The sequence below is a fragment of the Mustela erminea genome, chromosome 4 (genome assembly GCF_009829155.1).
Source record: "Mustela erminea isolate mMusErm1 chromosome 4, mMusErm1.Pri, whole genome shotgun sequence".
Classification (NCBI taxonomy): Eukaryota; Metazoa; Chordata; class Mammalia; order Carnivora; family Mustelidae; genus Mustela; species Mustela erminea.
Genome location: NC_045617.1, coordinates 95,835,487 through 95,979,665, shown reverse-complemented (window position 1 = coordinate 95,979,665; position 144,179 = coordinate 95,835,487). Strand labels below are relative to the sequence as shown.

The 144,179-nt window shown below is 38.5% G+C and overlaps 4 protein-coding genes and 2 pseudogenes across 4 annotated transcripts; 3 read left to right on the top strand and 3 right to left on the bottom strand.

Annotated features, from left to right (window-relative positions):
* Positions 1–7,545: 7,545 nt before the first annotated feature.
* On the bottom strand, positions 7,546–8,170 carry LOC116589363 (annotated as a pseudogene).
* Positions 8,171–24,694: 16,524 nt separating this feature from the next.
* RHAG (Rh associated glycoprotein) lies at positions 24,695–43,469 on the top strand. The gene is made up of 10 exons (XM_032340222.1): positions 24,695–24,928; positions 32,382–32,565; positions 33,182–33,332; positions 35,384–35,531; positions 35,646–35,812; positions 37,323–37,460; positions 38,050–38,171; positions 41,574–41,656; positions 41,985–42,058; positions 42,757–43,469. The coding sequence occupies exons 1-10, from the start codon at positions 24,772–24,774 to the stop codon at positions 42,787–42,789; spliced, it is 1,257 nt and encodes a 418-aa protein (XP_032196113.1). The 5' UTR covers positions 24,695–24,771; the 3' UTR covers positions 42,790–43,469.
* Positions 43,470–62,027: 18,558 nt separating this feature from the next.
* Positions 62,028–82,381, top strand: LOC116589362 (cytochrome P450 2K6-like). Its single transcript, XM_032341349.1, has 11 exons — positions 62,028–62,057; positions 64,498–64,624; positions 65,166–65,263; positions 66,433–66,595; positions 71,099–71,248; positions 72,736–72,896; positions 75,231–75,404; positions 76,021–76,162; positions 76,549–76,733; positions 78,839–78,980; positions 82,194–82,381. The coding sequence occupies exons 1-11, from the start codon at positions 62,028–62,030 to the stop codon at positions 82,379–82,381; spliced, it is 1,560 nt and encodes a 519-aa protein (XP_032197240.1).
* A 715-nt stretch (positions 82,382–83,096) lies between these two features.
* Positions 83,097–83,225, top strand: LOC116589507 (annotated as a pseudogene).
* Positions 83,226–91,311: 8,086 nt separating this feature from the next.
* LOC116588731 (uncharacterized protein C6orf141-like) lies at positions 91,312–92,706 on the bottom strand. Its single transcript, XM_032340221.1, has one exon. It carries the CDS (start codon positions 92,354–92,356, stop codon positions 91,751–91,753), a length of 606 nt encoding a protein of 201 aa, XP_032196112.1. The 5' UTR covers positions 92,357–92,706; the 3' UTR covers positions 91,312–91,750.
* An 18,064-nt stretch (positions 92,707–110,770) lies between these two features.
* LOC116588730 (glycine N-acyltransferase-like protein 3) lies at positions 110,771–133,007 on the bottom strand. The gene is made up of 7 exons (XM_032340220.1): positions 132,869–133,007; positions 130,328–130,417; positions 125,569–125,674; positions 121,308–121,415; positions 119,775–119,901; positions 115,486–115,612; positions 110,771–112,281 (listed from the first exon to the last, which is right to left on the bottom strand). Exons 3-7 carry the CDS (start codon positions 125,644–125,646, stop codon positions 111,867–111,869), a joined length of 855 nt encoding a protein of 284 aa, XP_032196111.1. The 5' UTR covers positions 125,647–125,674; positions 130,328–130,417; positions 132,869–133,007; the 3' UTR covers positions 110,771–111,866.
* Between the last annotated feature and the right edge of the window lie 11,172 nt (positions 133,008–144,179).

Sequence of the window (144,179 nt, the reverse complement as noted above, 5' to 3'; positions counted from 1 at the left end):
TATTATTAAAAATGTTTTCTTTGCAAATCCTAAAATGGTTAGCTATCTTTATATGTAAATCATTCAACCAAATACTAAAAGCTGTCAAATAAGAGTACCCAAAGATAAGAATAAACAATTCACAAAAGAAATATTTTAAAACAACAAAATGTGCAAAGTTTAACCTCAATAATCATTTGTTTAATCAATATTTGTTGAAGACCTGTAGAAGCCAAAACTGCAATGATAAATGTTGTATTCTAGTGTTGGGAAACTGGCACTAAACAGATCAACAAAAATCTCTATAGTATTCCAAGTGACAATAAGAAACAGAAAGCACTGACATTTGAAGAGGGAAAGCTTGTTATCTTACATGGTGTAATCAGGGTATGGCTTGTGCCTACTATCAATGTATTGAGTCTCAGCTCTAAATCCACCATCGCTGGCTCTCTGTTGTACTACTTTATCTCTTTCCAGTCTGCTCTTCCTTGGGTGCTCTGCCTCAGACTAAAAGATAGACCTTGCTCCCATTAAATTGGATATTACTGTATTATTTAACGTTTTCTTTGACCCCTCTCAGGTGTTAAAGTAGAAAATCACGGTACTAGTATTTATAGTAGACATTAGGTCATCCAAGAGATACCTCATTTTTAGATTAAAATTGAAATAAAATACAAAATTTGAAAATTCATGTAAGCAAGTTATGTTCTACAAAAAAATTTCCCCCAGAAATATGTGGAGTGCCTAGGTGGCTCAATCCATTAAGCATCTGACTGTTGATTTTTGCCCAGGTCATGATCTCAGAGTTGTGGGATCAAGCCCCATGCCAGCCTCTGCCCCGGGTGTAGAGCCTGCTGGGGGATTCTTTCTCTTCCTCTCCCTATGCCCCTCCCCACCCCTCTTTCACTCTTTAAAAAAAAAAAAAAGAAATGAAATGAAAAAGAAAAATGTGAGGATGGTTGATGAGAAAATATTGGACTTAGGATAAAAAACATTTGACTTGAATCATGATACTTCTACTTACTAGTGGCTTTCAGTAATTGGCACCTATCTCTCGTGGCTAAGTGGGACACTGGCCACCACCTCTGAAAGTTACTGTAAGGACTGAGGAAAATGATGTTTATGAAAACAAGGATTTCACCCAAATTAAGAAAAAAAAGCTTTGGTTTCAATTTCTGCAAGATTAGGAACTTGAAATAGGTACATGTTAAGATCCTTTCCACTTCTACTTCTAATTTCAAAGAAAGCAAAATAACAGGAGTTAACAATTTGGACTAGTTGTTAATTCTTACTTGTCTTATCTGTCCTGGGGACTGAGTTTTACCAGTGTGTGTGTGTGTGTGTGTGTGTGTGTGTGTGTGTGTGTGTGTATTTGTATGTATATTATATATTTGTGTACATATATATATACAAATTCAACTATACTGCAGGTTTTCAGAAATGAGAGATAATATTCAAATACTTCTGGTGTTAGTGATGTTTTCCCTAACTTTGAAATCAAATATGTTCAGTTGGCCAGGCATTTGTGTAATGATGACATTTCCCACATCTTCAAAGAAACTGAGCAGTTTATTGACATTTCCAATAAAATATTTACAAAAAGAGAGATGAATCATTTTTATGGCTTTTTGTGTTTTGTGAGTAATTTTAGTGCTTTCCAGTGTCAACTGTGACTATGCATGAATTACTTTATAAATGACACTACCACCTAGCCCTTTGTACTCTTTTATGTAAGAAAACTACTATAAAGCTTAGTGAGTAAAGAAAAACATAGATGCTGAATATGTTTTTAATGTTTTTAAATGACTTAAAAATAGTTTTAAGCATCTGCCCAGCCTCACATAAGACCTTGATTTTCCCATTTCTGTCATACTTCATATCTTATAGAAAACCCAGTGTTTCAAATATTTAAGAAAGATCTCTGGAAACAGCATACATTTAATGTCAACCTGCTACAAGATTCCTTAAAAGGAGAGAAATGCAATTAAATTAAAAGGTATGATTTAACAAATATGTATCTATTAATATGCTGCTAGTCAAACAGAAAAAAATTGTTGCAGTGAGTAGGTACAAGGAGACGTTTGTCTGAAATCTCAGACTCTCTCTATCCAGGTCATACCATCATTATGACCATCATTACCACCGTAAAGCTCTAGGACATACTTTCATTTTTCAAACTACTTCTCAGTGAACACAATGTATGCATAGAAGAAATTCTCATTTAATCACAGTTTAATTTTTTTTTAATTTTTTATTTTTTATAAACATATGTTTTTATAGTTTAATTTTTTATCTGGAGAAAGAATAAATGATATGAAACATACCGCTGATTTTGGGGAAAATACAGTATTCCTAAGACAATTATACAGGCATAATGTAATGCAATGTATATATATTTTTAAATGAATTGAAATGAAACATACAAATATCTTAAACTGATATAAGTATTAATCATTTTAATCTCTGTGTAATGAAATCAACTTAGATATTTAAGGAAGAAACCACTGTGTATTTTTTTTTATTTATTTTTGATTCAACAGTTTTATTTTACTTATTTTAAGGTTTTATTTAAATTAAGTTTTTATTTAAATTTAATTTTAAATTAAATTTAAAAATAATTTTTAATTTAAATTTTATTATATTTATTTAAATATTTTATTTAAATATAGGGGGACCTGCATGGCTCAGATGGTTGAGCATCTGCCTCCGGCTAAGGTCATGATCTTCAGGCCATGGAATCGAGCCCCAGGTCAGGCTCCCAGCTGAGCAGAGAGTCTGCTTCTCGCTCTCCCTCTGCCTCTCCCTCTGCTTGTGTGCTTTTTCCTTCTCTAATGAATAAATAAAATCTTTTTAAAAATAAATAAATAAAATAAACTCCAGTTAGGTAACATCCAGTGTTATATTATTTCAGGTGTATGATACAGTTACTCAGTACATCCATACAACACTCAGTGTTCATCATGACACATACACACCTTAATCCGCATTACCTATTTTATCCATCTCCATACCCACCTGCCCTCTGGTAGCCTTCAATTTCTTCTAAAAGTCCGTTGTTTGGTATATCTCTCTTTTTCCCTTTGCCTGGTTGTTTTGTTTAAGTTCCACATATGAGTGAAATCATATGGTATTTGATTGACTTATTTTGATTAGCATACTATGTATTTTAAATTTTTTAAAAATTATCTATTAGGATCAAGATCAGCTCCTAAAGATCCACAGATAAGAACACAAATACTGAGTTAGATTATCTCTATTTGGGAACACTTTGCAATTTTTTCATATTTAATTGAAGATAACATTTATATGGGCACACAATGAAACTTTCAAATATAGCATGATATACATAGATAAAGGAACAATTTGGTTTCCTTTTTTAAAAATATTTATTTATTTTAGAGAGTGGGGGGGGGGGTGGAAGAGGCACAGGGAGAGGGAGGGAGAATCTCAAGCAAACTCTTTGCTGTGGGCAGAGCCTGACGAGAGCCTTGATCTCACAACCCTGAGATCACAATTTAAGCAAAACTAAGAGTCAGGTGTTTTACCAACTGTGCTACCCAAGCATCCCAAGAACAATATGGTTTTCTAAGATTTTGAAGTTCCCCTTTCAGCTTCATTTCCTAACTCCCTACCCATTTTCTGTTCTAAATAGAGAAAAACAAACCCTAGCTTTGCTTTTTCCTTCTTCTTCCTATTGGGTTTATAGGTCATCCAGTGGCCATTTGTGAAGGATGGTTGTTCATGCCATTCCAGTCCTAGTTTTCAACTGATTGCTTACAGTTGCAGAATATGATTTCCTTTTCCTTTTTTTTAGATTTCTCAACACACCCAACCTGGACCATAAAGCTTCATGTCTCCTCTGTCACATACTCACCACAAGATTTTTTATGGGAGCACTATGGTATTCCCTCACTACTTATAAAAAACATTTTACCTGTAGCACAGGATGCTTTTTGAAAAATTGTCTTCTCGCAACATTATAAGTACTATTGTCTACACTTAACACATTAAAAATGAAAGGACATGTAACAGGGAATCTAAAGTAAGAGTATTATACACATAGCATGAACCATAAAATAAGCCACATAGGGTCAGAAATCTCACTCTAAATTATAAGTTATGGGATTTTAGATAAATTAATTTTCATCAGCTTCAATTCCATCTACAGGGGAAAAGATAGATAACAATAATAACACCACCTTTGTGAAATTGTTGCAAAAAAATAACAATAACATAAATTAGGAGAGCTATTCTATCAATTATATTATCACAGTCCACAAATTGTAAATATTTACTGGGATTTAAGGATTTGTTTTAAAGCGAAAGTACAAACAAAGAGAGAAATCTTCTACATGTTATAATTTACTGATCATAAGGAAAGGACACTCCTGCTCAAAAATTACTGTGCCATAACTTGTTTTTCCCCAATACTTGGTACTCTTTGAAAATAAAACACCTGGTCTTTAGGGATGTCTCAGTCAGTTAAGCATCAAACCCTTGATTTGGGCTCAGGTTGTTTTCTCAAGGTCATGGGGTCGAGCCCCACATTGGCTTTCCACTCAGCCAGGAGTCCTCTTGGGATTCCCTCCCTCTTCCTCTGTCCCTCCCCACCGTGTGCACTCTCTCTGAAGTAAAATAAATAAATCAAGGGAGGATAGAAGGAAGGAAGGGAAAGGAAGAAAAAGGGAATGAAGGGAGGAAAAGGAAGAAAAGAAGCCATTGAGTCTGTTAAAACACAGATGATATTTGAAGAAGACTTAAAGCAAGGGAGAAAGTGACAGGAAGAAGAAGTCTGGCAGATAGATCTTTCTTCTTTCCCTTGGATATGCTCTTTTGATGCAGTGATTCATACAGTATCTCTTTACAGATACTGCTCAAGATCAACCAACCGCCCTCACACCGAGCGCTTGTCAGCTTAGTGAGGTGCTTGTTCACACGTGCTCTCCCCCTTCCTCGTCTCACTGTCCTTTCTCCCTCATTCCTACTGCCCTGGAATTGCACTCTGCAGTCAAGTTAACAAGTAAATTCTTGCCTCAGGCTCTGCTGGCCAAAGAACCTGAGCAAAGACCATACGCTAAAAAAGAATCTACAGGGAAAATATTATGCAATGGGACCAAAATGCACTTATACTTTTTAAAGTAAGACTAGGACTATATATTTCTCAATTTTATGTTAATCATTACCTGTCTTTCCAATGGTCTGCAAGTTCGGTCTTCAGTTGGGTAGACATTCTCAGTCACGGCAGGTGGGATCTTTGCAGATCAGAAAACTAGATTCTATCTTAGTGCCCTATAGTAAACATAAGGAGATACAATTCTTGATTTCTCACCCCCAATTTTCTGCCATATTAGTTAACTACTTCCTTATTCACCAAGCTGCTCACACAGAAAGCATCCTTTATTCTTTTCATTTTTTTCTTTTATCCTTTTTTCAGAATATAATATGCCTCATGGAATTTTAACCCCTTAATCCAGCCCCAACACAAACTCATAAACTCATATACAAATGATACTTAGACTTCAGTAACAATGTTATATAATATGACTCACTTCATTTTTATTTATTTGTTTGACAGAGATCACAAGTAGTCAGAGAGGCAGGCAGGGAGAGAGAGGAGGAAGCAGGCTCTCTGCTCCTTGGGGCAGAGATCCCAGGACCCTGGGATCATGACCCGAGCTGAAGGCAGAGGCTTTAACCCATTGAGCCACCCAGGCACCTCAACTCACTTCATTTTTATTGCACAAGTATTTGCAAAGCAGGAAAAAGTTGGTTTTACACCTCTTAGCCCACACCTTCCTCAAAGTTATAAAAACGTAGAGGTCAGATAACAAAAGATGTTTCTCTGCATAGTTGTTTAAGTGTTATACCACCCAGCTTGCCCTCCAACAAAGGGATGAGATGGCTTCCCTCCTTCTTCAGTTTAATCTTAAGAGAGTCTAGACTCTGTCCTCTGAAGTTTCTGGAGCTCAAAAATCTATACAAGAGACATGCCAGAAAAACAAAAAACAAAACAAAAAAAAACAGAAGTTAGCTGCCTGTCTAATAAAGAGGGGTCTACTGAGACATTGCCATGATTTGTTAAGGTAAAGAATACATGAATGTTTCTAGGCAAACTGTCCTGCCATTATAAACTAATAAGTCAGTTCTAGGGCTGAAGACCTTAATAGAGCAAAAGGATGGTTATACTGGAAGCCAGAGACTGAGGAAAGAATCAAAACTGGATATCTGGGGGAAAATCATTATCTTCATCAGCAGCTTGCTGGCCCACCCTTAAAGTTAGATTCAATAGGTCTGGGGTGAAGTCTAAGCATTTGCATTTCTAACCAAGCTCAGGGGATCCTAATGCCAGTAGTCCAGGACTACACTTGGAGAACAACTACCCACTTTAAAAGAAAGACTGGCAGAGATCCTCAAACACAAGACAGTCTCCCCACCAAGACCCAGGTGCGTGAAGAGAAGAAAGCACAAAGATAAAATCTCAGTGCTCAAAACAAGATGATTTCTTGTTCACATAAAATCAAGTCAGATGGGGTCAATGGGTGAAGATAATGAGAAGAGGACCTAGTCTTCACAGTCATTCAAAGACCCAAACTGACTGATCCTTTGCCACCTTCAAGTGGCTTCCAAAGTTATTCTGGGTGTGGCCATCCAATCAGTAGATGAGAGAAGAGATGGGAAGATCATGTGAGATATTCTTATGGGGCAGGCCTGGATTCCTACACCCATCGCTGATAATTCAGTCATGTGACCTTACCTAGCTGTAAGAAGAGTGGGGCCATGTCATCTCTGGCAGGCCAGCCACATCCCAGCAAACTATGTCCAGACAGCAAAAATCTCCAGTGGACGTCTAGCGGTCTCTGCCACCAAACCCCCTTTCCACTGCAGGCTTCTAGCCTTAAACAAGTCTGAGTTCAGCTTTAAAGGAAATGCATAGTTAATTACCAAGTGAATGTAACTAAAAGTAACCCAAGGATTGATTATCTGAGTGACCCGAAAAGAGTTATGGGACCCATGCAGGATAGGGACAAGAGGATGAGGAGAGTGTGTTTTCAGGGAAGGTCACGAAGGAAAATAAAGTTGTTGTTTTAAGATCACAGAATTCCTCTCTTTTAACATGTTACACTGCTTTTTTAGAGAGTAAGCAAATTTTTAAGTGAGGTAAATCGAAAGATTTCATCATTTCATGTGTCTATAACTTGATATCTTTTATTTATCTCTCATTCTGAAAGCAGAGGACAAATCTCCTTTTCAAGGATGAAAGTTTGCTATTATTGAGGATATCGTCCATATGACCCTGCAACTCCAGAAACAGAACTGTTCCACACAATAGCTGCAAATACCTTGCTTTTTAAGGCGGTTACACTGACTGCAGGCACACCCGTGGGCCGTTTTCCGTAAAGTGAAATTACTTCCTGTGACATCTCGTAATTCATAAAGTTGGAGAGTCAAGCCATTTATGTGACTTCTAGTGATAACTCTTTAAGGCTGTCCAAAAGCAAATTAACTGATATATGATGCTATTTACTCGAAGGGAGAAAGAAAAGCAAGAAGAAAAAGAAACATCCTTCACTGTCTTTGATTTATTTTGTCCATTAGGACACACAAAGCAGCATCTTTCTGTATCATCCAGTCTCTCCTATGAACTGCACTTTCTCTGTGTTCCTTCTGACCAGTTCTATCACCAGCATCCATTGCTTCAGTTTTTACTCTCATCTCTTGTTCTGCATGAGGCAAATCAGCAGGCAAAGAAGCCAAAGAATTATGAATCATCTGGATGACTCCTTGCAGATGCTTTGGAAACATTGTAACTATTTCAAGGTGTTAACATTCCTGCACCCTGCTGTGATTCTCAAGGTCTCTCTCAATATGCTACACACCTACAAGAACGGGCTCACAGTCTTCTAGCTTTCCCTTCTCATTTTGTATTCCCAGGGCTCCTTATCAAAATTTCTGAGATCTAAGAAATTAATAAAAATAAACATACTGAGGTTCCTCAGTTCATTCCCATGGCCACACTGCACAGGATGATACTGTTTGATGTCCTGTCTGCAGGGTAGATGATAAGATCACATTGGAACTGATGCCAAACATCACATGCAGTTGGGTCTTCCTAAGTATTTTCATCTGTATACTCCTTGATGTACTGCATTGGAGGGGGTGAAAGGGCATACATGTGCTGTGGCTCGCCCATTGTGGAAGAGTTGGATCCCAGCTCTCTGTTTACACTGCTAACTATGCTGGCTACCACCACCAACTGACTTCTGGCCTCCTCCTCCAGGAAGAAGCCACTGATGCTTTTCAAAAATTTCTTTCTTGGGCCTCCTCAGTGGCTCAGTTGGTTAAGTGACTGCCTTCAGCTCAGGTCATGATGATCCCAGGGTTCTGGGATCAAGCTCCATCTCTGGCTCTCTGCTCAGTGAGGAGCCTGCTTCTCCCTCTTCTTCCACCTGTTGTGCTTTCTCTCTCTTCCTCCCTCTCTCTCTCTCTGGGTCAAATAAATTTTTTTAAAATCTTAAAAAAATAAAAAATTCCTTTCTTTTACTCACACACCACAACCAGTCTATCAGTAAATCATGTTGGCTTTCCTTGTAAGACAAGTCCCCATTTAATCCTTTTTCTTCGATTTCTGCTGCTATACACCTACACCAAACCATTATCATCTTTTGGCCTGTCATAGCAATAAAGCTCTGACTGGTCTCTCTGCTTTTATTCTTGTGCTCCACCTCCTGATTCATTCTGCATATGGCACTCAGACCTTAACTTAGTTAATACCATGTTAATCCACTTTCAACAGTTGCTCATGTTTATAGAATAAATCCAACCCTTTTTCCTTCATCTACCATGATTTCCTCCTCTAATTTAGGTCTAGGCATAGTGATCAAAGCCCACAATAAAGCAATTTTATTGCAACTCAAACCAGTTAGGCATTTTATGCAAATTATAGCAAAATATTTTCTTATTTAATTCTTAATATCCAAACAATAAAGCTTTATGAGATCAAGCATGAGAGGCAAATTTGAAAAACCTGGTTAAAAATGTTAGGCACTTCTCCAAAGAAGACATACAAATGGCTAGTAGACACTTGAAAAAGTGTTCATCATCATTCATCATCAGGGATATTCAAATCAAAACCACATTGAGATACCACCTTATACCAGTTAGAATGGCAAAAATTGACAAGGCAAGAAACAATAAATACTGGAAAGGATGTGGAGATAGGGGAACCATTTACACTATTGGTGGGAATGCAAGTTGGTGTAGCCACTTTGGAAAACAGTACGGAGATTTCCTTAAGAAATTAAAAATAGGGGCGCCTGGGTGGCTCAGTGGGTTAAAGCCTCTGCCTTAGGCTCAGGTCATGATCCCAGAGTCCTGGGATCGAGCCCCGCATTGGGCTCTCTGCTCCAGCAGGGAGCCTACTTCCCTTCCTCTCTCTCTCTGCCTGCCTCTCTGCCTACTTGTGATCTCTCTCTCTTTCTGTCAAATAAATTAATTAATTAAAAAAAAAGAAATTAAAAATAGAGCTACCCTACGACCTTGCAGTTGCACTGGGTATTTACCCCAAAGATACAGATGTAATAAAAAGAAGGGTCATCTGAACCCCAGTGTTCATAGCAGCAATGTCCACAATAGCCAAACCGTGGAAAAAGCCAAGATGCCCTTCAACAGACGAATGGTTAAAGAAGATATGATCCATATTATACAATGGAATATTACTCAGCCATCAGAAAGGATAGATACCCAGCTTTTGCATCAACATGGATGGCCCTGAAGGAGATTGTGCAGAGTGAAATAGGTCAAGCAGAGAAAATCAATTATCATATGGTTTCACTTACTTGTGGAGCATAAGGAATAGGAAGGAGGACATTAGGAGAAGGAAAGAAAAAGTGAAGGAGAAGACGAACCATGTGAGAGTATGGACTCTGAGAACAAACTGTAGATCTTAGAGGGGAGGAGCGTTGGGGGGGTGGGTGAGCCTGCTGGTGGGTATTAAAGAGGGCACGTATTGCATGGAGCACTGGATGTTATAGGCAAACAATGAATCACGGAACACTACATCAAAAACTAATGATGTACCGTATGGTAACTAACATAACAATTTAAAAAATTAAAAAAAAAATTAAAATGTTAGCCGTTAAATTTCTAAATAATCACATTTTAAAGTTATCAAATTCTTGTTTGAATTATTTTAATGATTTCAAATCATTTCAATAATTATTTGAATTATTAACAAGATATACTATGCATCAGGGCAGATAATGTTGGGAATAGGACAGTGATATGTGCTGAAGAGTGGACAGTGCATTCTCCCAAAATATTATTTTCTCAGTATATCTTTGCCTTCTTTCTGGCCTTTCCCCTTTTTCTCTTTAGTTCATTTTCCTCAAATGTTCTTCCTTTCCTTTGTTCCTTAGTGACACTATAGTGACATAAGAGTCTCAAGTTTTGGGATCTAAATTTACCAAAGCCACCAATATGTGTGGCTTCCTTAGCCTGTGCCAAGCATTAGTCTAGGAGCTGAGCCTGCTGCAGGGCCCACGTGGTTTATAAGTAATCTCTTGAACAATGTCAGGCACATACTGAGCACTATATACCTCAATTCATTCGGGGATTCATTTGATAGTTGTAACTGCTGATTATAGGAGTCTCTTTAACCTTAAAAAATAATTACTAATGCAGCATTTAAAAAGATTAATAACCACATGAAATTAGCTTCATAAATCCCAATGCTTGCTATTCCCAAGCATCATCTCTTACTGATATTAGTTATCTTATTATCTACAGAACTGGAAGCTTCGATGAAGGTAAGTAGTGATTTATGATCACAGGGAATGGGGCACCACTAGGTAAGCTTCTTACAGTCAGGGAGCACCGTAAGTGCACACAGAAAACCAAGGGTATGTTGCTGGGTTAATGCCAATAGGAGAGGCAAATGAGTGTCAGCTCAAACTCATTCTGGTCCTCTACCTTCTCTTTTATTCCCGCATCTAGCTATCGTTATCTCTCTATGTAACTCTCTTATTTTTCCCCTGTCGGCCAAGGGAAAAGCTTAGAATTATTATCAACTCACCTAGGTATCTTCTTGTTTACTATTCTTTTTATTTTATTGCTTTTTATCTTTAGGCAATTAACAGCAATTTACAAAAAAATGATAAAGATTAAAGAAACAGTAGAGCAAATTCCTACTCTCAAAATTTTTTTTTTTCACTTTCTCCTAGACATTTTGCTCTCAGTTTCTCTTTTCTTCCAATAATGCAAACTCTCTGGCTATAATTTTCCTGCCAAAGCATTACACAAGTGTGAAAATAAGCAAATAGAACACATTGCTTAAGGAATCCAGCCCTCAGCTCCTGATACACAATTCAGCATCCAGACTGAGGTCAATTCAACTCTTGGAAGCAATCATGTTTTAAATTTCTTTGTACATCACATTAGGGAGTTAAGATTTTATAATTTTTTCTAGAAAGAACTACAAAATGAGATGGAGGTTAGGAGTTTCCCAGTTTTGCATAGAATCAAATTATCTTAATAAGGAACATAGGTATGTCATTAACTCCCTTGTGCCTCCGTGTTTTCATACTTAAAGAGTTTGCACTTCATAATTAATATAATCATCACATGTTGGGGAAGAAAATTATTCTTATACCCTCCAGGTTCTTCTGGATAGTCTAAGAATTGACATGAGACAGATTAAAAGGAATAAAAAACAAAATTTAATTATGTGTGCACAGAGGCCCCCAAATGAAATCGAGACCTAAGGAAATTAGCAAGGCATGTAGTTCTTATACATTTTTGACAAAGAAACAATAAATCTGTAAGAAATTGACAAAACAAAGATAACTTATGTTGGGGAGCTGCAGTCAGTAAAAACATTTAAGCAGCATTTGAGCTACAGTAGTAAACTGGTACAAGTATGTGGTTTGTTAATAGAGCCTTCTTGGCTCTGAATTCCCGATCTTTGGTAGTAAGGATGTCTCTTTATCTCCTGGTACAAGAGTTCCTTTGACATGGGAGATTTATCTCCTGCTTTCAGAAGACAAAGAGGCTAGTGGAGCATCCTTCTTGCGTTGGCTGTTTCTTAAGTATCTTTTAACTCAAAACCGTCAATATGACCAAATGGGAAATTTTGGGGATGCTTGCTTTTGGTCCCAATATATGTGATGTCCTTGTCATCTACTAAGATGAAAACTGACTTTAAGCAACATTGCTCAGAACAACCTTATCAGCAACAGCAACACTGAAAAAAATTATAAAAAGAGAGCTATTTATATGTAGTTTTGTTTTATTTTGCTTTTTAACCGGTAGTCTCTGTATCCTTTCAACTGTATATAAATTGGCCCCTTTGATCTCTATTAGTGGTTTTGAATTGTGAGAGACAAAACATAAAACCTCTCTATAGTATAACCTAATATTCTCAATAAAGAATCCAGTAATATTCATTCACACTAACATTTTTGGTCCTATGTCCTATCTACATTTTACGTGTATTTGCATTTTATTTCATTCTTCCTTCCTCCTCTCTTCATGTCACTAAACATTAAATTCAACCAGTGCTATAAGGCAGACAGTATGGTCTGTGCTGTGGATACAAGGAAAAATGAAATCCAGCTCCTTCCCTCGTATTGTTCATGTCCTATAAGAAAGACAGTGTTTATTATCAGTTCACTATATTAAAACGTGAAATATAAACTAAGGGGGTGCTTAGAAGCAGAGAGGGGTGACTAACTTTATCTAGAAATTCTGGAGAGGTTTCACAAAGAAAACCATATTTAATACTGAAGTGTGAGAAGGGTTGTTTGCCAAAAAAAGATTGTGTTCTAGGGAGTGAAAGAAGCATTGCCATCAGGAATAGGTAAAACAGACACTAACGGGATTAAAACACAGGTTTTAATACAGTGCTGCCAAAGGGACTCCCCACCTGTCTTCTGACATCAAAGGGCCCCAAATAAATAAGCTCCATTTATCCCCGCCTGAGGAAATTTTAAAAGTTGGAAGCATTTAAGCATTTAAATGTTTGGAAATTTGAAAGCTGGAAATTACTATGAGAAACACAACCAATAATCATTTGGAGCAGTGAATAGGCAGATTAATTAAGTTGAGGATTGATAAGAAGGCCAGAGTCGCTTAGCTCAACGCCATGCTGGGGACTCAGCCTTTTGCACAACAGTAAGTGAAATGGTCAGATGGTAGAGAAGAGAAGCTTCCTTGATATCAGAGCTCCAGGAATTGTGGTCCGAAAGCCCATTGGTGAAACCTTGACCAGGACTACAATTAAACTGAGAGAATAAGAATATAATGGTTGATAGGATTATGAAAATTAGAATGTTTAGTAAGTCCTATATAAAGAAGTTTTGTCCCTGTAGCTGAATGTCTTATGGGAATGGATATTATGTCATACAGAGCAATATTTCCTTGACCTAGTATGGTAAAACCAAAACCTGTTGAAGTCCTAAAGGGGGCCATGGCTAGAAATGTTAAGGGTTGCTAGAATTAAGGTAAAGGTTCATAGCAGAACTGACATATTTGAACTGGCTTTATGTGAAGTGCTTGTGAATCTCTTACCTGATTATATTATGGGGATGGATGTTGTATCTGACTGGAGAATATTTCCCCATTGAGTACTGTAAAACAGAAGGCATGTAAATCAGCACTTCAAGTGATGCTTACTGGATGTGCTAAAAGAATGAGTGAGGGACTGAATGAATGAATGTATTTATTGCATTTTAACTTCAAATCTTCTCCCTCCATGACTTTTTAAAGACCATGGAAGAGGGCGCCTGGGTGGCTCAGTGGGTTAAGCCGCTGCCTTCGGCTCAGGTCATGATCTCGGGGTCCTGGGATAGAGTCCCGCATCGGGCTCTCTGCTCAGCAGGGAGCCTGCTTCCTCCTCTCTCTCTCTCTCTCTGCCTACTTGTAATCTCTCTCTGTCAAATAAATAAATAAAATCTTTAAAAAAAAAAAAAAGACCATGGAAAAAGTAGGTTTATATGTTATGTGTATATTTGCATGCTAACTAACAAAAACTGTTCTCTCCTCATTTTGCCCTTAAATTGTCTTTAGATAAGTTCAATAACGAGCCCCAGCTTTAGTAAATATGAACTGAAATACAGGACGTGCATATACTTCAATGACAAAATAATTAAATATAAATGCTCAGAAAAATGGAATGGAAGTCTCACTAGCTTTTTTATTATTCATCTTCTCAATCAATACATTCTAAAGCTACCAGATTGTATATAGTTTGGTAAGTATTTTTAATACTAAGGACAGATCCTCACACAGAACAGTGAGAAACAACTAATGATTCATATTTTTAGATATCATGCAATGAAGTTACATGAATAAACAATAAGCAGTTAAATTATTGTTCAACTTTGTCACCCTCCCATATATTTTTGTTTATTTTTTGTTTCAACATGAATGTAGCTGAAAATGCTTCACTGAGCAATTTTTGGTTAAGTTTGTTTCCAATCAAGCAGTCACAGCACACATATATGAATGAATTAATAAAAATGGATCCCAGTTTCCATTCTATTGATACATCAATATAATATTAATTCTGGATCCCCAAAGCAGATTAGTATATATTATAAATGGAATCATACAGTATTGGTCCTTTTGTGTCGGGTTTATTTCACTCAGCCTGATGCGCTCAAGGTTTATCCATGTTGTAGCATCTGTCAGAATTTTATTCTTTCTCAAGGTTATATTCATTTCACTTATCCATTCACCCATGAGTGGATATTTGATTGTTTCTATCTTTTGGTACTGTGAATAATGCTGCTATGAACATTAATATTAATACCCAAATATTTGTTGTAGTCACTGTTTTCATTTCTTTGGAATTTATATCCAGAAGTGGAATTCCTGGATTGTATGATAACAGTATATTTAGCCTCTTAATTTTCAACCTAAATTGGAGATAACTGTAGATCTTCTATGGTTGAGAAAGGATCAGTTCATGAATGTCCATTTTCTAGTCATAAGTCTCACAAATGGACTTTTAAAATATTCACAAATAGTACCTGTAAGAACAGTCTCTTCTTTATACCCCTAGTCTGTGTTCACTGTCTGATTTTTATTTGACATAAATTATTTAGGAATGTTTCACTTTCCCACATCACTCTTTTATTTTTTTTCCCCAAATACTAGACTTCCTTTAATGGCAGCTACAAGCCAAATAGAGATTTGCTCAAAGTGTGAAAAAAACTTTCCATTAGGTCTACATAACAGTAGAGAAGATGATGTAGATCTATCTATATGATCTATTTTTCTGAGACAATATTATCTATCATTTTGTTAATGATGATTCAATTATATTGCAAATGAAGAGGTCTATCAACAACGTATTAATGAATTGAAAACAATTTCTTTCTTTATTTCTCTGTCTAAATATTAAAGACTAACTTCATGTGTTTATCTATTTGTATAACAGGTGAATTTTGTTACAGGACTAGAAATTAGATAATGAGTCAAGGTATATTTTAAGGCACAGAATTATTCCAAAGTTAGAAGTACCCCCAAGCGGGGTGCCTGGGTGGCTCAGTGGGTTAAGCCACTGCCTTCGGCTCGGGTCATGGTCTCAGGGTCCTGGGATCGAGTCCCGCATCGGGATCTCTGCTCAGCAGGGAGCTTGCTTCCTCCTCTCTCTCTCTGCCTGCCTCTCTGCCTACTTGTGATCTCTCTCTGTCAAATAAATAAATAAAATCTTTAAAAAAAAAAAAAAGAAGTACCCCCAAGCTAGATAAGGTAGATCAAGGTTTTCATATATTTTTACTTGGCTTCAAGATTTAAGTTCACAGGTCTTTTATATTTTTCACTAAATGAGAAATAAGAAATCCTCTTGAGCTACAGTTTGCAAAGATTTTAACTTATATCCCTTCTTATCTCTATAGCCCATCAATATTTTAAAATTATGTTTGTAGTTTCTTTATTACTGTAAAAATAGTGCATAGTAGTCTTAGAAACTTTGGAAAATAGGAAATTATAGGAATCATATTTATAAATACACTTTATATTCTATAACATATAATATAATAATAATATATTAATAATTATAATAAATATATTAATAATTATAATAAATAATTAATATATAATGATATATTATATTATATATAATATAGATACTGTATAATTGTATATAATTATATATTGTATATAGTTATAATTATACTTTATAATCAGATAATTATATGTGGTATATATATCATATCTATGATTAAAATTATATATACAGTTTTAGAGTGCCACAAAGCTCTTAAGGAGCAATAAACCTCTCAAAGGAAAACAATCCTTGTGGGTGAAAAGTCAATAAAAGGAGCATTGTTTTAGATTAATTGAATGCACATGAGTCTCCTTTTTTATACCATGCATTTGTAGACCTCCTTATTTCTTCCTGCTGCCAGCCTTTATGCATTGGCTCCCTCATAAAAAACAGTCATCACAAGTCACAATATTCTTTAAAAACTGTTCATTGTGGGGTGCCTGCACTACTCAGTCTGTTGGGCGTCTGACTCTTGGTTTCAGCTCAGGTCATGATCTCATGGGGTGTAGAATTGAGCCCTGCGCTGACTTCATGCTCAATAGATTCTCTCCCTCTATCCCTCTCCCTGCTCTTGCTCTCTCTCTCTCTCTTTTTCTTGAATAAGTAAATAAGACTTTTTAAAAATCCTATATGCAACATCAGGAAGTATGTTGCATAAAGCATCTTTTATTAAACTGGCCATCTAGTTCCTGATGGGCAGAAGTATAAGGGCTGTAAACTGGAGGCTGGTATCAGAACACCTTCAGTGCAGTCATTTTCTGTTGGTCAATGTCTGGCATCATCTGCATCGAAGCAGCATTTACAGATCCACTGAACTGAAAAAGAATCAAAATACAGTCGAGCCGAGACTCTAGAAGTCAGGGACAGCTGAGAGCTTCAGGCCATAAAGGGTCCTAATAAATGGGCCAAGTGTTTCCTGAAAGGCCAGATGTTAACTGAGCTTATCTTAAAAGCTGGGAGCTGAGATGAAAAATAAAATTATATAAGGAGATTTAACCTGAAGCTTCCTTTTCATAGATGAGAAGTTGGGTTTGTAATGAATCAGAGGGTCAGAGTCTTGGGCTGTTGGTATGGTATCAGGCAGAGTTCATTCATTGTCAAGACAGTGCCTTAACCAAAAGAGTAATCCAATGCCAGTTTGATAAAGAGTTCCCATAAAAGTTCAAACATGGAAAGAAGTTGCCAAGTTGTTACACCTGGACAACACCTGCTGATGCGATTTTCCCACATGCAAAATGGTTGAAAAAAAAAAAAAAACGTTGAATTCAAAAATGTTGGCAAGTAGTCACTTAATTTCTTGGTTAGCTTAAAGTGACTTTTTTCCCTCTAGAAGTGTGTTTGTTTGTAGATAAACAATCTTGTGATTCGAACTTGTAAAAATGCCCTAAATCCAGTGACAGATCCAAAACCCCATTGCACTTTGGTCAGGGTATCCTAATGTGAATGTGTATTTCCCAGATACATTCTTGACAAATACCACATGCTCTAACTTTACTGCCAGTACGTTAGAAGTCTCCAATGAATGTTTTGAGTGAATAGTGAGATTAAAGAACAATATAAAGAGGATATGGAACTATCAAATTTCTTGGTGCAAACGACAGAAACCAAATCTTTTTAAAGGAGAAAATGGGATTCATTGGAAGAGAGCAGTTCACAAAACTAACTGAAGGCTGGAGACTAAGGGTCAGAAAGCAAGTCCCACCAAGGCAGGCTGATTCATAGGCAGAGGAGAGTACAGGAACATTCTAGTTTATTGTCTTTAGAAAGCCATCATTTTTGCTCTTCACATCCAGCTTTCAGGGTGTCAATTTCTGTGCATTTCGCATAACCGTTGCCAAATTATCTTAATTCCAGATACGAGGATCCAGTTGACAAAGCCAGGGCACAGGCTTAAACTGCTGAAGAGGGGTTGGGGAGAATCAGAAATATCCATCCCCACTTGAGTTTCCACAGTTGGAATCAAGGTGTTTGTTTAAAAATTCTCCTGAGAAAGCCCAGATGGCTCAGTTGAGCATCTACCTTCAGTTCAGGTCATGAGCCCAGGATCCTGAGATCAAGTCCCACATCCAGCTCCCTGCTCAGCTGGGAATCTGCTTCTCTCTCTCCGACTACCCCTGCTTGTGTTCCTTCTCTCCCGCTCTGAAAAATAAATAAACATAATCTTTTTAAGAGAAAAGAAAAGTAAAGAAAAAGGAAGAAAGAGAGAAATGAAGGAAGGAAGAAAGAAAGAGTCCCTTGAAATACAAAGAGTCTTGGATGTGCATGGCCAAAAATGACAATAAGAGCAATAATTAATTACATTTATTACGCCCATATTGTGTCCTAAACTTTGTTCTTTTTTTTTTTTTAGAGGGGGCAGTGGGGCTAGGGACAGAGGGAGAGGGAGAGAGAGAATCTTAAGCAGGCTGCAAGGCCAGTGTGGAACCTGATGCAGAGCTCAGTCTCACAACCCTGAGATCATGACTTGAGCTGAAACCAAGATTAGGATGCTTAACCAACTGAGCCACCCAGCTGCTCCCCCACCCCCAGGCTTTGTTCTAAGTCTTTCATATGCATTACTCTTAGAATCCTCACTATAACTCCATTATGACTCTCTGAACTAATTATTAATCCCCATTTTGCAGAGAACAAAACCAATCACAGAATTAGACTTACCCAAGTTCACATACCAAGTAAACTTTGCAGCTAGGATAAGAAGCCAGGGAGGCTGGATTCAAGGCCTGAGGTACTAAGAACTGATCTATATACTACACACTCCAAAATGCTTTCAAACCTCTCCTTTCCCAGCTGGTTATTATCCTGAAGTTTCAGAGTCCAGTTTCTATCCTTAGAGTTGTAATCTTCTAATAAGAATCTTTAGTGGTCCTCCATTAAAGTATCAAAACATGTGGTTCATCTATACTATGAAATATGTTTTGCCATCTTACAAAATAAAAGATAAGAGAAAATGGTCAATGGTATTGTAATAGTGTTGTGTGTTGACAGACAGGAGCTACCCTTGGGCTGAGCACCACATAACATGTAGAGTTGTTGAATTACTATGCTGTATACCTGAAACCAAGGTACCATTGTGTGTCAACTATGCTTCAATTGAAAAAAAAATAGAAATAAATTTTGTAAAAAGAAGTAAAACTCATACTTTAGGACATATTCATAGGATATATGACATATGTCATACTCTAGGACATATAGTTAAGTTTTTCATAGAAGAGTATTATATTGTGATGTTGACACTTTAAAAGTAAGATATATGTATATAAAAACATATTGATAAATAAATGTATAGAAGGACATCAGAAAGATGAACAGCAAACTATTGCTACAGAAGTGGAAGTGAATGGCTAGATGCTCATTTCGGTTTTATGTGGTTCCGTGTGGTAGGAATCATTTTTAAAAGGACAAGTTTGTTTACAGCTTTTACAATTTAAAAACTAAAAATGAACATAAGTATATGACATATGCATATATACATACACAATTGTTTGTAGTTCTAGGGAGGGGAGCATTTTTTTTCTAGGATGTGAGTAATACCTGAGAGCGTAAGTAGCAGAGAACCAAAAATCAGTTAGCCCAAGAATAAGAACAACAGTTTCAGAGTCAGACACATTTGCATTTTAATTTGGGTCCTGGAATTTTCTAAATGATAGGCTTTGGAAGTCATTTCGTTTCCTGGTTTTCCTATTTGCACAATGACAGTAAGAAATTTACCTTGCTGGACTGTTGTAAGGGTTATAATCAGCATGTATAAAGATCCTGGCAGGTATCAGGTGCCAGTAGATGTTAAAAAGGGCATCAAATGCTTGCTCAAAAGACGCATTAGCACCTCAAGTTCAGCAAGCTGACGCAAGTTGATAAAATGTGGCACGGAGAGAGAACAAGTTCTGGAAGGTAAAAAAAAAAAAAAAAAAAAAAAAAAACTAAAAGCTGTTTTATTTTCTGGAAAGACCTTCAGTTCCAACCTTATCTTTGACAAACAGCTTGCTCAAGCCCATGCCTGCTCTACGTGACTTCCCTTTCATTTGAGCTGTACACTCCCTTGGGCCCAACTGCCAGCATACGAATGTAATAGGATCTCTCTAGAACCCAGATCAAACTTTTGGTTTTTGCTTTTTTGGTTTTTTTTTTTTTTTTAAGATTTTATTTGTTTATTTGACAGAAAGACAAGGAGAGAGGGAACACAAGCGGGGCACGTGGAAGAGGAAGAAGCAGGCTCCCACTGAGCAGGGAGCGCAATGCGGGGCTCCATCCCAGAACCCTGGGATCATGACCTGAGCCGAAGGCAGACACTTAATGACTGAGCCACCCAGGTGCCCCCAGATCCAAATTTTTGTCCCCCTCCCCTCCCTCTCTACTAGCTCCTCCTTCTCTTTTTTACTTTAATTTTGTACAGGAAAATAGCAGCTACTACACTAATTTTATTAGTGAGTTTAGGGAAATAAATTTGGGATATAATCCTTTCTTGGCAAGACTGTGGAGAGTGAATATTTTTAGACATAAAACTCTTCTCTACCTTAACCAAGTAACAAAAGTTAACATCATCAGGAATGAAACATGTTGATATCATGTAAGCTCTGATATAGTAGGAGGAGAAGCAAATTTCGTCCCTGTAATATTAACCCTAAAATCCGTAACTCCAGACTAAGCATGTACAAACATCAGACAAACCCAAAGTGGGGGGCTTTCTTCAGAACATCGGACCGGTACTCCTCAAAATCATCAAGGTCGTGCAAGACAAGGAGAGACTGAGAGACTGTCACAGGTTATAGGAGACTAAGAAAGCATGATAAGTTAATACAACATGGATCCTGGATCAAACCCTGGAAATAAGTGTCTGGAGTTTAGTTAATATTGTACCAGTGTCCATTTCCCAGTTTGGGTCATTGTGCTATGATGATGTTAGATACTAACACTAGAAAGAACCTGGATGAAAGGTAATAAGGAACTCTTACCTTTGCAACTTTTGTAAACATAAAATCATTCATAAACCATTTGAAAATCTTTTCTGATTCCTAATGTTGATAGGAATAACCATTTTGATGACTTTATTATTTGAATAGTGTGTCCTTATTTTTACAATTTATTGTACTTTGATACAGAAGTTTCAAATTTTTCCAAGGAAAAAACCCTGCCCCATAGGTATCACTTTGATAGCTCTTTAAGAGCCTAGAGTTCTCATCTCTTTATGGTTTATAAAGTACCTTCACATATACTCTCTTGCCTGCTCTTTCAAACAACAGCTTGAGATGGATAGGAATCCTTGTCCACCTGTAGGATTAAAAAAAAAAAATTGGTGACAGAGACAGTATAAGAGATTCACTTTATGGTGTAAGAGTTAGTGACAGAGTCTTGTCAAGAACCTGCATCAGAACAATTTAACAACACTGAAAAAATTACCTGATGAGCAAAGAATCTGACTAGACATTACTTAGAATAGGAATTACAAATGGTCAAAAAGGCACATGAAAAGATGTTAACATCATTCATCACCAGGGGAATACAAATCAAAAACCACAGTGACATACGACTTCACACCCACTAGAATGGCTAGGTCAAAAAGTCAGAAGACAGCAAGTGTTGCTGAGGTTGTAGAGAAATTAGAATGTTCATACACTGCTGATGGAAATAAAAACTGGTGCAGTCATTTTGGAAAACTGTCTGGCGTTTTCTCAAACAATTTAATCATGGAATTATCATATGACCTAAAATTCCACCCCTCAATGTATGAAATGAAAACATGTCAACACCAAAAATTTGTACATGACTATTCATAGCAGCATTATTCATAATAGCCAAAAGTTGGAAACAATCAAAATGTCTGCCAATGGACAAACAGTTAAAGTATCATATAGCCACACAATGGGTTATTAATGGGTCATGGGGAACAATGAGGTATTGAAATATGCTATCACGTGGATAAAGCTTGAAAAATTGTGCTATGTAAAAAAAAAGGAAAAAAGAAAAAAGAAAACAGTCACAAGAGAGTTCATGCTATATGATTCCACTCATGAGAAAGTCCAGAATGGAGAAATCAATAGAGACGGAAAGTAGATTAATGGTTGCTTAGGGAATGTGTGGTTAAGGGAGTCATTGCTAAAGGATATGGGATTGTCCTCAGGGAAAAACAAGGTAGTGAGGGAAATAGCCATTTTTTAAATATCATGAAAACAACAAACACCGCAGAAACATTGCACATAAACCCACTATGAGAAGTGCTATGAAAGAGAAGATCCAGTTCAATGAGATATACTAGCAAGAACCTGGGTTCAAATGGGAAGCCAAAGCAGGCTTTGCTGAGGAAGAAGTTATAGCTTTTTATGTGAGAACCAAAGGCTGATATGTGTAAAGTATGGCAGGAAAATGTGTGGAAAGTGTGTTCTATTTAGAACACTTTGAGTGAAGAGCTAAAAGAAAAAAAAAAAATATTTTCCCAGATTGTACATCATTCAGCTTATTTCAGTGCAAAGGCTCAAAAGGCAGGCAACGGATGTGAACTCCTCAGTGGTCAATACTCCAATATATCTACTACATTCTGTCATTTTTAAAGTTTAAAGCCGCATTGATTTATGATATTGTTTTTATATTATCTTATGTATTTTTTATTATGTTCAGTTAGCCAACATACAGTACCTCAGTAGTTCTTGATCAGTGTTCAATGATCTGTTAGTTGCATATAACACCCAGTGCTCATCACATCATGTGCCCTCCTTAATGCCTATTGCCCAGTTATCACATCCCCCTCCCCCCCTCCCTTCTGTAACCCTCACTTTGGTACTCAAAAGTCCAGAGTTTCTCATGGTTTGTCTCCCTCTCTGATTTCTTCCCATCCAGTTTTCTCTGTCTTCCGCTGTGGTCTTCTGCACTATTCCTTATATTTTACATATGAGTGAAACCACATGATAGTTGCCTTTCTCTTCTTGACTTATTTCACTTAGCATAACCCCCTTCAGTTCAATCCATGTTGATGCAAATGGTAAGTATTGTTTAGCTCTTCTTGCAATATATATTTTATTATTTTGGGGGTGTTTGCAGCATGGTGTATAGTTTATCAAGAGAAACACTTGAGCATTTATGATTTGCTGGAATTTACATGAATAATCTTTGGGCCACTGCAGAACCAGAAATCAAAGTGTGAAACGGGTATGTGTATTCCCCAGCTGAGCATGCGAACCCACAGAGGCTGTGTCATCCTGTGAGGAACAAGGGAAATAGTTATTTCCAAAATCTTTGGATTGTAGATTTAGAAAATATCAAAGATCATTTAGTCCTAATATTGTATGTTTTATTGTGGACAAATACAGAAAAAAAGACAAAAACAAAACAAAACAAACTTGCTGCTTTCTTTTATAGACATTTGTTGTGATATAGAATTTGGTTCAGCAGTTATTTGCACTTATATTCTGAATAGAATATAATTTTGGAAATGGGACTCACTAAAATAATTTTATTTAGGGGCACCTGGGTGGCTCAATTGGCTAAGCGTCTGCCTTTGTCGCAGGTCATGATTCCAGGATCCTGGAATAGAATCCCACCTGGGGCTTCCCACTCAGCCCGGAGCTTGTTTCTCCTTCTGCCTGCCGCTCCCCCTGCTTGTGCTCTCGCTCGCTCTCTCTCTCTCCGACAAATAAATAAATAAAATCTTAAAAATAAAATAAATTAGTTTTATTTAACTGCTAGCTATAAGTTCTCAAAGTTCTCTATTCTGTTATGAGAACAACTACACAATGGAAGCAAGAACTGTCTCCGTATTTTTTAAGTGTTTGGCATCTTATTTGCAAATGATGGTTTGTCAGAATTTGGATTTGCTATGTCCATGTTTAAGTTCGCCCCCTTCTTTTCTAAGACTAAAAAATATATCTCAACATATCTGTGCATTCATATATTTCCAGTTGTGTAAAGCTGAGTATGGATTCAAGAAAAACATTATCTTAAATAAGCAAAACCACTTCTTATAGTGCTATATTTTCCTCATTGTCCACGGGCTAATATTCAACATCTAGTATCTTTAATATTGAATTCAAGGCCTTTTACAACCCAGGCAAGTTGTATCCCCTTTTTCTCATTCCCTCCCTATCTGCCCTGTAATCTAGCTTTGCATAACTAATTGCTATTCCTCAAATATGCCGTGTTCGAAGACTTCTGCTAGTCCATCTTACTAATAAAGACTATTTATTTTTAATGTCCCCATCAGTATAATTTTTTGTGCTAGTGTTCTTAGCCCAAGACAAATCGCTGCCTTATATATGTTCTCTAGTACTTTTAGAGCCACTATTATATTATCTACCCATTTTTATACAATCATTTGTTTATATGTCTGTCTTCCCAGCTAGATACTCAAATTCCTCCAGAAAGTTAATAAACCCATTCTCTATTTTGTTTAGTTTCATGTATCCTATAGAGCCTAGCTCAGTGCCTGCCATACAATAAGCACTCAATAAGTGTCTGTTGAACTATATTAAATAACATTCTAGACACGTTTGTGCAATAGAGCATTTCTGTAGCCCGACTTCTTCAAATCTACATTGTGTATTCTTCTAACTAGCATTTTGAATGACTTGACTACAGTGCATAATTCTCCCCAAGAGGTGGGGTGTTTTGATCAGTCTTGCCCATTTTTTTTTTCTTGCAATGTCATTGGAGTGAGTTGAACATGCAGCTGAATTCCACACACAAAGCAGTCCTTCAGTTCTTATCAACCTCCCACAGCCTCTGAAGCCCTCAGTGTACCTCTGTCTTTTGCCACAGACATGAAGCTCTCATTCCCTCTCGTAGCCATTGGACTGGAGGTTTCCATGATTGTTTTATTTGGATTCTTTGTCAAGTATGAAACAGAGCATAATGCTGTCCAGCAGCAGTACAGCACCAACGCGACAAAAGCGGACAAATTCCTTGAGTTGCATCCTCGTGAGTAAACAATCTACTTCCTATTACCCATTTTGGGCTTTTCAGAATGTGAACGCATTTGGGGCACTTAGAGTGTGAAATCTTTGAATTCTATAACCCCTTGAGCTCCACACTGGAGCCCCTTACAGAATCTGTGATACTTATGGATACTAAGGGGATTATAATTTCGTGCTGAGGTATCTTGTCTATGGCATTCGTCTCTGTTGTTAATATGTTTGAATAGAATCAGTGTCTATTAAAATATCAGCATAAGAAGCCAAAAATTAAAATAATTGATTAATCTTTTGTGTTACCTACATCTGCTAAATGACATTAATTTTCCCTTAAATCGATCTCTAGTTCTGCAAGGTATAAACATATCACCCCCCAAACAACAACAAGCGTCTAAGGTAACTTTCAAGGAGAGAGCAGAAACTAAGTGGGATATGCAGAAGGGAGACTGGATTTCATGTGGGGGCCCTAAGGTATAAGAAGTGGTATTAAGAATGACATTAGAGGTAAATGGATATACTCTGGGTTTTATAACCTTCTAAAAGGAAAGCAGTTTGTTCCTCTGCAATGGGAAGAAAAACATGGGCACCTAATGTATTTTAAAGGCAGAGTCCTTCCCTGGAAATGGTAACTGAAGAAAAGAAAGGGTTTAGTTCCAAGTTTGATAAGGAAGACAATGAAATAGTTAATAAAGCAATAATAATTACCATTAACTGACTGCCTATTTGGAGTCAGGCATATTCATTACATCATTAACCAGGGAGGTGATAATATATCATATATATATATATATCAATCACATAATTTTATTATTCATTAATTTATTAACTATTAAATTTATTCAATCATTGAGAATAGTAACAATGTTTATGACAGTTCTATGGGTAAGTCTAAGCTTTTCAAAAAAACCACATATGATATTTGTTTCTCATTCCTCCATTTTTTGAGGGGAGTTATATAATGGGGAGTATTCTCATGCAGACATAATGACCCTAGAGCCACTAAATGACTCAGCCCATATTATCCCTGGTTAAAATATTTTGTAGAATAGCGCAGAAGCTACATAATTTGGTTATACATATATATTTTTTCCTACAGTTTCCCCTATATTTCAAATCAACTCACATAAAACTTACATGACAGCCTACATCATTAGAGAGATTAAATACTTGCTTGTTAAGAAGAAACGTTCAAGTCAAACACATGTGGGCGCCTGCCCAGTGCCATGGGTTGTGCCAAGTGCAGGTGTCATGTACAGGAAGGCTCTGCTCCTGCTTGAGAAGCTCACAGCGTCTTACAACAGATTTTGTTTTTGTTTTAAGATTTTATTTATTTATTTGAGATAGAACATGAGAGAGAGAGAGGGCGCAAGCAGAGGGAGCAGCAAGCAGAGGGAGAAGCAGACTCCCTGCCGAGGAGGGAGCCCTGATGGGGGCTCGATCCTAGGACTCCGGGATCATGACCCGAGCTGAAGGCAGCCGCTGAACCAACTGAGACACCCAGGCACCCCCTATTACAGCAGTTTTAATTGCAGGGTGGTGGAAGTTAGGAGTTTTTCACAAATAAGCAAGGCAGAATATTAATTTATATTTAAGTAAAGTCAGTCAGATATAGGTTTGTTCATCCCGCTTGCTTGCATTCGGCTATGCTTTTCTGAATAGCAGAACAGTGCCTGGGGTCACACAGACCATCCCCAGGCATAACCGTGAAAGTGCGGCATGCCTGAATATCATGTTTCATGCCACGAATGACTCCACAGATACTCATTTGAGAAACAAGCTATATTCTGTAGGTGTTGGGGCTTCATGGTAACTAGCAAAGTATTGGTCACTCTGCTAAGGCAGACAGGTTTTTTGTTTTTTGTTTTTTGTTTTTTAAGATTGTATTTACTTTTAAGAGAAAGAGAGAGAGCACAAGTAGGTGGAGCAACAGGCAGAGCAGGCAGAGGGAGAAGCAGGGTGCCTGCTGAGCAGGGAGTCTGATGCCGAACTTGGTCCCAGGACCCTGGGATCATGACCTGAGCCGAAGGCAGATACTTAGCTGACTAAACCATCCAGGTGTCCTGAGGCAGACAGTTTGACAAGGAATGAAGTGTGACTGTCACAGGCAGCTAATTCTTGCTAGCTATAGACAGAGCAGAGCAAAGGAGAGTTTAGGGAGAAGGCCCTTTGAGGGCTGTCACCATTTTATTAGAATTCTACAAACACACATCTGTAATATCTATGGGACAGCAAAGCCACAGCCATGATCTTGTTGTACTCTATTACATTAAAACCGACTGGTCTTGCACTCTGAGTAGTTTTTACCCATGTGTGATCTTGTAATGCTATGCCTCGATCATTGGAAAAATATTAATTCACCATTATGCAAATATTTCAAACATTGACATAGTTCATCATATAATAATGAAAGAGGATACTTGTTAATACCACCAGCCATCTCACCAGAAAATCCTTGAGAAATATTAGGAAGCTGAGAAGCTTGCAGTGATGGACACAAACTTTCTAAAATTCTAATTTTTTTTTTAAAGTCAAAAGGTATTCCTGGCAACAAATACTGTTGATTCTTTTCCCTGAAATGACAGCCTCACTTCACTCATTTTTCAGACAATGTCAATACCTGTCTGAAAAACCATAGTTTATGTCAGTCTTTTATTTCAAGTAAAAATAGAGTTCTGTTGGGGGGGGGGGACAAAAACAAAACAAAACAAAACAAAACAAAACCCTGCTTATTCAGTTGGTACCAAACAATAACAAAAATTCTTCGTTTCTGAGATATCCATCTTGTGTCAGCAGTACTCTATGTGTAATGGCATTTCCATGGACTAATTCCTACAGGGTATTCAAAAGACACATATAAGAAGGTCAGTAGTTGGGGCGCCTGGGTGGCTCAGTGGGTTGAAGCCTCTGCCTTCAGCTCGGGTCATGATCCCAGGGTCCTGGGATGGAGCCCCGCATCGGCCTCTCTGCTCAGCGGGGAGCCTGCTTCTCTCTCTCTGCCTACTTGTGATCTCTGTCAAATAAATAAAAATTAAAAAAATAAAAGAAGGTCAGTAGTTAGATTAATAATTTTTCTTGCTTCATCAAAAAATTCTTAATTAAAACCTGCTTTCTGTCCCCCCACCCCCACAAGTAAGTGGTTATTAAGAATACCACATAAGAGATTCTTTCTTAACTATAGGGTTGTGGAGGGGAGGAGATGGGGGGATGGGATAACTGGGTAACAGGCATCATGGAGGGCACACGATGAAATGAGCACTGGGTGGTATATAACACTGATGAATCACTGTACTCCCTTTGAAACTAATAATACACTGTATGTTAACTAAATTAAATATAAACAAAATATTTAAAAAAAAAAAAAGAATACCACAACCATCAGCATGGACTGGTACCATGCTAAAGGACCCATAGATTTACATAATTTTGCTTCCTCATCTCTGGAAATACCAACACAGAGAAAAAAAAGCAAGGAACACCACAGGATTATCATAAAAATAGTTTTCACCTCTCAACCCCCCTGAAAATGTCTCCAAGATCCCCAGATGTGTGCCAATCACACTTGAGGAACACTGAATGTATAGGTAAACTGACAAAGGATATACTATGCCACTAGACATTATTTTATGAATTTCAATACCAATGGTGGATTAAGTATAATTATTTATTTTTTTTAAGATTTTATTTATTTATTTGACAGACAGAGATCACAAGTAGGAAGAGAGGCAGGCAGAGAGATAGAGAGGAGGAAGCAGGCTCCCCGCTGAGCAGAGAGCTTGATGTGGGGGCTCTATACCAGGACCCTGAGATCATGACCTAAGCTGAAGGCAGAAGCTTTAACCCAATGTCACCCAGGTGCCCCCAATCATTTATTTTTAATGATCTACATTTCAGAATGCATTTCTGTATTTACTCAGATATTATTAAGCTCATTTGTTACCAAAAGATTTAGCAGATCTGGGTATAAGTTATAGGCAAAGAGTAACTAATTTATGCAGTGTAAATGATTCCTAGGGAATTGCTTGCTGTTATTCTAAGTGTAACCTGGAATTGTTTCTATTCCTGAATTAACATACTGTCTGTGGTTTATGACCTAACCATAAGATACCAGCCTCCAGTAAAACCCTGGGGTTGCCTTTGATTGAATAGTTTTTACGTAATGGAAAGGACTGGAGACAATGAGCACAAGTACAATCCATATCCTAGTTTCTAAATACCATTCCCCACTCAGGGGCTCATTGGAGAAATTGCTGGTTCCAGGTCAGGGTAAAGAAAGCACAAGGTTTGCCAAGGATGTAAAGACTAATGGGGATCTGTCAAAGAACACAGTAGCATCCTGCTTGAAGCAGCACCAACTAGACAAATTGGAGATTAATGGAAAATTAAAAATAATAATGAAGGGTACCTGAATGGCTCGGTTGTTTAAGTGTCTGCCTTCAGCTCGGGTCATGATCCCAGGGTCCTGGGATTGAGCCCCACGTGGAGTGTCCCTGCTCAGCAGTGAGTCTACCTCTGCTTCCCAGCACCACCCTCACTCCCACGGGTGCTCTCTTTCTCTCTCTCTCTGTGAAAGAAGTAAAATTCTTTATAAAAGCAAAAACAAACCAAATAAATAAATAAATAAAAGAAGAAGAAAGCTGAACAATTTCTTATTAGGTTGGATTCACTTTCTCCTGAAAGAGTGCCTTACTGGCAGTGCTCGCTCAGTATTTGAACAAATGACAAGTGAGCACACATAGTAACAAAAACAGACAAACCCATAAGCAAGTGAATAAAATAAGAGGGGTATACACGAATGTACAGCTGTGATCTGGTTCTTGAAGGGTGTATAGAAGCTTGCCAGGTCGGGAAGTATTGGGTTCGAGTTGGAGAGGACATTCGAGGCAGCAGGCATATACAACTAGAGGGAAAGGACGGGTTTGTTTCATTCATTTGATGGGGGTGTTGTTGGAAAGTGAGTCAGAATCATCATCTGCATTTTAAGCACAGTTGGATTATCAGGACTTGCAAGATATCCTACCGCAAGATAAAGATGGAAGTAAAACAGAAGACACCAGCTATTGTCACATTTCCTCTGGAAACTAAAATCACACTCTGTTGAGAATATCTGATTAAGACAAGTCTTGGAAACTCTTAAAACCTGTTGGAAGACTTCGCAGAAGTTCAGTCTCCTTTCCCTCTACAGAGGACATTTTATTCCTTTAATGGCAGTCTTGCACTATAGAACTAAACCGATGGCCCTCTCTCTAGTCCCCACCCATACATTCTTAGAACAGGATACAAGACATACAGAATCCTAATTGTTTACAGATCTTTCTCATCCACATTTTTTTTTTTTTACACAGAATCACTGTCAAGAGTTTTCACAACATTATATATAAACTCTTTAGCAACCTAAATAATAGATGAGCTTCTTAAGCCCCCTGGTGGCAAAAAGCAGTAACAATCTTTGAGGGGAAAAAAAACCATCAGAGCACAATTAAGACGTCCCATCCCTCCTTACATTTCAAAACCCAAACAGTTTCACGTTTGTAGGTCATGGCCCCACAACAGGTCACATGGAATCCCAATCCCAATCCCTACATTCCTTGGGGGCATAATGAGATGAGGATCGGCGTTGTCGCCTCTCTGCACTGGAAGACGGTGCAGTGTTCTTCTCGATGAGACTTCCCGAAAATCCACTGACAAGGAACAATTTTCAGAAATCTATCCTTCCCTTTCTCATCCTCTTCATACTGCCTTTCTTGGGAGGTGGCTGAAAGTCTCATTGCATGGATAGAGTCAAAAGAGTGAATGACTCTAGTGTGTACCTGAATCATGGAGTATTCTCATTCTCTTTATTCTTTCATGTGCTGCTTTTGTCCACAAGTTAGATTGGATCTTAAGCCACTGAAGGACCCTACTGACTCAATCTATGATGCCAACCATATCTGTCTGTCTTGTTACTCATCATAGAGTAATACCTTAGGATACATCCCCATGCCTCCAAAGAGCCCTTCAAATGCCTACCAAGAGCCTTTGAAATGCTGGGTACCTCTGAAAAGTCAACATCTTCCATCCACTTCTGGGTGGGACCACTGTCAGAGATTAGCTTATCCCATTTAATTTGCAAAGTTTGAAATTAATGTGGTCTCCAAGTGGTGTCAGGAGAGAAGGTCAGAAAAGTTCTGCAGAGAGAAATGAAGCCCATAAAGTAGGAGCTACAGGTTAGGCTCCCCGGGAATCAGGCTTTAAGACAGACATTAGCCTGAAAACAGTTTAGTAGGGAGTTCCTTAAGGATCAGTACCTGTAAGCAGGAAGATTTGCAGGGAGAGACCCCACAGGGTATCCTGAGACCGGGATTATTTAGCTCCTTGTGATTCTTCCCTGAGGGCAGGGGATGCTATTGTGAATCAGTCATTGACCACAGGCTACCCCAGGGAGAGGCAATTCCAGAAAAGAACTGAGAATTTAGGACTATCAACCGGCACCTCCTTATAGCCAGGGAACTGGAAAGAATAAGTTCTTCATCTTTAAAAGGGGTGTGTGGGCAGTGTATGACAGCATTTCCTACAGTAGACAAATCCGAATGGTGTAGTCTCCCTATCCACAAACACAGTCCCCCAAGCCTGATGACAGAACAGCGGGAGAAAGACCAAAGGGTAGTAACACGTCTCTGAGTTCCCACAAAGTCAACACTCTGCCTTGCTTATTTGTACATCCATCCCATGGTCTTTTTTCTTTTCTTTTCTTTTCTTTTTTTTTTTTCAGTGGCTTAGAAAATGCTAACAAAGACATTACCTTATTGGACTTGAATGCTGATCTGATAAGATTCCCAGAGCTGGTGCTATTATACAGATTTGTATCTGTATAATAAGTGGAGACTGTAGCTCTTTAATTTAGTCATTATTGCCTCTTATCTTATATGCAGACTTTTATGCCAACTCTTGGGGAGCAAAAGAGGACTGTGTCCTAATCCCTTCAACCAAGAAACTCACAGTCACAGTCGAGTGCAGGAGATGAACACCTCATCAAGGAACTATTACACTATAATGCATGCTAAATAAATGCTAATATAGTGTGGCAAAGGCTAAAGTTGAAGTGTATGTAGAATGCTGTGTAAAAGACAAGAAGACATATTAATTTTCCTGGAGAGAACTGGGAAAGTCTGCAAGAGCAGGTGATGTTTGCACTGTGCTTTGCAAAGTTTTCCTCAGGTGGGAAGTAATTGAAAACTCTTCAGGTATGAGAACACATGGTATTCCAAGAAGTGGCTCAAATATTGAACAACTTGCCCAGAGTCTCATGGCTGGTAAGCAGTCAGACTGGCTCTGGAGCCTAGTCTTTGGCTTCCTAGTTAATGCTCTCTCTTTGCAGTATTTTATATATCAGATGTAACATTTAATAAATGGGATATATTATGAAGCAACCCTTTCTTCGTTCTCCCTTAACACATCATTTTTTCCTTCTTTTTTTTTTCCAGTATTCCAAGATGTGCATGTAATGATACTTGTTGGGTTTGGCTTCCTCATGACCTTCCTGAAAAAATATGGCTTTAGTAGTGTGGGCATCAATCTACTCATTGCTGCTTTGGGCCTCCAATGGGGCACTTTTATTCAGGGGATCTTGCACAACAAAGGACAGACAATTTACATTGGAATCAAAAAGTGAGCATCCCTTATTTTTCAAAATATGTTTTCAGGGCAGTTGTTTCTCTTTGTGGTCTCTTGTCAGTCAGCCTCTGAACTAGCTGGCACACTGTCTCCCTGAGACAATGAAATATTGTTGGGACCCCAGGATGTGAATTGACATTGTGCTCTACTGAGCTGGGTCATTCATTCATGCCTATATCCTCTCTGGTTTGACTTTAAGGACATGAGAAATCCTATCTCATTGAAGGTTATTACTTCCATCTCAGCTACAGGGAGCAAAAAGCCTCCATTAGCTCTTTTTCTACATGCCTGTATTTACATTTTGAAATGTAAACACTGTAGAAAATAATTCATTTATCAGATCAACAAAAATAAAGAAAAACCTAAATGAGATCAAGAACAGATGGGTCAAAGTAAAGGAAATGCTGGAGTGACCAGAATGTATAGCAGATGGAAAAGAGGAGGGGTAAGGAAATGAGGGTGTGTAAGGGTACCTGGGACGAACTCCTGATGTGGTGTTTGGGGGGAGGCCCTTGCATGCTGGATAAAGGAATGCTGTGATTCATCCGAGCTCACTGTTCTGTGTTGGGTGTGCATATTATTGGATGTATTCTTTCTTTTTTTCCCTCAGCATAATAAATGCAGACTTCAGTACAGCCACAGTCCTAATTTCTTTTGGAGCTGTCCTGGGAAAAATAAGCCCAGTCCAAATGCTGATCATGACAATACTAGAAATCGCTGTCTTTGCTGGCAATGAATATGTGGTTGGTGAGATATTTCAGGTAAGGATTAAATGATTTATACTTAGTAGCTTTGACATCAGTTCTGATTACACCCAAAGGATGCTTACTCTACATAGGGACAAAGATTGGTGAGCATGATAGAATAGCAAGTGTAATTATACCCATCATTATCTGAGTGCCTTTGATAGACCAGGAGTCTTATCAACATTACTTCATTTCATTGTCACCGCCAGACAATAACCTGGGTATTATGCTGTTACTATTGTACAAATTACAACTAATGATCACAGATGCTGAATGACTGATCCAAATCTGGATTCAAACCTAGATTTTACTAACTCCATAACTCTTTTTATTAAGTTATATTTACTATCAATGATCAATTCCTATTATATTTCAACTCCTGGATGACTAGCCCTTTTTTTAAAAGATTTTATTTATTTATTTGAGTGAGAGACAAAGAGTACATGAGAAACAGGGCAAGATAGACAGCACTAGCAGGAGAGGGGGAGGAGCAAGGATCCAGAAGCAAGACTCGAAGGACTGAATCCCACAACCCTGCGGATTATGACCTGAGTTGAAGACAGAGGCTTAACAGACTGAGCCACTCAGGCACTCCTGACTAGCCTGGTCTAAGGCTTTTGTTAAAGCCTAGATCAAATTTATTCTCCTCCATGAAAAATCACATTGATTCCCCTGAGGATATTTCTGGGCATTCCCCAGTATTTTGCTCGTTTCTATTGAACATTTAATTCCACAGCCAATATTTTTTAAGTTTTTATTTAAATTCCAGTTAGTTAACATGCAGTGGAATATTAGTTTCAGGTATGCAATACAGTGATTCAACACTTCCATACATCACCTGGTGTTCATCACAGCAAGTGTCCTCCTTCATCCCCATCACCTATTTCACCCATCCCCCCACCCACCTCCCGCTCTGTCCACAGAATATGTTTCTGAGAACTTTCCAGGTGAGTCTGACAAACAAAATAGTTAATGTCCTTGTCTTTATAGAGGTTACAGTCCAGTGAGAGAAGACAGACCTCGAATAGAGAATCATTTATCACCTACCCACCCATAGGCAGGTGCATGCACACACACACAAATATTATAAATTGAAATACATGCTATGAAAAATATGTAGAGGGGGCTATGGGAGAGCATAACTGGAAGACCTAACTTAGATTGTGGAATCAAAGAAGGCCTCTCTGAGGAAGTGGTAGTTAAGCTGGACCTGAAAGGTACATAGGAGTTTATCAAGTATGAATATCTAAATAAATTAATAAGTTTGCATTATTTTCCTACCCTAATAAGTACAAGAGGAGCTATGAATCAAGTTTGGCACTCCAACCTTTCCCTCCTGGGGTAGGAGAATGTAGAAGACCGAATCAAATTCATACAGTGTCCTAAAGAGGGACCTAAATATGTTGCTTCAAATGAATCTTGAACATCAGTTGGTTCTCACATCATCATATAGCACAGTGAAAAAAATATGGGAAAGACTCGGGTTTTTTAAAGCTTCAAGTCTTTGAATTGTAATTAAATGAGACTTAACTATAATGTCAAATGAATGCAAAGAGCATCTTTCTTTTGAAATAAGGGCAGTGCCTATCATTTCATTTTGAATTTCCCTAACCTAGAGAAGTTAACTAAAATGAATTGAATGTCCACAAAGACCTAGCACTTTACAAACATGGCCTCACTAAGTCTCATCACGACTATATTAGCTGGTAATATTTCCCACTTTACAGAAGTAGAGAATCAGAGAAATATAGTAATTTGTCTGAAGTCACATTGCAAGGAGGCACCTGACCTAGCATTGGAAGTCAGTTCTGCATGTCTCCAAATCCTATATATTTTTTTAATGTCACTATCCTATTTTATCTTCTTTTATTCTTTCTCTGACATACCCTTTCTTTCTTTCTTCCTTCCTTCCTTTCTTTCTTTCTTTCTTTCTTTCTTTCTTTCTTTCTTTCTTCCTTTCTTTTCATTTCTTCTAATGTTTAACCAATGAGCAGTCCTTTCATTGACTTTCCTCCTGTAGTTAGATTCAGTTTCACTTCTAAAAACATGGATGTTTTGCCCCTCAGGCTTCTGACATTGGAGCATCAATGACGATCCATGCTTTTGGGGCCTACTTTGGCTTGGCGGTAGCAGGTGTCCTATATCAGTCAGGCTTGAGAAGGCAGAATGAGAAGGAGGAGTCTGTGTACCACTCAGATTTGTTTGCAATGATTGGTGAGTAGAGATGAACTTGCCTGATTGGTGAGTAGAGTTGACCCAAGGCAAACAGCCTCCTCTGGACTGTCTTCCATATCCAGCACTAATATCCCTTTCTGTGCTTTATGACAGGGACTCTTTTCCTTTGGATCTTTTGGCCCAGTTTTAATTCAGCCATCGCTGAAACTACAGAGCAACAGTACCTGGCCATCATAAATACCTACTTCTCTCTTGTTGCCTGCGTGCTCACAGCCTATGCATTTTCCAGCCTCGTGGGGAAGAGAGGCAAGCTTGATATGGTCAGTACATATTAACCACCATGGAAGCTTTGCTAAGTGACACTGATGGTTGCCCAGATGAGTAGGTCATTTCTGCCTCACTGCTGAGCTGCTGCAACAAATCACAACACTGCAAAACTTGCAGAATATTTTAAAAATAATGTTTATTTGTTTTTTCATCAAATTTATATTGTGGCAAATCAAAAGGGTGTTCTCAAGGAATATACAGTCCATTAGGGAACATAGTTATGCAAAAATCAAAGATTTGAGGCATATTTCTTTAATGATGGAGTTGACTATCTCCCAGGTCTTAGGAAATCTTCCTTAGAAACAGGTTTGCCAAGGATAGAAACAGAATAGGAGGGGGGTGCGAGTTAAGTCTGTTTTCCTAACTGTAAATACTCCTCTCAAATAACAACTAAAGGCAATGTGGGGTCTGGAATAAGACTCTGGAGGAAAAAAAAAAGGACATTAGTGGGAATACTGGTAAAATTCAGGTAAAACCTTTGATTGTATTCTATCAATGGTACTTTCCTGGTTCTATGATAACATAAAAGGTTAACCTTGGGGGAAGCTGGGTGAGGGATATATGGAGACTCTGCAGTATTTCTACAGCTATTACATGTTTAAAATGATATCAGAACACAACATTTTTTTTTTAACACTCCCAAGTTGGTCTTCTGAGTTTCTTTCCTATGAACTAAAGAAATGTCTGTGAAGGAATAATCCACACATCAGCTGCTCTTCTTTTCCAGCCTGAGGGAAGAAAAAGATAATTGTAATTTCTTCAAGCAGAGCTAAAGACATAGATTTCAATGCTGTACAATTTGTTTAATGAAAGAAAATTGAAAGCAAAAAAAGAAATAAAAAAATACATGTACAGCTCAGTCCTCTCTTAAAAGTAGTGGTGAGACTTTCTCCTTAGGAAGAACAGCCAGAACATGATTCTTCTGAGGAATTCTGGTAAATGGCAACTGGTTACTCTTTCCACCATCATCAAATATTCTCAATACAGTGACGCTTGTGAAAGCTGTTGTCTTCCATGTATAATGTGCACATTTTGATGTCTCTATATTCCCTCTTTGAATATTGGAATGTCAAAAACTCCACCAAACACACACCAACAACTTTTAGTTCATAATAACCACAAATGCATTTCCATACTGAATAAACAGTCATACCACTACTAGAATAACTACATTATAGGCACCAAGCCTTCCATCACAACTTCTTTGGTTTTCCTTTCATCCCTCCCCAAGCTGGTCCCACTAACCTGATTGCTCAGTCCCTACTGAGGAACCCCAGTGAGAAAGATATCAAATGTCAACCATTTGGAAGAAAGGCTTTTTGTCATTACAAAGAACCTTCTTTTTAAAAAAAAATCAGTAGCCCTTTGAACTGAGAAATAGACCATGGAGTCCATGGAGACCATGGAGTCTATCTAGGGAATAGACCCTAGATAGATTACTTCATTCCTTCTGAAGCCGACCTCGTTCAGCTCACTTCATTCAAGTTTCTGTGCTGCCCACAGGTCCACATTCAGAATGCAACCCTGGCTGGAGGAGTTGCCGTGGGCACTTGTGCAGACATGAAGATTCACCCATATGGTGCTATGATCATTGGGAGCATTGCAGGAATTGTCTCCGTGCTTGGTTTCAAGTTTTTGACTGTAAGTATGACAGGTGCTCTCAGTCAAACTCTGAATCTGTACCATCATCTTCTGACATCCTACCAGCGGGGAAAAACTATGCAAATTCCTTTTATCATCACCCCTCCTTCTTTGAGGGTCATTTCCCTTCCTATCAGAAATACAGCTCACAGTTGTGGATCCAGTGGTTTCTACTCTTCCTTGACTTCTTTTGTGCACCAGGAAAGAATCTGATATTATTAAATTATTTAAAAAATTAGTGTGAATTGAAAGTTAAGTACAGGTGTTCGTTTCCTCAGGGCAGTTTCATTAAAGTTTTTGTTGTTGATGATGTTTGCTTGTTTTGCATAATAAAGCACTCTGTGTCCTTTTAAGGGGATTTAGAATATCATCAGTATGTCAGAAGGAGGAGGACTTGAAATCACCCGCCTTCAAATCCATCTACTAAAAACTGATATAAGTAGTTTTGCCACCAACATATTCGGATTCTTTGACTTAAGTGGGCTATAGATATGGGTGGCAAAAGGGGCGACAGATAAAATTTTCCTGCATAGTCATTGACTTCAGTATGTCTAACAAAATAATAAACTTCCTCTTTTTACAATTTTAGCCATGTCTTACTGATAAACTGAGGATCCATGACACATGCGGTGTTCATAACCTGCATGGCTTACCTGGTGTGATAGGAGGCCTCGCAAGCATTGTGGCGATAGTCCTGGGAGCATCTAAGGCGTGAGTTAAAGAATGGGTTTTTCTGCACCCTGAGGTCCAATGATGTTTTATCTCACTCTTGGAGGAAATCTGGTAATAAGATAGGTTTTTCTTTAGCAATCCAGGCGACGGTATCATCCTTACTGAAGCCAAAGAGACACGACTGGGTGGATAAAGTTGGGTGGAAAGATATGTCTTAACTAAGGTTATTAATGGTGGTTGGTTTTTGTTTGTTTTAATTAAGTGTTAATTTAAATATTTCTACCACAGGCAAGTGTATCCTCACAGGACCATATGATAATCATAGTCAGATTATAGTAGGCTTACTCTTTTAGTTAGTCTCACCAAAATGGAGGAGGGGACATCTGTGATGAGCTGAGCAGTCCTTTCCTACAATCAACACATCAACAATGAGTTAGCATAACATGAGGAGCGCTGGATCTGGGGAATCAGGAAAACAGGCAAATGACTTCGCCTTTGCTATTGTCTAATAATGGGGCCTTTGACAACTCACTTAACTTCTGTTTCCTCTTCTGTAAAATGAGGGAATTATAGTATTTATTCTCTAAAATCCTTTCAAGCTCTAACAGACTTAGATTCTTCCAAGAGAGGTCATAAATATTTAAAGGGCCGGAGGAAGAACAGTTATCAGTCAAATCCAGGACAACAAAAGTGATGTCAAAGGCCATCAGTTGTCACTTTTAGGTAACAAGATTGGAAAACTTTGATATGAACGTCATCCACAGAGTCCAGATCACTCAGGGATTAAGGAAGCAGGAATTAAAACTCTCAATTTTTAAATTTTAAAATTTAAATTTAAATTTAAACTTTTAAATGTAAATTTTTAAATTTTTAAATTTTAAAGCACATTAAAGCATAAAAGAAAAGGTGAATATGTTTGAAAATGACTCAGAGTGACTACTGGTTAGAGTTTAATAATTTGAAGAGAAAAATTTCTTTCTTTTTCACAGATTAAAATTCAACTCTGTTGAGACCAGTCATGATAAATATTTGAAAAAATTTGTTTAATCATATTTTCTACTCAATAGAAAGTTGGCTTCCACTTTCATGTCTAGAGCTGACCTATTTCTTCCGTTTGTTTTCTTTTTTTTTTTTGTCCCCTTTGCAAAATTGGAGAACAACCCCAGAAATAGCCACATTTTCTTGCAGCTCTCTCTGGGACCTAACATGCTAATGAGACAAACACTAACATATCTGAATGCAAATCAAGCATGACAAAAACATGGGTCCATGAGCTCAACTCCTAAGTGCTATGGTGTGTACACACTTTTAAGTTGTGCCTCATGATGAGAAATAAAGGAATTACTGAGCATCATGCCTGCACCCATTGTATGGATGCAATAAAACAAGAACTATCTGGCTCTCACAGGCTGGGTCTCACTGGGTGGACTTGGGGTAGGTTCTGTAGTTGAGAGTCAAGTTCTTGGGTGTTCAGGTTGATCAGCCACTTCTCAGTATGCTCAGGGGGACTTGGAGGTGGGGTGGATGACAAGTCTTGGAAGGCCTAGTCACATGGGTCAAATTCACACACATCTCACACACCAGCTAAAATATTTTGGCCAAGAGCCAAGACTATTTACTCAGATATTTCTATTCAGAAGAGTAAAACACAAATCGGGTTTCTTGGTAAGCATAGAACAAGGAGAAGTAAGGATTCTTAAAAGTTATCTGTGCACATTATGGCAGCCTAATTCTAATAATGCAGTTAATTTTGTTAAACCTCATGTTTCCCAAGCCCATTTTATCAGGGAACATTTTTTATCAAAAATATCTTTTAATACCTTGGAAAAAATGTTGGCAAATTCTGGTAAAATTTACAGGCCATTAACAAAAGAAAAGTATCAAATGAGTAAATATATATTAAATGTGAGATCTCACTAGTGATCAAAGAAATGCAAATTAACACATTACCAATTTCTCATTTATCAAGTTGATAAAGATGAAATGAATCATGATACTGAATGCTAGCTAATGTAGAGAAATGGGGATATGAATTATACGTTTTTCTATTTCAAATGACCCTTAAGAAGTATATAAACTTTTACTAAAAATTTCATTTCTAGATATGTTTTATTTTAAGGAAATTATTGGGCAAATTCATAAGCATGTTCATAAAAGGATGTGTTCTCACAGCATTTTAAAAAATATGACACATTGGAAGCAACCTAAGTATCCAAACTCGGGACTATAAGTACAGTATATTTTTAGAGTGTAGTATTTGGGAGTAATTAAAATTATGATCCAGGTCTACATTTACTGGCATCAAAGGACACTGAAGAATTAATGGGAAATTTAGTATTATAACATGATTGGCTTTTTATAAAAATATATGTCTCTATTTTACATTTTTATACTGATTAAGATTTGAGGGAAATTAAACTTTTTCCCTTCCTTTTCTGGATTAATGTTTTCTCATACTCTTAAAATGAGTATGTGTTGCCAGTACAATAGCACAATTTTCACACAGTAGAAAAAATTTAAACCCTTCAAATAAAAAGAGAAAATGGAAATCTGAGTTTAGTACATTCTTTCCCTTGGATGATGAAAATGACATACCAAAGATGAATTACCAAGACACTCTCATTTTCCAATTGTTTGATTTCCCATAATCACACATTTAGTCCTTCAACAACTATTTATGAATTTTCTGCTAAGGGTAAGGTGCTGTGCTAAGGAGGTATTCACAGCCCTTTTTGTCACTCCTATACCAGCCTTCTGCATTTCAATAGTTTTTATGACATTCTTCCAATCTCAAAAATTATGAGGTTTTTTTTTTTTTTTACTAATTTTGTTTTAAGGTAACTGTGTCTAAAATGACTTACAGAGATTTTTAAAATATATTCAATGAGTTATCTTTACACTATATAAAATTATCTTTCTTGATCTTAGTGATTTTTAATTAAAGTGCAATTTTCCTTTTGCGATGGGATGAGGAAAGATGGCACTCATGTTTATTTTGTACATTACTCCATCCTCAATGTCTAGAAGGGAAGGTGGCACAGAGTGAGGACTCAATAAATATTTGTTGAATGGATCATATCGAAGATCAGAACCTGGTGCCATATTTTTAGAAAATACTAAACTCTTTCTAAGGAAGATCTTTTCATCATTCCTGAAGAAAAATGTGATTTTTGCTTGAGTGTTTATGAGGACTTCTTAACATTGCTCAAGAATTTAATAAAATAAAATACAAAATAAAACAAAATAAAATGTACATACAATATAAAATATACATACAAAATAAAAATACAAAATAAAACAAAAATTGTAAATTAATGTTTCTTTGCTGGTGTAATGCTGCGCTCTGGCCTGAAGATGGCGAGCATCCACTCCCTCAGGAAATGAGATTTGTTTGCTGGTACTCTGGAAAAACAACACTGGTCTTTTCTTTTGGCTTCCTAGGTCTACCAGCACTACCATGTTGATGCAGGCAGCTGCTCTAGGATCTTCCCTTGGAACAGCAATTGTTGGAGGGTTGATCACAGGTCAGGATTAAAAATAAACACTTTCATGCGCTGCATGTGGTCAGCATGATAGATGATAAACATATCGACGGGTAAATTTGAAAATATTCTAAAGTTCTGACAGTAAAATAATCATGTAAGCTCAAGGGGATGATTTTATAGCAACATATATATGTATATATTTTTTAATATTTTATTTTTAAGTAATCTTTACACCCAATGTGGGGCTTGAACTCAGACACCAAGATCAAAAGTTGCCCTCTAACTTACAGTAGTATTTTTATTACTATGCAAGTAAGTTTTCCTCTTCAGCATCATAATGTGCCTTATTTTCTCCCTAATCTTATAGGTTTAATTCTCAGGTTCATTGTCTGTGTCCAGCCATCTACGGAATTCTTCTTTGATGATTCTGCATATTGGGAGGTACTGAGCAGCGTTCTAGCTAAGAATGTAAATGATGACTATACCAGTGAAAGTTCTGCTCACCCGAAGCCTAAATGTCTGTTTGGCATCTTTGTGATAAAACTGGATAAACTGCCTAATTATAGAAAGAGATTGAGAAAATGTATCCAGACAGATAAAATCAGAAGTTAAGGTCTTTTCCAAAGCAGAAAGGACATCAAGACAGAATTCAGTAGGCAAATGTCCTTTGCTCCACTGAGAGCAATAAAAAGCTTCTCATAAATATAATAGGAATACCAGGAAGTAGCATGAGATTTTATACCATATACATGAGTAGACAAAAACAGGTAGAATATGGAAGGTTGAAGAATCTCAGTGAAGAAACTAACAAGAGGTTTTATGAAAAACATCGTCTTCTTTCTATCCTCCAGTTTCTACCTCTTTACTCCATTGACATTTTCCCCAAATTATTTCCTGCAAAGCGTAAGAGTGATAGGTATTTTGATATGTTCAGCGGGATTGTCAGGAAAAACAGGTTTGGTGAAGAGAATGTAGTCGGGTGAGTGAGGTAAATATCTTTGTTCTTTTATTTTTCGCCAAGACAAACATTTGTTATTCCTAGTTCTTTCTATTGAAATACCTTTTGTGTTTCAGTGCTAACCTCTGTCAGGTCCAAGTGAAAGAAACTATAAAATGCCCTAATCTTGTTTTCTTTAAAGGTCCCCAAGAGGGAAGAAGGTGACAATGAATGAACATGATTGCCACAACCAGCTGGAACCTAAAGACTAAATATCATTCCTGTGCCTCAGTTTCCTTTCCTATTATCTAGAATCATGTTTAAAAAGTTTTTAAAAGGCAGCATCCAACAAGAACAACAGAACGAATAGGTCCTGAGCCCTAGATGTCCAGTGTATAAAAACTTAACATGATCTGGTGTTGTTTCTTGACACTCCGTGATTGCATGGTCGAAGGAATAGGTCTTGTAAAACAGATAGTCAAATAGATTCTCTTTAGGACTCCCTCACCACTCTTTAGAGTGGGTGGGTACAGGGTGAACACTCCATGAATATTCTTGTATTTTTTTTTCCCCATAGAGGTAAATTTACAAAGAAAACAACACATCTGATTATGTCACTTTTATTATACATACTATGTCTTCAATCCCAAAGGTATAAAACTAAAGCCAATAAAACAATATGTAAGAAATCTATATAGGAAGTATACAGGAAATTATTGTGTACAGCAAGAACATGATTGTTTTTGGTGGTGCTTTCTTGATTTAGAAATAGTCTAGTTAGTAATGTTATGTCTTTACTTGAATATTCTTATACTTAATTCTTTTTGCATGTTTATTACTTGAGACAAGAGTTCAAATGCTATGTGACCAGTCTATTTTGTATAAAATTCCAATAAATTAATTATTTTATTATAAATTACAGCATTTTTCTTTGGCTCCCCTTTCTTTGACAGCTGGAATTCATTTTATTAACAAGCATACACACACACATACACTCCTCATACATAGTCCATATTCAATCCAAATAAATTGTTACTATGTATTAACTACAAAATAATCAAGTTCATGTCTCATATAATAGGGTGAGTTTTAAGGAACTAAGTATTAGAAAAGGTAATTGACATAGTCATATAAAACTATTTCTAGAGAAATATGGTTTTCTTTTCTCTCTCTCTAGAATCTTTTAAGATTTGCCTTTGATTTCTGGAGTCCCAGAATCTTGTCAGAATGTGCTTTTGTATCTGTGAAGAAGTAAACCTTGGCATAATTAACAGAACATCAGTTACTAGATGCTTAGATATTAAAAATTACAAGTAACAGTGAATTATTTAAGGTTTTATTTCTCTGGAGAAATCGTATAATTTTTTTATAGATCCTAAGTATTTCATTACACAAATAGGTGATGTATGTCAGAGTCTCTTTCACATGGGTTTTTAAAGTGTACTTATGTTATAAAATCCACTACCCCCAGTCTTGCTGATCATCACAAAGAATCATCTTTACTATCCAGATGCCCAGAGGACCCCTCATTCCCTGTTGATCATAAGGCAAAGCTCAGAGGGTCTTGGGTAAACATGGGTGTGCATGTGTGTTTTCTTAAGTCTATAATTGTGATGTGCTTAGGCACAGGGTTGTGATGACCATTATCCCTTGGCTTATGGACACTCCCCTGCCTTCCTGCAATGCAGTTCTTATAAATGGTAGTCTTATTTTAAAATTCTGAGTTTATGGTCTTTTTCCCACAATAGAATATGCCTTTTTTTTTTTAATCTATCTTGCCTAGAATCTGGTGAAGCATTTTAATTTGAATATTTGAGTCTTCTGCTCAGATAAACTTCCTTCTACTACTTAGTGGCTCCCTCATCTCATCTGTTAATTTTCCCTTGTCTAGCACTCCAGTTATTTACATGGAAATTCTGCTAGATCTGTTATCGAAATCTATGGCCTTGCCCATCTTTATTTCATTGGTTTTTAACAGAGATTCTGTGCTCCTTCTCTTCATCTATTGATTTGTTTGCAAATCATTGTCCATCTTTATAGACACGGCTAAATTTTGTGTGTGTGCATGTGTTATGCTTGAAGCTCCTTAATTGAGCTTATAATTTTGTTTATTGGGAAATGGGATGCATTTTTGTTCAATATCAAGTTTAAGGTCTAATCTCTCTCTGTCAATAGTTAAATAACAATTTTATACCTTAGCTGTTCAAAAATTCTGATATCAAATAATACTATTTATATCACTTGGCTGATTTTTAAGCTCTACTTGGATGATCAGTTTCAGGAAGTTTTTGTTTTTCTTTGTTCCTATCTAAATCTGAAAGACTGGCCTAAAATTTCATGCAATTTCAGGCAGTGTGGTGAAAGCAGAGATATTTTCAGACTTTCCAGCCCTTGTTTCCACAGTCTTCATTGCCTATTGTATAACGTAGGAGAGCTCTGCTGATCTAGGGGAGGGCTTCTGCAATAGCTTCATGTTGTTAGAAGCCGATTATTTTGGGTGTTCTTGAGTCTCTTCATTCTGGGTTCTGGCACCTTTTCGGTTGGTTATTGATTTAGTATGTCTCTTCCTTAGGATTTATATTCCAGTTGCTGAGGTACCTGGGTGGCAGTAATCTGGATAATGAAGGCAGGCACAGCAATCTGGCAAAGTATGTCAGAGATTTGCCAGAGTGTGAAAATATAATTCCCTTAATGAGAGCTCAAACAAAGCCTCTCTGTTCCTCAGTCTTTTCAGCAAGCCATGCTTGGTGTTCTTCTAGAGCCAGGACCAGAAAGAACTCAATGTGTCTGCTAATATGCCTGAAGCTCATGGGGGACAAGGGAGACCCACGTCACCTCAGGAATGCTCAGCTGAGAAGATAAATTACCATTCCCTTGGGATTCACAAACCTCCGCAAAGCAATAGTTCTCAAACCTCTCCTCATTGGGTCTCTGCCACCTGCTTCCAAATTCTCATCAAACACAGAGGAGGGAACTTCTCTATCAGCTTTTATTTCCTTCTTTGAATCCACGGTCTTCCATCCTCCAGTTAAACAGCAGGCTCAGTTACTGCTCAGCTCAGGACATGCCTTGTAGTTTGATTAGAAATATAGCATGAATGGTGCCTGTCTGGCTCAGTGAGTATAACATGTGACACTTTATCTCAAGGTCATAGTTCAAGATCCACGTTAGATGTGAAGCTTACTTTAAAAAAAAGGGGGAGCGTGCTAGAATGGTAGCATACACAGAGTGTCATAGATAAGAAGAGAGGAGAACCTAAATAAAATTAAAAGAAACTTGCCAGAAAAATATATATATAATATATATATAACTATAAATATATATAAATATAAATATATATAAATATAGATATATATATATAGGGTGTATATATATAGGCTATATATATAATATATATATAGTCAGGCAAAATATATAATATATATATAACTATAAATATATATAAATATAAATATATATAAATATAGATATATATATAGGGTGTATATATATAGGCTATATATATATAATATATATATAGTCAGGCAAAGAGTGATATATATATAGTTAGGCAAAGACTGATTTAAAACTCAACTATATATATATATTTATATATATAGCCCAACTTGGGGCTCCATACTCAGCATGAAGTCTACTTGAGTTTCTCTCCCTCGGCCCCTCCCCCAGCTCTCTCTCTCAAATAAATCAACAAATCTTTAAAACATAATAATAAAAACAAAACAACCCTATTGAAAATAAGCAAACACTCTTTCACCTGGAAACCACTTGCTCATGAAATGAAAGATTAGATGACTCCTCCATCCACTTTCCCTTCTTTTTGAAGATAGATGTTGCTGCTGTGCATGTATATTTATGTGGATGTGGAGTGGTTGGATAGGTCAGCTAAGGAGAGTTGCAAGTGAGAGGAGTCAACAAAATTCATGAATGTCAGATCTCTCTAATCTGTACTTTATTTTCTAAATCACCCACTTCTGTCCTGTCTACCCCTACACTTACATTGTTTCCATTTGGGGGGGGCACAAAATCCACTCTTTTCTAAGTAATGACCTTAGCTTTTATCCTGGCCTCATTTCAATTGGTATTTATCAAAATCTCTCCAAAAAATATCTACCCCAATTTTATCCAACCTAAATGACAGCCGCTCCAAGAAGCACATCTTATCCTTGTCAGTCAGATATAGACACTTCCTAGACCTCATCTGACAATAAGTATAGATATGCCAGGTCCACTTTTAAAGTCCTTCTTTTGGGGCGGTCGCCCATTAATATGCCAGGTCTTGAATTTAATTCCTGCTTAGTCTTTTACTATTTACGTGTTTTTAGAAAAAGTACTTTATCTTTCTGACTCTCTTTATTCACCTATAAATAGAGATAATATCTACTTTGTGAAGTTATTTTTGAGGATGAAGGATAACATTTTAACCCTTAAGAAAAATTAGAAGAAAGTTAAATCATCTTAATATTCTTTAATTTTTTTAAGTATTTATATCAACCAGGAGTTTTCCATAAATTGTCTAAATTTACCCTTGCAGGGGCCCTCTAAGTTAGATATTATCACTGAAGAAGCTGAGATTCTGACTAAAGGAGCTGGGGTTCAAGCTTAGATCTTGTAACTTCAAATATTGATTTTTTACAACCAACTCCAAATGCTTCTTCTAAAGATTAAGTTATAAAAGCACATAGAAATGTATGTCTCTTGTTGGAATTTCAAGTATTAGTGAAAAGAGTGAGGGAGAGAGATCTTGGCACCACATAACCAGCAGCTTGATTACATCAGACCTAGGGAAGAGGGTCTTAGATGTGAGCATTCTGCCACTGCTGCTTGAATCATGATTCCTGTGGGGATATATTAACCCTCAGCATTTAGAATTCGTATATATTTCTCCTAAGAACTCACTTCTACCAGGGATACCTGGGTTGTTCAGTAGGTTAAGCATCTGCCTCCTGACCTCAGTTCAGGTCTTGATCTCAGGGTTGTGAGCTCAAGCCCCACATTGGGCTCCACAGTGGGCATGGAACATTCTTTAAAAAACAAAACAAAACAAAAAACTATCAATTAAAAATATCAGAATTTATAATTCTTCAATTTTTTTCCACTTCCAGATTTTTATAGATGAATTAGATAAAATGATGAATGAAGTGGAAGTAACTTTTCTGGTTGCAAAGAATATCAGGTTCTTACCTTGAAAACATCCATTCTTGCGAAGTTCCCTTTTCTACATATGATGAACAGAACAATATTGCTCTGTAAAAAACAAATAAAACCGAAACAAGTGTCTGATTTGTTCCCATGGTCAAGTTTCCACATTCCTGCTCCAAAGCAATGAACTAGGCAAACAGCAGCACCTTGCTTAATGTATGGGAACAGCTAGCACAATACCCATCACTCACAGAGTTAATTCTGGAGGGAAAAGTCTCAGGTCCTGTCCTATTTCTGTCAGTAATTAAAGTTCTGATCTACTCCAAGGTTTGTTGGATATGCAGGTCAATACATTGAAAAAAAAAAGGCAAAATTTATTCTAAAAATTTTGGCTGATATTTTTGTCCATTTTTTCATCAACATAAATCCAACTGTCAGCTTCCTGAATATTTTATGCTATTATCCTATTACAGTAGGGCCAGAAGTCCTCACAAAATACTGAATATTTTGCTCAACACCTCTTTGAAATAATTTTATTTTGAAACAATCTCAAGCTTTCAGAAAAAGCAGTACAGCCCACAAAACTGTCTTTTCTGGAACCATGTAATTTTCTGGTTTCATTTTCCCTGAATATTTCAGTAAATAGTTCCAATAAACAAACACTCTCTAAACCAGAACATAACCATCAAAACCAGTGGTCAGCTTAAGCTGCTATACCATGCTATACCAAAACACATTGGGCAGCTAAAACAGCAGAAGTTCATTTTTCTCACAGTTCCAGAGGCAGGAAAGTCCAAGATCAAAATGTCATTCTGTTTGGTTCCTGAGGAGCATGTTCTTCCTGGCTTGTAGATGGCTAACTTCTCTCTGTGTCCTCACTGGGTCTTTCCTGAGAGTAGTTAGAGGGAGAGAGGAGAGAAGGACAGGGAGAGGGAAAAGAAGGAGTTATCTTTCTGTTCTTTAAAGCCACCAATCCTATCAGATTAGGACACTGCCCTTATGACCTCATGTAACTTGAATCACCTGCTCAAAGCTCTATCTCCAAATGCAATCACATTGGGGGTTAGGGCTTCCAACATTTAAATTTTGTTTGTGGGGGCACACAATGCAGTCCATAGCAACTATCAAATCCTGAGACCCTCATTCAAATTTCACCAAATGTCCTAATGATGAGCTTTGCTGTAAAAAATCCAGTTCAGAATCACATTTTGAATTTACTTGTTATTCTCTCCAGCCCTTCATCTGTAACAGTGCCTCAGCCTCATTGACTTGTATGACCTTGACATTTTTGAAAATTATAGGCCAAGTTTTTTTGAAGAACGTCCCCCATTTGGGTCTGCCCAATGTTTCCTAATGCTTAGATTCAAGTTCTAAAACTCAAAACAATATCACAAAAGGGAATCTACATGCTTCTCCTTGGATCCTACCAGGTAGAATTTATTTTTGAACTTTCTCCATTACTAATGATCATCTTGATCATTTGATGAAGGCGGTGCCTGTTTCTTCACTTTAAAGTTCCTTGTTCTGGTACACCTAGGTGGTTCGGTTGGTTAAGCATCTGCCTTTGGCTCAGGTCATGATTCCAGGATCCAGGATCCTGGGATCCAGTCTCACCTTGGGATCCTTGCCAGCAGGGAGCCTGCTCCTCCCTCTTCCAGTGGCTCCTCCATTTGTGTGCTTGTGCTCTCTCTCTCTCTTTCTGACAATTAAATAAACAAAATCTCTAAAAAAAAATTAAGTTCCTTGTTCTTACTTTGTAATTAATATTGTTTTATGGGAAAGCAAAGTAAAATGTTCCATGTCCCTATATAAATGTTTCACTCTTTCTCCATCTTCTAATTTTTTATTTACTAATTTATATCCATAGAAACTCATGAATTCTAATTTTATTCAACTCTTTACATCATTGTCATTATTTATTGTAATGATAAAATTGTCCCAGATTTGGCCAGTGGGACACTATTCAGACTGGTTTCTATGTCTTTTCTGACATATGCATCTTGTACTTGCCTTGTTCCAGCTTTGGAATCACTCTTTTCTTCAAGTCCTGGTACCTTTGAGTGGTATAGACAGTCCCTTAAGTATGCTAGCTTGACTTACAAATTCTTCAGTTTTACAATGGCACAAAAATCCTACACATTCAGTAGAAACCATATTTTGAATTTGGAACTATGATCTTTCAGGGGCTAGTGATGGGCAGTACAATCAACTCTCCTGATACTGGGTAGTGGCAGCACAGCTCCTGGTCAGGCATGTGATCATGAGGGGGAACACCCAGGACACCTACAACCATTCTGTCCCCACACAGACATTCTGTTTTTTACTTTCAATACAGAATTCAACAAATTACATGAGATATTCAACCCTTTATTATAAATAGGTTTTGTGTTAGATGGTTGTCCCCTACTGTAGACGAATGTGTTTTGAGCACATGTAAGGTAGACTAGGCTAAGTAGTTTGGGTGTATTGCATGCATTTTTTACTTACAACATTTTCAATTTACAATGGGCTTATTGCGATGCAATCCCAGTGTAAGCCGAGGGAGATGTGTAATTAGATTCTGAGATCTAAGTGTGCTCATTGCTGTTAGGAAGTTGCCTTTCCAAGGCTCTCTCAGTGGTTGGAGATAGAGAATATCATATAAGTTAGACATGTGTGTAATGAATGTGTGCATTTGCACTTATAAATATTTCAATACCTATCTCTGTATATGTATATACAATGAGTTCTACTTTACCATTTGTTTGATAATACGACTTTGTTCCAACACAACTGAAATATGAAGACAGAATTTGAGCATAGCACAATTTCATGTTTGCTTAGGCATGATTTCCTCTGAGAGAAACAGATGAACACAGAAAACTACACCCAGTTGTGCCACACCTTGTCTTATGGAAGACACACACACACACACACACATACACACACACGCACACACACACTCAACATCTACCATCTACTTCAACTCACTTTATGTGCTATTCTCCATAACCATCTCATCTGGTGTTACAACTTACTTTCTGATTTCAAGTAACTCTTCTTTCCATCGCTTCAAAATGACTCTGAAGCTGCAATCCTTCTGACACCTACTTCGACAAGCAAATTTCTGATCCTTTTTAAAAATTTTTTTTAAATTTTTGTATAAACATATAATGTATTTTTATCCCCAGTGGTACAGGTCTATGAATCACCAGGTTTATACACTTCACAGCACTCACCATAGCTCATACCCTCCCCAATGTGCATAACCCAACCACCCTCTCCTGTCCTCCCTCCCCCTAGCAACCCTCACTTTGTTTTGTGAGATTAAGAGTCTCTCATGGTTTGTCTCCCTCCCGATCCAATCTGTTTCATTTATTCTTTTCCTACCTCCCAAACTCCCCACATTGCATCTCCACTTCCTCATATTAGGGAATCATATGATACTTGTTTTTCTCAGATTGATTTATTTCACTAAGCATAATACCCTCCAGTTCCATCCACGTCATTGCAAATGGCAAACATTTCATCTCTTTTGATGGCTACATAGTATTCTATTATATATATGTATACCACCTCTGCTTTATCCATTCGTCTGTTGATGGAACATCTAGGTTCTTTCCATAGTTTGGCTATTGTGGACATTGCTGCTATAAACATTTGGGTGCATGTGCCCCTTCGGATCACTATGTTTGTATCTTTAGGGTAAATACCCAGTAGTGCAATTGCTGGATCATAGGGTAGCTCTATTTTCAACATTTGGAGAAACCTCCATGCTGTTTTCCAGAGTGGTTGCACCAGCTTGCATTCCCACCAACAGTGTAGGAGGGTTCTCCTTTCTCTGCATCCTCACCAGCATATCATTTCCTGACTTGTTAATTTTAGCCATTCTGACTGGTGTGAGGTGGTTTCTCATTGTGGTTTTGATTTGTATTTCCCTGATGTCAATTGATGTGGAGCATTTTTTCATGTGTCTATTGGCCATCTGGATGTCTTTGCAGAAATGTCTGTTCATGTCCTCTGCCCATTTCTTGATTGGATTATTTGTTCTTTGGGTGTTGAGTTTGCTAAGCTCCTTATAGATTTTGGATACTAGCCCTTTATCTGATATGTCATTTGAAAATATCTTCTCCCATTCTGTCAGTTGTCTTTTGATTTGGTTAACTGTTTCCCTTGCTGTGAAAAAGCTTTTGAACTTGATGAAGTTCCAATAGTTCATTTTTGCCCTTTGCTTCCCTTGCCTTTGGTGATGTTCCTAGGAAGAAATGACTGTAGCTGAGGTCAAAGAGAATGCTGCCTGTGTTCTCCTCAAGGATTTTGATGGATTCCTTTCTCACATTGAGGTCCTTTATCCATTTTGAGTCTATTTTCCTGTGTGGTGTAAGGAAATGGTCCAATTTCATTTTTCTGCATGTGGCTGTTTAATTTTCCCAATACCAATTGTTGAAGAGGCTGTCTTTTTATCCATTGGACATTCTTTCCTGCTTTGTCAAAGATTAGTTGACCATAGAGTTGAGGGTCTATTTCTGGGCTCTGCATTCTGTTCCACTGATCTATGTGTCTGTTTTTGTGCCAATACCATACTGTCTTGATGATGACAGCTTTGTAATAGAGCTTGAAGTCTGGAATTGTGATGCCACCAACTTTGGTTTTCTTTCTCAATATTCCTTTGGCTGTTAGAGGTGTTTTCTGATTCCATATAAATTTTAGAATTATTTGTTCCATTTCTTTGAAAAAAAAAAATGATCGGATTTTGATAGGGATTGCATTAAATGTGTAGATTGCTTTAGGTAGCATAGACATTTTCACAATATTTGTTCTTCCAATCCATGAGCAAGGAACATTTTTCCATTTCTTTGTGTCTTCCTCCATTTCTTTCATGAGTACTTTATAGTTTTCTGAGTATAGATTCTTTGCCTCTTTGGTTAGGTTTATTCTTAGGGATCTTATGGTTTTGGGTGCAATTGTAAATGGGACTGACTCCTTAATTTTTCTTTCTTCTGTCTTGTTGTTGTTGTATGCAACTGATTTCTGTGCATTGATTTTATATCCTGACACTTTACTGAATTCCTGTACAAGTTCTAGCAGTTTTGGAGTGGAGCCTTTTGGGTTTTCCACATATAGTATCATATCATCTGCAAAGAGTGACAGTTTGACCTCTTCTTTGCTGATTTGGATGCCTTTAATTTCTTTTTGTTGTCTGATTGCTGAGGCTAAGACTTCTAGTACTACATTGAATAACAGTGGTGATAATGGACATCCCTGCCATGTTCCTGACCTTAGCAGAAAAGCTCTGTTTTTCTGCATTGAGAATGATATTTGCAGTGGGTTTTTTATAAATGGCTTTGATAATATTGAGGAATGTGCCTTCTATCCCTACACTTTGAAGAGTTTTGATCAGGAACAGATGCTGTCAAATGCTTTTTCAACATCTATTGAGAGTATCCTATGGTTCTTGTTCTTTCTTTTATTAATGTATTGTATCACATTGATTGATTTGCAGATTTTGAACCAAACTTGGAGCCCTGGAATAAATCCCACTTGGCCATGGTGAATAATCCTTTCAATGTACTGTTGGATCCTATTGGCAGGTACTTTGATGAGAATTTTCACATCTGTGTCCATTAAGGATATTGGTCTGTTATTCCCTTTTTTGTTGAGGTCTTTATCTGGTTTTGGAATCAAGGTAATGCTCACTTCACTAAATGAGTTTGAAAGTTTACCTTCCATTTCTATTTTTTGGAACAGTTTCAGGAGCATAGGAATTAATTCTTCTTTAAAAGTTTAAAAGTTTGGTAGAATTCCCCTGGGAAGCCACCTGGCCATGGGCTTTTGTTTGTTGGGGGATTTTTGATGACTGTTTCAATCTCCTTACTGGTTATGGGTCTGTTCAGGTTTTCTATTTCTTCCTGGTTCAGTTGGGGTAGTTTCTATGTCTCTAGGAATTCATCCATTTCTTCCAGATTTTCAAATTTGTTGACGTAGAGTTGCTCATAGTATGTTCTTATAATTGTTTGTATTTCTTTGGTGTTGGTTGTGATCTCTCCTCTTTCATTCATGATTTTATTTATTTGGGTCCCTTCTCTTTTCTTTTTGATAAATATGGCCAAGGGTTTTTCAATCTTATTAATTCTTTCAAAGAACGAGCTCCTAGTTTCGTTAATTTGTTCTATTGTTTTTTTGGTTTCTATTTCATTGATCTCTGCTCTGACCTTTATGATTTCTCTTCTCCTGTTGCGTTTAGGCTTTCTTTGTTGTTCTTTCTCCAGCTCCTTTAGGTGTAGGGTTAGGTTGTGTATTTAAGACTTCTTGTTTCTTGAGAAAGGCTTGTATCATCATTTAATTTCCTCTCAGGACTGCCTTTGTTGTGTCTCATAGATTTTGAACCATTGTGTTTTCATTATCATTTCTTTCCATGAATTTTTTTCAATTCTTCTTTAATTTCCCGGTTGACCCATTCATTCTTTAGAAGGATGCTGTTTAGTCTCCATGTATTTGGGTTCTTTCCAAATTTCCTCTTGTGATTGAGTTCTAGCTTCAGAGCATTGTGGTCTGAAAATATGCAGGGAATGATCCCAATCTTTTGATACCAGTTGAGATCTGATTTATGACCCAGGATGTGATCTATTCTGGAGAATGTTCCATGTGCACTAGAGAAGAATGTGTATTCTGTTGCTTTGGGATGGAATGTTCTGAATATATCTGTGATGTCCATCAGGTCCTGTGTGTCAGTTAAGGCCTTTATTTCCTTGTTGATCTTTTTCTTGGATGATCTGTCCATTTCAGTGAGGGGAGTGTTAAAGTCCCCTACTATTATTCTATTATTTTTGATGTGTTTCTTTGATTTTGTTATTAATTGGTTTATATAGTTGGCTGCTCCCATGTTAGGGGCATAGATATTTAAAATTGTTAGATCTTCTTGTTGGACAGACCAAGTCCAACAAGTATGATACAGTGTCCTTCCTCATCTCTTTATATAGGCTTTGGCTTTAAATCTAATTGATCTGATATAAGGATTGTCACCTCAGCTTTCTTTTGATGTCCATTAGCATGGTAAATTGTTTTCTACCCGTCACTTTAAATATGGAGGTATCTTTGAATCTAAAATGAGTTTCTTGTAGGCAGCATATTGATTTTTTTTAAATAAATTCTGTTACCCTGTGTCTTTTGATCGGGGTATTTAGCCCATTTACATTCAGAGTAACTATTGAGAGATAGGAATTCAGTGCTACTGTATTGCCTGTAAGGTGATGTTACTGCATATTGTCTTTGTTCCTTTCTGGTCCACTATTTTTAGGCTTTTTCTTTGCTTAGAGGACCCCTTTCAATATTTCATGTAGAGCTGGTTTGGTGTTTGCTAATTCTTATAGTTTGTGTTTGTCCTGGAAGCATTTTATCTTCTATTTTCAATGATAGCCTAGCTGGATATAGTATTCTTGGCTGCATGTTTTTCTCATTTAGTGCTCTGAATATATCATGCCAGTTCTTTCTGGCCTGCCAGGTCTCTGTGGATAAGTCCACTGCCAATCTAATATTTTTACCATTATATGTTACAGACTTCTTGTCCTGGGCTGCTTTCAGGATTTTCTCTGTCGCTAAGAGTTGTAAATTTTACTATTAGGTGATGGGGTGTGGCCCTATTCTTATTGATTTAAAGGGGGGTTCTCTGCACCTCCTGGATTTTGATGCTTGTTCCCTTTGCCATATTAGGGAAATTCTCTACAATAATTCTCTCCAATATACCTTCTGCTCCCCCTTTCTTTCTTCTTCTTCTGGAATCCCAATTATTCTAATGTTGTTTCATCTTATGGTATCACTTATCTCTCAAATTCTCCCCTCATGGTCCAGGAGTTGTTTGTCTCTCTTTTGCTCAGCTTCTTTACTCTCTGTCATTTGGTCTTCTATATCACCAATTCTTTCTTCTGCTTCATTAATCCTAGCAGTAAGTGCCTCCATTTTTTATTGTACCTCATTAATAGCTTTTTTAAAAAATTTCAATTTGATTAGATTTTAGTTCTTTAATGTCTCCAGAGAGGGCTTTCATCTCTCTAGGGAGGTTTCTCTAATATCTTCCATGCCATTTTCAAGTCTGGCTAGAACCTTGGGAATACTCTTTCTGAACTCTAGATGTAACATATTACAAATGTCTGTATTGATTAGGACCCTAGCCTTTGGTACTGCCTCTTTTTCATTTTTGTGGTGAGTTTTTCTGCCTTGTCATTTTTTCCAGATAAGAATATATGAAGGAGCAAATAAAATGCTAAAAGGGTGGCAAAGACCCCAAGAAAATGTGCTTTAACCAAATCAGAAGAGACCCCAAATTGTGGGGGGGAGAAAGGGGATAAAAATAAGTTCAGAAAAAAAATTTAAAAAAAGAAAACAAATAAAGAAAAAATATAAAAAATAATATATATGTATGTATATATATATATATATATATATATATATATATATATATATATAAGACTGGTGACTAAAACAGGGTCACCCACTTAATTTGGGGCATATTTTGGTCTTTTATAAGGAACTACCTCCCAAAATTTTAAAGAATGAAAAGCGTACATAAGGGTAAACCCAACGAAGGGATGGAATATGCCTATGAAGATGAAAAAATAAATTTTTTTTTAAATTTCTAAAAAAGGAGTTGATAAAGTAAGTTGGTTGGGAGAATAAAGAAAAAGAATGTGGAGAGAATTTGCTCGGGCTGGAGACTAGAGCAAGCCTGGAGCTAGATTTAGAGTATATTTTGATCTATTAGAAGTTGTACCCCAAATTTTTTAGAAGAAAAAATCCTATGTGTATACAAAAAATAAACTTAGGTACAATGAAGGATAAAATATGACTATAGTAATGAAGGTACAAAAAATATTATTATTATTATATTCTTTTTAGGAAAGCTATTGTTAAGATAAACTAGTTAAAAAACGTTAAAAGAGGAAAGGGTAAAAGTTAAAATAATTTAGCAGAAGAAAAAAAATAAAATTAAAAAAAATTAATTAACACTGCAAGACTAAAGAACCATGGAGAGAAAGCCATGAATTCCATGCTTTTCTTTCTCCTCCTCTGGAATTCTGCTGTTTTCCTTGGTAAGTAAACTTGGTCTTGGCTGGATTTCTTGTTGACCTTTTGGAGGAGGGATCTGTTGTAGTGATTCTCAAGTGTCTTTGCCCCAGATGCAATTGCACTGCCCTTACCAGCGGCCAGTCTAAGTAATCCTCTCGGGTTTACTTTTGAGAGCTTTTGTTCCCTGAATGCTTTCCATAGAGTTCCCAAGGACAGGAATGAAAATGGTGGCCTCCCAATCTCCGGCCCAGAGGAGTCGAGAGTTCGGGACCCCACTCCTCAGTGCACCCTCAGAGAAAAGCACTCAATCACTCCCGTCTCTTTCACCTCTGGCTGTGACCCAAGCTCACGCAGCCTGTGACCGGTTCAAGGTAACCCTGAGTTGAGAGCTCACTCCTTGTTCTCTCTGTAGCCAGTTTCTCCACTCTAATACTTGCAAGCTCTGCAACACTCAGACACCCCCAATACTTTTGTGGCCCCACGAGACCTGGGGCCACGCTGACCACATATGGGCTTCAGCCCATTTTAGCCTCTGGAGAGATGTCCCTCAGTGGATCAAACTTTTAAAAGTCCTGATTTTGTCCTCCATTGTTCTGCCACTTGCTGGGAGCTGGCCCCTCCTACTGTGGTCTATCTTCCCGTCACTTTGGATTCACTTCTCTGCTGGTCCTAACTTTCAGAAAGTGGTCCATTTTCTGTTTCTAGAATTGTTGCTCTTCTCTTCAATCTAGTGTTGGATTTGTAGGTGTTTGAAATGGTTTGATAAGCTATCTAGCTGACCTCCTGCTACCTGATGTCATCTCAGCCTGCTGCTTCTCCGTTATCTTGACTCCTCCTACTTGTGGTCCTTTTCAATGTAAAGTGCATAGTATTTATGTATTTCTTACCCATATCACAAGTTAACTGTGCTATCATTTTAACTATGTTCCAAACTTTGTTTTTTATGTGTCACTGATGAAGTATTTGCTCCAACCTCATTTCTTTCATAAGCCCTGTCCTTTTTATTGTCTGATTTTGTATGACTTGATAGCTCTTAGGAACGAGATGTCATATTCTAGCAGCACTGACTCTATTCAAAACTGTAAATTCACACAAACATCTCTAATTCCAGTCCAACACTCCAGGATTCATTCAAATTTTCTTATCTTCTATTTTGGGAGCCCCTGGGATAAACCTGTCTCTTCTTATCTTTGATATGGGCACTTAATTCATCAAGTCCCAGTAGATAACCCATCCTTCATCACTACCACTGACTCATCCTTGAGACAGGTGATCTCCTCACCACCACACTTTATAACCATAGGCGCTACCTTACCCTTAATTTCCTTATGACAACCCTTTTCATGTGGTCACTCTCTTAACTCTTCTTGGCTCAGATTCTCCACCATGAGCAGTCTACTTACATTGTTCAGGCTCCAACAATGTGTGCTGGTCTGAGCTACCGAGTCACCCTCACCACCACGTGGGAAGGACTACCTTGTTCGGTTCTACCTTTAGTGGCAGAACTGATTTTTCATTAGAAGAAGAAATGGAAATAGGAAAAGGATGAAGAAGAGTCAAATTTTCTTTTTTTGTCAGAGGAATAAAAAACATTGATCTATCACCCTACAATAACTGTCTTCTGAATTTGCATTATGGGATTAGCTTTATCCCATTTTTAAAAAAGATTTTATTTACTCACTTGAGAGACAGTAAGAGTGCACAAGAAGAGGGGGAAGAGTAGAAGAGAGAGAGAAGCAGTTGCCCTGCTGAGCAGGGAACCCAATCCGGTGTTTGATCCCAGGACCCTGGGACCATGACATGAGCCAAAGGCAAACGCTTAAGAGACTGAGCCACCCAAGCACCCCAACTCAATTCCATTTCAGTAAAGCCTTTTAATCTTATAGAAGGAGCCAGGGATTACACCTGTAACTTCTAAAATGAAGCAAAATAGAGCATGAAGTGATTGAAAAATATGACTTTATAAGTTGCTGTTTCAATGTGTGGTAGATGTTTACCCTGTGATACATTAAGGACATTTTGTTTTATCCTTGATTTCACACATAAAGTGACTTTTTAGTCCAAAATGGATTTTACTAGCCCACATTGATGACATGGAACTCACTCCTCTTACAGAGCAAATGCTGTTTGGGGAAGAAATATAGGGGAACAAAGTCCAGAGCATAATGCAGTTGTGAGCTGCACTATGATGTTTTCACTCCCAATCTTCACCAACAAAACAGGTAGCCAGCACTCAGTTCATTACAAAGGCAGGCAAAAATATATATAAGCCAATTGATGAACACCTCTCCACTTATTCTTTGAATAAATTCATGGGGGAGAATTAAAAATCTCAAGGTCAGGTACTTAAAACAAAACATGAATTGGGTAAGATGAGACAATTAGGAGCTACAGAAGTATCTCTCGGATCTCATCAAAGTAGAAGGTAGTTCAGTTCAATACTATTCTCTTAGAAGCACTTTCTAATAATTAGCACCAATTCTTTAATGAGCTAGAAATGAGAATTTACATCATATCTCACAATACACCATTTTGAGTTTATTGGCCATAAGTATGTTAGGTAAATTGTAAATATTTCACATTATGGTTTGTAGAGTCCATCATTCTCAGCAAATCCTTTTGATATCTTCAAAATTTTCCCAGTAAAAATCCCTTTCAGATAACATTATATCACACAAAATGACTGGCTAAAAATTCAAGTCTCTGAAGTGAGTAAAATCAGGTACAATAGCTTTCTCATCATTTTCTTAATATATAGTAGAAGTTCTCTTTTACTGGCATCTATTTTACTCAACACATTGAATTAAACTAGCTGTCTAATCTATTACTGTAATCATATTTTCAAAACAATTATATGTTACCTGCTTACTTGATAATTGTTTGAATGATCCGATTTTAGCAACTTGCGAACATGAAGCCTTTCTAAAACAACCAGTTAGAGACCCACTCATGTTTAAGTGTAGTAAATGGGAGTGGTAATTTCTACATTGAATTTATTAAAAAATACAGATTCTGGGAGTCCTCAAGAATACCCTCAGGTTCAATAATTTGTTAAAAAGAATTAGAATTCCAGTAAAAGCACTTATCCTCATGGTTGCTGTTTACTATAGCAAAAGAATAGAGATTCAAAGCAGAAAGATTCAAAGGGTAGAAAGGAATCCCATAGGTTGAGTCCAGGAAATTCCATACATAAACTTCTATCTGACCTCTTCCGGGGGAGTCAAGTGAACTGGACTGTTAGCAATACTGGGTGGCAATATGAAGTAATGCCAACCAGAAAGATCACCAAGCCTTGGTTTCCAGAGTTTTTATTTGAGCTTGGTCACAAGACATGATTGACCACCCACATGGCTTATCTTAATCTCTATCATTCCAGAGGTTGAGCTGTTACCACATGGCCCAAGACCACATAGTAAGTCATTATTAGCATAGACTATCTAGGTGACCCAACATCCCCAAGTAAACATATACACTCCTATCAGACAGGAAATTTCAAGGGCTTAGAAATTACCTCCCAGAAGCTGAGAGCAAAGTTCAGACCTCAAACAATTGTAGGTTGTCCGTTTACCTAACACTTCTTTGAATGATACAATTTTAGTACCTTGTCTATATGGAACCTTCCTAAAATTCAATGCTCCTTGATGTTTTTATAAGTACAGTTAGTGAAAGTCTTCATTTCTGTGTTGGACATATCAGAAAGACTATAAAGACAAGTTGCTAAAACAATGACAACAAAAACAGACTGACTTTGCATTAAGTATAAATAAGACAATACGGACTAGAAAGTAAACAACACAAAAATCTAGAAAGACTCTTATTTAGATTGCTTATCAAGAATTTTTATCTTATTTAAAGAACCTGAAGTTGAATATTTTAGACAATGAACTTTTTGTGTCATTCATGCCAGGAGATAGACAGGAAATTTCATTTTGCAGACACAGCTCCCCTTCTCCCGAAAAAGATCTTGGCCTTAGAACAAAAGGTTAGGAAATAGATGCATACATGTGGATATTCACTGACTAATTCTTTATTCTGGTTTTTAAGTTTTTCAATAACATGCCAAACATTAGATAGCAGGGAACTGACAATGTGGAATTTTATTCAAGCCCTGTGCTCTGGAAATAGCCAGTGTTAAAGGATCCTCACCCATTATGCTCCAGAAAGCAAAAGAGCTCACTGAAAAAACAACAACAACAAAAAAATCCTTCATCATTAGACTAGAAAAGACTCACAAAAATCCCCTTGTTTACCTATGACAAAACCAGACACAGACCTTCCAAATTCCCCTTTTGCCTCACTAATTTATAATCTGAACTACTCATTCCACTGATCAATCAGCACAAAATGTTTGTTAGCCAAACTTCATTAAGCTTCTCTCCTACCTCTAGGCCCCTGAACATTGGTCTGCCTCCAGCTTGAGCCAGCACACAAGTCCTCCTGAGAATGGACTCACCTCAGGTAGAATATTCTCTGAGCTACTATCCCATCATGCTCTGCTCTCATTCCCCTTAAAATATTATTTCTTTTTTCCTTTAGTTCTTTCTCATTTTCTTCCTTATATTTTTCTTTCTTTTTCTCTTTCATTGCCTTAGGAGGCATTTCTTTCAAGTCATTATGCAGTTGTCAGAAAAATGTTGCCCCTGCCTGACCCATTTCACCCCTTCACATTCTGGGAGTCTCAGGGAGACTCTCTTCCTGAGGAAGAGCCCTTCTGTCTAGCCCAATTCTGAGGCACTAAAACAATGTTTTTGGTATGTTTATGCCTTGTCCATTCCAAAATCACTTCAAGTGGTAAATAATACTATTTAGATTGATTGATTTGATTAAAAACCTTAAGTTCTACTCTGATGGCCTTTTTCTGGAAGTTTTTGCATCTTGGGTTCACATTTTAAGCTGAGATTAGTTGATAATTATTGACTGTAATTACAGATAGTTTGTTGAAAATTTACCAGTTTTCAGGCTTTACCAGTATTTGTTTCTGCCAACAATCTTCAAGCTGTTTACTGTACATCTTGAGATGCCTCCCCTCAGGAGAAGAGGATATGAGACTATACTTTACTCATCTAGGGATTTTATCAGAACTAAAGAAATATATTCAAGGGTCCTAATTCATTGATCAGGTGGCCATCTTCACGAATAAACTATTACATTTTTCTGTACTTACAGATTACTGGGTAGCCCATACTCTCATTTTATTTGATTCCCAAAAAATAATCTTGGAAAAGTTTGACATTCTGGTATCCTACAGATGGTCCTCAGAAGTGCCTTCTTAAGTGAAATAGTAAGAGAATCATGGCTATCATCTTGGATGCAGTGAGAGAGGTAAGTGTGCAGATTAATAATAATAGTACATTTTATAAAGAATCAATTATTTACATAATTTTCATTTACAACCTACCAGAATGGAACAAATTTTGGGGGTGAGATTGCCCTCACATTTTAAGTAGGAATTTGGGTGCCCTGTAATCCAGTGCCCTGTAAATATAGAAAATATGCCCAATCATTAACAAAGGTAGATAAATGGTCAATAAATCAGATTGTTTTCATATATTTATTTTAACATTGATAAGTCCACTAGATGAATAACCCTTCCTATTGAATCATAGAGTTTAAGTAGCTTGGCACAAGCAACAAAATAAAAAGCAGAATCTGAATTCAAATTTATATCTGGTGGGTGTCAAAGGTCACTTTTTTTCATTATGCCATACATTACACATCAAGAGCTGTATAACATGCTTCAGACCCTCCTTAGGCCCAGAAGTTAAATACCATAGATTATATTGGAGTACATAGTGAACTCTCAGTAATAATAATAATAAACAATCATATTGTGGGTTATCAAAATTATCTTCCTTGAGGGATGACTCTCCATTCCCCATCAATATAAAAGCGTGTTAATAACCTGTACACTTTCTCCTGAAATAAGAGCTTTGGAATCAGGAAAACCTGAATTCTCTCACTTATCAACTATAGAACGTTGGATGGATCACTTCACTATTTTTTTTTTTTCCTTAAGATGTTAAGTTCTACTCTGTAACATATTTTATTTATTTATTTATTTATTTATTTATTTATTTATTTATTTAAGTTCTACTCTGTACATATTTATTTGAGAGAGAGAGAGAGAGCACTAACAGGAGGAGGAGCAGAGGGAGAGGGAGAGAGATAATTTCAAGCAGACTCTCCCCTGAGCATGGAGCCTGAGGCAGGGCTGGATCTCACAACCCTGATAGCCGGACCTGAGCTGAAGCCATGAGTTGGACGCTCAACCAACTGAGCCACCCAGGTACTCCAGGTCATGTCTTAAATCCTCAATTTCCTCATTTGAAATATTGAGATAATAATAACATCACTAGGATCTATGATTATATACTGTATTCACTATTATTATACAGCAATTTGAAATGACCCACTACAAGTGATTTTAATTCCTGACACACCCTGTTGGATCTGATTGGACTCTTTGTCTCTCAATCTGCTCTTTGTTTTAGGAAAGGAGCTTATTTGACAGTAACACAGTTAAATGTGGATGCCATTGAAAAGATGGCTCTGAAACTAACAGTTACTTTCCACGCAAATAAATACCGCTCATTGTTTCGTGCCTATGGCTGCCCCTTTTATATTATTCCCAAGTTCAAGACTTGGTTCAAGAAGGTTTTCATTGTTGCCTGCCAGACAGGGCTAATTAGGATTGTGTTCCTGCACCCCACAGCCATGCCAGGCAGAGAAGTCAAGCAGCTATGTACAGAACATTTAGTATCATGGCATTAAGCCATGTGGCATAATGAGTGTTGTGAAGGACCAGACTTAAGTCCTAATTGCAGCTCTACTGAATCGGAATTAAATACAAACCTAAACTCTCTTGGTCCAAGTTTACTTACCTACAAAATCACGGAATCACAGAATTTTGTTACACACAGTCATTGGGTTCCCCAAATTCTAATTTACTAGGAATGACTCTCCAGAAATAAAATATTCAGAAGACTTCAATCACTTATTTGCACCTTCATTTATTCACTAATTTAAGCTCCTTTAGTGCCAGGCACTGTTCCAGCTAAACATTGGAGATCCCACAGCTGGGGGGACAGGGTGAAAATAGAGTCTTTGTTTTTAAGAATTTTAAATTCCTTGAAGACAACAAATTATAAACTAAAAAGTAAATATAGAACATGATGGCAAATTCTAGAAAACTTGAGGAAATATTGTTATCAACAAGGTGATATATAAAATAATTTCAATTTAATCTATTAAATGAGTGCTGTTATTCAGTCATTCTAACACAAAAAGGAGAGATAAATATTTCTTTCTTGAGCAAATCAACTAGAATGGGCTATAGTCCAGAGGCATAGTTAAAGTCAGTAGCACAGGGATACCTGGATTAAGTGTCTACCTTCAGCTCAGGTCACGATCCCAGGGTCCTGGGATCAAGTCCTACATGGGAGGTTCCTTGCTCAATGGGAAACCTGCTGCTTTGCCTGCTGCTCCCGCTGCTTGTGCTCTCTAACAAATAAATAAATAAAATCTTAAAAAAAAAAAAAGAGAGAGAGTCAGTAGTACAAAAAGGTGGAAAATTTGATGATAGCAAGATTAAAAAAAAAAATTACAGAAAAGAATACAGACATAAACAAATGAGAAAGCTTACCAGGAGAGAAAAAAGGAAAAAATGAGGAATGCCAGGCAGTGAATTTTAAGTCTATGTTAGGAGCTTTTTATCTGGTCATTTCTAACTCATTGCAACAATTGAACAATTTATTTTTCTCAGTTTGAAATGAAACTAAGGCTCAAAGAGGATGTGTCACCTGCTAGGATCTTCACAGGCCCTCAACTTAAAAACCGACGCTCTTTCCCTGGCACTGAGACTCCTATGAAACTCTTAGGAGAGTGGAAGGGTGAGAACTTATTGTATAAGAGCCTTGACATTCTTGGTGTGACACTGATACTTGACCAACCACACACGGATCACGGGGTATCCTAGCAAACAGTACAATTCTTTTTATTGTGAAAGTGTAGATTTCACACTGAAGGTTGAACATCTTGTATTTCTCTGAAATATCAAGACAAATCCTTGTTTTACATGAAGAGAAAATCCCTCCTCCAGGCTCTACTGGAGAAAGCAGGTTGCACTGAGAAGTGAAAAGAGAGAAGGGGGAAGGAGCTGAAATAAGGCAAGCATACCCTGTTGGGCTGAATTCATTTTAATTATAAAAGAGATGGTTGACTAGAAGATAGGGCAAATATGATGAGCAATGCCTTCATGCTTTTGATTTGCACTGGAAGCCGCTGATTCTGGTTGCAATTGCAAACATTTCTATTATCTTGACAATTACTTCTACTTAAAGATAATGAGTGGGTTTGACTCTTCTGTCATAATTCCAATTCTGAGCCTGCTTCTCATTTTTCTTTTCAATATTAAAATCTTTATGACTAAAGCTTCCAAGCAACGTTTTCCTCCAGGACCCAGACCTTTGCCAATTATTGGAAATCTGCATATTCTCAATCTGAAGAGGCCGTATCAAACTATGCTGGAGGTAAAAAATGTTTGTTCATTTCATACTTATTTATAATTTTCTATCCTCATTCTTACCCTCACGAGTTTATTAGCATGTGCACACACTTATGACTGGTTTGTATATGTATAATGAAGTAATTAAATAGGATTCAAAGTTAATTGAGCTGTTTTATTTAATATTTAGTTTCTTTCAAATTTGGATATAAAATATAAGTAAATATATTTCTATTATTTAAAGCGGTATTGTACCCTGAAATATTTATGATCTGTATCCTTTATTTCAACCACTTTGATCTACATATTCCATATTCTATATCCATATTCTATGTCCTACATATTTCTCTATAAAGGAACTGATTATGATCATAGTCTTACTTTAGAAAATTTTAATTGTTATTAAAAAGAATGTCTGTGGAAGGCACAATCAATAGTTGGGTAAAAACAACAAACTCTGCAGATGACAAGGCTCCATGTGTATGCTTTTTGAGCATTGCTATTTACTATTTGACTTCTTGAAGCCACTGTACCTTGCCTATATGACGCAAATGATGATAACATCTACTTTTTTTGGTTATTATGTGCATTAAAAGAGATATTGGCAATATAAATAATACTCTTGTTATTTTTAATTATCAAAGAAAATTGAATGTTTTCTTTATAGTAGGAAATGTCGCATAGTAGCGCAGAACTAACTTGGACCTACTATGGTTACAGCATCCCACAAAGAATAGGGCGTGAATATGGTGGTCAGGTAGTCAGTGTGTTGGTTAGGAAGAGCTTTGTCTTCCTAGAGCCCGGGGTGGGCATTTTCTGAGACCAGACAAAAATATAATAGAGAGAAACTAGGAGTCAATTCCATGATGTTAGAGCCCTGCTACTGGAAATCTCATTTTTAGTATATGTGCTGCCAAAGCGAGCACTGCTACTGGAAATCTCAAACAAAATGGAGTATAAGGACAATCAGTGGATCATAATAATCATGGCTAAAATAGGTATAGCAACCAAGGAGTATCTTTAGTGAACTAATCAAATATTGTCATTTCACAAGAATATAAAACTGAATAATTGGTCAGAATTAAATTTTCAAAGATCAAGATCTAGTTCATTTTTAATTCAGTACCATGTTTTAGTGGCTTCTTTTTTTTTTTTTTTTTTTTTTTTTTTTTTTTTTTTTTTTATACACCCAAGCTCTCCCAGAAATATGGCTCCATTTACAGCATCCAAATGGGTCCAAAGAAGGTGGTGGTACTCTCTGGATATGAGACAGTGAAAGATGCCCTGGTCAATTACGGTGATCAGTTTGGAGAACGATCTCAAGTGCCTATATTTGAAAGACTTTTTAAAGGAAAAGGTAATAAGCTCTAAGCTTAAGATATATCCTTATAGTTAAAATTATTAAATCAATTGCACCATATTATCTTTAATAATTCCTTTCATGATTTAATTTTCCCTTCATCAATGTACATCACAGAAATAGAATTTACTGAGGAGAAATTTTATGTTTATGGTTTTATTCTCATTGTACATGATAATTCTATTAAACAAATAATTATTAGCCAGAAACTATGTGGAAAGTGTAGTCAGCACTACGGAAATACAAAGAGAACAGAGGCCATCAGCTTAAGAGGTCACAGTCTAATGATTGCCACTGATCCATCAAAAAATACAATAGCAGTAGTGTTATAAGTAATATTGAACCATATTTTCAGCTGAATAAAGTTGTTGTATCTTGCTTTTGTGTGTCTTAGATGAATGCCTTGAGGAAATTATAACATAATTATAACATAATCCTTGAGGATGTTATACTGTTATGTCAGTCCACTAATATAATAACTATAATATAATATAATATAGTATAATAACTCTTTAAGTTATTACAATAACCCTTTAATGCTCATTTAATAACTCTAAAAATGGGAATGGTTTCATATTGACATTATTTTTAGTAAATTTATATTGCTATATAGTAAATACTACTAAGCCATTTTAATGCCTCAACAACTTTTTGAAAAAGCATTTCTCACACTATCTTTCTCCAACATCTTGTTCTTTGAGATACTAGTAGATGTTCTATGCAAAAACCAGTGTCAGTGAAGTGAATTTGAGAAACTACATAATAAAGGCCTCTCTCTGGGTCACCTGGGTTTCTCAGTGGGTTAAGCCTCTGCCTTTGGCTCAGGTCATGATCTCAGGGTCCTGGGATCGAGCCCCGCATCAAGCTTTCTGCTCTGTAGGGAGACTGCTTCCTCCTTTTTCTCTCTCTGCCTGCCTCTCTGCTTACTTGTGATCTCTCTCTGCCAAATAAATATATAAAATCTTTAAAAAAAATGTCCTCTCTCTGAACTCCGGAGTGCCTAATAAGATGTTAAAACCTCTGAGAAAAACACCAAAAGTCTTCTTACTTTTATTTAATTCAGTCTTCACACTTATTAGTCCTTACAACATTTCTTTTTTTATATATGAAATCTAATTAGTTAACATACAGTGTAATATTGGTTTCAGGAGTAAAAATCAGTGTTTCCTCACGTACCTACACCATGAGTGCTGATTACAAGCATCTCCTTGGTATCCATCTCCCAGTTAGGTACCCCCAACCTCGTTTCATCAACCCTCAGTTTGTCCTCTACTGTCATGAGTCTCTTATGACTTGTTTCCCTCTCTTTCTTTTTTTTTCTCTCCTCCTTCCCATATATTCATCTATTTTGTTTTTTATATGCCACTTATGAGTGAAATCCTGTGGTAGTTGTCTTTCTCTGACTAATTTCACTTAGCATAATACCCTCTACTTCCATCCATATTGTTGCAAAGGGCAAGATTTCATTTTTTTATATGTCTGAGTAATATTCCATTGAACTACACACACACACACACTCACATTTACCACAACAGTCTTTGAGACATTTCTTTTTTTTTTTTAAGATTTTATTTATTTATTTGACAAAGATCACAAGTAGGCAGAGAAGCAGACAGAGAGAGAGAGGCAGAAGCAGGCTCCCTGCCGAGCAGAGAGCCTGATGTGGGGTTCAATTCCAAGACCCCAGGATCATGACCTGAGCCGAAAGTAGAGGCTTTAACCTACTGAGCTACCCAGGTGCCCCTACATTTCTTTTTCTTAGAATTCCTACTAACATCTCATAAAATCAACATTGAAGAACAACAGATCATTCAGTCTCTGGTCTTTAGCACCTGGGATTGATCTTCTTCTATTCCTTCTAGAAATCGGGGACACGTTTTGTCTCTTCCCTCTGGCATCTCTGTTTTGTTTTTTTTTTTTTTTTTCATAAGACTTCACATATTACTCACTGATGCTATGATTATACACAAAATCATTTTAATTTATATCAATATTAAATCTAACAATTTTTTCCTCAGCAAATCATTTTAAGAATCAAGCAGTCTTTCTTTTTAAGTGATTTAACTGGTCATAGAGAAATTACTTTTTGTTCAAAGAGAAAATGATTCATTCTCCACCCCACACCCTGTCTAGTAATCTACCCAAATGGGTAAAAACATTCTTTAAACCAATTTTGTATAAATAGAGGAAAAATTTAATATTTTCTTTAGCATTAGACCATTTTGGAGTATTACATCATCTTAATGTTTTGCCATGTAACTTACATATATTTTAAACTTTGGTGCCAGGTTGTGTTTTGTTTCTTTGTTTGTTTGTTTTTAAGATTTTACTTATTTGAGAGAGAGGGAGAGCAAGCACAAGTAGGGAAAGGGGCTAGTGGCAGAGGGATAAGCAAGAAACAAATTTCTTGCTGAGCGAGTGGAGAACCCAATGCAGGGCCCAATCCCAGGACCCTGAGATCATGACCTGAGACGAAGGCAGAGGACACTTAACTGACTGAACCACCCCAGGTATGCCAGGTGCCAGTTTTTAGAAGTTCTAGGAACACCTAGGTAGCTCAGTCGGTTAAGCATCTGCCTTTGGCTCAGGTCCTAATCCCAGGGTCCAGGGATTGATTCCTGCATCAGGCTCCCTGTTCAGTGGGGAGCCTGCTTCTCCCTCTGCGGCTCCCCCTGTTTCTGCTCTCTCATCTCTGTCAAATAAATAAATAAAATCTTTAAAAAAATAGCAAATAAAATAAGTAAGTAAGTAAATAAATAAATAAATAAATGAACTTCCATTCCTTATAATGCTAAATTGATGTCCTTCACAATGACATGGCTGGGCTATCACTATGCCCTGAAAGATACAGGGACATCTGCGGGCCTTTCACGTTCTACTACTGTGTTCTCAAATGTAAATCTTTAAATAATAACATGAGATAGCTTGAAGAGTCACATATTTGTTATAAAAGAGTTTTATGCACCACAGGATCCACAGACAGAATTAATTTAAGAACTGAACATGAGCAGAATCTAACCTTTGCCAGGGTCCTTTCGAAGGAAGGCTTAACCTCCCATGAAGTGGCAACAGCTGCACAGGAGAGATCTCTCTTGGTGTTTTGGATTTCATGTTGACACTGGCAGGGATGGCGCTGTCCCATTTCCAACACCTAGCTTGCCTTAGTTTATTCTGATTTCTTATTTCAGGAAACTGTTCCTATTTCCAACTCAAAAAGACCTCCCCTGTCTCTGGAACCTCCACAGAAATTTGAGAAAAATGCCAGTGGAGGAAGGGCCAGGGCTAGGGACTGAAACACAAAGAGTAATGCCACCATCACCACAAACTGACCGTGGGAAAATATGGGCCACTTTGGCAATCCTCTCTTTATTTTTCTGTAAGTTAGCATATATCCCAACACTTCTAAGAATTTGTTTATTATATCCTTTAGCCATGCACAAATTCACATAGCTGTTGTAGTTAATAAATATTTATTATAAACCTACTCTGTGCTATAGCAACACGTGAGCCTAGAAATTAGTATGTAGAGCACCGGTGTGGAAGCTTCGCTACACCTCTTGGTAATAATTTACTCCTAACTTTTTTCTCATGTGAGTCTTGTGTCTGTAGTCCCAATCTTTCCCTAGCAAAAAAGACTTTGTTTTTTAATGTTCATCAGTCCCTTAACCACACCTAGCATGATGTAAGCTTATAGTAGAGACTCAGGATTTGTTTAACGAATTTGTCAGAGAAATAGAACTAAAACTGAAATCTTCTCCCAACCCAGAAATCCTCCTCTCCACAAACGTAATAGAAAAAGAAGACAATTTTATTGTTGAATAAGCATCAAACCAAGATGGGATGTGTATCACAGACAATCCACTATGAAATAGCAAAGACAGAAACAAATCTCACTCTGTTATACAATCAAGCAGACTCAACCCATTACAAAAATGTTCTCAGGGAAAACAATAACTAGTCCTCAATAACAAGAGGGCTTGACAGCACCATTTGTCACCCATAGTTCATCCTAGATACACCCAGTAATCGGGGTGACCATCTGTGTTAATTGTCTGTATACAAAAGAATAATAAAGTCTTCATATATTTATGATAGGAGGCAGTTTTACAATTTGGGGCAAGGCACCCACCAAAGTGAGGCTCTACCCTCCCACAGAAACTGGGAGAAAAGGACACTTTCTTCCTCAATGTTTATATTCTGAACAGGTGGCCCCCAGGCCACCAAGAAAGCCATTGCTAGGTCACAAAGTTGACAAAAGACCTATTCATACTTTCAGAAGGACTTATATGTGATATACGTCATATGTATGATATGATTATCTATTTAAGATTTTAAAAAAAGGAAAAATACAAGTCTTCTAAAGTAAATGCTCTGAGTGAAAGAGAAGCCTCTTATTTCCAACAGGGAGAATAAAGCCTCTCTTAAATTTTTACTTGTCCTTGAAAATTAAATATTAAAAACCTTGCGGACATAATTTTCAAACACTTTACTCGTTATAAGGAATTGTCTTCTCTCATGGTGAAACTTGGAAAACTATGAGAAGGTTCTGCCTGACCACCTTACGGAACTTTGGAATGGGCAAGCGGCTCATAGAAGACAGGATCTTAGAGGAATGCCAGCATCTCATACGCAGCTTCGAGTCTCATAGAGGTGCGTAGAATGAACTACAACACATCTTATTTTTCATGAAGAAGAAGCCAAATGCTATATTTTATTATGTAGAAATAATTTCAGTCTTGTAGTAAAATTCTTAGAATTTACAAATAATTCCCCAAATTGTGCTCTTCTGTGAGATTCCCAAAATATCAGCATTTTATGTTAGCCTTCTCTCTTGCTGTCTTTTTCTAAGCTGTTTGAAAGTGCTTTGGAGACATGCTCTCTCTTTATTCCTAAACAGTTCAATGCGTTCCCTTGAAACAAACACATTCTCTCACATTCCCAAAGTATGATTTTCAAAACTCAGGAAATTAGTATTGACTCAGTAATCCCCTAAACTTATTTGGCCAGATTTTGCCATTGCCCCATTAATGTCCTGAATAGCAAAAGAAAATCCTGACCCATGCATCACGTTCACTCGTCATGTCTCTTTTGCTTCCTTCCATCTGGAACTGTTCTTCAGTAACAGGTATGTTTCTGATTTCTTTAAATGATATACAGTTAATTCCATATTATTTTAATATTTCATCTATTTAATATTTTAATTTATCTTTTCCTAAATAAATTGAGCTCATTCCTTACTAAAAACTGTCCATTTGAATATTATCTTCACGGATGCAGGTAGCAACATGAAGAGAAATGGTCAAAAGCAGGCAAACCTGAGATGAATACAGACAAGAAACAGAAAGCTCGGGGACCCATGTGCTAAGTTAGCAGTCTCTGTACACAGAGAGCCCATCAGCAGTTTGGAGAAAGTACTTACAGAAAAATATATTTTCCCTCTGCAGTGTTAAGCTCCTAACAAACATTAATTTCTCAAGTCTTTGTGTACACAGTATCTGAAACACCCTTACATTTATATACTAAAAAGGAAACATATTCCCTACATAAATTCCCCCAAGCCTTTAGCCTCCACATTAAGGTAGGTGCTGATGTTAAAAGTAAATCTTAGCATTCTGGTTGCCAAAAATAAATGTACATCCACTAATGTATGTTTAATGATCTAAATAGTTTTTAATGATGCTGAGGAAAACAGGACCCAGTAACAGAAGAGGCTAAAACAAGAGGCTCTAGATAAGGTTCTTTCAAGTAGAATCATTTTAATCATCTAGATATCCTATTTTAAATTTATGAACTTGATGGTAGCCTTCTAGGTTGATATTTTCTCAGATGTAATGCATTAACACTTGCTACACATACTGAAATGATCCCTCACCTGGAACATTTTAATTTCTTTAACTGAGCCAAATGTAGATTTTCCTCAACATCAATACTTTTAGTTTGCCTTCTGGCAATCTTTTAACCAAATTCTGGATAGTTTTCAAGGTTCATCTAGTCTCACCTTTCCTTAAAAGGCATGGTCACCTATAATCTTGCTCCTCTATGAAATCTTTAGTGGACAGTCTGTCCCCATCATTCCAGAACTGGTTTAATACTGTTTATGTGAGTATTCCTAATCTGATTAATGAATTCTCTTGTAGGAAAGCCGTTTGAGGTAAATACAGTAATGAATGCTTCTGTTGCTAATGTTATTGTGTCAGTGCTATTTGGAAAACGGTTTGATTACCAAGACACCCAATTCCTGAGACTCTTAACCTTGATTGGTGAAAATGTGAAGCTTGTTGGAGGTCCTAGGATTGCGGTAACTATATCTTCCAATTCAATTACCTTACTTCTTCTAACGCACACTAGGTTGTTCAAGAGACCATGAAAAAGTGTTTGTCAAAGACTTACCATTTCAAAAATGTACACTTTCTGGAAAATTCTGAGTACAGAGATGTGACAAGTCTGTTTGATTAACACATCCCATCACAAATTATTGCATCAGGGTGCCTCAAGGGCTCAGTCAATTATGCATCTGCCTTTGGCTCAGGTCATGATCCCAGAGTCCTGGGATGGAGTCCTTGCCCAGCAGGGAGACTGCTTCTCTCTCTACCTTTCCCCCCACTCATGATCTTTCTCTCTCTCTCTCTCAAGTAAATAAACAAACATCTTTTTAAAAAAATACTGCATCAAATATCTTATGATGTATGGGTTGTGAATCACACCAATAAATAGTTCAGTTTGTGACTTCAGTAAATTTTCACAATTTTGGCCATTCATCTTTTACCCATACCACTGGTTATGCATCAACTGTGGGATAAGTCATGAACGAATAAAGAACACTCAGTAGAATTCACTTATAAGGGGAATTTAAACAAAGGAAAACTATCAAGTACTAAAAACAGTACTAAAGAAATTGTTAATATTTATTCTGCATCATGTAAGTTCAAAATAGTGCTACAATCCAATTTTTTATATTTGTGAGCAGTAAAGTGGCTGTCTTCTAGAATGTAGGGACTAAGTGCTTTGTCAAATAGTTCCCATTTTCTTTCTTTCTTCCTTTCTTTATTTTTTAAAGATTTTATTTATTTATTTGACAGAGAAAGTGAGAGAGCACAAGCAGGGGGAGTAGCAGAGGGAGAGGGAAAAACAGGCTCCCTGCCCAGTGCAGGGCTCAATCCCAGGATCCTGGGATTATGACCTGAGCTGAAGGCAAAGGTTTAATGAACTGAGCCACACAGGGGCCCCAGTTCCCATTTTCAATAGCACAATTGACAACAGACAATATTATTTCACTTTGGAATAATTTAGGTTCTGTTACTACAAGTACAGGTGTACTCTAAATATAGGTGTGGGGGAACCCTGGCACAGGCAACTATGTCTATTTTTTTAAGTTAATTAGAGAAAGATAATTATCATATGATTTCACTCATGTGGAATTTAAGAAACAAAACAAAGGAGCATAGGTGAAGGGAGCGAAAAATAAGACGAAACCAGAGAGAAAAACATACCATAAGAGATTCTTAATCTTAGGAAACAGAGGGTTGCTTGAGGAAACAGGGGTTAGGGGTTGGGGTAACCGGGTGATGGGCATTAAGGAGGGTATGTGATGTAATGAGCACTGGGTGTTATGTAAGACTGATGATGGATCACTGACCTCCACCTTTAAGACCTCTAATACATTATATGTTAATTAATTGAATTTAAATAAATTAAAAATAAGTACATAAAAAGCTCAATCCTTAAACAGAATTTTTAAAACAATTTTGTTTATTTACTCATTTGAAATGTAGAGAGTGTGAGCAAGTATGCAAGTGGGGGCCGTGGGGGGAGGGGGAGAGAATCTCAAGCTGACTCCTTGCTGAGCAGAGAGCCTGACACAGGGCTTGAACCCGTGACCCAGAGATCATAACCTGAGCTAAAACCAAGAGTCTGACGCTTAAACGACTGAGCCACCTAGACACCCAAGTATGTCTAACTTTAGGTGTGGCCTTTTATCTTCATTATTTATTAGGTCAGTTGGGTGGTTAGGGACCCCTTATAGAATCTGATTAAATATATAAAGAGCTTATCTCTCACATACATGAATATACCAAGAAACACACCAAATTTAGCCAACAGTGAAGTTCTTCCTGAACTTTCTAAGTGTTAGGGAATATTAGATTATATGGTGCTTCTCTAGGGAACCTAGACACAATAAGCTAGATCTAAATAACAAAAATGATTATTCCGATCCTACAAAGAAACATCAGTGGTAAAGTGAGTGTGCTACATAGCACTGAAATGGTTTGATCTGGAATCACCTAGGAGTTTGCAGGAAAAACACAGATTTATAGCCTTAACCAAAAAGCCAATATTGTTTCCGTGGCTCGCCTAACCTCTGAGTAGATGTGTTACTACTGGCATAATATTCAAAATACTCTGGGTACATAGAACTTACTATAAACCATAGCAATATCCATTGTAAGTTACCGAACTCCACTAAGTGAGGAAATCATGTTGTCCATGTCAGTCTGCCAGCTGGTTGAGATAAAATTGAAGTCTAAATGGGGTGCTATTCTATAATCCTTCCAGAAATAATGGTGTCATTCCCACTACTGCGTGCATAACATGTGTGTATTTAACTTACTTTGTTATTTTTTTATTCTTTCAGATTTTCAATATGTTTCCAGTTTTGGGGTTCCTCCTAAAAAGTCATAAGACAGTACTCAGGAATAGAGATGAATTATTCGCTTTTATAAGGATGACCTTCCTAGATCATCAGCATGACATTGACAAAAATGATCCAAGAAGTTTCATTGATGCCTTTTTGGTCAGACAGCAGGAGGTAATGGTGATACCTTATTGTATTGTTTATTATTTAGTTTAATTAATAGCATCTGGAGGAAAAATATTTCTTGCAAAGAAGAAAAATCATTGGATTCAATTAAGTTAGTAATGGTAGAATTGTACCCTAACAAGAATGCTATTTACTAAATTTTCCATTCTCGAATATTTTCCACTGCTTTTCACATCACTCTAAAAAAAAATCCAAAACAAGATATATAGAAGACATTGAATGTTAGCTTTTAGAATAAGTACAGCATTCCTTTTATTGCAATCTTGAAAATGTGTTTCAGTTGATGAACCCAAGAAAGATTATTTAATGCCATTTTTTTTAAAGAAACAATGTTGGGCACATTCTAATCACTCAGTCAAAAACTAATTTCCAAAATGGCAAACAGCTTTTCCCATTGTTAGAATTATTTATCATCATTAGCATCCAGGATGTGCTTTATTTGAAAATTCTGTACAACATCCTCATAATAATAATAACAAAAAAAATTCCACTCTTTTAGGAAAGAATGCCAAGCATTTTGCTTTTTCAATTCATGTTAGGTTATTTGCTATGATTGTCAAGTATAAAATTTTTTCATCACTCATGATTCCTTTTCCCCTTTCAGGAGAAAGATACATCTACTGCCTATTTCAGTGATGAAAATTTGGTGGCACTCGTTAGTAACCTGTTTGCGGCTGGTACAGAGACCACAGCCTCCACGCTACGCTGGGCACTACTGCTCATGTTGCGATATCCTGAAGTCCAGAGTAAGTCTCTTAAGATTCAGGCCATTGCCTGAAGGAAGGACTCGAAAATCTCTTAGGATGGAAAAAGCAGAATTCTGTGGCCACCCTGGATACCTTTAATTTATACCCCTGAGGACAGTGTGTACTTTAGTTTCCTTTGGACATAAGAAAGTAGATTTTGCTCTCCAAGCTTCCTGAGATGGTCAACAGGTGTCAACTCTTTGCAGGTGTCACTCCATGCAGGTCCCCAAAGGGCCTCAGGAATAGAGATCTAGGAGTGCAAACAGTGCAGAAAAAAATGGGTCAGAAACTCAGAAAGCATTAAGGTTTGGTTTTCACATGGAAGGAAAACTGAGAAGATTGTTCCAATATCTCTCCCCCCACCTCTAATCAGTGCATTTTTCCAGAAAAGGTCTGTGATGAGATCACCAAAGTTGTGGGGTCAGCCCAGCCTCGAATTGCACATCGAACTCAAATGCCATACACAGATGCCGTCATTCACGAAGTACAGAGATTTGCTAATATCCTGCCCACAAGCTTACCTCATGCAACAACCACAGATGTGATGTTTAAAAATTACTATATTCCTAAGGTAAGGGTTTAAAAGGGGAAATGAGGGGAGAGGGAAAGGATGTCAGCTGCTCAAAATCACAGAAGCACTGAAATAAGCCGCTGCAGGCAATCTCAGCCTGCCTTGCTCCCGGCCTCCCCTGCTTCTCTCTCCCCCCTTCCCTTTTTCCTCCTTTTCTCCCTCCCTACCGTCCAATAAAAGGTAACTGAGTGTGTCAGAGTGTATGTGCACAGAATAGGTGGTAATTACTCTGCACAACATGTTATAAAAGATTATTATTTCCATGCGGTATCTGAGGAAACTGAGGTTCAGAAAGTTCAAGCGAGGTGGGTGGGTAAGGGGCCCAGATCGCGGGGAAGACTCGCTGCCTCTTCAAGCTGGTTTTCCCCACGCAGGGCCCCCGACAGCATCACCCCCAGCCTCGTGGCCCTCCTCACACAGAAACACGCTCAGGCCCTCTGCTTCTCAATCTTGAGACCTCTAAAGGCATTCCTGTGCTTCCCCTGGCCAACTGAAGTATGGATAGATCTTTGCTAAAAGTACACCGAAGGCAGAAATTGGCCTAGGATCAGAGCATGCCCATAGCGCTGATTCTTTTCCTTAAAGCTTCACCGGGTCACTGCTTCTGGGCCCATCTCTGCGTGAATCCACAGGGACCACTGGTTACATGGCCGCACTCCCCACACCATCACTTGCTACCCTGTGCGTACCCTACAAACAGGGGGCAACATTCATCTTTGGAGATTCTCTTCCTAGCACACATTAAACACACTGTTGGATTGAATTAGTAGCTGATGAAAACAAATATAACCAATATTAAAACAAATATAACCAATATCAAAACGAAGAAAAGGAGACCTCCCCCCCCACCCAAGGAATCTATAATAATGGCAGGATTTGGGTTCTAGTTCTCTATCTGGCTGCAAGCTAGGGAGAGCACTGTTACCAGAGCTTTGTAGGTACAGGGGGTCTCACATGCCCACCATGCTGCTGGCAGCTAGGTCCCTCGCTTTCACTGAGCTCCAGTGGAAATAATCTAGCACAGATGTTCTGAGGAGGAAATATCCACAATGCCCAGGTAAATATAAATAAAAAAGAAAGAAACAGGGTGTCTGTGTCAGGCTGTCAGTCCTTAAGCATCTGCCTTCCCCTCAGGTCATGATCCCAGGGTCCTAGGATAGAGCCCTGAATCGGGCTCCCTGCTCAGAGGGAAGCCTGCTTCTCCTTCTCCCTCTCCCTCTCCCCCTGCTTGTGTTCCCTCTCTTGCTGTCTCTATCAAATAAATAAATAAAATCTTAAAAAAAAAAAAAAGAGAAAGAGAGAGACAGGAACAAAGGAAGTTGTAGAAAAATATACTTTAAAGCTGTTGTTTGCTTTTGGTGACTCAACAGCTATAGAGATTCATGCACTGAAACAGCTAACCGCAATGACAGTACTGTGACGCTTTCTAGAGGAAGCTGTGATTAACGACGGTGAAGTACTGAACCCTGTCCTTAATGCAGGGGCAGGCTTTTCTTCCCACTATTCTAGTTCGAGTTTTCAGAGTGCTCTTTCCTGTATCACAGTTAAAATTCCTTTCCTTGATTGTCTTGGTTGTCATAGAGTACATGGTGAGCTGTGGAAGGGGGGTGGGGGGGCAACTGATTTTTGAGAATTTGCTTTGATAGGCTTGTTCAGTCTAGTTTGTTTCCTGTCACAATCCCTGGAGGTATAAGAGCAAAACCTCACTGAGCCTGCACCAGGGTCTGTCCTATATACTGCTGCGTCTGAGGCTCACAAGTCACCCCATGAGGGTTATTTAATTCCCTTCATATAAATGTAGAAACTGGGTTTATATCAAGAGTTAAATCATGTGCCATTATCTCATAGCAAACACAGAACTAAGTAAAGAATGTTTCTGGTTCTGAGTCCATAGCTTGTGTTTTTTAGGAGGTACCAAATAAAAAAGTGGTTGAGTAAGTGAATGTTCTACACCAATCCCAAGCCCCTCATCTTCCCCTCCTTCCAGATTCTTCCAGAACACACCGCTTCTGAAAAATTACCAACAGGACCTTCACACATTTTTCAAGAGTTACTTGTTAAAGAAGGAATATAATCTCTGTCATTAATAGCACTTCTGTTTCTAGGGCACCGAGGTCATCACTTTGCTGACCTCTGTACTTCGGGACCAAACACAGTGGGAAAAGCCAGACACATTTAATCCCGAGCATTTCTTGACTTCCACTGGAAAGTTTGTCAAGAAGGACGCTTTCATGCCTTTTTCAGCAGGTAAGGTCTCCGCCTTTGAGACAGGTGGCTCGAGAAATCTGGAGAGATTTGGCCTTGTCTGATGACTGTACTTGGGTTTTGTAATTTTTTTTTCCATGTGGCACTAAACGTCAGAAATATGGGAGAGTAAAAAGGGCCTTTCCTCCCCAGGCTTTAAATTGGCTGTAAGACATTAGGCATTAGGCATTAGAATGGCATTTTCTTAGGGAGTCCCTGAAGATTCCTTGTAGCTGAGGCTAGGGTAGAGCTTGAGAATTTGAGGAGAAAGTTAAGCATGGGGCAGTGGATATCCCACTTCACTCCAACCAGAAAAGCTTTGCTTGCTTGATTTATTGCTTGATTGATTGATTTGACTCCATGCCCAGTGTGAAGCCCACTGCGGGGCTTGAACTCAGGACCCCGAGGACCAAGCGTTGGTGGCCTTTACTGAGCCAACCTGGCAACCCTGAAAAGCTTTGCTTTAATATGTATAAATGCCAGTGTTACTCTTAGAATTTCTTGGGTAGGGGAGGGAGGGAGGGGGCTTAGGATTAGGGAAGAGAGAAGAGCTTTCCACTAGAGTACATTTTGGAATCCAGGGAACAAATTGAATTTACTCTATAATTTTCTGGCTTCTTAAGAACCTGAAATGAATACTCCATTCCTAGAAAAGAATCTTAGCAAAACTACACCATAAGCAGTTTGTCACCTTGTGCCTTTCCACTTACAAAAACAATAGGTTAGCATTCACTCCATATACCCATTCAGGGATAGGTAAACAGCAGTCACCCAAAGGATAGACTTTTCTTACCTACTGATAACTAAGGGATACAGAGAGATACAAAGTACAATGCATTCTTCTAATTTTTACACACAAATACACGGAGGATTATATACGAGAAAACAGCACATGTATTTATGACTTCTACTTTAAATAAAAACACAATATCACATCTGGAACTGGAGTTAAAGGAAATGAAAAATAATCCACATGTAATACAAAGTGCTATGAATTCGATTTTTATTATGTTTCCTTGCATTAGATTTTGGAAAAAAAAAAAAAAAAGCCATGGAAACATAAACAATGATCTCTGGAAGGCACTTCAGCTACATCTAATTCCAAACCTTCACTTTACAAGTGAAGAAATGGAGCAATTACTTTATCACACATAAATTATTTTTTCCCTAGACTCATCTATCAAATCTTGGATTTACTGATGTTTAGAGAGAAGAAACAATGTTCCCCTTGACACCCCCTTGTCTCCATGCACAACAATTACTGTTTTTTTCTGACCAACTGAGCCTCCAGGTCCTTCCTGGTTTCTCACATACCTGGGCTTAGAGACTTCTTTGGACTCTGAGACAAGCAGCAAATAGTCCAGATTTTTGCAGACTGGGCCATCTTCAAACAAGTTTGGCAAAGTATACCTCAGGAATTCCAAACATCTCCAGATATACTGGGTTTGTGTATGTGTTTCCTGCTTTAGGAAATCTAGGAGCAGTGATACTCTTATCATAGACAGACAAATGGAAATATTTTTAAAATATAACAACCACAAAACCATCACAATAAAAAAAATCATAAAACTAATGTTAAGTCAGAAGTCCTCATGTTGGTCCTTACTCACTACAATAAGATAGATATCTTGCTCTTTGGTGGGCTTATTTGATCTTTGATCACAATCACTCAACTAATTTTGCACACAGCATTTCTTCTTAAGATCAACAAGATCAGTTGCTATGTTTTCACCTATATATCCTTAAAAGTAAACTAAAACAATGCATGCTTTGTTTTGTTTACCTTAACTGAATAAACCTAAATATAGGGTAGATAATTCACACCCTAAATTGCATTATTTATCATCCATTAGATGACACCACTCAATTATACATGTTGTTCTGGGCAGCTAGAAAGAACTGATCCCAAAAGCTAGATTAGGTATTCCTTCCATGGGCTCCCTCAACACCCTATCATAACTTGTGACACTGTATAATACTCACCTAGTTCCTTGTTGGGCTCACCTACTGGGTAGTGAACCCTCCCTGAGCAATAGTCTCAGAGCCAAGCTAAATTAAATACCTGTATCTCCTTGACATTGCACATACATCGATGGACTGAATTGTTAGCTTTTATTTAATAAACATTTTCCAACAGAGAGATGTAGTATACATTGCCTTTCACCCCTAAAAATCCTGCCTTGGTAGTAGACATTGTGAAAAACTGCCCCCCACTATCCTTCATGGTGTTCATCTATTTCCTGGAAGTCCCATTTAAACCAAAGTGCTACTTTCCTTGAGATGTAAAATATCTACATTCCAGTATTTTTCAGAATGTTGAAGTCTTTTGTGACTCAGTGCCCTTGAGAGTTATCTTCCAATATACATAAACCAACAACAAAGGAAATCTAACTGGACACTTTTGTTTCAATAAAAGCTTACCTAGAAGACTTTCTTCCTCAATTTTATTGACTCCACTTTTCAGATACCTTGATGTTTCAAAAGTAATACGAACTGGGGCACCTGGGTGTCTCAGTGGGTTAAAGCCTCTGCCTTAGGCTCAGGTCATGATCTCAGGGTCCTGGGATTGAGCTCTGCATCGGGCTCTCTGCTCAGCAGGAAGTCTGCTTCCCCCTCTCTCTGTGCCTACCTGTGATCTCTGTCAGTCAAATAAATCAATAAGATCCTTAAAGAAAAAAGACTTAGGTCTACGTAGACTCTGGCCTCAGATCTTAGGCTCCATAATTCATGTTCTAGGCTCATGTCAGAGCCAAATAATTTTAGCCCTGATATACATCATGACCCTTCCATATCCCACCGCATCTTTGCTGGCTGACTTCTTCTCACCCTGGCCCCAAGAGCCGAGATATAAAGCTCTCATACAAACAGGAGGCCTCCCTGACCCTTCAAATTACATTGGGTACCTTTACTATCTGATCTCATGACACACTAGGCTTTACCCTTACATTTTTCACACTGAAGTGTTAATGTTTGTTTAGCTGCTTATTTCCTTCATGGGGGGGCAGTTACGGGGGACATATGTACTTGGGTACATATGTACTTGATTTTGTTTTTCCAGGGCTTTGGCAGAGCCCATGAGGCCCACAAGAGGCTACACAACTAATCCACACATTCTAAAGTAGAGAAATCACACGTGGACAGCTTTTGTCTCTATCCAGATTTGTTTCAGTTTTTGTGCTCCTATGTCTCATAACCCTCTACTGCGTATTTCTCCAGGGCGCCGGATGTGTGCCGGTGAGTCACTGGCCAAGATGGAGCTTTTCCTGTTCTTTACCAGCCTCATGCAGAAGTTCACCTTCCAGCCACCCCCGGGGATCTCGCATCTGGACCTGGACCTAACCCCAGACATTGGCTTCACCACTCGACCAATGCCTCACAAGCTACGTGCCCTACCCCGGGCCTAGGCTCTGCATTGCAAGCAGCAGCCCCTGTTCTTAATGGGGTCCTTCACACCAACTCCCCTTTGCTACATTTCACCAGACGTGATATTCTGCCAAGTATTTCAGCTTTATTTAAACAGTCAGCCACATCATTGCCAAGCATTTTCATGTTAGGTCAGACTGGGTTCCTGAACTAATCAACGCAGTAGAGCCTCCTTGCAGTCATTCTCTAAGACAGAACGTGTGACAACTAGAACCTTCACTTCCTTCTCTAAGGTCTTTCTTTCCAACCAAAACTGTCCTTTTCCTCCAAGGCATATGAGACATCTAAGTATCACCAGTCGGTAGTTTTAGTTGGTACAGGCAGGATGACTAGAGAATGCTTTGTCCCAATATGCCCATGAACATCTTCAAAACTGCAATGAAGAAAATTCAGCTTTTAAGTGACGATCCCACTAAACATAAGATGTAGAAGACATTGGTTTCATTCCATGACACACCAAAAAAGGGTGGTTAACAACGAGAATTGCTTATGAGTCCTGCCAGTTTGCTGAGGTCGGCAAATGGGTGCTCCCGTTCCTCACTTAACTGGGATTTGCAGACCCCACTTGCCAGCACCCACTGCCCTGAAGTCCCAGCGAGGGCATATGCAAGGCATGGGCTGCAGAGTAACAAAATCATTGTCAGTTCCCCTGAGACACAAAGCATCTTCAGCCTTTATGAAGTATCTCCCCATCATAGCTTTGCGCAGTGGCAGTATCGTAGCCAATGAGGTTTATCCGAGGCGTGATTATTGCTAATTGAAGTATCTCCCCATCATCAACATAAGTGTTTCTCTTCTGCTTTTATCTGATCCCTGTCAAAGCAAAACTGGCACTAGATAAAGTTAATCGACCAAGCAAGACTTTGAGGCTATTGTCATAGAGAAAAGACACCAGAACTTCGTCTGAACTCAAATCCACTGGAACATGGGGCGAGGGGAAGAGTTTTTAAATGTTGTGATGAGTTAGAAAACATGTTAGTGGGGAGGTTACTCAAAGGCCTGTGACCCCTACACTGAGTTACTCCTTAATTGGCACATTTTTTTTTCTAGGATTAGGCCACTGATGTTTGTTACTTAGCCTCCACCTAAGCTGGGCTCCTCCCCTTCCAACAGAGACAAGGAGATAGGGTAGCTGACTTCCTTGAAGACCCCATTGCAAAGGGATGGGTCCAGGTGTCCTTAAGAAAGAACTTCTTGGGTTATAAAACTGCTCAGAGTTTGTTTTTTGTTTTTGTTTGTTTGTTTGTTTGTTTAACATTTACAAGCCAGAGGGGCAGAGAAATAATTTACAAGTGAAGTTTTCTAAACTAAATGCCCTAAGAAAATGTAGTCGGGGCCTGGAGCCAGGAAAAAGCTCCCTAAAATTTAGTCAACCTGAGAGGAATGTAAAGTCCTTCCTGGTCATTCCCAAAGCAGCATTTTCCACAGAACCTTTTTACAATGCTTCAGATGGGAGATACTCAGCTTCCCTGACTTTGTTGACCTAATAGGCAAAGCTGTCAGTGACAGAGAAATGGGACCTGCTAATTTTAATTTATTGTTTGATTACATTCAAATGTAGGTAGCTGCACCTTCTGAGTTGCCCTCAGTACCTAACTGGTGTTCAGTAACATATCAGTGAATTCGCTATCCAAAGTCAACATGAATTGGTGGACTGCTTTCTCTCATGAGGGAAACAGAAACAGTTGTGATTAGAGAGACCGAAATCTTGAATTTTAATTCCAACCCATTTAGTCCCCCATTTTTGAGACTTCATGACCCCATGTCGGCAGTGGCAAACATGGTGAATCTGGCCCTAAAAGGAAGATAATCTTTAAACCAGTATGAGACAAGAATATTCGGCAATAATCATAAAGTAAAAAAAATAACTAATCCTTTGGTTAGTGTGATATAATAATCATTTATGTAAAAAACTGTCAAGTAACTAATAAGTAAATTTTAATGAAATTGAAGTGTCTGCAACAGAAACAACTACTAAATTATACCACCCAGGTAATGTTTTATTTTCTTGATTCACTCTTTAGTTTTAAAATAACGAATAAAGTGAATTTAATGTTACCTATGTTATCTGAATCCAGTTTATGTCTGAACTAAATCTGCACTTGTCCAACAGAAAATAGTTTCCTTATTTTAAGTTTTTTTGAAAATTTAATTTACATTCAATTAACTTTCAATTTAATGTTTCCTTGTTTTAAATTTTATATATAATGTCACATACAATGTCAGAATTGCAGAAACTGAATGTCATTTTCCTAATCAATTGCTGTATGTAATCCTATATAATGGCTGTAATAATGTTTATACTGAATCTTGAAATGCAAAAATATACACAGGTTGGAAACACAAAGTGTACTCTGAGTGAGTTCAGGAGATTCTGAACCCTTAGGAATTTACTCTCAAAATGAACAGATGTAGTTGATTCTGCATGTGTGTGAGAGAGATATTAGAGGGAAAACCTGGAAGACGTTTTTAAATTATCTTCCCCTTAGTGGCACCTGGGTGGCTCAACTGGTTGTGCATCCAACGCTTCGTTCGGGCTCAGGTCATGATCTCAGTGTTGTGAGATCTATCAAGTCCCCTTTTGGACTCCACGCTGGGTTTGAAGACTGCTTGGGTTTCTCTTTCTCACTGTCCCTCTGCCTCTACCATCCCCAAACCCAAAATTCAAAAAATAAAAATAAATTACCTTCCTCATTTAAGAAAAAAGGAAAAGAAAACTTTTAACGTGTTACTTTCAAGCTTACATCTCTATTATTAAAATTCAAACAGTAATCAGGAAGTTTTAAGACTTTAGATCAACCAAAAAAAAAATTTTGATCAACAAGAGATTTTTTTCAGAAAGGAGTACTGTATCACTAAGCACTTGGTATTGATAAAAGCAGACTTTTAGTCCAGCTTTATCACTGTTTTACGATCTCCAAAGATGACACATGGCTTATGTTTTGCTCCTGGGACAAACCCTGACCATTACCTAGTCCTTGACATGCCATTTAATACAGGTCACAGAATCTCCTTTCTTCCACTCTAACATTTTGATCAAAGACTTATTTCACTTAAACATTTGCATATTTTCCCACTCGGTTATATGGGGATAGAAATACTGTATAACCTGATGTCATATTATAAGCTAATTATACTTTAATTTAAAAAAAAGAAAAAAGAAAGAAAGAAAAGAAAAGAAAAAAGGACTGAGTAGCCTGAACCTTATAAACCCAGGAAACTGAATTAATATTGAGACTGGCATGGGAAGTCCACAGGCATTGCTGAGGCTTTTCTCTGAGACATGGAGACCAGCTGTCTGAGACAATCAGTCTTTACCAAAGTTGACTATGTAAAGGAGTCCTCCCTGAAAATTCTCTTGGTTTAGGAAAAATTATTTCGTGCCCATTGTACCCTCCAACCCTTCTCCCATGTAAGCTGAATTTGGAAATATAATTATACCCATATATCCACTGACCTAGTCAGCTTTCAAAATTACCTCAAAGTTGGGGTTCCTGTGTGGGTCAGTCGGCTGAGCAACAATCTCTTGCTTTCAGCTCAGGTCATGATCTCAGGGTCTTGAGCTCTGCACTCTGCAGGGAATCTGCTGGAGATTCTCTCCCTCTGCCCCTCTCCCTGCTTATTTCTCCCCCTCTCTCTAAAATAATAAATAAAATAAAAATCTTTAAAAACAAAACCAAAAAAACCTCCAAAATAACCTCAAAGTCACAAGAATTTTTTTGGAAGATGGACATATGACTAAGGATAATCCAGTGGGTATAGAATCAGCTTTAACACTCAGGGTTTGGGGTCGGGGCACATTGTCCAACAAACCAGCCTTAAGGTTGGGCTTACGCACCCAACACCCTCAGTGACCACTGGGTAATACCCATGCCTAGGTAGATCACATAAAAAGCTTTTCTTGCTAGCCCACCACCAGCTTCTCCATGCTAACAGCTAGAGCTTCCCATCAGAGCAGATATGAACCCTTCCTTTTTTCACTACTGTAAAAGAAAAATTGTATCAGAATTGAGCAGACAAGGAAGAATTTATTCAAGACTTTTTATAAATAAATTGAAGCAATTATTGCAATAGGAGACAGAGACTGAATTAATCCATCTTGTTGGTTAATTGATACTTATTGAGGTGGGCTCTTCCATCTCCCAGAGACTGGAAGTTAGGGACCCTGTCTTTCTTGATTACATTTCCAAGAGATGGCTCCCAGACCCTGGAGAAAGACATTCCTATGATGAGGAACAGACAAGAATTTGAAAGATTTACATGCCAATAAGGCAAAGAATGAATTTGCAATTGCATGTTTCTAAACAAATCACTCTAAGAGAAGGGAGGGGGAGAAGCAGTCAGAAAGAGACTTGCCCAGTTTAGTCAAGCTGAGGATAGCCTTAAAGTCATCTTGGTCTCTGTCAAGCTTTCTCACCACCCTGCTTGCCTTGCTTTCCTACCAAGTGCCAAGTGATGTTGCCTAACTCCCTTCCAATACCAAACCAGAACCTCTGTCCGTCCAAGTTTGTGAAGGTTGCAGTTCCCCCCAAAAGTATTCATCCTATCTTACACTTAGAATCTGAATTTGAATTCGAAGTTAATTCCACGCCTTGAAGGTGACCAAGACTACCATTTTGTGGCTAATATTGTCAGCACAGTGAATAAGAATTGATTGTGATTTCTTCCTCTTTGCAAAGTAAACTGCAGTGTTGTCTTCCCTTATCTTCATCTAGCAAGTTTTTAAAGATTTACCCTCCCTAATTAAAGAGCAAAGTACTATCTAGAGCTGTAAGCCTTGTCAGGGTGTCCAAGAGTCACAGCCTTTGTTTTCTCCCCTAAAGCAGTTTATTCACATTCAAGCTCCGCCTTTCTCCCCACCCTCTCCCCACTCATTAGCAGAGAGTGCACATGGCTGGCTGTCCTGACTCAGCCTGTGGAAGTATCTCAACTGTGCTTTCTTTCCTGACTTCCTGCCCTTCTTCCCTCAAGGCATTTTTAAATAAGTATTGTCTCCCATTCTGAGACAGTAAAAGAACCACATTTCAGAAACAATTTGAATTCCAATAATCAGTGTTTCATTAGGAAACTTTAGAATAGTAAGACTCTCTCAAAAAAATTATATTTTTAGAGATCTCCTTGCCGATTCACAAATCAGTATCGATTTCACTCTTCTGTAATCTCTAAATGCTTTCCGAATTCTACAAAGTATAATTTCCATGGCCTTGTTAAAGATTGTTAATGAATGGGGAACTGGGAGGAAATGAAAACTTTCTAGTTTTTGTAAGTGACAAAGCAGGACTAAATACAGCATGTATACATCAATGTTTCTCAAACTTTAATGAGAACACCCAGAGTTCTTGTCAGAATGCAAATTCTGATTCAGTAGATCTGGACTGAGGTCTGAGATTAAAAAACATTCTTAGAGATGTTCATGCTCCTGGTTCCCCCTGAATAGTATCCGTATACCTCAGTTTATAATACTCAGATTTTATATATAGCTTATGGCAAGAAAATGTGTATATATATATATATATATATATATATATATATAATAGAATAAAATAGAGTAAAATACGTAAAACAAGACTGAAAACATACCAAATATTAAGAGATTTGGGGGAAGGGTGAATTTTCTTTTACTCCCAATTGTCTTTCTTCCTAGCAAAATATTTCCTCAAACTTTTCTGCAGTGAATACAACTTTTTCTTTAAACAGGAAGATTAGTCCTTCTCTTTTTTCACATGCAAAAAAGCACATTAGATATTAACAAGAATAAGAACAGCAAATCAAATGTATGAATCTCAAAGGCCTTGGAGGTTGTGGACAAAGGTCTTCAGAGAGGTCAACACTTGCCTAATGGCAGTTGTGTGATATTTACCTTATGGTCCCTTGAGTGGCCACATGGCTTCTGGAAGTCCTTGCTATGATTCGTCCACCTAAGGCAGTTTTAGATGATCACATATTTCCACAAAGCAGAGGTAAGACCAAAGAGCAAAGACCCAGACATTCTCAGAGGTTTATTCATATTGGGAACACTCAGATATCACTTTGGATTCACTCTCAGGACACTATGAAGGGGAAAGAATCCTCAGTTCCTTTCACAACCAGGTTCTCCTTGGATCAGGAAAACCTGTGAAGCAAATTCAACAGGGCTTCAACTTATTACTTCCTACCAGGGAGACATCAGTTTGAAGGAAATCTGTTAAGTGCATTACAGGCAGTTAACAAGGAGGTTGGGGAGTGTTTTAAAAATAACTTTCAGGGACACCTGGTTGGCCTAGTCCTTTAAGCGTCTGCCTCCAGCTCAGGCCATGATCCCAAGGTCCAGAGCCTGAGTCCCACATCCCCACATCCTGCTCCTTGCTCAGTGGGGAAGCTACTTCTCCCACTGCCTGCTGCTCCCCCTGCTTGTGTATGCTCTCTCTGACAAATAAATAAGTAAAACCTTTAATAAATAATAATAAAAATGATTTTTACTTGAGATAAAATTAACCTAAATATATTTGGACTAAAAGAGTTAGGATGGGTGGCGCCTGGGCGGCTCAATGGGTTAAAGCTTCTGCCTTCAGCTCAGGTCATGATCTCAGGGTCCTGGGATCGAGCCCCAAATCGGGCTCTCTGCTCACCGGGGAGCCTGCTTTCTCCTCTCTCTCTGCCTGCCTGCCTCTCTGCCTACTTGTGATCTCTGTCTGTCAAATAAATAAATAAATAAATAAATCTTAAAATAAATAAATAAATAAATAAATAAAAGAGTTAAGATGGAAAAAAAAAAGAGTTAAGCTGATCTGACAAATACATTTTTGGCAGAAAGGAGATAAAATGAAAACTCTGTGTATTCTGTTTTTCTGAGACAACAGGGCATCAGATTTAAAATCCCAGAAGGAGAACAAACCTGACACCTAAGGAAAGTATTTAAAACTCCTACTGCCCACAGGGAGCTAAGCAGACTTGAAATCTCCTCAAAGACCCTGTCAAACAATGTATACCTTAGGCCTTTGAATCACAGGATAAATATCACAAGACATGGAGGTCATTGTTAAAAGATTTAAGGATGTATTTACTGATCCATTAAATGTTGGGAAAAGCTAGAGAGAAGTTTTTTCTTTTAGGAATCCAGAAAAGAGTCAATAAAAATCACCAGTTTGGGTTGTACAGAATTTCTTCTGTTGTATGCCTTTGGCTGTTTTTTTTTTTTAATTAAATAAAAGACTAAAGCCTACTTGGGATGAAAGTGAATAAACAATTACAACACAGAACTAGTAACAGCTAACTTTGAGCATTCATTATATGTGAAGTATTATTTTAAATATTTTTCATTTACCATAATCCTAGGAAAAAAACCTTATGAGGTTAATACTATATATTACCCCTACTTAATGAATAAGGACACAGAGGCACACAGAGATTAAGCACTTGCCCAAAGTCACAGTAAGAAGTGGGACAGTTTTGAACCCAAGAAGCAGAACTTCAGGTTTGGCCTCCAGAAAGTAGGCAACCAATGATGTTTGGGTCCCTGTTAAGGAGGCTTTTCTTACTGACTGCATATTCAATGCTCAGTCACCTGGGGGCATATAATGACTCACAACCAAATTTATCAAGTCAGGCCTGAAAACTGTCTGCCAAGAAGTTTAACCTCACACAAGGGCCAGGCAAAAGTTGTTGGAGGAAAAGATAATTCACTTTATGGGGCCTATATTATCTTTTCTACAACCAAGTAGAAAAGCACCTCATTTGAACACAAATGAGGTCAGGTGCTGCATTCCTCCCTCAAGTGTGGGTCTCATAGTCCTAAGAACTGCTGTGGTGATCCTCCAGTCAAAAGTTCTGGTGGGACTCATGAGCATTAAGGCATTTCTAGCACTTCCCATCAACATGAGTCAGAAAACCCAGGATGCCCCTGTCTTCTTTTGACTCCTTACAGGTAATTTACCCTGAAGGCCATTCTCAAACCTTTAAAAGGGAGGAGATCATATTCTTAGCTACTTAGTAAGCCTATGCAATTACTACGTTGTGACTTAACTAAGCCACATGACCTCAACACCGAGGTTGGCTCACTGTAAAACAGGGATATATATTGGGGGGCATTTCAAAACTGAAAGTAAAGAGCACAGAGTGAGGAGTGAGGTAGGGGGTACAGCTCAACAGTTGACTCTTCAAAAGCCAGCGTCCCACTTATTTTGTTAGTTCTTGCAGTAACCAAATACTCCTTCAGCCTGCTCAAGTCAGGAGTTCATCTCTAGAGGGAATGCTTACTCCTCACAGATCTCCAAACCTGACCACAGTACTACAGAGGTAACAAAAATGGTGTTTAATAAAAAAGAGGAACAAATAAAGACATTTCAGTAGCACCAGAAGAGACTTTTTTTCCCCAACAGCATCAAGAGGGATGTATTTTCAATCCAGCTTTGAATACAAATGTTATTAATAAGAAACAATGGACAGGAATAAGATATACAATTATTTTAGGGCAAACTATACATCATCTACCTTTAGATAAGACTTATCTGCCAAATTTAAAATAGTAAAAATATATAAAAACCAGATAAAAATCATTTTTACTCGACTGGATACTTTGGGGGTAGTAAAGCCCCTTTAAATGGCACTTAACGTTCAAAGTTGGGTCTTCCGTTCTCTTCCTCTTCTTTTCCTAGTTTTCTTTCCCCTAACATTTAATGAAAAAAAAAAAAAAAAGAAAAAAATGTGCACATCAGAAAAAAGTTTAAAAAAGGAAAGATTTTGTTTATATACTGCTTTATTTTGATTTTCCCATTCCTTTTTACTTTCTTTTTCAGCTTTAAAACAAGCCTCTCTCCCCATCTCCTCCCACTCTCTCTGCAGAGAGCGGACCTCAACCCTCACTTCTGATTTAGGTCCGAAAGAGCGGGGAGGCAGGGAAAGAGATCAATGCATCTGTATTGCAAAGTGAGAATTAACCATAAATAGATTTTCGTATTTCAACAGGCCCACATTTTACCAATTTGAAAATACCTTTCCTTCCCCTCTTCCAATGACTTAGGTCCCCAGACTGTCACAGTATTTAAGACACAAAGGAGGTACTATGTTGCTCACAGTTCTTCATTCTGTCTGGGGTGTCCCCTGCCTCCCAGCGGCGCTGACCAGCCTCTTAAAACGTCCTCGCTGTCGGCTAATTACAGGCTGGCGTTCCCGGAAGAGCATCCGCTTAGGGATTCGCGCTCATCCACCATCCCGCAGCATTCCTCAGGCTCCTCTTTCCTGTTTTATATCCTCTGGCAATCCAGTCCCTGGGGACCGCGAGGTGATCTCCTCGCAGGTGGACTCCGGACGTCTCTCCCCATGCGGGAGAGCCCGGGGTTCCCCCGCAGTCCTGGCGCCCACAGCAGGGCGCTTCACTCCCTGTTGGTGCGAAAAGTGATCGCGCTCATGGAGTGCTCCTCGGTCCGTGCGGTCATCTGCCCCTTCCTCCATGCGGTCCACAGGACTTCTTCTGTCGCCTGATAGTCCACAATCCGCACGAGCACCGACCTGGGTGGGGCTGCAGGGTCCCGCGGCAGAGCTCTGAAGGGAGCGTCTACACGGCTGCCCAAAACTCGCTTTTCTCGCGGAAAAAGAGACCGGCCGTCGGGTTCCCAGTCGTCTGCGGCCGCCGGGAAAAGATCGTCCCCACCGGCCACTTCTTCCCGCGCAAGGTCCCGTTGAGTCCCCAGCCACCTCTCTGGGTGCAGAAGGAAGAGCACTTTCTCTCTGACCCAGGGCTCACAGTCCAGGTTCTCAGCCGCCGGGCGGTTCTCCAGAGACCCGCCTGGGCTTCCACTCGCCCTCGCCTCCGCTGCCGCCCCCGACACCGCGGGATTCCGGCCACCGGGAGCCAGGGCCGCCCCGCGCCCCAGCTTGCGCGAAGAGGACCCGGCACGCCCCATGATGCCCCGAGCGTCCGCGAGATTAGCAGCCCCGCGGGGCACCGAGGTCCCCAGCCGGACAGGAGGCTCATTCATTCGTAGATCCTTTAGGCGGGTCACGGAGCAAACTCCAGCTGAGCTCAGCAGACCCGGGACAGGTAGGGATTTTTTTTTTTTTTTTTAAGGCCCGCCACGCCCGCGCCGTGCAGACCCCGCCTCCTGCACCGCCCAGTACAGTCCGCCCAGGCCTTGTTCGCTTTGCAAAGACAAAGGAGCCTGACCTCCCCTCAGTCGCTCCTCCTTTTCCTTCCCACCCTCGCCCGCAGCTCTGCTGCTGTGGTATGGCTCTTCTGTGCCCTCTTGGCGCCTTAGCTCTGGTTTAGTTTCCACCGTCTGTTCTCGGGCCAGAGGCGCAGAAGACACCCTCGCACAGCGCCCCCTGAAATGCCCGGGACTCCGTGCGCTTTTCCTTTCCCAGGACGCGCCTCCCAGGTGGAGGAACAAGGAAGTGTTCTGGTTTTGTTTTATTATCTGGTTTAATCAAATTCTTGCAAAAAAGATTTCATGTCCGGTCCAAATCCATCCCCACCATGCAGCCAAGATTAGCGAGTGTAGATCTAGGGAGCCGACTTTGAGAAAATGGCTTTTGGTTGAATTGTTCTTTCTTCGGGATCCAGGGTCTGTAGGACATTGGTCGCTCCTGTCTTCATATGGTTTATAATCAATGTTTACTCCAGGAAGGGATTTAGTGCTTTGGATCAAACGGAAACAAACAAACAAAAAAAAAATCGCTAAATGAACGTCTCCAGGATTTAAAATTCTGACGTTATTTATTTATTTTTTAAGACTTTATTTGACAGATCACAAGTAGGCAGAGCAGCAGACCAGGAATGGGGGAGAGGGGAGCAGGCTTCCTGCTGAGCAGAGAGTCTGATGAGGGGCTGGATCCCAGGACCCTGAGATCATGACCTGAACCAGAAACAGATGCTTAACCCACTGAGCCACCTAGGCGCCCCTACATCATTTTTTTTTTTTAAGTACCCCTTCACTCCTCATCTCTCTTTCTCTTTAACCCTAAAAAAAGTATGTCTCTCAAATTCTGGAAAAAAATAAAAAGTGTATATCTCTGGGCAGACTTTTGGAATCTGTTCATTGGCGAGCACACTGACACACTGACACTTTGGCTAGGGTTAATGGGGATAACAAGCTAATGGAAAAAAAGGGAGCTTCGTTTGGGATTGCGGGTTCCATCCTTAGTAACAGGTGTTTGTTTTACTAGAAAACGCTCACTATTTTCATATCTACTTTAGAAAAATGACTGCTATGGTGGATATTTCTACCCCTATATGAAAGACCAAGGAGTATGGGGAGATATTTGGGTAAGAGAGGACCTTCTGATGTTTGCCAAGTCATATGTATGTAGGTACATACATACATACATACATACATACAAAAGTGTTGAAGGAGTGAGAAAATCTAGGTCAGATCTGGCTGACCTTGGGCTGCGTATTGCCAAGTGACAAAATTTTTAAGTGTTTTAGATCTGAATTGTTCTAAGCACTCTATATATTTAAATTCATTTATTCTTCACAACAAACTAAGCAAGTAGTACTATTACTATAATCTCCTTGAGATTTTGAGGAACAGGGAGGCTAAGTATTTGTCCAAGGTCAAGCACCAATAAACAATGGAGTCAGGATTCTAGCATGCTTAAATGCTTCCTCCTGTTTCCAGTGGGTCCCACTTTAACCCTATGACTTCATGTTTTTTTCTGTTCCTTTACTCAACCAGTAATTACTGAATGTGTGATAAATGTCAACAAATATTCTAGATGTTGGAGACTTCTGGGATTATGGGACAAATATGGGACAAAAACTCTTGAAGTTTACATTCTTCAAACTCTTGTCCAAAAGTAGGATATAATACCTTAACTTTAGTGTATACAAATATCCCCTGAGGATGAATGCCTTACTCTGCTCTGAAAGAGCCTGTTCTTGTAGAGCGGGGGTAGCAGTCAGTATGGATTTTGAGCAAGCCTCCCAGTTATTCTGAGGCTAGTTCTCCATGAACAGCATTTGGAGAAACATCACTAAAAATCTACATAGATAAACTCTAAGCATTTTTTTTTTTCTGCTTTCAAGTGACAATAACACTGCATTTTCCTTCCTTGCAGAAATTTTGATAGAATTTCAATGGAGGTATATTTATTTTGAGGGAAATGTAATGTAAACCACAAAATTTATTACTTTTTTTTGGGGGGGGGGCCTTTGGAGATTGGTTGAGGGATTTGAGTAGGGTTGTGGAATGGGAAATATCTATTTGCTGAGAAATGAAACATACACCTATCATGTGGCACCTGAATTTCTAGCTGTCGAGAATTTTTTAATGATGCATAAAAGAATTTTCACAGGAAATGCAGAATAAGTTAATCTTCAAAGAGATAAAGTTTAAAAAGAATATACAACAGAAAAACAGGCAGTGTGCCTCTAGGATAGTGGTGTCTGCTAAGCTTTGTTATCTTAAAGTGCCTAAAAGGCTAAAGTGAACCTTTTCACCCTGTTTACTTTCTAAATTGCCTCCAACACTCGCAAATTCTAGCCACTGGCAGGTAGTAAAACAATTTCTATACCTTGGATCTAAAAAGTGATGAATGACTCTATACCCTAGTAAGATCAAAAGAAGCTTGTTATTAATAGCCCAGTCTCCCAGGGACCAGCCCCACTCATGTTGCTTATTAGATTCATAAGTAATTTTTAATCCTAATAATATCATATCACTCTCTGTTAATCTAGTATCTTGGCCTTCAGAAGGTACACCCTCCACTGGCAGGCCAACCCCTAATGTGTCTGTGTCATAGGGTCTTTTGGAAGTAATGAGGGTTAAATGAAGTCATAAGGGTGCGGTCTGATAGGAATCCAGCCTCCTAAGAAGGGAGATCTGCCCCTGCTACCCACATCCCGTGTGAGGACACAGCAAGACAGTGGCTATCTGAAAGTCACGAAGAGAGCTCTGGCCAGAACCTGACCATGCTGGCACCCTAATCTTGGTCTTTGGGCCCCCAGAACTATGGTAAAATAAATTTCTGTCATTGAGCCACTCAGTCCATGGCATTTGGTTATAAAACCTGAACTGACTAGTATACCAACTTGAAAAGATTTAAGGAAAATAGGTTTTATCATAAGGATATCATTGTTAAGAAGAAGAACTCACAGATGTGCTGGAAAAGTAAAAGGATTGACTTTAAAATGAGTAGCGATGTAAGCTGTTACAGAAGGGTAGAAAGTTGGCACTATAAGAATGTAGGCATTGCTGGATTGAATGAACACCTCTCTCACTTGTCCTTGGGGCATTTAATCAGGAGTCAAATTCTCATTCAGAAGTACCCAACTGGCTGAGTTTGTGCAACTTACTTACCCCTTGACAATATAGGACAGTAAAAGGAAAGACAGAGTCAAAGGAGTCTTGGGGGGGGGGGGGTGCCTGGGTGGCTCAGTTGGTTAAAGCCTCTGCCTTCAGCTCAGATCATGATTCCAGGGTCCTGGGATTGAGCCCCACATCTGGCTCTCTGCTCAGCAGGGAGCCTACTTCCTCCTCTCTCTCTCTCTCTACCTGCCTCTCTGCCTACTTGTGATCTCTGTCTGTCAAATAAATAAATAAAATCTTAAAAAAAAAAAAAAAGGAGTCTTTGGGGACCCCCTCAGCTTCTACAGTGGAAAAAGCAAACAGCTGGTCTGACCACCTGACAAAACTGTACAGTAGGTAGAGCTAACTCTCCAATAAACAAGTCAGGGTATTGTTAAGAGGAGGTTAAAAAAAAATCATACAAATGTCTACACACTATTATAAGCAGGATTGGATATGAGAGTGACAAATGGGGCATTCTGGATGAGGCAACATTATGATCAATGGTGCAATGATATATATGGAGGTGTATGTAGATAATAGTTTTATTCTTGACATTTCTCTTCTCACAAATCTAAAACACTGATTTATTCCCATGGTGTCAACTGCAAACCTGTGCACTAATGATTCACAAATTTATCTCTTTTACAGACCATGACATTCTGTACTTGTGGTATTATTTGTATTGTATTATTGTATTGTATTATTGTCTTAAATTATTTAATTCATTTTCCTGAAAGAGGATCATATTTCCTGGCTTGTTTTCTATTAAGACTCACAATGCTCCCTCTATGGGAGTATACTTCTCTACCCCACTGATGCTGACTTTGTCCATGTGAATTGCTTCAGCTTATAGGATATAAACTGGTGTGTCATCAGATGCATCTGATAAAAACTTGAAGAGTTATTGCAAGGTTGGCTCTGGGTAATGTTGCTATCTCAGCTGTGATCAGAGAATGAAGATAAGAAATGGAACAGAACTGCAGTTGATACATATTCTAAGCAAGAAACAGACTTTTGTTATCAAAAAAAGAACAAAGTTGGGGTTTGTTTCTTACCACAGTCTAACCTAGTGAAGTATGTTTCTCTTCAGTTTTCTATTTGACACACCTTCTGAATGTTCCATGGTTCCCAATTACCTAAAATTGAATTCCTCACTTAGACTCTTAAATCTGCCCTCTTGCTCTCTGTTCTTTATTTCATAGATTAGTAAAACTAGTGATTCTATTACCTACATTTTCCTTCAGAAGGAACCCCAACTCCGCATATATAATATTTAACCAATTGTTGCAGGTGCCACTTTTTTTTTTTTCTTTCTGTCTCTTCCTCTCTAATCCCTACAAAAATAGACTCTTAGGAATGGCATAAATGATCTTCATCATCTTACCTAGCCTATCACTGTATATATTTGAGTGAAAAAATAAAAAAGAAACAATTATACTGCTCGAATGAACACAAAGCATAGGCTTGAGAATAATGTGAGGTCATTCTATATAAATAAATTCCAGCTTGGATTATGAAAACTGTCAGCCTTTTCAAAGAGACTTCAATCATATGAAGCTAGAGTTTTCATGATCTGGAGAACTTAGACTGTATAAAGACCATACTGGACTGAGCGGACTTTGGCAGGTCATGTCCATTTGGGTGAGTGTCCCAATGTCTCCAATCCTATATTCTCATCTGAAGGAATGCTTCCCAAGGCTGCTATGGAGATCAAATGAAAGGATTCTTCTGGTAACATTTTGGAAGCTATGAAGCCTGAAAAATACATTTTAAAAATTTTAATTCCAGTCTAGTTAACATATAGTGTATTACTTCCCAGTATACAATATAGTGACTCAACAATTCTATACATTAATCATGTCCATCAAGATAAATATACTCTTTGGGCGCCTGGGTGGCTCAGTGGGTTAAGCCGCTGCCTTCGGCTCAGGTCATGGTCTCAGGGTCCTGGGATTGAGTCCCGCATTGGGCTCTCTGCTCAGCAGGGGGCCTGCTTCCCTCTCTCTCTCTGCCGGCCTCTCTGACTACTTGTGATCTCTCTCTGTCAAATAAGTAAATAAAATCTTTAAAAAAAAAAAAAAGATAAATATACTCTTTAATCCCCCTCACCTATTTCACCCATCAGTTCTGGTAACCATCAGTTTGTTCTCTACAATTAAGAGTCTGTTTCTTGGTTTAGCTCTTTTTTCTTTGTTCTTTTGTTTTGTTTCTTAAATTCTACATATAAGTGAAACCATGCAGTATTTGTTTTTCTCTGATTTATTTCACTTAGCATTATACTCTCTAGCTCCATCCATGTTCTTGCAAATGGCAAGATTTCATTCTTTTTTGTGGCTGAGTAGTATTCCATCATCTATACATACCACATCTTCATCCACTCATCTATGCATGGACACTTGGGCTGCTTCCATCATTTGGCTATTGTAAATAATGCTGTGATAGACATAGGGGTTGCATATATGTTTTCTAATTAGTGTTTTTATATTCTCTGCATAAATACCCAATATTGGAATTACTGATTCACATAGTATTTTTATTTTTCATTTTTTGAGGAACCTCCAAACTATCTTTCACTGTGGCTGGACCAATTTGCATTCCCACCAGTGGTGCATGAGTGTTCCTTTTTCAACGTTGTTTCTTGTGTTGATTTTAGCTATTCTGATAGGCGTGAGGTGGTATATCATTGTGGCTTTGAGTTGAATTTCCCTGATGATTAGTGATCTTGAACATCTTTTCCTGTGTCTGTTGGCCATCTGAATGTCTTCTTTGGAGAAATGGCTGCTCATGTCTTCTGCCCACTTTTAATTATATATATATATTTTTTACATTGAGTTGTATAATTTCTTTATATATTTTGGATACTAACTCTTTTATCAATTAAGTCATTTGCAAATATCTTCAACCACTCAATACGTTGTCCTTGAGTTTTGTTGATTGTTGCCTTCACTGTGCAAAAGCTTTTTATTTTGATGTAATCCCAATAGTTTATTTTTGCTTTTGTCTCCCTTGCCTTGGGATACATATCTAGAGAAAAGTTACTATGGTCAGTGTCAGAAAAATTACTGCCTGTGCTCTCTTCTAAGATTTGTATGGATTCAGATATCAATTTAAGTCTGGAAAGTATTTTTAACTTAATATTTTTAAAGTTCATTTTTGTTTTTAATGAAGTCCTCAGGGAAAGATGGAAAAGTCAAAGGCTAGAGCTAGGGAATGAGAACCAGACTCATCATCCTGGACTAGAGGAGCAAATGTTGATAGTTATGAATGAGAGGTGGGCAGAGTGGGGAATGTGGCAATTCTGTGAGTATCAGGTAGCTTAGTCCAGAGGTCTGAGATAAAATGTAAACTGAGGCAAAGGTTTAAAAATGAGATCTTTACGTTTTGAGTGATCAATATTTGGTTTCCTGTAAGAAGAAAAAGAGCCTTATGTTTACTTAATATGGAGCCCAGAGACTAACTTTTAAATATATATGTATATATATTTAATATATATATGCATATTTAATATATTTTTTTTACTCCAGAGAGTGGTGGTGACCCCTAAATGATGTTGGCCAGGTACTTTGAAATTTGGAGTTAAAAGATGAAGCATACCAGGCTTGTCAGTTAACTGCAAGGGCTGATTCATGTAGCTCTGAGCTCTGGCTGCTTACAAGAGATTTTGAAATTTCAATTCCATGTCAGCTTCCTGCATCACCCACAGTTTTCAAGTATATTCATCATCATTCTCTCCTGTCAAAGATCAAGATAGAACACTGAGCCCTCTCATTGAGTATGACTAAGTAACTTATTAAACAGGAAATTGAATCATTTGTGATTGAGTCAGCATTTAATGATGATAATGAAAAACCCATGTTCTTTGCTGTATAACCATCTTGAGCATAAACAAAAGTTTACCTGTTCAACAGCAACCTGTATGTTTTCCAGAGATAATTTAATCTTGGACTCAACATGGGTGAATTAATATTTATGAATTATTTCAAATAAAATAATCACTTGGGTTAGTAAATTAAAGGTCATGATCTTAACACCCAATCTTGATTAAGTTTTAATAAAAACTTTTCAGGGGGGCAAGGCAATTTTCCTCTCATTATATTATATTAATTAATGTACATGTGATCTTGTACATGTGATTTTGTCATACCCTTGGTAAGGGTATGACAGCTATGGTGAAATCCTCAATATTTTGCATCCAGAAAGAATCCATTTCCCAAATATCTAGCTGTTATAATGTGCTACATTATATCAACAAAGCAATGAGTGCTAGAAAATACCAGATCTTGCTTAGCAAGTCTGCAAACAAGTTGATCTGGAATGTTCAACGAACTCAAAGTAACTGTTAGTAATAATCTCTCTTTTTCTGTTACACATACTTCATAATTCACTTCTCAAGGGCAAGGCTTGGGTAAAGTGGTAAAGTAGGTTGAGTTGGTCATTAATACACCCACCACCTAGTTCTACTCTGCCCTTTTCCTCAGCTCTTATATTAAGGACAGTCTTACATTCTTAGTTTCAATACCGAATATTCATTAAGGACATGGAATTTAGCCCTCCTTCAGTTCTTTAAATTTAAGTTTACTTGTTTATTTTTAAGGGTTTGTTTATTTTAGTGAGTGCCCAGGATGGGAGGACACAGCAGGAGAGGGAGAGAGAGCTGCAAGCAGATTCCACAATGAGCATGGAGTCTGATGCATGCTTGGATCTCAGGACCCTGTGATCATGACCTGAGCTGAAACCAGCCTCAACTGACTGTACAACCCAGGGCCCAGCTCTCTTTCAGTTTAATACTCCTGATGCTATCCTTTCCTCTGACCATGCTTTGTGTCTCTTCTACCTGTTCTCTGCGCTTTCTCCCCCTTTTTGGTTTTTGTTTTTTGTTTGTTTTTCTTTTTATGCAGCTCCTTCCTTACTTTCTAATGTGTTACAGAGGAGTGTGAATGGTGGAGTTACCTCCTTGGACCCTGCCATGTATTAGTTGTGGGACTTCAGCAACATACCCTTCCTTTGCCTTCCTTTACTTCCCTGAAAAGTGGGGTAAGAATAGCACCAAGCCCCTGGGATTGTTGTTGGGATTGAATTAACGTATGTAAAGTCCCTGGAACAGTGCCTACCACACAGTAAATTCCATTTCCCGTAAAATTAATGTCAGTAGGGATTTTCCTTTATTTTATTCATTGCAATGTAACTATTACTGCTCTATCCCCAATACCAGGATGGTGCCTGACATCATTGTTGAATTAACTAGTTTTCTATTTCTATCATATTTATCTATTTATTTTTGCCTTTGAAGCCTTTGAAGCCCTGCTTCCTCTTTCCTTCCTCCTTGAGGACTCCTTGTTTCTACTTCCATGTTCTTTGCTTTTCAGAGTCCTGTCATAGACTGCTGACCTAAATCATCATCTATGTCTTGGTTTAATGCTTTTGAGTAGAGTAAAACATTGAAAATTCAATATTTCTTAATAATTACTAGCCATGGAGGGCGCCTGGGTGGCTCAGTGGGTTAAAGCCTCTGCCTTCGGCTCACGTCATGATCCCAGGGTCCTGGGATCAAGCCCTGCATCGGGCTCTCTGCTCAGCAGGGAGACTGCTTCCTCCTCTCTCTCTCTGCCTGTCTCTCTGCCTACTTTGATCTCTCTCTCTATGTGAAATAAATAAAATCTTTAAAAAAAAAATAGTTACTAGTCATGGATTTACCAATGAGAAGGTAAAGAAGAAGCCCTTAGTCAAGTAAAAATGAGGCTAACATAATATCTTCATTGTAGTATTTTACATTAAAATATTATATATAATCAATAAAATCTTTTAAAAAGATAAAATATTGTATTTAAATTTGTGGTGACTTTTGTTTGTCACTTGTACAGTTTGAGCAGCCTGCAAATCTTCCACTTCTTACCAGTAGTTTTGATTCTAGCACAATAAGTTGAAAGAATATAATAAACAGCTGCTGTCCCCTCATCTTGATTTGTTGGGTCCATAATCAAAGGAGCAAGACTGATACAAAGCAAAGGTCAAGTGAAGCTTTATTTCGCGCCAAGCATCGGGAATCAAACTGACCAGCCAGGGCCATTTCTTCCAAAGAGGCGACCCCTCCCTGACTTACAGACTAACTTTTATAGAGCAAAGGCCATGTGGTTGGGCCTGGCCACACACAGGTAGCCAATGAGATTGTAACACACAGAGAAAGCTGCACAGTCATGCTAGGTCTCACACAGGTGGCCAATTGAATTACAATTCACCCCATAGTAGCTATTTGAACTAGCCTATCACCTTGGTCAGAACTGGCACCCAAAAGGTGCCCAAAAGGCAGGGCCCACACTCCTTGATAGCTAGGGAGACAGTATGCGCACTCTACTGATTGGATGTCTCCACCTGACCCGACTCATCCCTGCATTCAGACTGTTATCTCCACCTGACCTGACCTGCCCTTGTATTTGGGCTTTGTTACCTGGGACTGGTTTCCTGGACTTGCTTTTAAGTAAGTTCCTCTGGGGGGTGGGGCAGGGCCAATTTAGGTTTACTGAATAAACAAAAAAATGTCTGTTTAACCAGGGTGGAGCCACTCTGGCTAAATAGGCCCTTACATTCCCCCCTTTTCTTTGGAGATTAGTCAGATCCTTAACTCTTCTAGTCTCTTTTCATGGCTGCCATCCTGTTTTTAATGACTCCAGTGTGATTTACCCAGAAACAGCATTCTTCTCCTAGGGCAATGTAGAGCCCCCCTTTTTCTAGAAATAGTATGTCAAACCCTCCTCTCTTTTGCAATTGTCTATATTTCCCACCTATACTTTAACAATAGGAGCAACAATGAACTCAATGAACTTATTGTTTTGAGTGTTAGCTTTAGTCCATGATCGGCAGGGTCCACCAGCAGTGGCATCCATCTCGGGGAGCATCCTTATCCTTGGCTCATTTGACATAGCCTGTGCAAATCCAGGCTCCAACACCCTTAACTTCCACCACCATGCGGGTGGTCGGGATGACAGCAGACGGTCCCTTCCAGCAAGGCTCCAAACCTCCCACTTGGCGGCAGCATATCCAGACCAAGTCCCTTGGTTAGTAAGGATGTGGCTCCACCTTTGTCTCCATCTCAGTATGGGCAATTCAGATCCCTGCATGGGTTCTTTGTAAGACAGACTGTAATGCCTGCAGTGACTGGAGTACAGACTGATTCAGTCATTTCTGCTAGGGCAACCTCTTGTAGCCGAGGGCAGAGTGTGTGTGTGGGGGGGTGTCTCCCGAACATTATTAAGCAGGGTGTACACGGTGTCCCAAGGAGGGTGACAGGAAGGAGATCAACCTATCCACCACCAGTCTGCAGAATTAGCTCTGCCAAGGTCTCTTTGAGAGTGCGGTTCATTCTCTCTACTTGCCCAGAACTCTGGGGCCAGTAGGCACAATGTAGCCTCCAACTAGTGTCCACGGCTTTGGCCAATGCCTGTGAGACTGAACTCACAAAGGCAGGGCCATTGTCTGACCCGATCGCAAGAGGTAACCCAAACCTCTAGAAGCTTTTTGGCCTCTAGAAGCTCCTGCCATCTCATGTTTGGCAGAAGAAGCCTCTACCCAGCCTGAAAAGGTATGCACTAAAACTAACATAACTTTGAGGAAGAATTAACTTTCCTGTTCTAGTCTTAACCCAATCCCCTTCATAGTCTAGTTTAACTCATTTTTGTAAATATTTTAAATCTTCCTCTAACATTTTCCTCAAGTTGTCTAGCTTAGGTAAAAAAATAAAAAAAATTTAAAGAAAACCAAATCTAGAACTTAACATCCACAAAGGTGTGTTATTAAAACTAATTTTTCTCTCTAAAATAACCTTCATTTCCAGAGATAGCCAAATCAGGACTAATTTATTTGAAAAACAAATCCAGTTTTAACAAACTTGACCTAATTATTTACATAAGCTCAGCAGGAATATTAAGTGCTCATATAGATCTTTTAGAATCTGCTTTGCTGGAACTTCTTATAAGGAATCTCTAAGTTGAACATTGTAGCCTCTCTGGGCCAGAAGCCAAGTCACGTAGTTGCCATCAGACTTGTCTGTAATACCTGTCAATTTGGGCAAATTCCTCTTCCTGTGGTACCCAACGTTTTCTGAGGCTCCTGTGCCTACCAGGAAGTGACATTCTTTACTCACCTGGTGAGGCTGCTGGGAACTCTGTAAGCAAGGTATCAGGCCAACAGTTCCAAAGGGCTTTATGGCTCTAGGTTTTATAGTCAATCTTAGCTCCTTTAAGCTGTCTGGTCATATCTGAGTCTTTTTCAAATATGACATTCTAGTCAAAGCCTTGGTAAGATAACCAGTGTTTCCAATGGTGTCCTGTTACAAGAAGAACAGATTCTTATTGAACTTATGCAAATGACTTATTGCCAAGGAAGTAAGAATTCTTACTGAGACCTTTGGTTTCAGAGGGTTCAGATAGAGAGAAAAGGTGAATGCCTTGATTTGTTTACAAATGAATACTTTTACATCTCTGTAAATTACAGATAACTTATGAAAAAGTTTCCCTAGTCTAGAGGAGCAAACATTACAGAATCAGTAATTGTTTAAAATAAAACAAAACATTAAGAGACACAACATTACAATATTTCAGTTCATCTTGTCCCATGTTACTAATTCTGGTTTAGTCCAAATGCAGCTTTTCCTTTTGTAAATTCTTACCCATTTCAGTTCCAGGATTTTAACATATCAAAGACCTGTATTTGTCCTGAAAGTCTCCCATATGAATTTCCTTTAAGGCGGAATTCATCTTACAAAAGGATTAAAACAATTACAAATGACAAAAACTCAGAATAGATATGGTTAAATATCAAGTGGTGACCCTATCAAAACATTAAACTTTAGGAAATGTATAGAACCTCTAGAGTAGTTACAGCATTTACCCAAATGTAACCCAAGGTTTATCATTGGTTTAGCAGTACTCCCTGAGTAACTTAGCATATCAAGAAAAAGCCTTATGAGTCAAACAGATCTCATTTACAATTCTGGGTGGGTAAAGAGAAAACCACTTACATTTTCTTAGAAACATCTCAATCTCTAGTGAAGACTAAGTGTTAACCAATTGTGAACTGTTGCAACAGAATTCTTAGAAGGCAAGTTTATGAATTCAGTTAAGCACAAAACATGTTTACCAACAGGTTTCAAAAGCACAAATCTAGTTCCAGCAACCAGCGCTCTAGCATTTTATCCCATTTGATTTAATGTTTCAGGTTACCAAAGATTTGAAAGCTACTTTAACAATTATCCATTAAAACTTTGAGACAGACAATTAATCATCAGTTTTAGTCATCTTTTTTGCTAACAGACTTCAACAGATTTTAACAGATTTTAACATAAATAACACAAGCTCATTTGATCTTAAGTAAACTTTGAAGTTTCACATTTACTGCTGTTAACTCAAAAAACCATGTTCATCCTAATTAACCCAACAAACTTAACTTAGGTCAAATACTGATTTATGTTCCACCTGGCCCACTCCACTTCGAATGTTTATCTGAGATCTAGGTGGGAAGATCTGGAGTGGGGGGTGTTAGGTCCCGGGATGGCTATTCTTGTTTCCCAACAGTGAAGAACAGAACAAAGTGCCACCAGAAGGCAGAGAAAGGGTTCCCAGTTCTAGAGCTCATCAGCTCCAAGAGAGGAGGAGATGCCATGCTTTCCTGCCAGCAAGGGGAAGGGGCTAGGCAGTCCATGTCAGGCCAAAGAGGGGAAGGAACATCCCCCAAACAAAGGGAGTTTCAGCAGCTGCTCGGGAATATTCCTTAAAGTCTCTGTCTCGAGTTAGACTAACCACAGTTGGCTCCAGTTATAGCCAGCCATTAACACAAGAAATGAGTAAGGGAGAAGCCCTACATCTATTAGGAGGAATGGAGAGATGAAAGTCAGAGTCCCCTTACTCTCTGCTTGCCTCATTTCTTCAAACACAACAAACAGCAAAACAGACAACAAAAAGACAAGACAAAAACAACCGCAGATCCAGCAGCCCTCACCCAGAGCCTGCCTCTGTTGGGGGTTTTCTTGGCCCCCTAGAGACACTCGCCAGTGGGGATTTTCTCAGTCCCCTAGGGACAAGCAACACAACAGGCAACAAAAAGACATGACAAAAACAGCCAGACCCAGCGGCCCTCACCCAGAAACTGCCACTGGTGGGGGTTTTCTTGGTCCCCTAGAGACATGCACCAGTGGGGATTTTCTAGGTCCACTAGGGATGAGCCACACAACAGACAACAAAAAGACAAGACAAAAACAACCACAGACCCAGTGGCCCTCACCCGGAGCCTGACCCTGGTGGGGGTTTTCTCAGCCCCCTAGAGACAAGCAACACAACAGGCAACAAAAAGACAAGACAAAGACAACCAGACCCAGCGGCCAGTGGACATTTTCTCGGTCTCCTGCAACCACCTGCTGGTGGGGATTTTCTCGGTCCCCTGACCGCCTAGGGGGACTCAAAACCCTAGACGATCCACCAGAAGAGGGATGAGGCAACCCCGCATCCACTTCAGCCCTGGGGAGCATGGCTGCCTCCAGCTTCTCCCTTGTGCACCGTACCCTGGAGCTCCGCAACCAGACAGAAAGATTGGATCTCACAGAATAAAATCTGGAGATCTTACGTCTGGAGGCTTTTCCCAGAAATTATGATGCCAGCTCAGCTCTCATCATTTGATCCCAGACGAGCCCCCAGTGTTGGGTCCTTAATCAAAGGAGTGAAACTGATACAAAGTGAATGTCAAGTGAAGCTTTATTTTGTGTCAAGCATCAGGAATCAAACTGACCAGCCAGGGCCATCTCTTCCAAAGAGGTGACTCCTCCATGCCTTACAGATAACTTTTATAGAGCAAAGGCCATGTAGTTGGGCCTGGCCACACACAGATGGCCAATGAGATTGTAACACACAGAGAAAGCTTCACAGTCATGCTAGGTCCCACACGGGTGGCCAGTTGAATTACAATTCACCGCATAGTAGCTATTTGAACTAGCCTATCACCTTGGTCAGAACTGGCGCCCAAAAGGCAGGGCCCACACTCCTTGGTAGCTGGGGAGACAGTATGCACACTCTACTGATTGGATGTCTCCACCTGACCGGACTCATCCCTGCATTCAGACTGTTATCTCCACCTGACCTGACCCACCCTCGTACTTGGGCTTTGTTACCTGGGACTGGTTTCCTGGACTTGTTTTTAAGTAAGTTCCTGGGTGGGGGGGGGACGGGTCAATTTAAGTTTTACTGCATAAACAAAAAAATGGCTGTTCAACAGGGGTGGAGCCGCTCTGGCTAAATAGGCCCTTACAGATTCACTAATATTTTATCATATTTGATCTCTCTTTCTCTGAGCTAAATATTTTTTACATCCCAAATTCATACATTATTTAAAAAGCAAAAGTATGTAAGTGGGATATATCCAGAGAAGTCTTTTCTTCACTTCTATCTCCATTACTTAGAGGTTACTTAAAAAAATTTAGTTGCTGATTTCATTTTCCTGTGTTTCTGTTTGTAAAATCAGCAGAGGTCTATGTTGATATACACTACTTTTCTCATTCTTTCCTCCTTGTGTGGTATAAATTGTGAATAGTTTCACCTCATTTTTGTTCGATAGCTTATCAAACTTATCAATTTTACTTGTATTACTTCTGAATCTGGAGTTTCTAAATTTCAGAAGATTTTACTCACATCCAGGTTAAAAGGAAACTAAACCATGTTTTCTAGTATTTGTATCACTTTTCTTTTAAAAGTCTACTTATTTATTTATTGATTTCAGATCAGTTTGAAATTTATTCTGGTCTAAGGTATGAAGTATGAATCCAGTTTTATTTTACTTCTTTTCAAATTCTTATCCAGTTGTCCCTTTAAACAAATTGCCATTTATTTAAAATTCCGTCTTTATCTCAGTGATTTGAAATGCCATTTTTGATCTAGTTTTAAACTTTCCTGGATACTTATGGTTATTTCTGGACCTTAAATTTTTTTTCTGTCTCGTTGTCCTGCATAATTATGTGCTATTACTATACTATAAATTACACAATCATTTTATATGTTTTAATATTGGTGGGGTTAATCTCCCCTTTTATTCTTTTTTTTTTTTTTTTTTTAGGATTTGTACTGCTATTTTTATATATTTATTTTCCACATAAGCTCAAGAATAAACTTGTCTGTCCCAGGGAACCTGGTGAGAGGACAGAGCAAAATGCAAAAAAAAAAAAAAAAAAAAAAGATTATATTTATTTGACATAAAGAGAGCACAAGCAAGGGGAGTGGCAGGCAGAGGGAGAGGGATAAGCAGTCTCATCACTGAACAGGACCCAAAGTGGGGCTCAATTCCAGGACCCTGGGATCATGATCCCAGTATACTGGGGTCGTGACCTGAGTTGAAGGCAGACATTCAATCAACTGAGCCACCCAGGTGCCTCTGCAGCAAAAATTCCAATGAAACAACTGGAAAGAATTCAAGGGCTTGCTATTAGGAAATCATTGAGGACTAAACTCTGACATCTAGTGTTTGCTGAAATCACTGCATGGTGCTAACCCAACATTTAATATCCTAGTACGAGCAAGGCTTCTTTTAAAACCTAGAGCATATTTGCCTTGGAAAAATATCAATTTGTTAGCAAAAGAGAAAGCTGAACAAGAATCAGTAAAAGGAACACCCAGATGTTAGCTATTCTCTTCTTGTGATTTTTTTTTCCCCACACAAATAAATAAATAAAATATATATTAAAAAAAAAAAAAAAAGTGGAGTTCTTGGTTCAAGGGAATATGCTTCCCCCTTTCATGCCCAGATTCCAGGATTGTATTCTATTCATGTATATTTCATATTGCTGTGTAATATCCATACAGAAGAGTGCATAAATTATAATCCTATAGCTTGCTGAGCTTTCCCAAAGTAAACATACTTATATAACCTACCCAGACCAAGAATCAGAATATTACCAGAAACTAGAAGCCACTTCCTTCCTTTTCTAATTACTATCCCAAAGTGTAAGTGCTTTGTGATTTCTAAGGCTATAGATGAGTTTTGCCTCATTTTGAACTTCATATAAACAGAACTGTACAGCATATATTCTTGTTTCTGGCTTCTTTTCAGTACATACATTTAAAATATTTGATAGTGCAATGTAAGGTTTTCATTCCTTACATATTCTTGGCCACCCAGTGTAATTTGACACCTCTGACCATCCCTGTTTTGATATTTTTCTCCTGTTTCATGACATCATCTCCTGGCTTTCCTCCTACCTCCTGTCTTCCTATTGTCTTTCCTATACTACTCCTCCCATTCCAGCACCTTCCCCTTCACTCAACCTTAAATCGTTGATCAAGGAAGTTCCAGCCAAATACATGGCTTCTGTTACTATTTATATCCCCATGACTTCTGAATATAAACCTCTTCCACAGACAGTTTCCCTGAGACTCAGATATTCGACGTGAGCCCATCACATAATAGGTCTCAAAACTCAACATTCCCAAACTGAACAAACAATTCCTTCTTCTCCCAATTGCTCCACACCTGGTGCTGTTTTAGTATCTCTTATCTCAGTGGAAAAATACCACCAGCCACTGGTTTCACAATATACTTATTGTCGACATCTCTCTTTCAGTATCCTTGACAGGCATGAAATCCTTTTCCTCCTTATTACCTCTGGTCATGGTTACTTCATTACCTGCATTAAAATCCAGGCTAAACTAGGATCATCTCTTGCATGGACTATTGCAATTGCCTCTTGACTAATTTCCAAGCAAATGAATACTCTGCTTCCAATTCCTCAATGGTTTGTATTTTATACCGAAGTTCCTTAAATCAGCATAAGGACCCAGTCCCTTGCTAGTTCTTGAGTCGCTCTTTTCTCCTTGCCTTTCTTTCCTTTCTCCAGAAATTGCTCCATGTCCTTAAAAGGGTCAGAAAGAAGGTTGAAAGTTGAACAATTATATCCAACATGGTTATCTGGAAGAAAAGATAAAAAATAGATAAATAAAGTTCTAGTGAAATTTTTTTTTAATTTTTTATTTTTTATAAACATATATTTTTATCCCCAGGGGTACAGGTCTGTGAATCACCAGGTTTACACACTTCACAGCACTCACCAAAGCACATTCTAGTGAAATTTGATAGGGAAAAAATCACTTTAAAAATATGCAGCCCACTGTGGAGTAGGGGTGGAGGTGGTGAAAATCCAGAAAGCAATGAGATAAAGGGCTAATCAGCCCCAAAGAGTTTCCAGCTGCTTCAGAGGCCAGTTAGCATAATGAGTAACAGTACTGGCTTCAGAATCTGACAAAACCTGGTTCTGACCACCACGTGGCCACTTGGAGCCTGCATGAGTTTTGATGAGTCATAACATCTCCCAGCCAGAATTCCCATGATAAGATAATTCCTATCTTTCACAAGGATTAAGTTATATATATCTACTCTTCAACACAATGATCAACACATAGTTGAACGTTAGATAAATTAGAGGCATGTTATTATTAAGAATAAAGTAAGGCTATAATATTATTGCCATATACCAGGCAGCAATAATTATGTTGAATCAACAGTAAAGATAATGAGCATCCCTGGGGCAGAACGTAGACCATATTTTCCCAAGAGCTTTATGGACTCCAATTACTTGGTGTTCTTCCCTCTGAAACCAAGCACAAGTTTCCAGGTAACCAATAGTCAGGATGACCTAAGCATATACTCACTCCCAAGGAGTCTTGTTTTTTTATTAAAATGATTCTCTCGGTCAGTGTGTTTACTTCTCTCAGAATAAACACCTAAAATTGGATCTTCCTTTATCTTCATAGTTGGGATTTTATGGCCTCTGTTGGGATAAGAAAACAATATTTTCTCTATGTCTGAGTCCACTTTATACAAACTAGACCAATCTGACCATTCAGTCTGTGCCTGCTTTTATTGTAAATGCAAGGACACAGTTAGTTGGTGATGCATATTTCTTCCTCTGCAATCCTTGAAAGATATATATACACAAAAGAAATTGAAACCCAAATTAAAAAAAAAAAATACTCAGGATAAAATGCTGATGAAAATATTTATTTAATTATTTAGGCATTTAATTTCCTTTACAGAAAAGATACATGATATAGTAACCAAAAAAAAAAAAAGATTGAAATCAAAATGACAGCATACTGGCTGGATGTCTAACACTGATTGTATTATCTTAAAAAAGTCATTTATTTTCCCTGAGCCTTCAAGTTTTCATATGCAATGAATTAAAGATTATTATCTTAGCAGAATTCTGAGTTTATACATACACATATATAAAATATGAAGCAAATGTATATATGTATTAATGCATCTATGATAGTACGTTTATGTGTGCATCTGCATACCCACATTCACACCTATAGCTGTGCATGAGAAAATGTGAATGAGAAAGCAGATTATAAACAAGGAAGCTGGAATAGATGATAGCTAAGGTCCAGTCCTATGCTGACACCATCTGTTCCTAGCATTTAAAATGCCTGTATCTTCTTTCCTCCATCTATGACCACTGAGCAGTAGGTACTTTTTAGAAATGCCAATTCTCAGGCCCTACCGCAGACTTACTGAATCAGGGGCTGTGTGGAAAGAGGCTCCACAGTCTGTGTTGCAATCTGTACCCCAGGTGATTCAGAAGTGAATGAAAATGTGAGAAACACTTCACTGGAACATTCTCCAGGAAAGGCAATAGGCTTGAGTTGTAAGCAGAGGTGGAAACCAGTCATTAAAGGAGAAAAAGCAGGGTATTCTACAGAAAAGCTGGATCAGAAGTGGTAGGAAGAGTTTAGAGAGACATCGCAGCAGGCTGGGGTATGTTATTTACGGTAGTGGGGAGCTGGTGTGGCTGTGACCACCCAGAGCAGAAACCCAGGCAGCAATAAGGAAGCCGTAGGCACATGCTCCTGTGTTAAGTCACTGTTCTCATGCAGTCATTTCTATAACTGGGCTGAGAACTGCTGGCTTTAGGACCTTTTTCCTGCGGTGCATCCCCAAGGAAGATAATCATTCTCCTCTCAGCCGTTGCTGTCTCTGACCCCCGGTTATTTCCTGTAGAACCCTGACGCAGGGAGAAGGCAGGCTTCTCAGGCTGATGCTGCGTGTCTTCTCCGGGCCCTTTTCAATTCTTCTGGTTCCAGTTGGAACATTCCCTTCGTTGCCAGCTAAGAAGTGTATGTATATTCAGGGAAAAGAAGAAAATTCCTGGAGTTCCAATGGGCTAGAGGTAAACTTAGCCAGAGAAAGCTGCAGGGGTGAGAATAAGCCTATGAAAGCGACAGGGCAAGAACTCAGCCCGGAGATTCTTCAGGAGGCTTATGGATGCTGTGTTGTCATCTAGGACGTTGCCCTGACAGGGGAATCCCCGGCTTTGCAACTTCCTGGCCAGTGTGAGGGCCACCAGCTTGCTGTAACCTTTTCTGCGATGCTCTGGCAGGGTATAGCCATGGCACATGGTGGCAAACTGGTCTGTAAGAGACCAAGAGATCGGGTTTCCCTTGTCATCCCGGACACATACACTGGGGAAGCAAGAGATGAGTTTCGTGATATACCGGAGACACTGTTCATTGCCGCCCCTAGACCAAGTCCGGTTGAGCAGATCAGCATCAGCAACACTCAGGTAAGTTAGTTGTGGGACAGAGCCCTTTCTAGAAGGAAACAACACGAGAAGAAATGTGAATGCAGGGTCCTAGGACTACAACCAGCTACTTTTCTTCTTGAACTGATTCAAACTAAGAAACAATCCCTGTACTTAGCCAATACCAATGTATTTTCAATAAATTGGAATCTATCTATCACTTCCCACTTATGAACATCTTTCAGGGTTTCATTTCTGGTAGGAGAAAATCCTCATTATATGAAACTGAAGTCTTTCCTCCTCATTTTATGCCCATATCTTTTTGCCTTCATATAGATTAGGGCATGTATTTCATTTTTCTGTAAAATAGTTCTCAGACTTGTTCTTCTTAAGGCCTGAGTCTGTTGACACCTTCCCTGAAGCCTAAACAAGTCTACATTCTTGGGCCCCTAATATTTTCCTTGGTTTAAAAAAAAAAAAAAAAGTATTAGGGTCGAACTGTATCTTTATGCATCCATGGCCAGGAAAAAAGTATACATTGCTTAACGTTCTAGGCATGTATAGATGCTCAAAAAAATGCCAGTCTTTCTAGACCTACCCCTAAAAGGTCTGGAAAAAGGTCTAAAATTTCATGGTATTGAGATAAAGGCAAGGATAGGAATTGTTGCAATTTCTAAGAACTGAGATGGAGTACTTAGTTGCAAGCCTATGGTGCTGGTTTTGCTTCTGAATTTGCTTTCATTCTTGAAATTGTCAGTATCATAAGACCATCCCCCATAACAGCTAATGTCATTCTCGCTATGATGTTTATAAAGTAAAATTTGTGGTTTCTTTTTATTAGTGGTTCCACAATTACCTGTCATTCTACACATACTGTGGGCTCTGGCACTGCAACAATAATCTAACCTCTAAGGAGGGTAAAAAAAGGAAAAAATAAACACCAGCAATCATGGTCTTGATAGAATTTCTTATTTTTGAAAAGAACAAAGGCTGAAAACCCTGAGGCAACAAAGCCTCAGGCAGAAATGTCACTGTAGGGGCATCTAGGTGGCTGAGTGGGTTAAGGCTCTGCCTTCAGCTCAGGTCATGATCTCAGGGTCCAGGGATCAAGCCTGGGATCAGGCTCTCTGCTCAGCAGGAAGCCTGCTTTCCCCTCTCTTCCTGCCTCTCTGCCTACTTGTGATCTCTCTCTCGGTCAAAAAATAAATAAAATCTTCAAAAAAAAAAAAAAAGAAAAGAAAAGAAATGTCACTATAAATAAAAACATTGTTAAGGCAAATGTTTCAGGAGTAGTTAGTGACTATGACCTTATATCTGAAGGGTAGGGTATCCAAAATAACGGGTATACAAATTTGGGTATGGACTTAGGTGTAAAAGACAGTTTCTTCCTATGCAGAAGGGAGCAATTTAAAGCAAGATCTGATTTTAAAAGACCTCACGGGGGATAGAGAAGAATTTTAAATAGCATCTCAGGGATGTGACAGTAAAAGATGGGGAAACACATAGCCTGGTTTCTTCAACAAAAAGTAATGGAAGAAATAAAAAATATGAAAGGGGAACCGGTATGTAAGAGAGAATTAACCAATTGCAATGTATGAACTTTATTTAGGTGCTTATTCAAAATAAACTGCTAAAATATTATATTAATTTGGGAAATGTAATTACTAACTGGTTTAAGGAAATACAATTAACCAATTTTAAAACAGCACAGAGTTGATGCAGCAAGCTCGAGGCCTCTATCTTTAGGGAAGCCTGCTTGCCAGCTTGGCCCTTGGATGGCAGCTGGCAGTTTGGATTTCTGCAGGGGTCCTGCTGTTCCCAGAACTGACAGGAGTTGGCACTTACCGTGCCTACCTGTTTGTGCAATCAGTGTGGTTTATGCGGAACACCTGCTCTCCCTCTGGGAGTCTAGAAAATTGTTATGTGCTAGGCAAAGTATGCCTCCAATAAAAAAATCCTATATGTGTTGTCACAAGTTATTGCTAGGGAAATTAAGCGTGTCCTGTATGACTCCATTGGGGAGTGTTCTGGAAAGCTTTTGCCTGGTTTTCACTGGATTTTGCCAATGCACCTTTTTCCTCTGCTGATTTTGCTTTGTAGCCTGTCTCTGCTGAGTTCTGTGGGATCTTCTAGCCAATCAATGAGCTTGTGGGTGGTCCTGGAAACCTCTGTACAGGAGTGATATTAGTATAGTGTTTTTTGTTTTTTGTTTTTTTTAAGAATCTTTATCTTTTAGAAATATATGTTAAGATATTTAAGAATAATAGCATAATGTCTGGGATATTTCCTTCAAAGTAGTTTGTAGATGGGCTATGGATGAAACAAGATTAGCCATAAATTGATGAGATTTCCCTTATTATAATCTCTCACTCAGCCTTTGTATGTCCTTGAAAATTTTAATTACTGAAAAAAAAAATGAAATAAAAATAAAGTCCAATTGCTTTATGCGACTTATAGTGCCCATTCTTCTTTAGCTTTAGTCTTGTTTTGCTCAAAAATTCCTTCAACATATTCCCTAGAATAAAATTAACATTCATTGAGGTAGGTACTTTTCAAATATCATGTTTCATTTGTTTACAAAATATGTGTAAGGAAGATATTATAGGTTAATTTTCCCCAAAAAGAAATTGATCAAGGCTCAGAAAGATTAAGCAGAAAGGGAGGTAACTAGCAAATGTCAGAGCAGGGGCTCTCCCGTTAAGAAGAATGCAGGTTACACTAGCAAGTCTTCTGAAGATTGGATTCTTGAGTCAGAATTAGGAATTATTTCTTAGCTCTACAATTTACTCCTATGTGTTACTTCAACTCTGTTCAAAAAGGTAATTATACAGTACTTTGTGGGGTTGTGGAAAGGGTTCAAGAGGTAATGTATTTAAAACATTCAGTGCCCCACAAATAAGAGCTCTCTATAAAATCAGTCATTTACCCACTTCCCTAAAACATGCAAAAAACACTTTTTGGCTCAAAGAGAGGTTATTTTGAATTATTTGGAGGAGGAGCATACCAAGGAATGATTTTCCTCCTGAGTTCACTTAACACTATGCACAAAGACACGGATTTGATTTTGCAAGAAATTAGGAGCAGTCAAGCACAGCAGAAAAATAAATACACACACACAGACCCACGGACTCATGACACACAGGCCTATCTAGATTCTGTGGCCTTACTCCAAGGTACCCAAATATCCCTTAATAACAGTCAGTGTTTCAGGTACTCCTCTCTGTACTTCTGTGCAGGAAGTCCCGCCCCACATGCAGAAACTTGGTCTACGTACAGAGAACTGGTGTCCGGCAGAAGTGGATGAGGGAAAAATTGAACAGCCTTGAAGGAAGTGAACTTTACACCTAACTTCTTTGAGTTGGCAACAGCTTTGGAAACATCATGTAACTCACTCTGCAGCCCTGTATATGGAGAGACATAATGAAAATCGGTATTTTATCTGAAAACACAGGAAGGAAATTTGTCGCAGTATTTTGTACTACGCCGCCAGTTAGCCACCTCGTATCATCCTAACCCCTGTAGAGCTATAGATGAATTATTGCAGTGACTCCTGGCCTGATTCTCAAACATTGTATGGGATTTCCAGATCCCCATCGTGTTGTTTCTCACAATCATGATCTTCCATGAACACTTCTGATGGGAATATTCCTTAGGAATGTGGAATTGCTTGCGGGACTTTCTTGACTTCTGACTTCTCAGACTAATCCTAAGCTCCTAAGGTAAGAGAAATTGTATAGCTCTCAAAGTCTACAATCTACCATTCAGCTGGAAGCATAAGAGAACTCACATTTAGTTGGCATGGCATTCTGACTTACAGAGTCTTCTAGCCTCTCGCCTAGATGCCCATTACAGAAATATCAAGGTATAAATTTAGCGTTGGTGAGATTTATCCTAAACTTGACTCACTGGGATCCTACTCATTTATCACAGGTATACGATGTTATCTATAAATCTTCATTCAGTACTCATATGTAAAACACTGTGTGGGGCACTGCACCAGCATGAGACCCAAGAATGGTACAGTCTCTGATAGAGCTCATCACATGGCATGTTAGCTTCTGTTACTTAGAACTGACTTGCTCTATTTCTCCAAAATCCTATCAGCTCTATCCTTTCTAGGGGTCCTGATTAATTGAATCCTCTGGAAATTGACTTTCCCACTTCCATCCATGTCTAAAAGCTTGTTTCCTCCTTCCAGTAAGTCATTTCCTGTGGAAGAATACATGAATACACGAATAGGAGATCATGTTGAATAGAGTCTGAAATCTGAGCATTGGCTACATTCTCAGGGACTTAAGTCTAGAAAAACCAAGTAGTTTCTTCAAGTTAACACTATTAGAAATTACAGAAGTTGTGGCTAGAATCCCACATTATAAACCTGAATTACATCGAAGTAATTGAAGAGACTCTGAGAAAAAAATCGTTCAAGCTAATGAAGGGTATGATTGGAAGTTCAAACAAAATTTATTTTTCTTAGATTGAAGTACTTCTTTCTAAAAGTCAGACTAATATTTCTTTTAAAAAACTTTTTAAAAAAGATTTAATTTATTTGAGAGAGAGAGAGAAAGAGACAGAAAGGGAGAGCACAAGCATGCCAGATGGAGAGGGGGAAGCAGACTCCCTGCTGATCAGGGAGCCTGATGTGGGGCTTGATCCCAGGACTTAGAGATCATGACCTGAGCTGAAAGCAAATGCTTAACCAACTAAGCCACCCAGGTGCCCCTTGAAAAACTTTTAAAATCATAAGATGTAATAGAAAAACTGCATAAAACAAATGTATAACTGAGGCAACTGGGTGGCTCAGCCAGTTAAGCGTCCACCTTCAGCTCCAGTCATGATGTCAGGGTCCTGGGATCAAGCCCTGCATCAGGCTTTCCGCCTAGTGGGGAGCCTGCTTCTCCCTCTCCCTCTGTCTGCTGCTCTGCCTACTTGTGCGCTCTCTCTCTGTGTCAAATAAAGAAATAAAATCTTAAAAAAAAACAAATGTGTAACTTCATTATTACATATTTTTTCTACTACTAAAGCCATAAAAATAGAAATTCACTAACCATCTTCTATTTACCATTCTCCTAAGCACAATTCTCTCACTCTTCACTAAAAATAGCCACTATTATCATCTTTAATGACAGTCACATCCTTGTTTTAAGTTTTATTATGCAAGGGTGAGCCTTAAGCACTATAGTTAGATTTTGTTCACTTTTTGTCTGGTGGATCTTTTAATCTGCAGCTTTTCTTTACATGCGTGTCCCTCCTTCATATCCTTTAAATATTCTTCCCATTTATTTGTTAAAGAATCCAGTTTGCTGGGTAGAATCTCTATAGTTTGGATTTTGTGGATGATCTCTCCATGGTTTGTAGACCATGTCCTTCTGTCCCTGACACCGATTACCATTTTAACAAGTGATTTTCTCCTTGCTCACATCAGGAATCTTCACTAAAATTGTCCTACCTTTGTTCACCTCACCTCCTTAGAAAGGGAGGCATTGCTAATTGGATAAGACAGAACTCAGACCATTTATTAGACCACAGATAATGGGACCACAGTACCAGCAAGCCAGATTCTGAACTTTTAGGTTAGTGCTCACGTCAACAAGCTCTCTCATGTCCATGCAACCAGTAGTGAACAAAAGAGCCTGGCCCATCTGGATGGCTGTATACTTTTTCATACCCTGTCCTCTCATGGCCAGCACAAAGAGTTTGGCTCTTCCTGTGGGTGAACCCCAATTTAACCTTGTTTATGGACAGCTCTTAGATTAAAAATGACAAAGGCATCCCCGTGTAGAGTGCACCATTGCTCTGAACACCTGGCATTGAAGTAGCTCTGTTGCCTAATATTTTTTAAATATTTTATTTATTATTTGAGAGAGAGAGAGCATAAGCAGGGGAGTAACAGAGGGAGAGGGAGAAGCAGACTTCCTGCTAGCAGGAAACCTGATGTGGGGCTTGATCCCAGGACCCCGGGATATTGACCTGAGCTGAAGGCAGCGGCTTAGCTGACTGAGCCACCCAGGCATCCCTCCATTGCCTAATTTTTGTAGGCTTTCCAGGCAGCCCCACCAGTAACTCTGGGGTGCAAGATGAAAGACCGGCCTTTTCTGTGGTAGTAGTTGGCTTTTGGAGTCATTCATGATTTGGGGATGTTATGGGAATAGCCCTTAGGTGCTTTGGTTAAAATGAATAAAGATACCGATGACTTCTTAAGAGCTATTCTGTATTCCAAGGAAATTATAGTTCCTTTATATAGCAAAGCCTATAGGTGAGAGGCCACATCAGGAGCCAAAGACAATGCCTACACTCGTTACATGCTAAATGAGGGGGCTTTACCACTATTTTAGGTGCTATTAACTCTTATCTGTCCCCACCTAACTTCAGGGTGGATGATGTGTCAATGTAAATGATTAAGACTGACTCATGACTAACAGCTCCACCTGCTAGGGAAAAAAAAAAAAAAAAAATTACTGGCAATTACAAGGACGTTCTCATCCTAATGGTGGCTTTAGGTGCTTTGAGGAGAGTGGGTCTGCCAGCACCACAGACTGTCCAATCATTGCCGTGATTTTTCATACCAAGTAAGAGATCTACTTATTTCCACACTCGAGTAATAATGGCAAGAAAATTTTGTTAGTTTGGCTAAGTGAGTGGTAGAACCCTGTCTCACATCTCACGTCTCACCAGTGTAACTGGGATAAATTTGTAAAAGTCAGAGACCATTCAGAACTTCCACTATAACACTTTTGTGAGCATTTCCAAAGGGATGTTATAAAACACCCCAAGACTTTAGGAAATGATATGCCTTGGTCATTCTTTGCAAGTAGACAAGAGCTTCTTCCTTGTGAGAGGGCTTCAGCTGTTTGCTGCTGAAAAATATTACCAGACGGGGACCCTGCCTTCCTGTCCAATGATGAAGGAACTCACTTTCAATGCAACAGTTAAAAACAAGAACTTTATTGACTGTATCATCTCCCCAGTCATCACGAGAAGTTGGAAAAGTAAGCCACTGAAGCTGAAATTGTCCATGTACAGTATTAGAAACTCTTAATGTAGGTCAGTCTTGGCCAAAAGTTCTTCCATTAGCATTGATAACCATGCAATTATCTCCTTGAATCTCAGATATACACTTATCTTACTAAATCATGTCAGGATATCTGATGCAAATCAGTTAATAATCTCTTTCCAATCAGCTGCTTCAGAAAGAAGGGAAGACTTACCTATTGGCTTACACTGAAGTTAGAGTCACTTTAAAAGACTGGAACAGGAAATGTTTAAAGGAATAAAGAAAAATATGCTGTGAAATTACAGTAACAGTGGGGGGAAAATGTCACTTGAAAGCAGCCGAATTTAAACGGTGCCTACTTACCCCAATGGCCAAGCCTCTTTAGGAGTAAAACAAGTGTTCTTACAAAACTGTAGTACAAAAATTGTAACTATATAAAATGTATATCTATGAATTTGTGCACTTAAGTATATATATTATCATATATGTGAAACAGATATCATATCTATCTGATGTATATGACAAAAATGAGAAAAAGAAGACTGCCTAGTGTCTGTGCTTGATCTCACCTTGTATTTGAAGAACTTGATCCCAGTTGATAACATCGTGTTCTTCCAACAGGCGTTGGTAAGCCTTGACATCCTTGTAGAATACAGCATAGGCATTAGAATAATGGTCCAGGTTATCTGTCTCAGCCTGGGACAGAAGACATAATTGTAAAAACATAAATATGTCCTCTAGGTATCTCAAATACTAGATAAATTAGGTACATTGGCAGCATATACTTAGATCATTCCCACTGCCAAAATCAGCCACCTGTAAACAACGGCTAGATAGGAATGTGGCTAATACACTCTGGTGAGGGAAGCAACAGATATTTTGCTTAGTATACTTTTGCTTGATTATTCATCTGGTATTTGGAAAGTTTTAAGATGTTTATTCCATCTCTTTCTAGGATTTTATTTATTTATAAAAATGGAAAGGGGGTGCCTAAGTGGCTCAGCCATGAAGCGTCTGCCTTTGGTTCAGGTCATGATCCCAGAGTCCTGTGATTGAGCCCCACATTGGGCTCCCTGGTCAACAGGAAGCCTGCTTCTCCCTCTCCCACACCCCGCCCCCGGCCCACTTGTTTCCCTCTCTTGCTGTGTCTCTCTCTGTCAAATAAGTAAATAAAATCTTTAAAGATTTTATTTATTTATTTATTTATTTATTTATTTGTCAGAGAGAGAGAGAGGGCACGTGCGCACAGGCAGACAGAGTGGTAGCAGAGGCAGAGGGAGAAGAGGGCTCCCTGCTGAGCAAGGAGCCCAATGGGGCACTGGATCCCAGGATGCTGGGATCATGACCTGAGTCAAAGGCAGCTGCTTAACCAACTGAGCCACCCAGGTGTCCCAGTAAATAAAATCTTAAAAAAAAAAAAAATGGAAAGGGTATAATTTAATGGAGCCACCTACAAGATTTAAACAGAACTCTCAGAACTTTCCTAATGTGGTCAGGGCAACACATTTGATGACGTGAGCTCTTTGTCCTTGCAAAATGGGGCAGATGTCATCTTTTTCAGTCTCCCTATGTATTTACCCACATTACCGAAGTTGTTGGTCACAGGAAAACATCAAACCAGAGAAAAAACAAGTATGCATAAGTACGTATGCTTCATGGTTCTAGAGATTGTGAAACACTAAAGAAACACTTTATTAAACACATTTAAGCTAGCAGTTTTCCATGTCTGCAACTCCAAAGCCAGTCAAATTAGAAGCTAATGGTGAGGGGCACCTGGGTGGCTCAGCGGTTAAACCTCTGCCTTAAGCTCAGGTCCAGATATCAGGGTCCTGGGATCCTGATCTATGTTGGGCTCCCTGCTCAGCGCGGAGTCTGCTTCTCCCTCTGCCCCTCCCTCCTTGTGCTCTCGCTCATGCAAATAAATAAAATCTTTTAAAAAAACTAATGGTGAAATATGTACATTTTAAGCTAATATATATGACTGTAATGGTTATAATATCCCCTTTACCCAATCTTTTCTTTCCAGTTGATGCCAACTCTTGGGTTTTCAGGGGGTGTTTTGTTTTGTTTTGTTTTGTTTCTCTGTCCTTTCCAATCTGTACCTCTTTCTGTCGCCGGGTGATAACAGCTTTGAAGTCTGGCCACGAATCCACCACCACCTCCTTCTGAAAGGGATTCCCACGATTCATGTTCATCACTGCTCCATAAACCTGAGCCAGAGAACCCAGAAAGACAAGCCAGTCACTTTACTAACTCTTTCAGTTGCATATTACTGTTTTCTCTTCGTCTTGTACTATATAGTTATGGCCATGAGAAGGGAAATTTTTTTTTACATGCACATATATACAACATGCACATGTACAAACTTTTCTCTTGTTATTTCATTATTGTACATGAAAACTGGTAAAAACAAAACAAAACAAAACAACAACAACAAAAAAAACTAGGAAAATCTATGAAAACTCTCCCCAAACTTAGGTTTTTACTGTAGAGCAATGAGAGATACAACAGGCTGACTAGATGGCACATGGGTCAATAATAAATACTTACAGAAGGAATCAGAATCTGATGTATGGATGTAGGGCTCATAATATCTTTTACAATTCCACAGATAATTCTGATGTTCAGCTTATTTTGAAGCTTATTATGCTCTCCAAAAATAACCTGCTTAATGTAATTACTCCTTCAATCCAGAGTTACAATTAAACATCACTGAGGGTAACTCCCCTCCCCAGAAAAGCCCCCTGACTTTCAGATTTGATGGAGGAAGGCTCTCTAAGCATTCCCTGACCTGAGGGTCATGACTATGTCTTATTCATTGCTGTATACATGGAGTCTGACATAGTGGATCAACAGGCTGTTGACTAAACAATACCGAGTATTAGAATTCTTACCTGTGCCCTTTCATATTTCTTTTCTCCACTTAGAATCAAAGATGCCTGCCCTATAAAGCAACCTCCATATGCCAGGGGTGCTTATAGAGAAGAAGTTGTGTTGGTAACAACAAGAGTGAGTTACAGGCTAGTGTTCTTGGCAGCACTTTCATCATAGATAGAAACTGAAAACAATCGCAGTGTCCATCAGCAGTGGGAAAAAATGAATAAATTGTAGCATATTCATAGTATAAATTACAAAACAGAAATTTAATGGTGAAGGAAAGAAGGTAGATGCAAAAAGATATATTATGTGATTCAATTTACATTATATTCAAAAGTGACAAAACCACATTATGGTTTTAGAAGTCAGGATGCTGGTTACTTATGGAGATCTGGGAAAGAGAATGTTTGGAAAAGAGCACTGGGGGGCTGGGGAGAAACTGTGTCTGAAGTAATGTTCTTTCTTGATTGGAGCATAAATTATATAAGTATTTGCTCTATGAAAATTCATTGATCCACATAATTATGTTATGTGCATCTTCTAGTATGTGTTATACTTCAGGGAAAACCAATTTAAATTATAGCGACATTAGAATCTACATTTTACTTCTTTTATCACATCATGATTCAAATCATGCTCCTCAATACCTAGAACATTATTCAACTCTCTTTTCTCTTTCCCAATCTGGGACCTCACTCAAATCTTCTTATAGATGTATCTTTCCTAATTTGGTCTGGCTAATACTAACATGTGACATGGATCACACTTAATGAAAATCCAAGAACTAAATTAACCTGGAAGGGTCATGCTTGCTCTGTTTAATTATTAAATTTTGGGGATGCCGATCTTATATATACATCGTCATAAATTTATTAGAGTGTTTTTTCCCATGAAGAAACCATACATCATTACTAAAAAATTGAGCTTAAATATGATTGCAATGTTAAGGTTAAAAGGAAAAAAAAAATTCTGATATTCAGATTGTGAAAGGAAAAGCAATGACTTGTTTGTAAGAGTTTTGCAACCGACTGAAAGAGTTGGCATTGGTTGAAGACAATGAAACAAATTCTTTAACACCTATTTATTCAAAGGGTGCGTGTTGAGAGGAGAGGGGAAGTAGCTAGGGGAAGTAAGGATGCCAGGAGAATGAGCAGTTGGAATTTGTGAAGGAAATTTAGAGGGATATTTAATCACTGAAATACTAAGGTGAGGTAGGAGGGGGGATGGGTGAAATAGGTGATGGGGGTTAAGAAGGAGTTCTCTTGTTGTAATGAGCACAGGGTCACGTATGGAAGCATTGAATCACTAAATAGTACACCTGAAACTAATATTATACTATATGTTAACTAACTGGAACTTAAATAAAAACTTTAAAAAAAAACAGTTTATAAAATACATAGCCATAGCCTCCAAAAAATGGAGGAAGCGTGGAACAACAAAACAATTGTTTCTTTATCATTTTGATTCTCGAAAGGGCATAGCGTAACTGAAGAGGTATTTTGAAATTATGGTCAGAGAACCCGAGACAAACGCTATATAACAATCCAATAACTGAAGAAAGATAAAAAGATTCAAAGGTAAAGAGACTCTGTGTACAGAAAATGAGAAATCGGGAGTGTCAAGCTAAGCAGCTATTAACGAGAAGATGATATGAGGAAGGCAATGATTTGTGCCTACGTGTTTCATTTCTTTAACTCTTAGTTCAAGTGGTGTTGTGAGAAGCATTAAAAAAAAAAAAAAAAAAAACCAAAAACCAACAACGAAAAAAAAACAGAAAACCACAACTATGCAGTTTGGAATCTGAAAGCTTGGATTTAAATCTGAACTCTATCACTTAGATAAAGGGAAGGGATTTAGTAATATCATCTTTAAAAGTATAATGTAATTACCTGCTTATTCAGTTATTAATATTACAGAGGAATTAATAGGTTTTATAAAGTTCAAAGGAGACAGCATAAAAGGTATGTTAAAAAAAATGATACCTACTATTCTGATCAACTCAACTAATCTGAATTCAGAGGTCCTTGAAAATAAGATTTGAACAGGTGAGGGTTAATGAGCAAATACTTCATAACACTGCTAGCGACCACACAACAACAGTTTATTGAGAATTATATGGAAAAAGCCCCATGCCAAGCAGTATGCAAGGAATAAAAAAAAAAAAAAAACAAAAAACAGAAAAGGGAAAAATCAACATCCTCCCCTGGGTATCTGGTAGTTAAGCTGCTAGAGGAGAAGCAATAGCTATGAAATCAAAAGAACCAGGATTCAACTGATTTTTTTACTTTCTTCAGCCTTTTTTAGATTCTTATTCATTTCTAAAATGGGTTAATAAACATCTTACAAAGTTGTTGGAAGGATAAAATAAATTGAAATCATTTGTATGCCAAAGTACTACCCACATACTATTTATAAGGTAAGAGCCCATCATTTGTCTTGATGATTGTATGATCTTAGATGACCCTATAAAGATCACCAAAACCTTTGTATTTCTCTTTAGCAAGAGTAGGTCAAACATTCAATATGGGACATTTTGAGTCGGACTGTCCATTTGGTACTCTTTTAGCCATATGCTCCCAAATCACTTAGATTTTCCCTACCACACATAGTTTAAGCATGACCCATAAGGCAAGATGACTATATTTAATCACCCCAGTACAGTGCTCTAGATAACTTTGTTAAAGTTTAGTGTAAAAAAGGATTATCGAGGATGTGTGCACAATACACAGGACTCTGGTCTCTGTCTTTAGAAATTATGATTCATTATATCTCTTCTGGGTTATTAGCAGCCATCACATTTGCAGTCAAATGCTCTTACCACTGAGGTATACCCCTTGCCACTTACATTTGAAAATCCATATTGTAGGGCTATCTCCTTGGTCAAGAATTGCAGCCCTCAAAGACACTGTTTTTGCACTTTGAATTTTTTTCTTCAAATGCTTAAAATATTTTAAATCTTATATTTATTTGTAATCTGTGATTAATGTCTTCTTCCACAGTAGCTCTGAGTTATCAGCAGGCCCTCACGGACTTTGGGAAGACTTCAACAGAGGCTTTAAGACCAACAAAGCCATTAAAAAATAAATAAATAAAAATGTTGAAATAGTCATAAAAACTTTATGACTCCTGGACCTAGCTCCATCGTGAACCTAGGTTATGTTCTTATGAACAATGCTACTTAATCCATATTCTTCTGCCATTAAGAAAAGTTTGAAACTTGAGTTTACCTAGAAATAGTCTAGTGCAGCACCACCTAAATTTTCCTAGAGGTCATCTAGAGTGACTGTCAAAAAAATAATTATCACAGCCATATCTATGCTGCATGGAATCAGTCTCTAGCAGGAGAAAATTGGGAAACCATCTGTTCAATAGGTTTAAAAGGAAAGTCCTGACATCAGAAAAACTGGGGAAACAGTCTCAAGTCTGACCTTATTTCACAATAAATAAAATAAAGAAATAAAAAGAGGGCTCTTAAGTGTAGAATACCTTGAGTGATTCAGGGAAGTAACTCTTCAACATTTTTTCCAGGATCAGTAATTTGGTAGAACAGCTGAGCACCAGCATCTTCTCCAGAACTCTAGCAATTCCACACCTAATGAGAAAGCAGAAAGCATGTGTTTAGTTTTTGCTTGTTAACCTTTGAATCTCCCTAGAAATATCCTTGAAGTCCTGTTCTCACTGGGTGCAATTCCAAATGCCATTGCTCCCTCTGATGAGGGAAGATGAGAGGCACTGGGGTGGGAAAAGCAGAGAGCACATAGAAGTAGAGAATGTTAATGCCTAATCTGGGAAAGAGGTGAGTATCAATGCTGGGTTAAGTCTTCCTATGATACACACTCACTGTACGCTCAACTCTTCCTGTGAGACACAGAAACAGTTGTAATTTCATATCTGTTCGTGTGTTCCTTGAGTCTGTCTCAAGTCGACTGGGAGGTATAAGAAGGAAAGGCCCCATGTCTGCTTTGTGCTCTATTGTAGTCCATCACCTACAGGACTGGCACAGAGGAAAAGGGCATTCTATATGCTTGCTGAATGGTTAAGAGGAAGCTCAGAGTAAGAGTCTTAGGGTAAGCAGGGAAACTTCTTTTTACAATGTGGGGTAAAGATGGAAGATGTGAGTGGATCAGGCATCAGGTGCTTATGGGAAGCCACTTGCAGAGAAACACCTAGGTTGAAGATAAAGAACCAGATGGGAACAAAAGCTGAGACTCAGTTTAGTTAGACAAAATTAAGGAACAAAAAAGAACTTAATATAATGCATGCTATTCAGCCATTCAGAGGCAGTTATTTTTTTCTAGATTTGGGGACTTCCTATTCCCTGCTTTTTGTTCCTAAGAAACTTTTCCTCCGCCAACATTCCAATCAGGTCTTGACTGAATTAAACAAACTTTTTTTTCTCTATATTCGAGGCACTAGAGTTTATCCACTTACTCTCAACAAACAGACACTAGGATAGCAAAAATGTCTCAGCTAGACATGAGAACCTGGTGTTTCTGAGACTGCAGTGAATTCTTTCCTGTTCAGCACATTCCCCAGATAGAGGACGTTACTACTTGATTTCAGTATGTGGCAGCTCTTTGTGACTATAAGATACTCAAGTGTTTGATTATGATTTAAAATCCACCATGCAACTCCATCATATGGTTTATATGAGTCCGAACTTCTACGAAGCATATCTCCTGTGACCAAGTCCTGGGCCCGCAGTCTGCTGAGTGGGACACCTGAGGTGTTTGTAATTCTCTCCGGGACTCTGAAAAGATACTCGGGGCAGCACCAGAAAATCAGCTTCCTGGAACGCTAGTACTCATAGTCTGGGCTGATAGGAGAAGCTTTGCAAAGATCGAGTTTCCAGGGTTCAGGTTGAGCAAAGGAAGGAGACATGTAGGCATCATCTTTTCACACTTGTATCTGCTTGACATTTCACTCCCTCATGCTATCTCTAAATAAAATATTGTCTTAGCAGATCCTCATGTTAAATACATTCATTTATTCTAATTCAGTATTTGAGAAAATAAGATAAAATAATTTCATAGAGAAACTGGTTATGTATCTCTTATTACATTTGATGCCTAGAGATGTTTTTATGTCTTGATACATAGCAAAGTAGCTAGCACGAATGGTAGGAATTCTAAGAACTTGTTGGCGATTTGCTTTATTGCCTGGTTTGTTCCTCAAAGTTCCTGAAACCACTTATAAGTGTAGGTAAAATATATGATGAAAAATTAAGTTTAAATTAAAATTCAGGCAAGGGGAAAACAGAGGTGTAAACATATTATGGGGTCAAGAGTGAGGCTAGCAGCCAAAGCATATGGACTATAGTTCTGCATACAGTGTTGATCCTTTTTATTTGCGGATTCCATATTTGTGAATTCACCTACTTGCTAAGATTCACCTGGAACGCTTCAAATCCATAGTGATGGTGTTTTTGCAGTCATTTGTGGACATATTTGAGTCTCCAAAGCCAATATTTTCAGCGGATGCTGCAGAATCTGACCTCTCTTTCCACCTCTTATACTCTAAACAAGCCCTTTATAAGATGTATTTGTGCCACATTCTATTGTGATGTTCACTTTCTGCTGGCAATTTCACTGTTTAAAATGGGCCCGAGGGGCACCTGGGTGTCTCAGTCATTAACCATATGCCTTCAGCTCGGGTCATGATCCCAGAGTCCTAAGATGGAGCCCTGCATCAGGCTCCCTGTTCTGTGGGAAGCCTGCTTTTCCCTCTCCCGCTCCCCCTGCTTGTGTTCACCTTTCTCATTCTCTCTCTCTCTCTGTCAAACAAGTAAAGAAAATCTTAAAAAAAAAAAAAAAAAAAAAGTTGTCCTGGGCTACCTGGGTGGCTCAGTGGGTTAGGCCTCTGCCTTCAGCTCAGGTCATGATCTCAGGGTCCTGGGATCGAGTCCCATATCCGGCTCTCTGCTAGGGAGGGAGCCTGCTTTTTCCTCCCCCTCCCCTTCTCTGCTTGGCTCTCTGCCTACTTGTGATCTCTGTCAAATAAATAAAATCTTAAAAAATAAATAAATAAAAATTTGTCCCAAGCATAGTACTTAAGTGCTGTCTAGTGTTCCTATGGTAAAAAGACTGTGATGGGTCTTACCGAGAAGATACATACATGTGTTACACAAACTTCCTTCAATTATGGGTTATGATGCTCTTGACTGGGAGTTCAATGATGATAAAAAAATCAACAATTGGTAAATAATATGTCTTTAAACAGAAATACACATAAAAAAGGTTTATGTGCTGGGATGCATGGGTGGTTCTGCAGATTAAGTAGCTGCCTTTGGCTCAGCTCATGATCTCAGAACCTGCGATCAAGACCCACATCGAGTTCCCTGCTCAGCGGGGAATCTGCTTCTCCCTCTGCATCCATCCTTCCCCTGCTTCTGTGTGTGCTCTCTCTCTCAAAGAAATTAATAAAATCTTTAAAAGTAAATTTAAAAAAAAGAAAGGTATTGTGTTGGTCTTCTGATAAAAACATTGTGACCAGAGGCTTGCAGGAACCTAATCTTATGTTTTCCCTACAGATGGTAATCCCTGTGACCTTGCTGAACAAAACCACCACCAACAATGAGAAGCAGGGGATTTGCAGCAGGTGAGAGCACATTTTGTACTGTAAGCTTCCTGGCAGCCAACGTAAGAGAAACAAACATGATTAGTTACGCGATTCAGTTTGTCCATAAAATTATTCTCACATTCTTGGGGCACCCAGGTGGCTCTGAGTGTTGGTTGTCATCTCTTGATTTTGGTTCAGGTTATGATTTCAGGGTCCTGGGATCCAGCCCCACGTCAGGCTCTGTGCTCCGTGGGGAATCTGTCTGAGGACTTCTCTCCCACTCTCTCTGCCTCTGCCCCTGTTCATACTCTCTCGCTCACTCTCATTCTCTCTCTCTCTAAAATAAATAAATCTTTAAAAAAATTATTCTTATGCTCTTTATCATAGCATTTGCTTGACTTTTCACTTGTATTATCTCTAAATGAAATTCTCTAACCTCTAAGCAACCAAAATCCTCCTTGATCTGGCTTCAATATACCTTTCTATTCACAAATTGTGCTGGGTGACAAATATTGGTGACATTAAAATCAGAGAGACATTTCTCTCATGGGTTCACAGAGGGAAGACACTATAATTAATGTACACCAGTGGACAATGTTCTTTCAGTAAACAGTGATGAATTTCCTGAGGACCTTTCTCTTATGAAATACAAAGATAGCTTTAGGACACAGAGCAGAATGAAGAAATTCTCATGGATGCAGAAAATATAATTTACAGATTTTTGACTTATATGAGAAAATCATAATGACAACCATTAATTCTGAGAGCTACAAGATCAGAAAATCATAATCTCAGCAATAAATTATAAATGCCCCATAATTCACTTGGGTTCTAGAATTAGAAGGTAAAGATTTATAATTCCTCTGGCTGAACTGTTAGCAAAAACAGACCCACTAACTGCAATCTTTGCAAAGGAATGTAATTAATTATAGTCATTCAAGATTTTTGTTTTTGTTTTTGTTTTTTAAAGATTTTATTTATTTGACAGAGATCAGAAGTAGGCAGAGAAGCAGGCAGAGAGAGAGGAGGAAGCAGGCTCCCTGCTGAGCAGAGAGCCCCATGCGGGGCTCCATCCCAGAACCCTAGGATTATGACCTGAGCCGAAGGCAAAGGCTTTAACCCACTGAGCCACCCAGGCGCCCCAGTCATTCAAGTTTTAAGAGCGCAAGATTCATTGGGGCACTGAAGTGTTCATCATCACATAACAAGCACTTAAAATATGTTATGAACATTAGTCAATGAAAGCGTTAACACTGGCCTGAAAGACCTTTCTTATAAATAAATAAAATATAAGGTCTTGCTTTTTAAGGTAACATAGCACTTACAGTACAATGGGGGAATTCTGTAAATGAGACAGAGAATTTTTTTTAAAGCTCTTGTGATCTGATGGTTGTAATTGTTTTTCAGATGATGGGCTTTCCATTCAGAGATGCCTCTCTTATCTGTTTCTCTAGTTGTGCCCCATCAGTGCAAATGATTTTATATTTTGTAATGCTTATTTTTCTCAAATCAAAATTTGAAACAGAAAAAAAAACCCAAAAAGCAAACATCTTTCCCCATAAACCTAATTATGATTTATCCTTCCTGTATAATGCTGAAATTCATCTCTCCTCCCTATTTCTCCCATTTCTTCTTGCAAGTTTAATTAATGATTTGAAATTTATTATTTTAAGGAAGGAATGCTTACCTGCTATTGAGAGTTCAGTTTCTATCAGGTCAGTGGTTCCTTCTTCATAAATGGTGAGTTTATTCTTCAAGCCTACTTCCCTAATTAGTCCTTAGTGGAAAGAGAAGGGAGAGAAAAACAAAAAAGTGTGCACACCTGTTAATAGGGAGGAGTTTATGGTGTCAGGTGAAAAGCCTCATGCATACAGCATGAGTATTTTCACCCCACCCCTTCCTTTCTCTCAGATTTAGACTTATGGTGTAAAAAACAGTGAATACTAATCTTGATTTAAAGATGGACATTTTCTAGATCCCAAACCCACCATCTGCTAAGATCTCATGAAAAAATAAAAAGTGAAGAGACCCAGATGAATGGGGTACCATAGAAAATGACAAAGAGGTATTGCCCTCTTATATATATTTCACCTATTTTTTAAAAGATTTTATTTATTTACTTGAAAGAGAGGGCAAGACACAGGGAAAGTGCATGAGCATAGGGCAGAGGCAGAGGCAAAGGGAGAAGCAGACTTCCCACTCAGCAGGGAGCGGGACTTGGGACTTGATCCCAGGACCCTGAGCCAAAGGCAGACGCTTAACAGACTGAGTCACCTAGGTGCCCCTATATTTTCGTCTATTTTGAAGAAATGATTTTTCTACCCTAAACTTCCAAAGCTGACAAAGGGATAATCTCTAAAGCATATACTTGTGGAATTGACAGCATTTCTGATAATTTTAATTCTCTTTCCCTAATCTTTTAAATGAAAAGAGTAAGTAGTTTTCTCAGATGGTTGCAATTTCAAGTGACATGTAAATATTTGCATGGGCATCTTGGCCCGCAATGCAAAACCTGAGCTTTGGGATAATAACAGTATGAATATTTCAGTGGCATGTGTAGAGTGCTTCAATTTGAATGTGGTTGTATGGGAGGATACTACCGTTTATCATCTTTATGTCTCGTAAAGTGAATATCCAATAAGGGGGAAAGTCAGGGCATACTTTTTTTCTTTAATATTTATTGTATTTATTTGTCAGACAGAGAGAGAGAGAGAACAAGCAGGGGGAGTAGCAGGCAGAGGGAGAAACATGTTTCTCACTGAGCAGGGAGCCTGAGAAGGGATCCCACGTCCCTGGGATCATGACCTGAGCCAAAAGCAGGCACTTAACCAACAGAGACACCCAGGTGTCCTTTTCCTTTTTCTTTTACTTTTTTTTTTTTTTAAGATTTTTTCATTTCTTTTGAGAGAGAGAGAGAATGGGGGGGAAGGGCAGAGGGAGAGGAGTGGGAGAGAATCTCAAGCAGACACCCTGCTGAATGGGGAGCCCCAAGCTGGGATTGAACTCATGACCCTGAAATTGTGACCTGAGTTGAAATCAACAGTTGGATGCTTTATCATGTGAGTCACCCAAGTGTCCCTGGGAAATTCTGTACTTGAAGATGCTTATAAAGTAACACAATGGATAGATAGCTGGTAGCTTAACGTGACTAGAGAAATTGTATTAGATGACAATTACTGGATGGGAAAGGCAGACTGCCTTTTTTGATCTGGGTATATTGATTACTTTTTTAAAAAATATTTATTTATTTGAGGGGGGGGTAAGTGAGGGGAGGGGTAGTAGAAAGAGAGAATCTTGAAGCAAACTCTCTGCTGGGCACCGAGCCCTAGGTGAGGTTTAGTAGCAAAGAAATATAGTTAGTGCCAGCAACTCTTAAGAAATGCTAGTTGGAATACAAAAAAAAAAAAAAAAAAATGGCTTAGTTACTTTTTACATGATAAAAATACAAATGGGAAATCTGAATTTTTCTCTGCTCTTGCTTTCCTTCTTTCCTCTCCCCTCCTCAAAGCTGAGTGTTTGTTGACAATGAATGAAACATGAGAGGATTTAGAAGACTTGTGTTTGGAAACGAAGCCAACCTGAATGACCTACATACTAAGTTTGACAGGCGCACCTGCATTTAGTTTGGGTTGAGAATGTCAGGAAATTCTATCCAACCAAATAAAGGAAGTTATATCCCTTAATTTTAGGTTCCAGTTCAGGTGTCTAATATTTAAGCAAAAGCTGTTTTTTAAACATAACAGTTGTTTGTTAAACAACTTAAAGTTGGGGAAAATGGAAGGGTTCCTAAAAAATGTGAATTTTGAACAACTGACAGTGTATGAAGCTCTGCTATATATCTGTACACGATACCCATTTGTCTCCCAAATCACAATTTACCTTCCTTCTCTGACACTGTGTATTTATATTGTATGTCTTCCATCCCAAAATATGTGTGTTTTACACATGAAATCCTGTGACAAGTGTTGTGGAGAGGAGATGTACTGTTGTCATGACTTGTGCGTGTGAGAGCTTAGGTAAGTGAAGATGCTACAAAGGAGGACTGCCATCTGAATGACTGGGATCACGTGCAGTTGAATTTTAGTTGTATCTGGGTCTGTAGTTAACTCTTAAATTCTTCACAAAGGGCACACTGAAATTTAGCCTTTAAATAAAATATCATGTACGTTTTGGATTGCCTGCTATCTGCCAGAAGATACCGTAGATCCATCAACATCATATCACATACCTTTAAAAGCTGTAAGAGGGTTATTTGACCAGTCTGTGCATGGTGAAAAATATCACTCAGCAAAAGTGGTGAGTTAGAATCCCAGCTGAACAGTCACTGTTGAGTAGATGTTCCGAGAGAAACAACAGACTTTAATCTAACTTCTCCCTCCCCAATGAAAGCCATAATAAACATCATGATTAATGATAAAAAAATCAGTGAGTTTGGGCTCTATTCATCACTCTAAAAACAAGAAGTTCTAAGTTTCCAAGTGAGGGGTTTTATGGAGATTTTGTATTCTCTTTTAGTGGCTTTGCCTGGCATATAGCGGGTCCAAAGGACACAAACATATTTTCTTCAAATGCTGCGCTACAGGTTTCCTTTCTTGAAGACTTTTCTTCTAAAACCCACTAATGTTCTCCTCAACTATTATTTCCTAAGAGGATATTGTTTTTGACTCTTTTACTAAGCTCCCCAGGGTTCCACATGAAAATGTGGTCTCCCTCACTGTGATTCAGTGTAAATTCATTGCACTGAATTTGTTTAGCTAAAGCTGAGGTGTTGGCCATTTCTGCCTGGAGGGTATCAACAGAATTGTGGTATCTTCTACCCTAACTGACAAGATACTCTAGGCTAGAAAGAAAATAATTAGAAATTGCAGATATTTTATTTTACAAGTAAATAAAAGCAAATCAGACAAAATACTATAGTGACTAGAAAAGATTTTTAATATACTTAAGTTGTAATTTATTCACATGTATATACTTACTATCATTTCAGAATTTCTTCTCCTTTAATGCCCATGGTTCTTGGGCATGCCACTTCAAAGAAAGAAGAAGCAGGCCAGACGAGGAATGGTGGGCAGCAAAGAAGAGTTTATTGAGCGATAGTACAAAACTCCCAGAGAGGGAGGGGACCTTCAAGGGGACTCACCTTGGAGTTTCTAAACCCAGGGGGTTTTAAGAGCTCTTTCCCAGAAATATCTTAAGCAACCAGGGTGTCCTCAGGTGTGCTACATCAGGGCTTTGGTCATTATGTGCTGATGATATTTTGGGGCTGATGTGGGGATTTATGCCTTAAGTGCCCCAGCTTGTGATAGTGACAAATGCTTTGTGGTTAAATGTTTCATTTTAAGATGTTTTACAGAAGTTATTTCTGAAAAGGCTGCAAAATAAAATGCTAGTGTAGTCTTGTCTAAGGTGCAAAACAGGATACTAGCACTGTTTTGTCTTAGCTGCCCTGATTCCATGTTTTGTTGCTGGGGACCCTGGCCCAGACTACTTAACTGTCCAACTAACTCCTAACATGCTCCCATCTGAAGAAGTGACACTAACTGCCATCAGGGAAAGGGAGCAATGACCCATATAACTGTTTCGTGATGGTCCAGGGTGCTGTTTAAAAACAGCAGCCAGGGTTCCATGCCCAGAGATCTGTCTAAGGGTTCCCGGTAGAAATTGGTTGGTTTTTATTTGCATGACTGGACCCTCCAGTAGTGGCTGGTACCATAGGAGGCAGCTGTCTGAGCCATTGGTTGACAGGAGACCTTGAATATTATGGGGGTTGTGTATGGTAAGATCCTGTTCCAAAGTCAGTTTGGTAGCCTCTGGTGTCTGCCACTATTGCCTGGATTAGGACACCCAATGCCATTCCTTTTCTTTTTGTCACATATGTGTTTTTAGCCCTCTCAGAAAGAAGACTTAAAGCTGTGGCACTGAGCAAGGCCCCTCTGAGGCTTTTAAAAGCTTTTTCTGACTTGAGTTCACATTAATAGGAGGGAAAAGGTGGGTTTTCATCAACTGATAAAGAGGGTGTGTTATTTCTCCATACCCTGGTATCCACAAGTGACAGCGCCCAGTTATGCCCCCAAACCCTTTTACTTGTTTTAATATTAGGGGGATGATAGGAGGTAATAGGTCAAACCCTATCTTCTACCAGTCTCCTTGTCTCCTCTGTGAGGACCATGCCCACATACTTGACAAATGTCTTACATAATTGTACCTTGCTCTGAGAAACCTTATATCCTTTTCTATCCAGGAAGTTGAAAAGTTTTGGGGTGCCAGTTTGAATGCTTTGCTCAAAGGTGACACATAAGGGGAGATTGTCTACATACTACAGTAGGATGCAGATTTCAGCTGAAAAATCTGGGAGATCTTGGGACAGGCTTGTCCAAATAAATGGGGACTATCTTGGAACCCCTGGGGTAAAATTGTCTATATTAGTTGGGTGGTTGGATTAGTGGGGTCCTTGAATGCAAACAGGAAATGAGAATTTGAATCAAGAGGAATGCAATAGAAGGCATCTTTTAAGTCTACTTCTGTTTAAGGGGATTTGAGCCAGTGGGACATGAAGGTTTATAAACACAGTATGAACTGTGTCCACAGCCTCAATGATAATGCCGAGGTCTTATACTATGCCCATTCCCCACTAGGTTTCTCTCTCACTCTTCCTTTCTATCTTTCTCTCTCTCTTTCTTTCTTTTTGTTTAAATATTTTATTTATTTGAGAGAGAGAGAGCATGTGCGCTTGAGTTGGGGAGGGACAGAGGGAGAAGCTGACTTCCCACGAGGGGGGACCCCGATGCAGGACTGCATCCCAGGACTCTGGGATCATGACCCAAACCTAAAGCAGACACTCAACCAACTGAGCCACCCAGTGCCTCCTCATAAGGTTTCTTTACTCCTAAAATTGGGGTGTTACATGGGCTGTTGCATTGTTTTAAGAGCCCCTGCTGCTTTAGATTATTTATGATTTTTATTAGTCCATCCCTTGCTTCTGGTTTTAGAGGGTATTGTTTCCAACAAGGGAAAGTTATGAGGTCTTTAAGGTGTATGTGGCCAGACGCTGCAGTTAAGACCAAGCCTAATTCTCCCTGAGTTGCCCAGACCTGAGGATAAATATCAGCTTCTATGGGAGGAGTCAAGATGGCAGAGGAATAGCAGGCTGAGATGACATCAGGTAGCAGGAGATCAGTTAGATAGTTATCAAACCGTTTCAAACACGTACAAATCAAACAGGAGATTGAAGAGAAGAAGAGCAGCAATTCTAGAAACAGAAAATCAACCACTTTCTGAAAGATAGGACGTGCACAGAAGTGAATCCGACGTGAGGGGAAGATAGACCACTGGGGGAGGGGCTGGCTCCTATCAAGCGGCTGAGCAGCAGAGCACAAAATTGGAACTTTCAGAAGTCTGCTCCACAGAGGACATCACTTCAGAAGGTAAGCGGGGGTAGAGCCCTCATGGGGACAGCATGGTCTCAGGTCCCATGGGGTCACAGAAGGATGGGGGGGAGTCTGAGTGTAGCAGAGCTATATGTATTAAAGCGGGGAAGGTGGCTACAGAGACAAAGCTGAGGAGTGAGCTCTCAGCTTGGGGGTTACCTTATGCTGTGATCTGTGGCACTGTTAGACTACTTGCTCTTTGAGCAGAGACCCCACAAATGTCAGATCTGCGGAAACACCCCTGGAAGAGCAGACCAGCAGGAATCTGTTGGGTTTGAAGGCTCCAAATGGGACTGTGTGCCAGAGACAGAAATGCTCAGTCACAGTCCAGGTGTGCAGCCGGAGACCAAGGAGACAGGAGTGATTGAGGGTATTTCTCCAAGGACGCACTGAGGAGTGCGGCTCCAAGCTCTCTGCTTCTCTGGGCCAGAAATTGAGAGGCTGTTTTCATTCCCATCCTCCAGAGCTCCAAGGAAAGTCTTCAGGGAACAAAAGCGCCTGAGAGCTAAGATTACTTAGCCTGATCCCTGGAAAGGGCAGAGCAATTCTGCCTTGGGCAAAGACATTTGAGAATCACTACAACAGGCCCCTCCCCTAGAAGATCAGCAAGAACACCCAGCGAAGACCTAGCTCACTGATCAAAAATAGCAGAATTCCAAAGGGGGGGGAAGCAAAGCCTGGAATTCATGGCTTTCCCCCATGATTCCTTAGTCTTACAAAGTTAATTAATTTTATTAAATTTCTTTTTCTTATTCTAATTTTGTTAACTTTTACTCTTTCCTCTTTTAACATCTTTTAACCAGTTTATCTTAACAATATCTTTCTTTAAAAAAATCTTTTTGAAGTGGAGGAGTCAAGATGGCAGAGACATAGCAGGCTGAGACTACTTCAGCTAGCCGGAGATCAGCTAGATAGCTTATCTAAAGATTGCAAACACCTGAAAATCCATCGGCAGATCGAAGAGAAGAAGAACAGCAATTCTGGAAACAGAAAAACAACCACTTTCTGAAAGGTAAGACTGGCGGAGAAGTAAATCCAAAGCGACGGGAAGATAGACCCCGGGGGGAGGGGCCAGCTCCCGGCAAGCGGCGGAGCAATGGCGCACAAAATCAGGACTTTTAAAAGTCTGTTCCGCTGAGGGACATCGCTCCAGAGGCTAAACCGGGCGAAGCCCACGCGGGGTCAGCATGGCCTCAGGTCCTGCAGGGTCACAGAAGGATCGGGGGTGTCTGAGTGTCGCAGAGCTTGCGGGTATTGGAACGGGAAAGCCGGCTACAGAGACAGAGCTGACAGTGAGATCGCAGTTCGGGGTTACCTTGAACCGGTCGCAGGCTCGGTGAGCTCGGAGCACAGCCGGAGGTCAGGTGGATGGGAGTAACTGGGCGCTGTTCTCTGAGGGCGCACTGAGGAGTGGGGCCCTGGACTCTCAGCTCCTCCGGGCGGGAGACCAGGAGGCCGCCATTTGTATTCCCGTCCTCCGGAACTCTATGGAACCTCTCAGGGAACAAAAGCTCCTGAAAGCAAACCCGAGCGGATTACTCACCCCGGCCCCTGATAAGGGCGGTGCAATTCTGCCTGGGGCAAAGACACACGTGAGAATCACTACACCAGGCCCCTCCCCCAGAAGATCAACAAGAAATCCAGCCGAGACCAAGTTCACATACCAAGGAGTGCGGTTTCAATACCAAGGAGAGCAGCAGAATTCCAGAGGAGGAGAAAGCAAAGCACGGAACTCATGGCTTTTTCCCTGTGATTTTTTTTAGTCTTGCAGTTAATTTAATTTTTTTCTTTTTCATTTTTTGTTTTTTTTCACGCCTTCTGGTGAAATTTTTTTTTTAACTTTTACCTTTTTCTTTTTTAACGTTTTTTAACTAGTTTATCTAATATATATATTTTTTCTTTTTTATATTTTTCTTATTTGTTTTCTTTTTTTTTAATTCTTTTCTTTTTTTTTTTTCTTTCTTCCTTTTTGAACCTCTTTTTATCCCCTTTCTCCCCCATCACGATTTGGGATCTCTTCTAATTTGGTTAAAGCATATTTTCCTGGGGTTGTTGCCACCCTTTTAGTATTTTACTTGCTCCTTCATATACTCTTATCTGGACAAAATGACAAGACGGGAAAATTCAACACAAAAAAAAGAATAAGAGGCAGTACCGAAGGCTAGGGACCTAATCAATACAGACATTGCTAATATGTCAGATCTAGAGTTCAGAATGACAATTCTCAAGGTTCTAGCCGGGCTCGAAAAGGCATGGAAGATATGAGAGAAACCTTCTCGAGAGATATAAAAGCCCTTTCTGGAGAAATAAAAGACTAAAATCTAACCAAGTTGAAATCAAAAAAGCTATTAATGAGGTGCAATAAAAAATGGAGGCTCTCACGGCTAGGATAAATGAGGCAGAAGAAAGAATTAGTGATATAGAAGACCAAATGACAGAGAATAAAGAAGCTGAGCAAAAGAGGGACAAACAGCTACTGGACCACGAGGGGAGAATTCGAGAGATAAATGACACCATAAGATGAAACAACATTAGAATAATTGGGATTCCAGAAGAAGAAGAAAGAGAGAGGGGAGCAGAAGGTATAATGGAGAGAATTATTGGGGAGAATTTCCCCAATATGGCAAAGGGAACGAGCATCAAAATTCAGGAGGTTCAGAGAACGCCCCTCAAAATCAATAAGAATAGGCCCACACCCCATCACCTAATAGTAAAATTTACAAGTCTCAGTGACAAAGAGAAAATCCTGAAAGCAGCCTGGGAAAAGAAGTCTGTAACATACAATGGTAAAAATTTTAGATTGGCAGCTAACATATCCACAAAGACCTGGCAGGCCAGAAAAAGCTGGCATGATATTTTCAGAGCACTAAACGAGAAAAACATGCAGCCAAGAATACTATATCCAGCTAGGCTATCATTGAAAATAGAAGGAGAGATTAAAAGCTTCCAGGACAAACAAAAACTGAAAGAATTTGCAAACACCAAACCAGCTCTACAGGAAATATTGAAAGGGGTCCTCTAAGCAAAGAGAGAGCCTACAAGTGGTAGATCAGAAAGGAACAGAGACCACATACAGTAACAGTCACCTTACAGGCAATACAATGGCACTAAATTCATATCTCTCAATAGTTACCCTGAATGTTAATGGGCTAAATGCCCTGTCAAAAGTCACAGGGTATCAGAATGGATAAAAAAAACAAAACCCATCTATATGTTGCCTACAAGAAACACATTTTAAGCCCGAAGACACCTCCAGATTTAAAGTGAGGGGGTGGAAAAGAATTTACCATGCTAATGGATATCAGACGAAAGCAGGAGTGGCAATTCTTATATCAGATCAATTAGATTTTAAGCCAAAGACTATAATAAGAGATGAGGAAGGACAGTCTATCATACTCAAAGGGTCTGTCCAACAAGAAGATCTAACAATTTTAAATGTCTATGCCCCCAGCGTGGGAGCAGCCAACTATATAAACCAATTAATAACAGAATCAAAGAAACACCTCGACAACAATACAGTAATTCTAGTGGACTTTAACACTCCGCTCACTGAAATGGACAGATAATACAAGCAAAAGATAAACAAGGAAATAAAGACCTTAAATGACACACTGGACCAGATGGACATCACAGATAATTTCAGAATATTTCATCCCAAAGCAACAGAATACACATTCTTCTCTAGTGCACATGGAACATTGTCCAGAATAGATCATATCCTCAGTCCTAAATCAGGACTCAACTGGTATCAAAAGATTGGGATCATTCCCTGTATATTTTCAGACCACAATGCTCTGAAGCTAGAACTCAATCACAAGAGGAAGTTTGGAAAGAACCCAAATTCATGGAGACTAAACAGCATTCTTCTAAAGAATGAATGGGTCAACCAGGAAATTAAAGAAGAATTGAAAAAAATCATGGAAACAAATGATAATGAAAACACTATTCCAAATCTGTGGGACACAACAAAGGCAGTTCTAAGAGGAAAATATATAGCAGTACAAGCCTTTCTCAAGAAACAAGAAAGATCTCAGGTACACAACCTAACCCTACACCTAAAGGAGCTGGAGAAAGAACAAGAAAGAAACCCTAAACCCAGCAGGAGAAGAGAAATCATAAAGATCAGAGCAGAAATCAATGAAATAGAAACCAAAAAAACAATACAACAAATCAACGAAACTAGGAGCTGGTTCTTTGAAAGAATTAATAAAATTGATAAACCCCTGGCCAGACTTATCAGAAAAGAGAAAGGACCCAAATAAATAAAATCATGAATGATAGAGGAGAGATCACAACTAACACCAAAGAAATACAAAGAATTATAAGAACATACTATGAGTAGCTCTACGGCAACAAATTTGACAATCTGGAAGAAATGGATGCATTCCTAGAAACATATAAACTACCACAACTGAACCAGGAAGAAATAGAAAGCCTGAACAGACCCATAACCAGTAAGGAGATTGAAACAGTCATTAAAAATCTCCAAACAAACAAAAGCCCAGGGCCAGATGGCTTCCCGGGGGAATTCTACCAAATATTTAAAGAAGAACTAATTCCTATTCTATAGAAACTGTTCCAAAAAATAGAAAGGGAAGGAAAACTTCCAAACTCATTTTATGAGGCCAGCATCACCTTGATCCCAAAACCAGACAAGGATCCCATTAAAAAAGGGAGCTATAGACCAATATCCTTGATGAACACAGATGCCAAAATTCTCACCAAAATACTATCCAATAGGATTCAGCAGTACATTAAAAGGATTATTCACCATGACCAAGTGGAATTTACTCCAGGGCTGCAAGGTTGGTTCAACATCCGCAAATCAATCAATGTGATACAACACATCCATAAAAGAAAGAACAAGAACCATATGATACTCTCAATAGATGCTGAAAAAGCATTTGACAAAGTACAGCATCCCTTCCTGATCAAAACTCTTCAAAGTGTAGGGATAGAGGGCACATACCTCAATATCATCAAAGCCATCTATGAAAAACCCACCTCAAATATCATTCTCAATGGAGAAAAACTGAAAGCTTTTCCGCTAAGGTCAGGAACACGGCAGGGATGTCCATTATCACCACTGCTATTCAACCCAGTACTAAAAGTCCTAGCCTCAGCAATCAGACAACAAAAGGAAATTAAAGGCATCCAAATTGGCAAAGAAGAAGTCAAACTATCACGCTTTGCAGATGATATGATGCTTTATGTGCAAAACCCAAAAGACTCCACTCCAAAACTGCTAGAACTTGTACAGGAATTCAGTAAAGTGTCAGGATATAAAATCAATGCACAGAAATCAGTTGCATTTCTCTACACCAACAACAAGACAGAAGAAAGAGAAATTAAGGAGTCAATCCCATTTACAATTGCACCCAAAACCATAAGATACCTAGGAATAAACCTAACCAAAGAGGCACAGAATCTATACTCAGAAAACTATAAAGTACTCATGAAAGAAATTGAGGAAGACACAAAGAAATGGAAAAATGTTCCATGCTCCTGGATTGGAAGAATAAATATTGTGAAAATGTCTATGCTACCTAAAGCAATATACACATTAAATGCAATTCCTATCAAAGTACCATCCATCTTTTTCAAAGAAATGGAGCATATAATCCTAAAATTTATATGGAACCAGGGAAGACCTCGAATAGCCAAAGGAATATTGAAAAAGAAAGCCAAAGTTGGTGGCATCACAATTCCGGACTTCGAGATCTACTACGAAGCTGTCGTCATCAAGACAGCATGGTACTGCCACAAAAACAGACACATAGATCAATGGAACAGAATAGAAAGCCCATTAATAGACCCTCAACTCTACAGTCAACTAATCTTCGACAAAGCAGGAAAGAATGTCCAATGGAAAAAAGACAGCCTCTTCAATAAATGGTGCTGGGAAAATTGGACAGCCACATGCAGAAAAATGAAATTGGACCATTTCCTTACACCACACATGAAAATAGAATCAAAATGGATGAAGGACCTCAATGTGCGAAAGGAATCCATCAAAATCCTTGAGGAGAACACAGGCAGCAACCTCTTCGACCTCAACCGCAGCAACATCATCCTAGGAACATCGCCAAAGGCAAGGGAAGCAAGGGCAAAAATGAACTATTGGAATTTTATCAAGATCAAAAGCTTTTGCACAGCCAAGGAAACAGTTAACATAACCAAAAGACAACTGACAGAATGGGAGAAGATATTTGCAAACGACATATCAGATAAAGGGCTAGTGTCCAAAATCTATAAAGAACTTAGCAAACTTGACACCCAAAGAACAAATAATCCAATCAAGAAATGGGCAGAGGACATGAACAGACATTTCTGCAGAGAAGACATCCAGATAGCCAACAGACACATGAAAAAGTGCTCTGTATCACTCGGCATCAGGGAATACAAATCAAAACCACAATGAGATATCACCTCACACCAGTCAGAATAGCTAAAATTAACAAGTCAGGAAATGACAGATGCTGGCAAGGATGTGGAGAAAGGGGAACCCTCCTACACTGTTGGTGGGAATGCAAGCTGGTGCAACTTCTCTGGAAAACAACATGGAGGTTCCTCAAAATGTTGAAAATAGAACTACCCTATGACCCAGCAATGGCACTATTGGGTATTTACCCTAAAGATACAAACGTACTTATCCAAAGGGGCACGTGCACCCGAATGTTTATAGCAGCAATGTCCACAATAGCCAAACTATGGAAAGAACCTAGATGTCCATCAACAGATGAATGGATCACGAAGATGTGGTATATATACACAATGGAATACTATGCAGCCATCAAAAGAAATGAAATCTTGCCATTTGCGACAACATGGATGGAACTAGAGCGTATCATGCTTAGCGAAATAAGTCAAGCAGAGAAAGACAACTATCATATGATTTCCCTGATATGAGGAAGTGGTGATGCAACATGGGGGCTTAAGTGGGTAGGAGAAGAATCAATGAAACAAGATGGGATTGGGAGGGAGACAAACCATAAGTGACTCTTAATCTCACAAAACAAACTGAGGGTTGCTGGGGGGAGGGGATTTGGGAGAAGGGGGTGGGATTATGGACATTGGGGAAGGCATGTGCTTTGGTGAGTGCTGTGAAGTGTGTAAACCTGGTGATTCACAGACCTGTACCCCTGGGGATAAAAATATATGTTTATAAAAAATAAAAAATTAAAAAAAATCTTTTTGAATCTTCATTATTATAGTCATATTTATCCTTCATTGTATCTAACTTTATATTTTGTATACATATAGGGTTTTTTCTTCTAAAAATTTTTGGGATACAACTTCTAATAAATTAAAATATACCCTAAATCTAGCACAGGGCTTTGTTCTAGTCTCCAGCCTGAGCAAATTCTCTCCTTTTTTTTTCTTTCTTTTCTCAACTAACTAATCTTATCAACTCTCTTTTTATAATTTTATTACAATTTCCATCTTTATAGTTATATTCCATTCCTTCATCATATTTACCATTTTTTATTTGTGTGTGTATATATAGTATATATACACATATATATTTCTTTTTGTAAAATTTTGGAGGTAGTTTCTTTTAAGAGACCAAAATACATCCAAAATCAAGAGGGCGGCTCTGTTCTATTCACCAGTCTAATATATGTATGTATTTAAAAAAAAATTTTTTTTAACTTTTTTTTAGATCCTTCTTCTCCCACATTTTGGGGTCTCTTCTGATTTGGTTAATGCACATTTTTCTGGGGTCTTGGCCACCCTTTTAGTATTTTATTCTCTTGTTCATATACTCTTATATAGATATAATAGAAAGGCGGAAAAACTCATCACACACAAAAAAAACAAGAAGCAGTACCGAAGGCTAGGGATCTAATCAATATGGACATTGGTAATGTGTCAGATCTAGAGTTCAGAATGATTATTCACGATTTGGGATCTCTTCTGATTTGGTTAAAGCATATTTTCCTGGGGTTGTTGCCACCCTTTTAGTATTTTACTTGCTCCTTCATATACTCTTATCTGGACAAAATGACAAGGCAGAAAAATTCACCACAAAAAAAAACAACAAGAGGCAGTACCAAAGGCTAGGGATCTCATCAATATAGACATTGGTAATATGTCAGATCTAGAGTTCAG

Coding starts and splice junctions, on each gene's coding strand:
- RHAG (XM_032340222.1), top strand. CDS start 24,772: ATGAAGCTCTCATTCCCTCTCGTAGCCATTGGACTGGAGGTTTCCATG. Junction 24,929..32,381: donor ATTCCTTGAGTTGCATCCTC/GTGAGTAAACAA, acceptor TTTTTTTTCCAG/TATTCCAAGATGTGCATGTA. Junction 42,059..42,756: donor ATGATTCTGCATATTGGGAG/GTACTGAGCAGC, acceptor TTTTCTTTAAAG/GTCCCCAAGAGGGAAGAAGG.
- LOC116589362 (XM_032341349.1), top strand. CDS start 62,028: ATGGCTATCATCTTGGATGCAGTGAGAGAG. Junction 64,625..65,165: donor ACTCTTAGGAGAGTGGAAGG/GTGAGAACTTAT, acceptor TTATGACTAAAG/CTTCCAAGCAACGTTTTCCT. Junction 72,897..75,230: donor TTGGAGGTCCTAGGATTGCG/GTAACTATATCT, acceptor TTATTCTTTCAG/ATTTTCAATATGTTTCCAGT.
- LOC116588730 (XM_032340220.1), bottom strand. CDS start 125,646: ATGCTGGTGCTCAGCTGTTCTACCAAATTACTGATCCTGGAAAAAATG. Junction 121,416..125,568: donor ACTTCCCTGAATCACTCAAG/GTATTCTACACT, acceptor TCTCTGGCTCAG/GTTTATGGAGCAGTGATGAA. Junction 112,282..115,485: donor CTGCCGGACACCAGTTCTCT/GTACGTAGACCA, acceptor GTTTCCTTCTAG/AAAGGGCTCTGTCCCACAAC.
- LOC116588731 (XM_032340221.1), bottom strand. CDS start 92,356: ATGAATGAGCCTCCTGTCCGGCTGGGGACCTCGGTGCCCCGCGGGGCT.